This window comes from Salvelinus fontinalis, chromosome 3 (assembly GCF_029448725.1).
Source record: "Salvelinus fontinalis isolate EN_2023a chromosome 3, ASM2944872v1, whole genome shotgun sequence".
NCBI lineage: Eukaryota > Metazoa > Chordata > Actinopteri > Salmoniformes > Salmonidae > Salvelinus > Salvelinus fontinalis.
Window position 1 is genome coordinate 23,465,706 of NC_074667.1, and position 121,896 is coordinate 23,587,601.

General features: G+C 41.6%; 1 protein-coding gene and 1 long non-coding RNA gene across 10 annotated transcripts; one reads left to right on the plus strand and one right to left on the minus strand.

Moving 5' to 3' along the window:
• Positions 1-64,265: 64,265 nt before the first annotated feature.
• Positions 64,266-67,057, minus strand: LOC129841396 (uncharacterized). 2 transcript variants are annotated; one of them, XR_008757316.1, is made up of 8 exons: positions 66,967-67,057; positions 66,168-66,341; positions 65,893-66,058; positions 65,699-65,772; positions 65,086-65,129; positions 64,884-64,953; positions 64,597-64,695; positions 64,266-64,354 (listed from the first exon to the last, which is right to left on the minus strand). It is a non-coding gene; the product is annotated as an uncharacterized LOC129841396 (long non-coding RNA). The 2 variants fall into 2 exon arrangements; XR_008757317.1 differs by lacking the exon at positions 64,597-64,695.
• A 66-nt stretch (positions 67,058-67,123) lies between these two features.
• LOC129841357 (uncharacterized) lies at positions 67,124-121,158 on the plus strand. 8 transcript variants are annotated; one of them, XM_055909598.1, is made up of 7 exons: positions 67,126-67,212; positions 68,774-68,875; positions 69,186-69,285; positions 70,682-70,748; positions 88,818-88,896; positions 102,008-102,105; positions 114,382-121,158. In XM_055909598.1, exons 5-7 carry the CDS (start codon positions 88,834-88,836, stop codon positions 115,436-115,438), a joined length of 1,218 nt encoding a protein of 405 aa, XP_055765573.1. In that variant the 5' UTR covers positions 67,126-67,212; positions 68,774-68,875; positions 69,186-69,285; positions 70,682-70,748; positions 88,818-88,833; the 3' UTR covers positions 115,439-121,158. The 8 variants fall into 8 exon arrangements, with proteins under 8 accessions (XP_055765600.1, XP_055765573.1, XP_055765589.1 ...); XM_055909614.1 differs by lacking the exon at positions 70,682-70,748 and adding an exon at positions 77,462-77,585; XM_055909625.1 differs by lacking the exon at positions 68,774-68,875 and having other exon boundaries at positions 67,124-67,212.
• The last annotated feature ends 738 nt before the right edge of the window (positions 121,159-121,896 follow it).

A 121,896-nucleotide genomic window follows, 5' to 3' on the forward strand; every position in this document is an offset into this window, starting at 1 on the left:
TTGATGACCAAAAAGCTAAATTTTTATCTCATCTGACCAGAGTACCTTCTTCCATATGTTTGGAGAGTCTGCCATATGCCTTTTGGCAAACACCAAACGTGTTTGCTTCATTTTCTCTTTAAGCACTGGGTTTTTTTCTGGCCACTCTTCTGTAAAAGTCCAGCTCTGTGGACTGTATGCCTTAAAGTGGTCCTATGAACAGATACTCCAATCTCCGCTGTGGAGCTTTGCAGCTCCTTCAGGGATATCTTTGGTCTCTTTTGTTGTGGTGCCGTATTCTTTCCATTTTTTAATCATGGATTTACTGGTGCTCTGTGGGATGTTCAAAGTTTAGGATATGTATTTATAACCCAACCCTGATCTGTACTTCTCCACAACTTTGTTCCTGACCTGTTTGGAGAGCTCATTGGTCTTAATGGTGCCACTTGCTTGGTGGTGCCCCTTGCTTAGTGGTGTTGCAGACTCTGGGGCCTTTTCAGAACAGGTGTGCATTTTTAAATGTTATTTAACCTCTAACGAGCCTCTACCCCGGATCCGGGAGCCCCCCCCCCCCCACACTGATTAGCATCGCTAGCATAGCGTCACAATTAAATAGTAGCATCTAAATATCATTAAATCACAAGTCCAAGACACCAGATGAAAGATACAGATCTTGTGAATAAAGCCACCATTTCAGATTTTTAAAATGTTTTACAGGGAAGACACAATATGTAAATCTATTAGCTAACCACGTTAACAAAAGACACAATTTTTTTACTCCAACAGTTTTTTCCTGCGTCAGTAGCTATCACTAATTCGACTAAATAAAAAAATATATAGCCACTAACCAAGAAACAACTTCATAAGATGACAGTCTGATAACATATTTATGGTATAGCATTGTTTTTTTTTGAAAAATCTGAATTTTTCAGGTATAAATCACAGTTCTACATTGCAGCTGCAATCTGAAATAGTGCCGACGCAGCCAGAACAATTACAGAGACCAACGTCATATAACTAATTACTCATCTTAAAACATTTCAGAAAAATACACAGCGTACAGATATTGAAAGCCCAACATCTGGTGAATCCAAACAATATTTCAGATTTATTAAATGTTTTATAGCGAAAACAAAATGTAGCGCTAAATTAGCATAGCTACGCCATGCAGAACCAGCTGGGCGCCCACGACCAGTTCACATGCACGACAGATATATGAAATAACATCGTAAATTGGGTCTTACTATTGCTGATCTTTCATCAGAATGTTGATCAAGGTGTCCTTTGTCCAGATGAGTCCTTGTTTCGATTCAGAATGGCAACTTTCCCACTTCATTTAGCATTGGTACTGGTCGAGTGGCACGGATCTCTCAAACGAAAATAAAATCAGAAAACGGAACACCGCAAAACTCCCGAAAAAATTCAAATAATCTGATTAAACTATATTGAAAAAACATACATTACGATGATATGGTCACATGTATCAAACAAAATTCGAGACGGAGATAGTTTTCATCCGTAACGGCAGCAAAACAGTAGACAATCGCACCTCCAAGTCGCGCGATTCAGAGAACCGGAAGTTGTCGGTCACGCCAAAGAAATAGGTCTTATTTCACGTCAGAACAAGATAAACAAAAAATGTCTCCTCTGACGTCCTCTTGACACCCAGAGGAAGGCGAATGAAGTGTGTTTCGGGTCATAGGTGGCGTGACCATATATAGGCAGAGCCTTGAAGCGAGCATAGACATCTTGCATTCTACTTCTTGGTCAGGGAAAGTGCTGTCAAATGACTTGTGTTTCTCTCAGAGACAAAATTGAAACGGTTTTTGAAACTAGAGATTGTTTTCTATCCAATGGTATTAATTATATGCATATAGTAAGAGCAATAATTGAATAAGAGGCAGTTTAATCTGTAGAGCAAATTATGCTAATGCGAAAACAGCACCCCCTGTATTCTCAAGAAGTTAACTAGGCAAGTCATGGGAGCCAGTTTCATCATAGCACTTGATGATTTTTTGTGACTGCACTTGAAGAAACTTTTAAAGTTCTTTAAATGTTCAGCATTGACTGACCTTCATGTCTTAAAGTAATGATGGATTGTTGTTTTTCTTTGCTTATATGAGCTGTTCTTGCAATGATATGGACTTGGTCTTTTACCAAATAGGGCAATATTCTGTATACAACCCCTACCTTGTCACAGCACAACTGATTGGCTCAAAGGAACTTTTAACAATGCACACCTGTCACATATACTCCCTCTCCGGCCTCTAGGTCATCAGGCTGCTGATTATCCCGCACACCTGTCACCATCGTCTCGCGCACCTGCGCCTCTTGACAATCACTTGGACTCCTTCATCTCCTTGATTATCTTCCCTGTATCTGTCACTCCCCTTGGTTCTTTCCTCATGTGTTCTTGATTCTGTTTTCATGTCGGTGCATTATTTGTGTTTCGTGTTTATTTTCTTTATTAAAACACTCACTCCCTGAACTTGCTTCCCGACTCTCAGCACACATCGTTACAACACCTGTTAATTGAAATGCATTCCAGGTGACTACATCATGAAGCTGGTTGAGAGAATGCCAAGAGTGTGCATAGCTGTCATCTAGTCAAAGGGTGGCTACTTTGAAGAATCTCAAATATATAATATATTTAGATTTGTTCAACACTTTTTTGTTTACTACATGTTTCCATATGTGTTATCTTCACACCCTGATATATTTCACGTGTTTTTTTGCTTGTCTCCACCCCCTCCAGGTGTTGCCCATCTTCCCATTATCCCCTGTGTATTTATACCTGTGTCTTCTGTTTGTCTGTTGCCAGTTCGTCTTGTCTTGTCAGGTCTTACCAGCGTTCTTTCCTGCCTTCCTGTTTCTCTAGTTCTGTTTCCTAGTTTTACCCGGTTCTGACCATTCTGCCTGCCCTGACCCCGAGCCTGCCTGCCTCTGACCTGACCATGAATCTCTGCCTGCCCTCGACCTGCCCTTTGCCTGCCCCGTGTTTCTAATAAATCATCTGAGAACTGTACTATCCGCCTCCCGTGTCTAAATCTGGGTCAAATCCTGAGTCGTGATAGTTATTTCATAGTTTTGATGTTTTCGCTATTATTCTACAATGTAAAGATAAAGAATTGTTTGACTGGAACTGTATGTATTCATGTTTACTTACAATCCAGATTTTTCAGGGGGTGCTGCAGCACCCTCAGCACCCCTACTTCCTGCGGCTATACTGCTCCTAGAACAGCAACATCAAGATAGTATTGTTCTGCTCTTAGAGCAGCAGAATACCCAGTTGACTCCAACGTGTCTTAGACCAGTATAATCAAGTTGAAACAGTTTCGTTTTAAGAGCAGCCATGCTCCGCTTTTACTCGTGCTGCTCCTAAAACAGGAACATCAGGATAACATCGTACAGACTGATGTGTCTCCCCTGTTTAAATAAAGGTGAAATAAAATAAAGCATTAGTGGTACACTAAATAAATGTTAAATAAAAACATCATGGAGTGACATATTATTGAGTTCTTCCTTTATACACAAACTCAGTGTTGTAAGGCCAAAAGGATGTAGTGACATTACAATGCGATGAACATGACGACACAAAGTATTCACAAATCACCAAACATTTATTTCAAAGGTACAGTATGTGAAAACTTATATTAACCAAAAACATGTGCCTTAAAGGCCATGTTAGTCCACTGTATTTAAAGTTGCTCTGACAGCATTTTCAGACCACTACAATGATGCTCTGAGAACAGTATGACTACAGTCTATAATCCTGCCCTGAGGATAGTGGTTTAAGGCTACCTTTCATGGGTGTCGGATTTACTTCGATGTCTTCTCTATTATTCTACAATGTAGAGAATAATAAAAATAAAGAAAAACCCTTGAATGAGTAGGTGTGTCTAAACCTTTGACTGGTACTGTATATTGTTTTTACTAGTCCTGTGTTAGTGGAATGACACGGCCATCTGCAAAAAAATCAAAGCACCCCCACATCCAAAAATCTTCCTCACGTGGCTATGACAAGCAGCACAAGTAACCTATCAGCACTGCTGCTCTTAGAACAGAAATCTGCCAACTAGGTCTCGATATTGCTTCTCTAAGAGCAGTTGGAGTCAACTTTGTATTCTGCTGACCTAAGAGCAGAACTGTACAGTCCTATCTTGATGTCTCCTTCAGCCCGGTCAATCAGAATGTCATCTGTAAATAGTGAAGTAATGTCTTTAACATAATGTACCGTACATTCTATAAACCCCACAAAGTCCAGCCTATGTCATCCACTCATCACACAAACCCACCCTCTTCAAGAAAAAGGCTGTCCCCAGCAAAAGAAATGCAAAATGCACCTGAAGCTGTTCTTGTCTGTTTTCTCGCTTGCAACAATACCTCACAGTGCACTAAGCTAAAGCCATGGCTATGTGAGGAGGCCTTGGTTTTAGCTCAGGGAGCTAACTGATATTTTCAGTTGTCAGGTGAGATTACTCAACGAGGTGGCCGAGTAGGTTGAGATGGTGCTGATGGTGGTCCTGGGTGATTTAGTGGTCCTTGTGGGGGTAGCCCCTCACACCCTTGTTTCCCCTCTGTTGCTCCTGCCCCAAGTCGCTGTTGTGGGGGTAGCCCTTCACCCCCTTGTTGCCACTGTCACGTCCATTCGCACTCCCCCTCTTAACGTCGCCTGTCTACTAACCACCAGTCCTGGCAACACATCCTTACACATACCAGGCAACCTTCATCACGCACACCTGCGCCTCATTAGGCACACCTGGACTTCATTACCTCCCTGATTACTTGCCCTTTATATAGCACTATGTAGTTATCACCCACAAGGCAATATTGGTTATGTTCCCTGGTTTAGACGCTTTTCTTGTTTTGTATTGTTCTATGTTCTTTGTCATTAAACTCACTAACTACACGTGCTTCCTGCCTCCCTGCATCTACGTTACAGCCCCTCTGTTCCTCCTGCCCCCGACTGAGTTTACTGCCGTGTCTCTCTTTTAAGTTATGCTGCAAATGTTGTTGAAATGCTGGGGGGGATCGTCGTTCCCTTTCTATTGGTCGCTGCAGCTATTTGATCCTGTGTCCCTCTCTTTTCCCCATGCTGCCACCTGGACACCTCTACTCCTGCGTGGATACCATGTCTGTCTCCCCTTATCTATCCTTGTCTCTCTAAGTCAAATGTTCTGGTAATTGTTGACAGAGTGACAATTTTCAGATGAATCACATGAATCATGCCAAAGTGTCCTGCATGATTTTGGCAAAGGGAGTTTTAATGTTGCTGTTTTCCTGGGTGATAGACAACACCTTCCCCCTAACCCTCCCTCGTACGCTAGCACACCACAAGCAGAGAGCAGCGCCTCATTTCATTAATCTTTGAATCATGCCTTGCAGAAAAGTCTGCTATGGGCTCGGGGTGTCCCATCCAAAATCTTGCTCATTGTCTGGGATGTCATCGCCAACACGTTATGCTAATGCTTAATAAGAGACATGAATGACATTTGAGAGCAAAGCCGTTTTGCATACATACCGGACCCTCTAGGGCAAAGAAGGCATCCTTGACCTATAAAGTCAAATATAATTATGTTAATAGGTTTGATATAAGGTTACAGGAGACCTGTGGCATTTCAAAACACCAATAGCATTTCTGCGCAGGTCTGCTCAATAGTTTAGTCATAGAGGTTGTGTGGCCATAATTTCCCGATGAGGGTGCCAGGCACAGACACCCTCATGATCTGCAGGAATTCTGTTTGAAAACGGTATACAGTAGTTAGTTCCCAGGGCAGAACATCAGCATTAGATTACGCTTTGTCTCTCTCTACATTACCCGATGATCACAAATCAGAGGCCGGCAAAAAGTAGTCATTGTCATTCAATAATAAGAGCGGACATGAAAAAAGGGAATGGACATTATCTCTGCCCCAACTATACTGTTTGTCCAATGCACATCCATTCCTCACCCGTTACACCTATTTAGGGCGACAGGTAGCCTAGCAGTTAGAGCATTGGGCCGACAAGGTGAAAAATCTGTCAATGTGCTCTTGAGCAACGCACTTCACCCTAATTGCTCCAAGGTCGCCGTTGATAATAGCAGACCCCGGCCGACAGTGACTCCACTCTCCGAGGGTGTCCTCTCCGAGGGTGTCCTCTCCGAGGGTGTCCTCTCCGAGGGTGTCTCAGGGAGAGTGGAAATATGCAAAAACCACATTTCTAATTCACATATGCGTATTAATACACACTTGTACATGTCTGAAATAGGACAAATATAAGCACCCACAAAATGATTGTTATTATTACAACACCAAACAGAATACACATCTAACAATCAGAAACAAACAGCTGTCTAATGGCTAATGATTAAAAAAGGTTGCACATTGGTTGTATTTTATCATGCAGAACCATCCATAATCTGTTGTTTGGCAATGGACAAATACATAATGAATACATAAGGAGAATTGTCATTCTACACTACTAAATGAGTATTTCTCTGCAATTTGACATGCATTGTGCAAATTATAGATATTATAACGCAAGGTTTCCCAACTGGCTACCCGTGGGCTGAATTTGGCACCCGGGTAATTTATTTGCCCCCCCCCCAAGTTTTCTGAGCAAAAAATAGAAAATATGTATTTTTTTTATTTGTAACAGTCCTGACCTATTTATGTTAGTTTTTATGTGTTTTTGGTCAGGGCATGTGTTTTGGGTGGGCAGTCTATGTTACCTGTTTCTATGTTGGTTTCGGTTTGCCTGGTATGGCTCTTGATTAGAGGCAGGTGGTTTGCATTTTCCTCTAATCAAGAGTCATATTTAGGTAGGGCATTATCACTGTGTGTTTGTGGGTGATTGTCTCCTGTGATGTTTCGTGTTGTTCGATGTATTCACTGTTGGAGCTGTTTGGCTGTTCGTATGTTTCGATGTCCGTTCCTGTTCGTGAGTTTACGTTTGTCTATGTAAGTTTATGTTCAGGTTGCGTCAACGTCGTTTTGTTATTTTGTAAGTTTTGAAAGTGTTTTGTTTTTGTTTAGTCTACGTCGTATTTGTAAATAAAAATGGCTTATTTCCCTGACTCCGCATTTTGGTCCGAAGATCCTTCTCTCCTCACCTCATCTGAGGATGAGGAGAGCGACAGCTATGACAGAATCACCCACCAAAATACAGAGACCAAGCGGTATGGGAAAAATGCTCGACGGAGCAACAAGGACTTTTGGACTTGGGAGGAGATCCTGTCTGGTAGAGGACCCTGGGCGCAAACTGGAGGAAATCGCTGCTCTCGTGAGAAGAGTGAGGCAGCCACAGCCCAGGAGCGCTGGTATGAGGAGGCAGCTAGGAGACGTGGATGGAAGCCGGAGATTCAAGCTCGTAACCGGAATTATGAGGGGACACGTCTTGCACGGAAGCCCGAAAAGCCCGTGAGTAACTCCCAAAAATTTCTTGGGGGGGGGGGCTAAGGGGTTGTGGGCCAAGGGCAGGTAGGAGACCTGCGCCCACTTCCCAGGCTAACCGTGGAGAGCGGGAGTACGGGCAGACACCGTGTTACGCAGTAGAGCGCACGGTGTCTCCTGTACGTGTGCATAGCCCAGTGCGGGTTATTCCACCTCCCCGCACTGGTAGGGCTAGATTGGGCATTGAGCCAGGTGTCATGAGGCCGGCTCAACGCGTCTGGTCTCCAGTGCGTCTCCTCGGGCCGGCATACATGGCACCTGCCTTACGCATGGTTTCCCCGGTTCGCCTGCATAGCCCAGTGCGGGCTATTCCACCTCGCCGCACTGGCAGGGCGACCGGGAGCATTCAACCAGGTAAGGTTGGGCAGGCTCAATGCTCAAGAGAGCCAGTACGCCTGCACGGTCCGGTATTTCCGGCGCCACCTCCCCGCCCCAGCCTAGTACCTACAGTGCCTATATTACGCACTAGGCTACCAGTGCATTTCCAGAGCCCTGTTCCTCCTCCACGCACTCTCCTTATAGTGCGTGTATCCAGTTCGGTGCCTCCAGTTCCGGCCCCACGCACTAAGCCACCTGTGCGTCTCCCAAGTCCTGTACACACTGTCACTTCTCCCCGTACTAGTCCTGAGGTGCGTGCCCTCAGCCAGGTGCCACCAGTGCCGGTACCACGCACCAGGTATAGAGTACGCTTTGAGAGTTCAGTGTGCCCTGTCTCTGCTCCCCGCACTAGTAGGAAGGTGCTTATCATTAGCACGGTGCCTCCAGTTCCGGCACCACGCACCAGGTCTACAGTGCGCCATATCCGGCCAGAGCCATCCGTCTCCCCAGCGCCATCTGAGCCATCCGTCTCCCCAGCGCCATCTGAGCCATCCGTCTCCCCAGCGCCATCTGAGCCATCTGTCTTCCCAGCGCCATCTGAGCCATCCGTCTTCCCAGCGCCATCTGAGCCATCCGTCTGCCAGGAGCCTGCAAAGCCGCCCGTCTGCCATGAGCCTGCAAAGCCGCCCGTCTGCCATGAGCCTACAGAGCCGTCAGCCAGACAGGAGCCGCTAGAGCCATCAGCCAGACAGGAGCCGCTAGAGCCGTCAGCCAGACAGGATCTGCCAGAGCCGCCAACCAGACAGGATCTGCCAGAGCCGCCAACCAGACAGGATCTGCCAGAGCCGCCAACCAGACAGGATCTGCCAGAGCCGCTAACCAGACAGGATCTGCCAGAGCCGTCAGTGAGCCATGAGCAGCCAGAGCCGTCAGTGAGCCATGAGCAGCCAGAGCCGTCAGTGAGCCATGAGCAGCCAGAGCCGTCAAAGAGCCATGAGCAGCCAGAGCCGTCAAAGAGCCATGAGCAGCCAGAGCCGTCAGAGAGCCATGAGCAGCCAGAGCCGTCAGAGCGCCATGAGCGTCGTGAGCCGTCAGCCTGCCATGAGCGTCGAGAGCCGTCAGCCTGCCATGAGCGTCGAGAGCCGTCAGCCTGCCATGAGCGTCGAGAGCCGTCAGCCTGCCATGAGCGTCGAGAGCCGTCAGCCTGCCATGAGCGTCGAGAGCCGTCAGCCTGCCATGAGCGTCGAGAGCCGTCAGCCTGCCATGAGCGTAGAGAGCCGTCAGTCTGCCATGAGCGTCGAGAGCCGTCAGCCAGCATGGACCTGCCAGAGCCGTCCAAACAGGACCTGCCAGAGTCCTTCAGCCGGGATCTGCCCCTTGTCCCGGTGTTGCCCCTTGTCCCGGTGTTGCCCCTTGTCCCGGTGCTGCCCCTTGTCCCGGTGCTGCCCCTTGTCCCGGTGCTGCCCCTTGTCCCGGTGCTGCCCCTTGTCCCGGTGCTGCCCCTTGTCCCGGTGCTGCCCCTTGTCCCGGTGCTGCCCCTTGTCCCGGTGCTGCCCCTTGTCCCGGTGCTGCCCCTTGTCCCGGTGCTGCCCCTTGTCCCGGTGCTGCCCTTTGTCCCGGTGCTGCCCCTTGTCCCGGTGCTGCCCCTTGTCCCGGTGCTGCCCCTTGTCCCGGTGCTGCCCCTTGTCCCGGTGCTGCCCCTTATTCCAGTGATGGTCCTTATCCTGGTGCTGCCCCTTGTTTTTGTGCTGCCCCTTGTCCCGGTGCTACCCCTTGTCCCGGTGCTGCCCCTTGTTCCGGTGCTAGCTGATTATTTAGGGGAAGGTAATGTTTGGGTGGTCAGTGGTAGGGGTAGACAGAAGAGGGGAGTGACTATGGTGGTATGGGGACAGCGTCCGGAACCGGAACCACCACCGTGGTCAACTGCCCACCCGGACCCTCCCCTGGACTTTGTGCTGGTGCGCCCGGCGTTCGCACCTTGGGGGGGGGGTACTGTAACAGTCCTGACCTATTTATGTTAGTTTTTATGTGTTTTTGGTCAGGGCATGTGTTTTGGGTGGGCAGTCTATGTTACCTGTTTCTATGTTGGTTTCGGTTTGCCTGGTATGGCTCTTGATTAGAGGCAGGTGGTTTGCATTTTCCTCTAATCAAGAGTCATATTTAGGTAGGGCATTATCACTGTGTGTTTGTGGGTGATTGTCTCCTGTGATGTTTCGTGTTGTTCGATGTATTCACTGTTGGAGCTGTTTGGCTGTTCGTATGTTTCGATGTCCGTTCCTGTTCGTGAGTTTACGTTTGTCTATGTAAGTTTATGTTCAGGTTGCGTCAACGTCGTTTTGTTATTTTGTAAGTTTTGAAAGTGTTTTGTTTTTGTTTAGTCTACGTCGTATTTGTAAATAAAAATGGCTTATTTCCCTGACTCCGCATTTTGGTCCGAAGATCCTTCTCTCCTCACCTCATCTGAGGATGAGGAGAGCGACAGCTATGACATTATTGTTGGACAAAAAAGACTGTAAAAACAACAACAAATCACACATAATAGAGATATGTGATCGTACACAAACGCAAGCAAGGTTTGAAATGATTGTTTTAGTCAAATATTATATCTGTTTGGGCTTCTTGCAGTCAATTCGCAGTCTACAAATTATTTGAAATTACGTTACAGCCCCCTGACCATCCGCTCAAGAAAAAATTGTCCCGATGATCCCTGTTATAATACATGTGATAGGCCAGAGTAACAGGCTATAATCAATGTGGGATTTGTGAAAGATACTGTACAGAGGGGGGATCAATTAATAGGCCCTATGTGGTAGGTTATACAGCTGTAAGCAATGATTGGAAGCTTTATCTGCGGATTATATGTATAATTAACAGAAATCCCACACCATCTGCCACAGCTATAGTAGGCAGTAGTTCTTATGTTTTACATTTATGCTAGTAAGAAATGTATATTGGCCAACAAAATCTCCAACCCACCATTTAAGCAGATACAATTATTATCTCTTTTAATACCAGCAGACATCTGGATGGTGAACTACAAAAAAAGACCATATGTTAATTAGGGAAAGGGGAATAACTAGACAATTGTTCAACTGAATGTTTTCAACTGGAATTGCATTTGTCCAAAATATTTAGCTGTGTTCCCCTTGTCAAAAAATCGGAACAGTCAGAATGTCAGTTACTTGAAATGCACGGGGAGGGATGGATTTAATTGTATGGGATTAATTGAATTACAAGTAACATCTACTGACTTGAGGAAGAATAGCGGTTGTCCTGAGGGAGCTCTTGGCTCCAGCAAAGCAGTCAGTCTAAATGTAAATAGCTAGCTAATACTTTTGTGCAGTGGTCTGTGACACAGAACTCGATGTCTAGTAACTCACTATCTAGCTGCTAAAAATAACAATTCGTTTTAGAATCAGGTTCACAGAACATGCTACTTCTAGGTAGTTTATTCAATCTAGATTAAGTTATAGCTTGTTAGCTGGCCAGTTAACAAGTTTCTAACGCCGCTAGCATCACCATTATCCTTGTCTACTATATATTCATGTGACTGGTAAACATGCTTCTCGGACAAAACTTGCTATCTTGTTACCCCTAAGCTAACATTAGCTAGCTAGATTCCCAATGTAGCCTAGACATACCCCCCCATCCAAAAACAATTAGTTAAATATGCTTCTTCAAAGTAAATCTAGCAAGTTAGCAATCAAGAGGAATTGTTTTAATTTATTTATAGAAAAATTCTCATCTGCTCATTGTGATGACGGTCAGACTTGTGAAAAAAACCTAGCGTAAAACATGCCTCTTGACCTTTTCGCAACAACCAATGATAACGCTTCTGCCCTAAGAATAGAGTTCGCTACACTTCATGTCAATCTGCGTTTTGCGAGTGACCAGCATATGCTGGTATGCTGGTGACCAATTTATGCTGGTCACCAGTGTCCAGAACACAGCAAAAGCCTTTGTTGTGTTTTTGCTGGTGACCAGCCTTCGCTGTGTTTTCGTTGGACACCAGCAAGAACACAGCGAAGGCTGGTGTCCAATGAAAACACAGCGAAGGCTGGTGTCCAATGAAAACACAGCGAAGGCTGGTCACCAGCGTAAACACAACGAGGGCTGGCCACCATCCTATGCTGGTCAATTCTGTTTTTTTTCAGCAGGGGTTATGCGTGCATTTGTAGCCGGTGTGAAATGGCTAACTAGTTCAATCGGTGACGTCACTCGCTCTGAAACCTTGAAGTGGTTGTTTCCCTTGTTCTGCAAGGGCCACAGCTTTTGTGAACTAACAGGTAACAATGTTTTGTGAGTGACTTGTCGTTGTGTTCAGAGGAACCCTGGTTCAAGCCCAGGTTGGGGCAAGGAGAAGCAATACGTTTGCACATACATTTTTACGTATGGTTGGTCCCGGGAATCGAACCTACTATCCTGGCATTGCAATGCTCTACCAACATGCATGATAAGGTTATAAGTGTTTTGTGAAGCCTAAATTTAATATGATTTATGAAGCCTTTATTAAGCAGTGCTTATGACACCCTTCATAAAGCACATGTTTATGGCACATGTGACATGGGTGTTTATGTCACACAGTTATGCCACATTTATAAACGCTTTATAGAGCATGAAATACAGTTATAGATGATTTGTGCCACATTTGTGTAGTGCTTATGAAGTCTTTATGATGCCTTTATAAGCTGCATTTCATTTAAAGCGGGACCGTAATTTCTTCTGGATTGTCTCTGCAGGGTAGTCCATGGGGAACTGGACCAGCAGTTAAAAGTCTATTCACGCTATTAGCACATGCAGTGTGAACACACCATCATTAGAGCAAGCGTTTTGCACAGGAGGTCTTCAACTACATCCCCGCTTTTAGCAGCCTGTGGCATTTCCACACAGTGGGTGATGATTGCAGCAGACTGCTTTTTAATCTACAACCACTTTTAATCAGTCTCTCACCTTCTTCTCTTTCTCCTTTCCACTTCTTACTTTTCTTCAACCTCACGCTAGTCACTTCCTTGTAGTGGCCAGCCTTCTGCAAAAAAAAACAACATTCAGTGGCAGTTCGTGGTAAACTTGGCAATTTACGTTGTAGACAGCAACAGGGGGAAGTATACTCTATAATAAGGGAAAACATCACCTCATCTAATACCTTCTTCTTGCCATTTCACCTTCCTAGACTGCCTCAGTTTCCGTTATGCATTTCTATGCAGTTCATTACTCCTCACTTGACTTCAGAATCCTTATGGTTCAACCAAGGGAATGACACAGACATTCCCCTGTTCATTTCCCCCTCTTCCCTTTGATCTAGAACAGGCCTCAATCCAGGAATGCAATGACAAATCAACGCAAGTCGTGGTAACACCATTCAATACCTTCAAAAGTATGCAAATTGAAATTCAAAGTTATTCAAATCGCTTTTACAGGTAGAGAAAGCAGACCCTCTCCAAGAGGTGTAGCCTACTGTGGAATAATGAATGGAGAAATGAGAGGAAAAGAGAGAGATGGAATATCTGTGCACATGGCCACCTGAAAAGCACCATCATCCTTACTGAAAGATAATGGGATTTTAAAATGACCTAGAATCATCAGCATCCCTAAATGGGAGATCCAACACAGTGTTCCTAAAAGTAGGAATGTTGAGACAAACAATTCGGATTGTGTTTTTGTTAGTGGAATTAAATAATTCCTCTAATGTACTCATTAATTAAATTCAATCTGTCTATTTATAAGAATTTGTAAGATACTTATTAACATAAAATAGACAGGATACAGTCTTATTAAAATTAGATAATAGTGTTTATTCTCGGTGCACGCTGCCATTTGGTCATAAACACAGGTTTATATACAAGATATGACGTTACAGAATTAAGTCTCATTGTCCTGACAAATAGAAAACAGGTTCAAAAGTTCATTCCAACTTCACAGGGCACTCATATGACACACCATATAATCATTTATCCTGAAGGCTCACTATAATTTATTACCACTTTAGCAGACAACTCAAGATAATGGAAGACCTAAAAAGTTTATCTAAACACCTCAGGGCTAAGTTGGGTCAGTTCAACCATAGTTTAACGACACTTTCTGCTTATTTTATGACCCACAACACAAATCTCTTTTCACCAGGCATGCAGAGTTCAATTTGTTATAGTTTTATCTAAAGCTAGAATTTGTTTTAACTATTTATTAACAAAATTCCTAACAGTTTTACAGCTTGCTGAAATTTACAAGCGTAGTGAATGGTGTCGTGACATCATGTAATGATCATGGCTAGTGAGGATCTCAAAATTATGCGAAAGTATCAACGTGCGTAAGTATCAAAATGAGAATACTAGAAGCGATGGTGTAAAGTGCAGAGAAGTTCAGAAATGAAAGGTGAAAAAACAAAAGACCAATGTGTTTTAAGCCCCAATCCTGCCATTCCATATATGCAGTTCCGTGGTTACACACAAATACACACACACACAAGCACGCAATCAGATACAATTGTATTTGTCACATGCTTCATAAACAACAGGTGTAGACTAAAAGTGAAATGCTTACTTATGGGCAATGCAGAGAGAAATAATAGAAAAATAACACAAGGAATAAATACACAATGAGTAATGATAACTTGGCTGTTGTATACACGGGGTACCAGAACCAAGTCAATGTACAGGCGTATGAGGTAATTGAGGTAGATATGTACATATAGGTAGGGGTAAAGTGACGGGGTAAAGTGACTAAGCAACAGGGTATACTGTATGATAAACAGTAGCAGCATCATATGTGATGAATCAAAAAAGTTCAATGTAGATAAAAAGAAAGTGTCAAAGCAGATAGTCCAGGTAGCTGTTTGGTTAACTATTTAGCAGTCTTATGCCTTGGGTGTAGAAGCAGTTCAGGTTCCTGGTTTCAGAGTTATTGCACCGGTACCGCTTGACCATTTTTAGGGCCTTCCTCTGGAACTGCCTGGTATAGACGTCCACGCAGGGTGAAAGTAACAAATTACAAATACTCTCCTTACTTTCATTGAGTAGCTTTTCTGAGTACTTGTACTTCAAGTATTTTTCAAAGTCAGTCATTTTACTCTTAGGTATGTTTTGAATAAAGTACTGTACTTCTCTACCTTTTTAAAACCACCTGTTACAGAGTACAATTTTGTAGGATATCTATAAGAATACATCTTGTGGGCATGGAAAGTTTGCGAGAGCTCATCGGAGATAGACAAAAATTGCTCATCGTTGTTTAGTCAGTGACCAATTCAATCAAATTTCACGCATCGAGCCAATACAGCCCAATCAAATCAAGCTGTGCATACAAACTGAACGATTATGGTCGGAATATTACAAAAAAAAAGCTACAAAAAAGTTTAGTTCGAGACATAGTGAAAGAGAGAAAACGTTTCTAAGCGATGTGTGAAAACAATGGAGACGGAGGAGACTGTGACCTGTTCTCCTTCAAGCACAGGAGAGGCAACGCAATGCAAGCTTTGCTTACCCAGGATGGCAGAGGTGGCAGCTTACACTAACTCTGCCTCAAACTTGAGGAAACATTGTAGAGGTAAGATAACTAGCTAGCTATAAATGCTAAAACATTTAACCATGGATGGCTTTAGCAGCTAGTATAGCTAGCTATCTAAAAGTATAATTTACGTTAGGTACGTTAGCATTAGCCTAGTTGTCCAGTGTGCTAACGTTATCAGCTATCCTTGCAGGTAAGTTATCTATCTAGTTAGCTACATGGCTAACCCCCACCCGATGATGATAGTTGTTATGGCTAGCACGCCAATGTCGCTATGTGTGGTGGTGGCTAGCTAACTAGCCATGTAAGTTATCTGAGCTAGCTAACAGCATTAGGCTAACATAACAGATATTTCACCCAATGTAAAAATGTGAAGCATCCGGTTGGCGTTCCATTCACTATCAAATATAGTGATGAGAGGAAGCCTAGTGCCTGGCAGTGGGAGAAGATGGAACGAGATGGATTTTGGCCGACATTCTGCATATTTTCTCATCAATGAAACATTTGATCTCCATATAGTTTTCTGTTTCCAAAACTAAAATCTGTAACAATCAGAGTGTACTGAGTTTTGTAGACTACCCTTTGCCAAAATAACTAAAAATGTAGTTGTTTAGAAGGAGTGCAAGGGTGAATGGAGTAATTGCACACGCGCACTTCACAGAGTAGGCACACTCTAACGGAAATATGCAAATAAATGCTAGAAGGCGCCAATAGAAACTCACTAGCTCGTGCTTGGCTCTGCCCACCTTGCTTGTTCTGCCCACTATGATTAATTTTATCCCATTGGAAACGACAGGCTATTGTCTACCTTGGGTTAGTTATACAAATCTTTGCTAACATCAACAAGTGAGCTAGAGTGAATTAGCTAGCTAGCTCACGTTAGCGTGCTTGGTGATGACAATATTTAACTTGGGAAAGGCGTGCCGCTAGCGGGACACCTCAACAACATCCGGTGAAATTGCAGAGCGTGAAATTCAAACTACAGTATTATAAATATCTAACTTTCATAAAATCACAAGTGTAACACATCAAAATAAAACTTCACTTCTTGTTAATCCAGCCGCTGTGTCAGATTTCAAAAAGGCTTGACGGTGAAAGCACACCATGCAACTATCTGAGGACAGCGCCCCGTATACAAAACCATGAAAAACACATTTCAACCAGGCAGGTGCGACATGAAAGTCAGAACTAGCGATATAGTAAATGCCTTATCTTTGATGATCTTCTTCTGTTGGCACTCCAAAAGGTCCCAGTTACATAACAAATGGTCCTTTTGTTCGATAATGTCCTTCTTTATATCCATAAAAACTCAGTTTAGCTGGCGCGCTTCAGTCAATAATCCACCCAGTTTCCCTCCATCAAAATGCATACAAAATGAATCCCAAACGTTACTAATAAACTTTTCCAAATAAGTCAAACAACGTTTATAATCAAACCTTAGGTACCCTAATACGTAAATAAACTATAAATTTAAGACGGAGAATCGTTATTGTCTTTACCGGAGAAAAATACCAAAGAACGCGCTCTCATTCACGCGCTTGGAAACACTACAACCAAAATGGGAGCCACCTAGAAAAACAACAATTTCTGGCTCATTTTTCCAAAAACCAGCCTGAAACTCTTTTTAAAGACTGTTGACATCTAGTGGAAGCCGCACGTCAAAATACTGCCTCCTATCTCAAACAAGTTTTAAAGAGAAATAGGATTTTAAGCTATGTATTGTACTTTGTATGTGTAAATTCCAATAACATCAATCTAAAAGCCAGAGACTCTGTAAGTCTAACTGTGATTATAACTGCGTGAGTCTACACAATAGGTACAGCTAGACATCGACTAAATTCAACATTAGACAACTTTTCAGGTCTGACAACATCTGACAATCTCACTTCAGTCTCAGAAGCTGAGTATGGAAAATGTGTTTTTGGGCTCAAGTAATGTTAATGATATAATAAACTAAGTTGCCACATAAAGCAGAATTTGCAGAAATATTCAATATGTGTATGTTGTGAATTTGCCACTATACAGGTTTGGTCTACCTGAAGCATCATCTTGACATAATGGCAGAGAACGAGACAGAGTAACAGAGGCAGCATTCATCTGAATGCAGAATTCATCTTTTCTTCTCATCACTGATGCGCAAAAACGTCACAAGGTACAGGGGAGCTGGATGGGTACCTTGCTTGTGAGTCAGACGAGATGGACTTGCTTCATTCCTTTTCATACATGGACACTGTCCTTCAAACTGAACACAGGCCTATCTGCCTCTGCCGCCTGTGAGCGTCATTTTAGCTAGGTTGGAATGCTCTTCACTGCAAAGCGAGCCAGGATAGACTCGATTCCTTTTCAAATCAGCTCCTACTAAAATTGAACAGCACGTTCAGAGAGAAGTGAAGGCTTTAGAACAGAACTCATTGGTTTTTGCTCAAGGAACACCACAATACCTAATGTACTCTGTTGTTGCCTCCCCAGCTAATTTGACATCAAATAACTTTGTTTCCTACAGAGCTAATTTAAAATCAAATCCTTTAGTTATTTCCAGTGTTCCCTGGCACTCCCCATTTGTGACTGAAGAGCTCTAATTGGTCTTATGTCGCAAGATTTGAAATTGTGTTTTTTTTATTTTTACAATGGATAAAAGTAGAGACTCAAAGCTACACAATGTTATATCATATACTACAGTTGAGGAATAATGGGAAAGTAATTCTGCTTTCAAAGTTGATAAACTTGTAAACTCACTTTTGAGAAAAAGGCCTTTTGGTACTACTACTGGAGAGCCCCTCGTTGTCTACACCCATTCAGCATCATTCACACCCTTTTAAGCTTTAGCCCCACCCATCTCTTTAAGGGTTGATCCGAGCATTCTGTACTAACAACACCGTCAAGCACCCAAGCTAACTTGCTAGCTACTTCCAGACAAAAATTTGAGAACAGCTCACTGAACATTACTCACCCTAGCAGAGCTGGTTAGGCTGTTATGTTATCCAGAGCGTTGGTGACTGCAACTGTGCTGTCATATCGTCTGCTCGTAAATTCAGAGCATTTCACTCTCAGAGCTTTCTGAGCACACACTGGGCGCTCTGGGCGATTAGTAGGGTTGATCCGAATGTTCTGACCTCACAACGGCAGTCAAGCACCCAAGCTAACTGGCTAACATTGGCTAGCTTGCTAGCTACATCCAGACACAAATGAGAGAACACCCCACTCTGACCATTTTACTCGCCCTAGCAGAGCTAGTTAGGCTGTGTTCATGTCATCCAGAGCGTTGGTGACTTTAACTGTGCTGCTGGCAAAAATGTTATTACGCTTTTCTGCCGACGTTTACTGACACCGGCCATATTCAACTGACACCGGCCATATTCAACGGGTGTTGAGCATTCGTAAATTCAGCAGTTATTCTGTGCTCTGGTGTACTCAGACGAGAGTGATCATTGGAGTAGATGGCCAGACTGAATTTACGAATGCAACCGAAATGGTTACGTGCATAGTGGAGTCTTTTGTTAAGACATGTAGCTAGCTAGCTAGGTAAACAATTAACTACAATCCCAACTCATGATGTTACTACCCTGCATGAATCTGCATCTGCAGGTATCTAACCAACCAGGTTCAATGTTAGCTAGATAACATTAGGCTATAACTAGCTAAGCAATGGCTCTGAGATACGAATAATAAGATCATACACATAACTAGCTAGCTAACAGTACACTTAACTTAAAATGAAAAGATATTCTGCCAAAATTTGAAATGTGAAATATCTGAAAATGTAGCTAGCGAGACTATCTTACCCCTCAAAAGATAGTCATCATGGATGGACGTGTCTCCTGTCGGATGCCATGGTTGCCCTTAGTTTGAAGATGTAATCCGGAGACAGGTGTTTTCTCCGTCTCCTTAGCTATCATACTCGAATTCCACTGATTTCAAAACTCGGTTCTCTAGAAAGTGGAAAGCAACACTTATGGAGTTAAAAAAATGTTTTAAGTCGCGTTAGACAGGATTACCTAGACCTACTGACCAGCTGAAATAGACAGAAGTGTGCTATATGGCAGACCAATCCAAAATCATCTCTCGCCATGTCCAGCCTACTCATTATCTCAACCATTCATGGCTAGCGGGATGGTTGCTGACTTTTTCTGTGGCTAAACCAACTAGGCTCATAATTTAACAATTTTATTCTTATTTACAGATGGCATGCACGTTTGTTATTCAGGCACATGAAAGTTCACATGTTTGGGATGGCATTTCCGGCAAAAAACGCATTTCGATTTAAAAGAAAAGTTTACATTCAAACGGCTCTCCTGTGAGGTAGTGACCCGTGAGATAGGCCTAGTTTCCTGAAACGGGTCACATTTGTCCTTGTATGGGTGACTGACTGAATGAGTGAGGAAATAAGGGAAAGAGTTGGTTTGTGAGTTTATGTGCTTTATTATGTATTTCTTGTAATTCATCAATACATTTTAACTGCTTTGAATGTTTAATCTATTTTCAAAAATTAATAGTATTGACAAATCTTTCTTTTTTTATATACAGATATGCCTTGCTGCAACTCAAACAATAAATTAACTTAGCAATTAACTTGCTGTACATTAATTTCCTCTCTACCTTTATCAATTTATTGCATGGAATAGATCATGTGTACCAACGTTCAGGTAATCTTAAGGTCAATGTTTTTATTTTAAAAAGTAACTAAATGACTGAGTACTTTTTAAATGAGCTACATTTAACTTTTACTTCAGTCCTTTTTACACCTGTATTTTTACTTCCACTTGAGTAAAATGTCATTAAAGTACCAGTACTTCTACTTCAGTAACATATTTCAGTATTCTTTCCACCCCTGCTCACACGCATGCACTCACACACACACACACTCTCTATATATTTTTTATCCCTCTCCTAAAATCCCCTAAAAGAAAACTAAAAGTTGCCACACTTGGATAGTAGAGAGGATGGAAAGAGGGTAAAAGTGGAGTCTTTATTCCGCAGTCAGCCAAAACCTCAAGCACATAGGCTGTGTTCCGTTGGCTCAGCTTCCGTCTTCCAACAGATGGGTTTTTATTACACTGTTTCATGTTCAGCAATGCCAGACTGGCCCAATGAACTGGCATCCTCTCCAACCCCTCTAGCCAAACCCTCTAGGGGATTAATGTGTCGTTTGAAAAACAAGGGCCTATGTGATGTGCCAAGCTCTAAAAATTAATCACGGGAAAGGAGATATGGTGTGCTGCGGTATGGCCCAGCTTTCTAAAAAACATGAAAAAGGAAGTTGCAGAGGCCAAAGTCTTGAAATCAAGAAATCAATAGTTTTTTCCACTCCAGGTCGAACTTTTTTTTCAGGAACACATGGCTCCAAACTCCAATGGTAGGCTATGAGTAGTTATTGCATGCAAGAAGTTCTGCTCTACTCTTGTGAATTAAGACGTTTATTTGTTATTCTGCTGGCAGAATAGCTCTCTGTTTTACCATGTTGAAGACTTTCTCAAAAATCTCTATTTGACCACGTGTGATATATTATAGGATTTCTTTGTAGGATTTTATTTCTGTTATGTACTGTACTGTAAAACCTACAAGCTCTCACAGTCTCATGTCAGAGTTAGACATTCACATGTTTCTCAAAATTCTAATTTTGAAGTTGTTCCAAATATCAAATTTCAAAGTGTTTAAGGTTAAGTTTAAGTATTAACCCCGAATGTTTAAGGTTAGGGCTAAGTTTAGGCATTAACTCCAAATCCTTAAGATGAGGTATTAACTACAAATGGTTAAAGTAAGGGCTAAGGTTTGGGATAGCCTTAAAACTAAAATATCAAACAACTTTCTATCTCTAGATTCGAATATGCAACCTTTGGAATCAGAGGCAGATGCTTCTGACTCCAAAGGTTTCAAATGCAAATAGACGTGGATGGCGGATTAGTATAAGCGTCTGCCTCTGATTCCAAAGGTTGCCTTTTTGAATCCAGCGATAGAAAGTTGTTTTTGATATTTTCGTTTTTAAGTCTATACCAAACCTTTACCCTTACCTTAACCAAAAATATCAAAAACATCTTTCTATCACTGGATTCAAACAAGCAACCTTTGGAATCAGAGGCAGACGCTTATACCAATCCGCCATCCACATCTATTTGCATTTGAAACCTTTGGAGTCAGAGGCAGATGCTTACGCCCATCTGCCATCCTCGTCCATAACGCCCTAGCAAAACTGAAACCTACTTGAAGGTAACAGCGCTCACGGTTGCCCCTAGTGGTCGGTTTCCACATCATCTCCCAACGTACCTCAGACATGGATAGACGTCGAATACTGACTTATATCACGGGTGACCTGGCTGTGTTAATCAACAAATGATGAAGCCTGGCTGTGGCAAAGGTAATCTTTCCAGTGTCTGCTGTCAGCTGTATGTGGGCAGGCTTAATGAACACAACCATGGCTGAGGGCAAAAACAGGAGGTACAGAGAGTGTCCACCCACTCAAAGCCATTTTGCTTCTGAGTCATACTTTCTGATCCAATAGCACTTTGATAGACACATTTCATGCAGATCGGTGGGGATTTGTGATTTCAGTATCTGGACGGCTACATTTGCACTTACACACTCACCCACACACACATTCACACAACCACACATGTCGCTGTCCAAGTGCTGAATGTATGTGTATCGTATGTGTATGTCACTGTCCAGCTGCTGAAATTACATTCCCTTCTCTCTTGGCTGGCTGTGTGATCTCATGCAGCTCCTCTCTGTTACAGAGTTGGCAGTGGTAGCCCCACTTGGGACAGTTTGTCCACATCTAACAGGGACATTGCACTTGGCATTTCTCAGGTCCCGTAATTCTGAGGTCCTGTAACAGTGGGACACAGTGCTTTCTCTTCAGGATGAAAGTAGTAGGTGGCTGAGCGCATTATGGGTGAAAGGCCCCAGGTTGGGAGTGGGAGGCCCCGGTGCACAACTGAGCAAGAGGACAAGTACATTAGAGTGTCTAGTTTGAGAAACAGTCCTCAACTGGCAGCTTCGTTAAATAGTACCCGCAAAACACCAGTCTCAACGTCAACAGTGGAGAGGTGACTCTGAGAAATGAAGGCAATTCTGTTAGTCTGCATAAATGCATGCAATGCTTTATTATAAACGTGATTTTTTCTGTCCTTCAATACTCCCTACTCAAAAAAACTTCCCACGGTTATAACGCTAACCACTGGCCAAATCATTTGACTAGAAATCTTGAATGTAGGGCAAACAGTTTACGACTATATAAATGCTTACACATCATGTTGTTTGCTTCAATGTGTCACTTTTTCTCAATGGGAGGAACTTTATGAAAGGCACTCTTCTAAATAAGGTTATTTCCATAGAGTGAGAGTGATGGAGGAAAGAGAAACGCTATACAGACAACTGAAAACAATCCTCAAAAGATGCAACACACACTGAACTGGGAGTAACTAGGTAATGGAAATAACCATCTGTGTCACACCCTGACCTTAGAGAGCCTTTTTATTTCTCTATTTGGTAAGGTCGGGGTGTGATTTGGGTGGGCATTCTAGTTTTTCTATTTCTTTGTTGGCCGGGTATGGTTCCCAATCAGAGGCAGCTGTCTATCGTTGTCTCTGATTGGGGATCATACTTAGACATCCTTTTTTCCACCTTTAGTTTGTGTGATCTTGTTTGTGTGTAGTTGCTTTCTGCACTGCATGTAGCTTTACGTTCGTTTTTTATTTTGTTGTTTTTTCGGTGTCATTTAATTGAGGAGAATAAGAACAATCCAAATGTATTTTTGAAACTCTCGCTAAGCTAACTAAAAAGCAGTGATAAATTCATGAACTTCTTTGACGAAAAGATTATGATTATTAGAAAACAAATTACGGATTCCTCTTTAAATCTGCGTATTTCTCCAATACTCAGTTATCCTGAGTATGCACAACACTGCCAGGACCTAGGATCAAGGGAGACACTCAAGTTTTTTAGTACTATATCTCTTGACACATTTATGGAAATAGTAGTGGCCTCTAAACTTTCAAGCTGCATACTGGACCCTATTCCAACTAAACTACTGAAAGAGCTGCTTCCTGTACTTCGCCCTCCTATGTTGAACATAATAAACGGCTCCCTATCCACATGATGTGTACCAAACTCACTTAAAATGGCAGTAATAAAGCCTCTCTTGAAATAGCCAAACCTTGACCCAGAAAATGTTAAAGACTATTGGCCTATATCGAATCTCCCATATCTCTCCCCATAAAATTAAAAATCTGTTGCGCAGCAACTCATTGCCTACCTGAAGACAAACAATGTATATTAGACCCCATCATAGCACTGACACTGCACTCGTGAAAGTGGTAAATTACCTTCTGATGGCGTCAGACCGAGGCTCTGCATCTGTCCTTGTGCTCCTAGCGCTGCTTTTGATACCGTCGATCACCACATTCTTTTGGAGAGATAGGAAACCCAAATTGGTCTACACGGACAAGTTCTGGCCTGGTTTAGATCTTATTTGTCGGAAAGATATCAGTTTGTCTCTGTGGATGGTTTGTCCTCTGACAAATCAACTGTACATTTCGGTGTTCCTCAAGGTTCCGTTTTAGGACCACTATTGTTTTCACTATACATTTTACCTCTTGGTGATGTCATTCGGAAACACAATGTGTTTTCCGGACGATACACAGCTGTACATTTTTATAAACATGGTGAAGCCCCAAAATTGCCCTCCTTGGAAGCCTGTGTTTCAGAGATAAGGAAGTGGATGGCGGAAAATGTTTTACTTTTAAACTCGGACAAAAACAGAGATGCTAGTTCTAGGTCCGTAGAAACAAAGAGATCTTCTGTTGAATCTGACAAGTAATCTTGATGGTTGTACAGTCATCTCAAATAAAACTGTGAAGGACCTTGGCGTTACTCTGAACCCTGATCTCTCTTTTGACGAACATATCAAGGCTGTTTCAAGGACAGCTTTTTTCCATCTACGTAACATTGCAAAAATCAGACACCTTCTGTCCAAAAATTATGCAGAAAAATGTATCCATGCTTTTGTCACTTCTAGATTAGACTACTGCAATGCTCTACTTTCCGGCTTCCCGGATAAATCACTAAATAAACTTCCGTTATTGCTAAACACGGCTGCTAGAATCTTAAATAGAACCCCAAATAATTGTTTCTTTGCAGCAATTCAACCATGAAGGCCTGATTCACGTAGTCTCCTCTGAACAGTTGATGTTGAGAGGTGTCTGTTACTTGAACTGTGTGAAAAAATATTTTGGGCTGCAATCTGAGGTGCAGTTAACTCTAATGTTCTTATCCTCTGCAGCAGAGGTAACTCTGGGTCTTCCTTTCCTATCCTCATGAGAGTCAATTTCCTCATAGTGCTTGATGTTTTTTGTGACTGTACTTGAATAAACTCTTAGTTCTTGAAATTTTCCAGATTGACTGACCTTCATATCTTAAAGTAATGATCTACTGTCATTTCTCTTTGCTTATTTGAGCTGCTCTTGCCATAAAATGGACCTGGTCTTTTACCAAATAGGGCTATCTTGTATACCACCCCTACTTTGTCACAACACAACTGATTGGCTCAAATGCATTAAGGAAAGAAATTCCACAAATTAACATATAACAAGGCACACCTGTTAATTGAAATGTATCCCAGGTGACTACCTCATGAAACTGGTTGAGAGAATGCCTAGAGTGTGCAAAGCTGTCATCAAGGCAAAGGGTGGCTACTTTGAAGAATCTCAAATATAAAAAATATTCTGTTTTGTTTAACACTTTTTTGGTTACTAAATTTGGTTACTAAATGTGTGTTATTTCATAGTTTTGATGTCTTCACTAATATTCTACAACGTAAACATTTTTTAAAATAAAGAAAAACTCCGGGTAGGTGTGTCCAAACTTTGACTATATAAGGTGATTAAACTGAAAATATATAAGGTGAGGCTCTCCATACTCATTAGTTGCTCATTTAACATATTTGCTGCTACTTCACTCAATAGGTTTTCCAAGTGTCCCTTCCTAACTGTTTTCCATTCCCTGAGACCAACCAAGTATTCCCAGATTTTCATAAAACACATACTCATTTGGTCTCTTGTTTCTGCGATGCAAAGGAGTAGCCTATAGTCATGTTTGACAATTGACAATGTATTATTGACCCCCTCCCCACCACCAATACACACTCACAATCCCTACCCTAACCCTATCTAATCAAACAAATGCTTCACCTAAGATGCTGTTTACATTTATTGTTAAGGGACGAAAGCCTTCAAGACATTTTCAACAATTGTTTTTATGATAAATATTTTATATTGTCACACCCTGATCTGTTTCACCTGTCTTGTGCTTGTCTCCACCCCCCTCCAGGTGTCGCCCATTTTCCCCATTATCCCCTGTGCATTTATACCTGTGTTTTCTGTTTGTCTGTTGCCAGTTCATCTTGTCTTGTCAAGCCTACCAGAGTGTTTTTCCTGTACTCCTGTTTCTCTCTTGCCCCTGTTTTTCTAGTTTTTCCTGTTTTGACAACTCTGCCTGCCCTGACCCTGAGCCTGCCTGCCGTTCTGTACCTTACTGACTCTGCCCTGCATTATCGACCTCTGCCTGCCCTTGACCTGTTGTCTGCCTGCCCCCGGTTTTGTTAATAAACATCTATGATTCAAACTGTCTGCATCTGGGTCATAATCCTGAGTTCTGATAGTATAAACTGGCTATGACTGACCCAGCGGACTCGGACCAGCTCCGCAACGCCATCTCCTCCCAAAGATCCACAATTGGGAGTCACGAGGAGTTACTTCGAGGTCATATGGAAAAATTCAAGACCTTGGCGGATTGCCATGACCGTGCCTTGAATACATTGCTGGAGCAATTCCGCGGATTATCTGTTAGGCAGCCGGCCACAACAGTAACCTCCCAGCCCCTCAATAACCCTGCTGTCAGCACCACGTCTCAACAGGCCACCCCGGCTTCCCAAGAACACTGCTTACCACCTCCGGAATGCTTCTCTGGAGAGTTAGAAACCTGTATGGGTGTTTCTCTTTCAGTGTTCCTTCATCTTCGAGCTACAGCCCTCGTCCTTCCCATCTGACGGCTCGAAGATAGCGTATCTCATAATGCTGATGTCCAGTAGGGCTCTTGCCTGGGCTACGGAGGTGGGGGAACAACAATCTGCCGTGTGCTTCAGTTTGGAGGAGTTCGTGACTGAGGTGAAAAAGGTTTTCGATTTTCCATTGTCTGGGAGAAAGGCTGCCCGGAAGTTACTCCAGCTTCGTCAAGACTCCCGCAGTGTGGCGGACTATGCAGTTGGTTTCCTCACATTGGCTGCCGAGAGTGCCTGGAACCCGGAATCCCTGTTTGAAACGTTCCTTCATGGATTATCGGAGGGGGTTAAAGGAAAGCTTGCTGCCCGGGAGCTACCTACGGATCTCAACTCGCTCATTGCCTTGACCATCCAGATCGATAGGCAGCTACGGGAATGTAGGAGGGAGAGGAAGTCTGATTCCGGTCCCACTCACTCGTCCAAGGATCCCACCTTGCCTCTGAGGTTACCAGTGTCCCCCCGAGAGTTTCCAACGTCTGCCGACTCCCCTCTTCCAGAGCCGATGCAACTCGGCAGAGCTTGGCTGTCTCCAGCCGAACTTGTAAGCAGACTTAACACCAAGAGTTGTCTGTATTGCAGGACTACCGGTCATGACATGTCTACCTGTCCATTTAAAGACCAGGTTCATCAGTAGGTATGAGTATTCTGGTGGGCCATATCCGATAGGTCCTCCAGCGTCTCCTGGAGAACCAGGTTTTTGTCAAAGCAGAAAAATGTGAATTCTATTGCTCCATCATCTCCTTCCTTGGATACATCATCGCTGCTGGTAATGTGCAGATGGATCCCAGAAAGGTGAGAGCGGTGGTTGATTGGCCCCAACCCATGTCCAGAGTGCAGCTGAAGCGCTAAGATTTGCCCATTTCTATCACCATTTTATCCGGGGTTACAGCACCCTGGTTTCCCCCTTTCAGCACTCACCTCTCCCAAGGTCCCGTTCACGTGGTCCTCAGCTGCTGACCGGGCGTTCCTAGACCTTAAACACCGCTTCACCACGGCTAACCGGATGTTTGTCCCAGACGCTGCCCGCTGCCTGGTCCTGGAATGGCCTCACTACTCCAGAGAGTTCTGATATATATTAGACTTAACAATCACAGTTCTATTTTGCATTATTGTAACTTGTCCCCCCCCCCCAAAAAAAAAATGATGAACAAAAATAGTTATCTAATAAAACACTTAACCAAACTTGCAAGCCCCGACTGATGAGTATGTGGATGTACCTTCAAAACTCATTTCAACAGAATGACAACTGTAGGCTCTTTTTCTTACACTGGAATTTCTTTGCCTGCAAGGATTATAGTGTCCATTTTAGGACATTTCCTCACCTCACATGTAGAGCTTATTTATCCATTTCAGTGGCAATTCTAACCTTTGAGGCAAACTGAACCATTTTTTTAGATGCATGCCAGCGAAGCCACTACACAACACAACACTTAACAATACATTAAATGCACTATGACGGTGTCAAACGGTGCCCACAAACTGTTAGGCACTACAGAAAGCTGTCCCGACAGCGGAGATTTTCTTTCAGCACCATGGAGTGAATCCTTACCACCGCTACACCTGGCTATCAGGGGAGCCTCGTCTGACAGTGATACAGTTCATTCAGACTAATTTACAAACCATAGCTGATATGGCTGACTTGCAACCTTTTCTCAATAGGGGGTGCTGTTTGCACTTTGTAATAATTTCGTTCCCAAATTAAACTGCCTCGTACTCAATTCTTGCTCGTACAATATGCATATTATTATTATTACTATTGGATAGAAAACACTCTAGTTTCTAAAACCGTTTGAATTATATCTGTGAGTAAAACAGAACTCGAGTTGGAGCAATTTTCCTATGAAGATGTGAGAATGCTGAAATCTGCAGGCTGTTCTGAGGTCGGTTTATTAATTTGCATGTCTTCTATTGGTTGAGATACACTGCATTCGCCTTCCCCTGGATGTCAGCGAATAGTGAGAATTGAAATGGAGTTGCTAGGCAGATCTGAGGCCTTATAAATGGGCTGGCAACGTGGTGTACTCCCTTTCTTCTCTTCGCCATGACGCAAAAGGGACCTCAGGATGTCGTTCTACAAAGCTCCCGTTATAGCCCTTAGATATATCCGGCTCTGTTTTTATTCGATATAGGTGTTAAAGACATCATAAAGTTGTTATTTTAAACCGAGTTATATCAGTATATTGCGATTTTCGCGTATTTATTTGTGCTGCGTTCTAGGGACTTGGACACGTCTGGCCCACATGGCTAATGTTTACTGCTAATTCCAACGTTGAAGGCGACAATCTACAACCGAGCAACGATTCTTTTGGAAAAAGGACAACTTGCCCAAGATTCTGATGGGAGCTCATCAAAAAGTAAGAACTATTTATGATGTTCGTTGTTCTGTTGAAAAATGTAAAACTCATATTCCGCCAATAATTTCGGTGCGGTCTCACTTTAACGCACGCTGTATGTCGTAGTAACGTTAATTTAAAAAATCTAACACAGCGATTGCATTAAGAACTAATGTATCTTTCATTTGCTGTCCAACTTGTATTTTTTTGTCAAGTTTAGGATTAGTTAATGATTAGATTAGGTGCCTCTCCCAAGATTTCTCCCGACATATTGTTGGCAGCTTGGCTACTATTCTCATTGTATAACCACGATTTGTGCCGCTAAATATGCACATTTTCGAACAAACAATATATGTATTTTGTAATATGATGTTATAGGACTGTCATCTGAAGAAGTTTGAGAAGGTTAGTGAAAAAATTTATATCTTTTGCTGGTTTATTCGTTATCGCTATTGTTGGCCTGAATCAATGCTGTTGTGTGGTTGGCTATTGTAGTAAGCTAATGTAATGCTATATTGTGTTTTCGCTGTAAAACACTTAAAAAATCTGAAATATTGACTGGATTCACAAGATCTTTGTCTTTCATTTGCTGTACGCTGTGTATTTTTCAGAAATGTTTTATGATGAGTATTTATGTAATTCACGTTGGTCTCTGTAGTTATTCTAGTTGCTTTGGTGAGAGTTGTGATGGTGGCTGCAATGGTAAACTATGATTTATACCTGAAATATGCACATTTTTCTAACAAAACATATGCTATACAATAAATATGTTATCAGACTGTCATTTGAGGAAGTTGTTTCTTGGTTAGTGGCTATTTATATCTTTATTTGGTTGAAATTGTGATAGCTACCTAAGCAGGAAAAAAATGGTGGGAAAAAAGTTGTGTCTTTTGCTATCGTGGTTAGCTAATAGATTTACATATTGTGTCTTCCCTGTAAAACATTTTAAAAATCAGAAATGATGGCTGGATTCACAAAATGTGTATCTTTCATCTGGTGTCTTGGACTTGTGATTTAATGATATTTAGATGCTAGTATTTACTTGTGACGCTATGCTAGGCTATGCTAGTCAACTTTTTTACTGATGGGGGTGCTCCCGGATCCGGGATTGTGTGCAAGTAGAAGTTAAACAAATATGGTTTCTACTGACTCGTTGTAGATTTGTGTAACTCGATAAGAACTGCATTCTCCTTCAATAATAACGAATGCTGACATGAGTTTTGACCTTTGAACCATACACAAACAGGATTACCATTTCTTTTCAGTAAATTCATATTATTTGTTCTTATGTCATTAACACTTACCTCTCAGTATAAGCAAGTGCAAGCAAACGAGCAGTGACGAGGCAGGCCTATTTGTTTAGCACTTTAGAAATCGACAGCGACATCAATTCAGATAGATGTTGAGGCCTTAGCTTTACTCTTCTTTAAGTCACCGCAGCGAGAGAGAGATATAGAGCAGACACAGCATTTAGCCTACCGTTTGATGTATTTAATTATGTCGTCTAAAAAGGAAGGACAGCGCATTGCCCAAACAAAACATCCCTCACAATATGAACTGGAAATATATGGATCTGTTACTGAGATGTTCTATTTCTAATTTATCTTCATATCACAAGGATTGAAAATGATTTGCTAGTAGATTGTCGACGTGATTCATGACTTGACATGATCAGTCCAATCAAAGCTACGGGAGATATACTGAGGACAGTTTATAATGTACTTGCTGTGGATTTATCAATGCTCAACCACAGATAGAACCTTACAAATGACATTGCTTCAGTATTTTAATGTATGCTACTGATTATTTGCAAGGATTTGTACTGAGCCTGAACCCATAAGTGACCCATTCAAATCAATGCATTTATCATGCGTATTTCATGTTGTTATTTGAAAATACTTGGAATAGTTTTGAACACTTTTTCTTAATCCAGAAGTCTGAGGATCAGTTTGCGTTCAAGGAACTTAATTCAGTGCTTTACGCAGATCCCCGGATTCTTAATCTGTATTGAGAATGACGTCAATGCAAAAAAATAATCACTCAGACACTTGCCTGTTACTTTTTCCTCAACTAGGACAGAGTTTCTCTCTATTTGGGTGACTCCTTTTAGTGCTTAGCACTCTGTGTTTACACGACCCGTCACATCTGTTTACTACTGAGACTTCAGTGGAGAGAGAAAACAGCTCCTCTGAAGGTATACAGCAAATGTGCTGAGAGGTGGAGGTTCGGGATTTAGCGGGGAGCCGAGGTGTGAGAAACTCAACATATGTGAGTGGCATTTTAAGAGACGGCCAAGCTAAGACGATCCAGACGAAGGAATAAAGCACTTTCTTCCTTGTCAATCAATCAATCAATCAATAACACAGCCCTCTGAAAGGAGTATATATCTACCCTTACCACTGTCAATTGATTACAGTTGATTGGGCTTGAGGTCAATTCCTTTTTAACTCTGACAGTTCAGAATTTGATTCATGGATTAGGAAATGCTTAGGCCAATTCTTTTCAATGAGGGCTGCTTCAATTCAGCCTCTCAGTCCATATACTGTGATCATGTAAGTCATATCAATGGTCACAGGGGACACACTGTATCTAATAATGTTAATGTTTCGCTGACAGGGGATACCAGTAATAGTTAAACACCACAGCTTTACTTTTAAGCTATGGCAAATCAGAAAGGATGAAGGATGGCGATATCCCTGGTTAGCTTTTCATCCCTGGTTTCCACAGAAACGGAACACTCCTTCAGCACACAATGAGCTAACCCTCAGGTACACAAAGGGCCTAATAGAGGACTGAACAATAGGCTCACTTTGGTAATTATGCCTTGGACCCCTAGCAGGAGCTCCTGCCTGGTGAGAAGCCAGAGAAACATCTCCATATTTTCTCAGTAATGAAATAAAGCTATTTCCTCACTGCATGAGGGCTCAGATAAACAAAAGCCAGTGGTCTGGAAGGGGTGAATGGGAGAAAGGGGTGACTAAATCAACGGGTGAAATACACTGAGTTTACAAAACATGCACCAGGTTCACCAGGTGAATCCAGGTGAAAGCTATGATCCCTTATTGATTTCACTTAAATCTACTTCAATCAGTGTAGATGAAGGGGAGGAGACAGGTTAAAGAAGGATTTTTTTTAAGCCTTGAGACAATTGAGACATGGATTGTGTATGTGTCATTCAGAAGGTGAATCGGCAAGATAAATATTTAAGGGCCTTTGAACAGGGTTATGGTAGTAGGTGCCAGGCACACCGGTTAGTGTCAAGAACTGCAACGCTGCCGGGTTTTTCATGCTCAACAGTTTCCTGTAAAGAAAATCCAGGCAACTTGACTTGACTGTGGGAAGCATTGGAGTCAACATGGGCCAGCATCCCTGTGGAACACTTTTGCAACCTTGTAGAATCCATGCCCTGACTAATTTAGGCTGTTCTGAGGGGGGTGAAAATCAATATTAGGAAGTTGTTCCTAATGTTTTGAAGATGGACTTGATATCAGTTCTGCTGCCATGTACAAAGCTTTTCAGAAAGCTATCCCAAAAGATAGTGATAAAGGTCACAGAACTTATCTTAACATATGCGTGGATGAATGTCATAATCTGCCCATTAGTATCCATATAAGCTCTAATGAACTACCAAAAAGTGTCATGATGATACCTGCATGCATCATAGCAGCATGTCCACATCGTGTTTATGTATGCAAGCATTTAACAGGCAGAATGAAGATTTTATTTGATATGGCTCTCTGAAAGCCGGGATCCACTTCTTTGCTTTCCACGAAGTAAAGAATCCCTTTCTAAAGATATCAGCACTAGCTGTTTCCCTCCTTGTGAACTTAAATTCTGCCCTTTTTATGCAAGTATCGTAAAACTCTTGAATTATGGATGCCCCCGCACAGTGTTTGCATTGGAATTGCACACGGTGGCCATAAAAACGCCAGAGCTGTGACAACACCATTAGCACAGATGAGCGTCAGGAGGTAAAACACTTAGGTGATCCATCCCAAGGACCCACTGCCCTGTAGACAGCCAGATTAGCCTTAGCCACGTCGCAGCTATAATGACCTGCCAGGGGCACTAATTCATTTCACAGCGCATCAGCACTCTCCCTGGCACTGATACCATCTCGGCAGGGAAGCAGTCACAGGAAGAGACACTGAACTAGGGGTGACCCTGGCATGTTTTTATTTCAACTTTATTTTGACAGGGAGTCATGCTGAGTCATGCTGAGACCATGGTCTCCTTTACAGATGAGCCCACATCAATATACACTATACACATCAATTTACACATCAATGTTCACCGTACACATCAATATACACATCAATATTTCTAAAGCGAAACACAATCACAGAAAACAAATACATTCTTCAGTTAAAAGGTCCTCAATCAGCCTTTTGAATTGCTCTAGAGGTACCAATTTGTCCCAATTTTAGAGAGCCAAATGGGAGATTATTCCACAAGTAAGGCGCAACAAAACTAGCAGATTTACCCAACTCAGCGGAGATCGAAGGGATTTCCGAAGTTAGCTATTCCTGAGACCGGGTTTAGTATCTCGTACGTCTATATAACAATGAAGTAAGGTACAACCTACTTTCTGATACATAATGCAGTGATGTGTACTGAACCTATCGCCTGCAGTGACGATTCTAGCATGTAAATCTTGGTGGGGAAAACTCCCATTTTTTGGGGGGGGATGCATGCCAGCAAAGCCACTACACAACACAACACTAAACAATACATTAATTGTACTATAACGACGACAAACGGTGCCCACTAAGTGTTAGGGCCTAGATAAAGCTCACCCAACAGCAGAGCTTTGTTTTCAGGATCATGGGAGAGAATCCTTACCACCGCTACACCTGGCTTTCAGCGGAGCCTTGTCTGGCAGGGAAAGAGTTCATTCAGCCTCATTTACTGCCTTTAAAAAAACATAGCTGATATGGCTGACTTGCTTAAACAAATGTGGTTTCTACTGACAATTGAGATGTTCAAACTATGGCATAAAGGGACGACGAGCGAATAAACTCAATCTGAAATTTCGATTAAGACATTAATGAGCGCGCTAGGACGGGTGTAGTCAACATAACAATTTTTTTAACACCCTCGAAATCTACAGCGACAGAATTCAGAACATAGGCCGTTCTTACAGTGTTCTCCCTGTACACCAAGTCAGAATCGTAGGATAAATAAAGTGGGCATAGAAGCAGACAATGAAAGCTCTTACAATATTCAATGATTACATTTCTCTAAAACAGGTTATAGGCTACATGTGCACCACCAAGTCAGAAGAGTAGGTGAAATTAAGGCTTTCTACACAACATACACTTGTGTTACTTTCTTAGCTCCAGTATATATATCTCCCTGGCATATTACATAATTCATGCAGCAGCATACAATACATTTTTGGACTGTTGTGCTGTGCTCACTTGAGCAGAAAGGTGGCGCAGCGGTCCTTCGTGGGAACATTTTGTCATCAAAAGTTATGGCATTCTCTGGATTTATGGTGCTTTCAAGACAACTGGGAACTCTGGAAAAAAACAAGGTCAAATCATGATGACGTCAGGGATCTTCAGGTCGTAACTCTAGAAAGAGGCCCAAGTTCCCAACTTACAATTCCAATTTGGATGACCGTTCAAATAGTATTTTCCCAGTAGTTCCCAGTTGACTTGAACTCACTGAAGTCAGACTTCCCAGTTCAGAGTTAACAGTTGTTTTGAACTCACTGAAGTCAGACTTCCCAGTTCAGAGTTAACAGTTGTTTTGAACTCACTGAAGTCAGACTTCCCAGTTCAGAGTTAACAGTTGTTTTGAGCGCTACAGAAATCATGCTGGATTGACAGAATGGCCAATGTTGAATGTTTATCATTTTAAGCTTATCAAAAAGACCCTTAAACCCAGACTTGGGACCACACAGCCACCACTGATTAGCAAGCTAGTGATTGCTTTGCAATACTTACAGTTAGCCACTGATTCCTTCCAATCCACTCATTGTTGAATTTGCGATTTCCAACTTGTGTAATGTTTATGTCCAATGTCCGATGAGCACCAATAAGTTTTATCTATAATTTCTCTTCATATGACAAGGATTAAAGATAATTTGCCAGTAGATTGTTGACTTGATTCATGATGACTGCTAGCTAGGATTTGGGAAGTATGATGTCCAATCAAAGCTACTGTAGATATAACCTGTTGGGGATGGGGGCGCTGTTTAGACTATTTATGCTAATTTGGCGAATTTTTTAAACGGCTTCCCACAAAATCCTTGATCGTACAATATGCATATTATTATTATTATTGGATAGAAAACAGTCTATAGTTTCTATAGGAGTTGAAATTTTGTCTCTAAGTGGAACAGAGCCCATTCTACAGCAATTTCCCTGACATGGAGTCAGATTTGAGAAATGTTGGCCACTCTTCTGAAGTCAGTTAAAAGGGCACTGTCATTGCTATGACTATACGGACACTTCTTACGTCTTCCCCTGGATGCCTTTACGTGATGACGATTCCAATGGGGTCGATTGCGCGTTCACAGGCCCTACAAATGAAAAAACCCTGAAGCTAGTCATTCTTTTGGAGCTGCGTCATGAGCCTAGAGGACACCGGCGCGCACCTGTTCCAAGCGTTAGTTTAGCCTGTTATATTTCTCCGGTCATCTTTTCACTCGTTATAGGAGTTAAAAACATCATAAGGTAGTTAATTTAAAGCGTTTTATAGCAATTTATATCCGTTTAGTGCGATTTTGGGACATTTATTTTTGCAACGATGTGAAAAGTTGGGCACGCTTTTCAGTTCATCCCGAACGCAGTTGACATTTCCACATGGCAAGAGGACAGCTTTCCACCAAAAGACGATTTCTCCCAAGAAAGGATCCTTTGCCCAAGATACTGATGGAAGAACAGCTCAAGGTAGGACATTTTTATTATGATAAATCGTGTTTCTGTCGAAACATTTTAGTGGCTTAGGACGCCATGTTTTTTGACGTAGCTTCGCTTGGCGCAAACTGTATTGAAAAGTAAGGATAAATTAAAAAATGTAATAACGCAATTGTATTAAGAATTAAATTGTCTATCAATCCCTGTCCACCCTATATTTTTTAGTCACGTTTATGAGTATTTATGTATAAGAGTAGATCACTGTCTAAGTGGCGCAAGGACTTTTTCTTTACCAGCTTGTCTACATTTCACATTGTCTAACCATGATTTTGGTGGCTAAATATAAACATTTTCGATCAAACTGTATATGCATGTTGTAATGTGATGTTACAGGAGTGTCATCGGAAGAATTCTGAGAAGGTTAGTGAAAAAATTAATATCTTTTGGCGATGTTGACTTTTATCGCTCACTTTGGCTAGAATCAATGCTGGGCTGCTAATTGCTATGTGCTAAGCTAATATAACGATTTATTGTGTTTTCGCTGTAAGACACTTAGAAAATATGAAATATTGTCTGTATTCACAGGATCTGTGTCTTTCGATTCGTGTATGCTGTGTATTTTTACGAAATGTTTGATGATTAGTAGTTAGGTAAACACGTTGCTCATTGTAATTATTCTAGTCCATTTGTGACGGTGGGTGCAATTGTAAACTATGCCATCTACCTGAAATATGCACTTTTTTCTAACAAAACCTATCCCATACCATAAATATGTTATCAGACTGTCATCTAATGAGTTTTTTTGTTGGTTAGGGGCTATAAATATCTTAGTTTAGCCGAATTGGTGATGGCTACTGGTGTTGGTGGACAAATAAAAGATGGTGGATTATGCTAATGTGTTTTTAGGTAATAGATGTACATCTTTACATATTGTGTCTTCCCTGTAAAACATTTTAAAAATCGGACATGTTGACTGGATTCACAAGATCTGTGTCTTTCATTAGCTGTATTGGACTTTAATGTGTGAAAGTTAAATATTTAAAAAAAATATTTTTTTTGAATTTCGCGGCACTGGTTTTTCAGTGTGGGGGGGGGGGGGGGGTGTGCCGCTAGCGCCACGCTGATCCTAGACAGGATAACGTGATTTTACATAATTTTATCTGTGGCCTTTTTGGATGGGCACTTCTAATGTAACTCTATGGCAGCACCCAAGGGGCTTGAGTTTTCGAGCTCTACCCTTAAATTTGGATGTGATGCAGTGTCCCCATGAGTGGCAGAACACTGAGACAATCACGGCGCAACTAGAGAACATTACCAACCTCTATTTTCTGTTGGCTGCCTCACCACCACAGAAAGCACTGAGCTAGGCTGAAACACCTGCATTTTGGAGCTGCCTTATTCAAGAAAGCAAAAAAGAGATAATGTTTGTACGTGGCTTTAGTAACTCAGTTATTTAGTATTACATTTTTTACTTTGTTTGCAAACTGATGTGACACGTATTATTGCCTAAATAACATGCAAAAAAGGCAATCACCCCCCCAAAATATGGGGCTTAAAACAGGTGGGGCAGGGTCGCCACTGTTGCAAGTCCTTTTCTTCTATAGTTTTACATTGGTCAATGTGGTGAGGTTGTCTTCAAAAACAGATGCTGCTTTGCGTGTTAGCTTCTGCCAGATTGTCACATTCGTTTAGAGATGGATTGGACCAAGGTGCAGCGTTGTAGGCGTACATTTAACTTTTACTTAAGTTGGAAAATAGGATGATCGAGCAGGAGTAAGGGCTCTTCGATACTGCAAGGTACAGTCTTTCCAAACTATTCGGAAGACTTCCAGTTTAGTGTAGCGCCATTTCCGTTCCAATATTCTGGAAGCTTGCCTCAGGGCTCGGGTATTTTCTGTATACAAGGGAGCTAGTTTCTTATGACAAATGTTTTTTGTTTTTAGGGGTGCGACTGCATCTAGGGTAGTACGCAAGGTTAAATGTAATTCCTCAGTAAGGTTGTTAACCAATTTTTGTACTCTGTCCTTGGGTAGGTGGAGGGAGTCAGGAAGGGCATCTAGGAATCTTTAGGTTATCCAAGAATTTATAGCACGGCTTTTGATGATCATTGATCAGGGTCTGAGCAGATTATTTGTTGCGATTACTAACGTAATAAAATGGTGGCTGATAGTCCAGGATTATGAGGAATAAACATTAAGATCCACAATATTTATTCCACGGGACAAAACTAGGTCCAGAGTATGACTGTGGCAGTGAGTAGGTCCGGAGACATGTTGGACAAAACCCACTGAGTCGATAATGGCTCCGAAAGCCTTTTGGAGTGGGTCTGTGGACTTTTCCATGTGAATATTAAAAGTCACCAAAAATGTGAATTTTATCTGCCAAGGTCCGAAAGGAATACAGAGAACTCAGTGAGTAGTGCTGTATACGGCCCAGGAGGCCTGTAAACAGTAGCTGTAAAAAGTGATTGAGTAGGCTGCATAGATTTCATGACTAGAAGCTCAAAAGACGAAAACGCAGTCATTTTTTTTGTTGGTCATTTGAAATTTGTAAATGTTAGCAACACCTCTGCCTTTGTGGGATGCGCAGGGGATTTTGGTCACTAGTGTAACCAGGAGGAGAGGCCTCATTTAACACAATATATTCAACAGGCTTTCAGTCAGGCCAATCACATCAAGATTATGATCAGTGATTAGTTCATTGACTATGACTGTTTAGGAAGTGAGGGAGTATTCGTATTTTGAGATGTGAAATATCACACTCTCTTTCAATAATGACAGGAATGGAGGAGGTCTTTATTCTATTGAGATTGCTAAGGCGAACACCGCCATGTTTAGTTTCGCCCAACCTTGACCGAGGCACAGACACGGTCTCAATGGGGATAGCTGAGCTGACTACACTGACTGTGCTCGTGGTAGACTCCTCTAAGCTGGCAGGCTGGTTAACAGCCTGCTGCCTGGCCTGCACCCTATCTTATTGTGGAACTAGAGGAGTTAGAGCCCTGTCTATGTTCATAGATAAGATGAGAGCGAGTCCATCACTCCTCAGCAGGCCAGACTTGGTCCTGTTTGTGGGTGAGTCCCAGAAAGAGGGCCAGTTATCTACAAATTCTATCTTTTGGGAGGGGCAGAAAACATTTTTCAACCAGCGATTGAGTTGTGAGATTCTGCTGTAGAGCTCATCACTCCCCTTAACTGGGAGCAGGCCAGAGACAATTACTCGATGACGACACATCTTTCTGGCTGATTTACATGCTGAAGCTATGTTGCGCTTCGTGACCTTTGACTGTTTCATCCTAACATCGTTGGTGCCGACGTGGATAACAATATCCCTATACTCTCTACACTCGCCAGTTTAAGCCTTAACGAGCACCATCTTCAGATTCGCCTTAACGTCGGTAGCCCTGCCCCCTGGGAAACGGTGTATGATCGCTGGATGATTAGTTTTAAGTCTAATTCTGTGGTTAATGGAGTCGCCAATGACTAGGGTTTTCAATTTGTCAGAGCTAATGGTGGGAAGCTTTGGCGTCTCAGACCCCGTAACGGGTGGAGGAGAGACCAGAGAAGGCTCGGCCTCTGACTCCGACTCGTTGCTTAAATGGGGAGAACCGGTTGAAAGTTTCTGTCGGCTGAATAAGCGACACCAGTTGAGCATTCCTACAGCATTTCCTTTCAGAAGCCATGAGAAAATTGTCTGGATGCGGGGACTATGAGAGGGGATTTATACTACTATCTGTACTTATTGGTGGCACAGATGCTGTTTCATCCTTTCCTACACTTAAATGACCCTTGCCTAACGATTCTGTCTGAAGCTGGGCTTGCAGCACGGCTATCCTCACCATAAGGCGATCGTTCTCCTGTATAGCGACTACAATTAGAAGGCATAGTGTTAATGTTACTACTTAGGTTCAGCTGGTGGAGGTCCTGTAGAATCATGTCCAGATAAAGCGCCCGGGGTGGAAAAGGTGAATGGAAAAAGTTGAACAAGGGAAAAAATAAAAATATAAAACGGTAATTAAAAAGTAAAAACCGTAGAAATTGGCAGGTAACAAAGTAACATTAGTGACAAAGAGCACAGCAGCACGTAAACAAGTCCACAAGTTGTGACAGCAAATAATGTGCCACGTGATGGTGTGGTGGTGCTTGGCTGGGGATACTGTCAGTGATTTATTTAGAATTCAAGGCACACTTCACCAGCATGGCCACCACATCATTCTGCAGGATACGCCATCCCATCTGGTTTGCGCTTAGTGGGATTATTATTTGTTTTTCAACAGGACAATGACCCAAAACGCACCTCAGGGCTGTGTAAGGGCTATTTGACCAACAAGGAGAATGATGGAGTGCTGCATCAGATGACCTGGCCTCCACAATCACCTGACCTCAACCCAATTGAGATGGTTTGGGATGAATTGGACCGCAGAGTGAAGGAAAAACGGCCAACAAGTGCTCAGCATATGTGGGAACTCCTTAAAGACCGTTGGAAAAGCATTCCTCATGAACCTGGTGGAGAGAATGTCAAGAGTGTGCAAAGCTGTCATCAATGCAAAGGGTGGTACTTTCAAGAATCTCAAAAATAAAATAGATTTTGATTTGTTTAACACTTATTTGGTTACTACATGATTCCATATGTGTTATTTCATAGTTTTGATGTCTTCACTATTAGGGACGCGCTCCAGCAGGTATATCTCTCTGGTCACCCCCAAAGCCAATTCCTCCTTTGGCCGCTTCTCCTTAAAGTTCTCTGCTGCCAATGACTGGAACAAACTACAAAAATCTCTGAAACTGGATACACTTATCTCCCTCACTAGCTTTAAGCACCAGCTGTCAGAGCAGCTCACAGATCACTGTACCTGTACATAGCCCATCTATAATTTAGCCCAAACAACTACCTCTTTCCCTACTGTATTTATTTATTTTGCTCCTTTGCACTCCATTATTTCTATTTCTACTTTCTACTTTGTTTTACTTGCTATATTGTATTTACTTCGCCACCATGACCTTTTTTTTGCCTTTACCTCCCTTATCTCACCTCATTTGCTCACATTGTATATAGACTTATATTTCTACTGTATTATTGACTGTATGTTTGTTTTACTCCATGTGTAACTCTGTGTTGTTGTATGTGTCGAACTGCTTTGCTTTATCTTGGCCAGGTCACAATTGTAAATGAGAAGTTGTTCTCAACTTGCCTACCTGGTTAAATAAAGGTGAAATAAAATAAAATAAATACAATTCTACAATGTAGAAAATAGTAAAAAGAAAGAAAAACCCTGGAATGAGCAGGTGTGTCCAAACATTTGACTGGTACTGTATATATTCAGTCTAATACGGCTATTTACTTACCTTCGTAGCTCTTTGTCAGAAGCTTTTTTAACTGTCCTCTACAAGTTTAGCTGGAATTTAGACTGAAAGGATTTGACAAATGTGATTGGTTGACATTGGCCTACGTGCCTTGCCTTGCGTAGAAAATCAGATCTCAACGATTGGATAAGTGTTTAACATGCCCAGTGCAATGTGACCACAAACAGAGATCTAAATATAATGATGAGATGACAATTTCTCCGCCCTAACAATGGGAGTCGTTGTCCCAAAAGCTGGAAGGCAGGCGAAAAGCATAGGTCCAAAATATGCCCATGGAAATGCATTGGATTTTGGACAGATGATGGTGAGTGAAACCTCTCGCGTTGCCTCTTCCTCTCTGCTGCAAAAGAGACAGGTCAGAATGCTTGACTGAAATACGGAACTAATATACTTTTTTGGGTAAATTAGTGGTGTTAGAATTGTTTGATGAAATGCGGGACATGATTGTTTGGTTGCGGGACAAAGGGCCAAAATGCGGGACTGTTCCACACAATACAAGACATGTGGTCACCCTAACCATGTCCCTTATTTGATATGGTTCCCATATGCTTTTCCACCAAGTTTAGATTTGTAAACGAATAGAAAATAGAAGTGGGAGACTATTGCGAGCACTGCTCCAGATCACCTGATATCATCCACAAGGGGTGAGAGAAGCATTTCGCTACACTTGCAATAACATCTGCTAAACATGTGTATGTGACCAATAACATTTGATTTGATTTGAAGGGGGAGAGGGACAGAAGAGACAGAAGAGTGAGAGAGCCCCCAATAAATAAATAAATATATGTCAATATATTTTCTCTGTGATTTATTTTTTCCCGTCAACCGTTCCATCGCATCTTAACTTCTTTGGGGTAGGGGGCAGTATTTTCACGTACGGATGAAAAGCGTGCCCAGAGTAAACGGCCTGCTACTCAGCCATAGAAGCTAGAATACGAGTCAAACCAAACTGTCTTATCGTACAGCAGAGCAGAGCATGTGTCTGACTCCAACCCCACACAACTGAATTGATAAAAATATAAATCATGAGCGCACCGCTTATGAAACAGAGCTGAGAGCTCTCCATGCCGAATCGGGCCCGTTCCACCCAAACTAAATCCAGCAAAGTCACATCACCAGAACCTCCAACCAAAGCATGGCACACAATCATTAGAAATAATTGCTCAAGAAACCACACCACTGCACAACAACTGCGTTCAAGAAGAGATAAAGCACATTTGACCAGTTTCAGTAGCCAATGCCATACTATTCACAAGCTATTGTGAATGGAGCACAAGAGTAGCCAACACATTAATATTGCAACATTATGACATTTTATAACACAGCAAAACCCAATTAAAGCATCCCCAAAAGGCATTTAATATAGAATATTAACTGCATGATGGTAGCTTATTAAACCATTGGTCTTACCTCACTGCTGGGCCAGGCGTGCCAGCAGTCATAAAACATCAATAGTGGCCTTGCGCTGTGGGGCTGACAAAGGCCCTCATTAGGGCTTGTGTCCAGAATTTTACAGTGAACATGTATAAGGGACAGCTGTGTCAGCCTTTTCTCCTGCACATTGTGCTGCATATCCATGTCTTTAGGTGGCGAAGGGTGAACGTCCTCTCCGTGGACCTGACGGAGATCAAAAGACAGAGGCACAGTTTGATTAGGGTTTCTACTTCTCTGAAGAAACATCTCGTTTGTGGGTGAAGTTGGGCCAGAGTTGAATCAACACCTGGGACAGTGGATTGGGTATTTTCTTCTCCCAACACGTGGAGTTGGGAGATGGTGAGGTGAAGGGAGTCAAGCGACGTCAATGAGGGTTTTCTCACGTCTTGCTGACATTCCTAGCCCTTCCTGGTCAAGTCTTCTCCCTACTTCTGATTGCACCAAATCCCCCGCTTCAAAGACCTCGCGTCTCCACCCGAGTTCCACTTTTTCTGGATCCACCATTTTGGTCTCCATTGCGTGGTGATAGTGGGCTGGGCTAACTCCTAGCCTACAGGAAGGAATGAACTGGAAACGTTCAATCTCGTGAAGGTGCATTGTCAATGATTGGTTGTAGCCTACAGTTTGAACATTTTATTTTTGTAAATATCCCATGTTTTTTCTCTTTCCCCTACCCTATTTATATCAATAATGCAACGAAAATTGTTATATATTTTTTATTGCAACAACACATTCTTACAGTTTTGCCATTTCACCACAAGGGGTGCTGCCACATCCTCAGGACCCCTACTTCCCGCAGCAACAGTATGGTTAGCATAGCTACTATTACTAGAGTTACATTGATGGGAAGTGAAGGTAGAGGCAGGGTATCTATGATGTAATAAAACTGGTTATGATATGGGTAATGTTCACAGAGAATTGTCCTCAGGCACAACATATTGTAATGACAAGCTGTGATGATTTTTTTTCATTTTGCTTTAATTTGAGAACATCCCCCATTCTCATATATCTGGGTCTCAATCATTTTAATATCTCCCACCAACCCTTCATTAATAAAACAACTTGTTAGAACTGACTATCTCTTTCTCATCCTTTGAAATTATCAAGCCCTTTTCGGTTAATGTCACTTTGTCTATTTCACACAGATGGCGGTGAAAAAAATGTATTTCAATGAGCACTCAAGTGAGAAACCACACCATTCACTTTGGATCATTTGAAATGTTAGTCGGCCATCAATTACTGAACCTCTGAACACACGTCCTTGAAATATAGAGTCACCCTGTGTAATGACTTTATTAGTTGCACATCTATGTTGTTTTCAGACTTCTGCAGGGCTCATCAGAAGGCGTGAGGTGTGAAAAATCTGTAAAATGCCCAAATTAGCAAAATCAAAGAAAGATATGGGGATGGAGAGGTAAGGAAGATGGGGTTTAAATCAACAATGAAACTGCAGGAAAAGGCCCTCTGTTGCACTAAGGGCACGATTCAGTCAGCTATGCCAAAGTCCTCATAGCTGCTGTTTTCACAGTGTCAGATGTGGATCTGAGTTAGACCTGTCAAATCCACAACGGCTCCCAGCATTATACCTAAAGCGGACAATGCCATTGGCTGCATCGAGTCCCATTGAAAGAAATCCGAAACACTGGAAAATGTGAGATGAAATCTACACCTCGATTAGGCTGATAGAAATACTCATTATTTGTGATTTTCAATTTGAGCGTCATTATTTCTATATAACCTACACGTTTAATGCGAGTGGGACGGTTGTGTCTTCATGACAATGATCACAAGAGGAGCCGCTCACTGATTTGACAGCTCCAACACAGTTTCTCCTCTAACAAAGAAAAAGAAGGAGGGATGAAGCAAGAGAAAGAAATAGAGCTGGAGAATAGAGATTGATGTGGATTCTGAGATCGGACATATGAAGTTTGTATGTGAAAACTACTTCTAAGACACATACATTCAGTTGTTCCGAACACGTCACTAGTCTTAAAGAGGGAGGCTCGCTCGGCTAGCACATGCGCAGATCAAATGTGCTGCTGGAATGCGGATTAAGGTTGAACAGAGTAGAAAGTGTGAAAATACAAGCATAACACCACAATTCAATCACTTGACCAAAATAAAGAACTCTGTACCATAGAAAAATCGACCAAAGTGGGTTAACACTTTAACTGCCTGGCCTTGCTACCTCCTTACAACGCCAATGAGCCGCCATTTTGACTGCTACATTCTGTCTTATAAATACATTTCATATATGCTCATGTTACATTGTCCTTTTGTTATGGATATGAAGCTCTTAGGTAACATTAGAATACAAAAAAAACAAGTATTTCAAAGAACACAATAGCATTTTCACTAGTTTTTGTTACTCTAGGCGGTCTGCTGCCGTGTGCTCAGGTGTGGAGTGCATAGGATTAGCGGTTATTCTTGGGAAAAGTGATATTTAGAGCTTATCTCTTCAATTATTATTAGAGTTATTTGGCAAATGTAAGTGTTTTGTAAACCTCAGAATCCACTCTCTGATACTATATAGAGCAACTAAAATAATTACCTTCATGTGACTCTGTAGTAGGATTTTAAAAAGTAACTTTTTGGCATTTTGGCGAAACTGCTTATAACACAAATGATGTCCGTGATATCAAAATTCTAACAACTTACATGTGTTAAATAGACTTATTAAGGAAGGGTCAAGGATGGAGCGGGGCACAGATATTTCCATTTTAAATTCACATGCAGTCAAAATTACTGCCTCAGCACCGTTGGCTCCCTTAATTGTACACCTAGTCTCCATTTCCACACTGTACCACCTCCCCTTATGTGTCAGCCGAGCCAAGGTCAAAGGGAGATGGGAGAGTGCTGCCCAAATTGATAACGTTTGTCGCGTAGTGAGAGTTGAGTGGAGACGAACGGATTCGGCTCAGTCAGTTCATTTCAGTTCAGTCAGTCCTTCTGATGAGCCATTCCCAGCTAGCTAGTTTATGCTTGTGGCTAAAACTTCAGCGAAAATTAGACACTTGTCTGCCGAAGTTGGAATTATTCCATTTTTATCTGAGTGATTATTCATATATTTTTTTACAAAAATAGATTAAATATGCGAAGGACACGGTACCCTGTTGTTGTGTTTGTTGGCTTGCAGTGCAAACTCTCCCCATTGAGCAGTGTAGACTTTCTCACGGTGACATCCAGATGGTTACAACCAGGGACGTTGCTAGACCTATTTTAGGGGGGCTTTAGCATCTTAACTTCTTTGGGGTAGGGGGCAGTATTTTCACGACCGGATGAAAAGCGTGCCCAGAGTAAACGGCCTGCTACTCAGCCATATAAGCTAGAATATGCATATTATTATTGGATCGAAAACACTCTGAAGTTTCTAAAACTGTTTGAATGATGTCTGTGAGTATAACAGAACTCATCTGGCAGGCAAAAACCTGAGAAAAAATCCAACCCGGAAGTGGGAAATCTGAGGTTGATCGATTTTCAACTCAGCCCCTATTGAAGATACAGTGGGATATTGGTCATGTTGCACTTCCTAAGGCTTCTACTAGATGTCAACAGTCTTTAAAGCCTTGTCTGATGCTTCTACTGTGAAGTGCGGCCGAATGAGAGGGAATTGAGTATGGGCTACCATGAGCTGAACATGCGCTGACCATGCGCGTTCATGTGAGAGTGAGCTCTGTTCCATCGCACTTCTGAAGACAAAGGAATTCTCCGGTTGGAACATTATTGAAGAATTATGTTAAAAACATCCTAAAGATTGATTCAATACTTCGTTTGTCATGTTTCTACTGACTGTAAATAACTTTTTAAACTTTTTGTCTGTACTTTCCACTGGACTTGCACCCGCGTTGTGAGTTTTGAAAATGCACTGAACGCTAGAACAACAACAAGGAATTTGGACATAAATGATAGACATTATCGAACAAAACAAACATTTAATGTGGAACTGGGATTCCTTGGAGTGCATTCTGATGAAGATCATCAAAGGTAAGTGAATGTTTATAATGTTATTTCTGACTTCTGTTGACTGCACAATATGGCGGATATATTTTTGTCTTGATTGGGCTCTGAGCGCCGACCTCAGATTATTGCATGGTTTGCTTTTTCCGTAAAGCTTTTTTTGAAATCTGACACAGCGGGTGCATTAAGGAGAAGTGTATCTAAAGTTCCATGCATAACACTTGTATTTTCATCAACATTTATAATGAGTATTTCTGTAAATTGATGTGGCTCTCTGCAAAATAACCGGATGTTTTGGAACTACTGAACGTAATGCACCAATGGATATAAATATGAACTTTACCGAACACAACATACATGTATTGTGTAACATGAAGTCCTATGAGTGTCATCTGATGAAGATCATCAAAGGTTAGTGATTCATTTTATCTATATTTCTGCTTTTTGTGAATCCTCTCTTTGTCTGGAAAAATGTGGCTGGATTTACAACAAGTGTATCTTTAAAATGGTGTAAAATACATGTTTGTTTGAGGAATTTTAATTATGGGATTTCTGTTGTTTTGAATTTGGCGCCCTGCAGTTTCACTGGCTGTTGACGAGGTGGGACGCTACCGTCCCACGTACCCGAGAGAGGTTAAACTGCTTACCGGGCAGGCACTAGGACTTGGGGGAGGCTGCTGCTGCAGAGGCTGCTGCACATGCTAGTGACAGTTAGGGCTACTTGTATCTAACATTTTGGTTAACGTTAGCTACTGCTGTGGCTTGAGACTGCTAGCTAACAGTAAACTGACAGGAAAAGGCTCTGACAGGACGGATTCATGCAGATAGGCTACGATGGGAATCTGAGGTAAGTTAGAACAGAGAGAGAGAGAGAGAGTATTCACTACTATAGACTTTGGTCATATTCAAAGCTTTGTTAACCAATACGTGTTTATGTGAGGCTGCCTTTAAGTTATAGCGTAACAGACATTTTTGCGAGCTAGCTAACGGTAACAGTGTTTTTTTTAAATTCAACATAAGGTATGTGGCGATGATATCTAGTTAACGTTGCATTTAATGTAGTCTTGCTATCTGTGCCAGGCCATAAATGAGACAGATGACGTAACATCATGCACATATCTGTTCATACTCGATTGCTTTCAATCAGTGGGCTAATGCAAAACAATTATCAGTAGGTCATGTGTAGAAAAGGTGACATAGTGTTGATCACAATGTCATTGTATTATCCTCAATTTCTCTACTGTAGGCTAGCTAACGACTTAACGTTAGATGGATATACGGAAATTCTTCAGGAGAGGCAGTGCCAGCAGCTCTGCCGAAGCCCAATCCGGTGAGAAAGGAAGATTTTACCAGTTCAAACAAACAAATTAGAACTTAAACTGATTAATCACCTATTAATCACGCCTTGAGTAAGTAATAACAATACATGTCAGAACACAGCAGACAAGAATGAGGGAAAGAAGCTGGAGGCTTATGAAGGCATATGTCTTAGTTTGTTAGGCATACATAAATAATGTTCATAATATCTTAAAGGGTCATGCAGAAATAGAGGCTTCTATGCAAGGCAGAGATCAACATACGAGCTGTATAAGTGAGAGAGAGCAAGCATACCCAGAGAAAGAGGGACAGCGAAAAGACAACAAACAGATCCAAAGAGGGAGGGACAGCAAACAGATCCAGAGAGGGAGGGACAGCAAACAGATCCAGAGAGGGAGGGACAACAAACAGATCCAGAGAAGGAGGAACAACAAACAGATCCAGAGAAGGAGGAACAACAAACAGATCCAGAGAAGGAGGAACAACAAACAGATCCAGAGAAGGAGGGACAACAAACAGATCCAGAGAGAGGGACAACAAACAGATCCAGAGAAGGAGGGACAACAAACAGATCCAGAGAGAAAGGGACAACAAACAGATCCAGAGAGAGAGGGAGGGACAACAAACAGATCCAGAGAGGGAGGGACAACAAACAGATCCAGAGAGGGAGGGACAACAAACAGATCCAGAGAGGGAGGGACAACAAACAGATCCAGAGAGAGAGGGACAACAAACAGATCCAGAGAGAGAGGGACAACAAACAGATCCAGAGAGGGAGGGACAACAAACAGATCCAGAGAGAGAGGGACAACAAACAGATCCAGAGAGGGGGGGACAATAAACAGATCCAGAGAAGGAGGGACAACAAACAGATCCAGAGAGGGGGGGACAACAAACAGATCCAAAGAGGGAGGGACAAGAAACAGATCCAGAGAGAGGGACAACAAACAGATCCAGAGAGAGAGGGACAACAAACTGATCCAGAGTGAGGGACAACAAACTGATCCAGAGTGAGGGACAACAAACTGATCCAGAGAGAGAGGGACAACAAACAGATCCAGAGAGAGAGGGACAACAAACAGATCCAGAGAGAGAGGGACAACAAACAGATCCAGACAGGGAGGGACAACAAACAGATCCAGAGAGAGATGGACAACAAACAGATCCAGAGAGGGAGGGACAACAAACAGATCCAGAGAGGGAGGGACAACAAACAGATCCAGAGAGGGAGGGACAACAAACATATCTAGAGAGAGAGGGACAACAAACTGATCCAGAGTGAGGGACAACAAACAGATCCAGAGAGAGAGGGACAACAAACAGATCCAGAGAGAGAGGGACAACAAACAGATCCAGAGTGAGGGACAACAAACAGATCCAGAGAGGGAGGGATAACAAACAGATCCAGAGAGGGAGGGACAACAAACAGATCCAGAGAGGGAGGGACAACAAACAGATCCAGAGAGAGGGACAACAAACAGATCCAGAGAGGGAGGGACAACAAACATATCTAGAGAGAGAGGGACAACAAACATATCTAGAGAGAGAGGGACAACAAACTGATCCAGAGTGAGGGACAACAAACAGATCCAGAGAGAGAGGGACAACAAACAGATCCAGAGAGAGAGGGACAACAAACTGATCCAGAGTGAGGGACAACAAACAGATCCAGAGAGGGAGGGATAACAAACAGATCCAGAGAGGGAGGGACAACAAACAGATCCAGAGAGGGAGGGACAACAAACAGATCCAGAGAGAGGGACAACAAACAGATCCAGAGAGGGAGGGACAACAAACTAATCTAGAGTGAGGGACAACAAACTAATCTAGAGTGAGGGACAACAAACAGATCCAGAGAGGGAGGGATAACAAACAGATCCAGAGAGGGAGGGACAGAACCAAAGCACTTTGTGAAATTCACAATGTTCCAGAGGCAGATGCAGCAAGAAAGCGCAAACAAAGGAAAATGGGAGATTTTGTGGTGGAGACCTCCTTGGGTTTAGGCACAGAATTGTCATGTTCCCAAACAATGAAAACAGAGTTGTTGCTCCCCTGCTTGGACAGGATGGTTTGTGAGCTTGACCAACAATTCACGACTGTAGATTCAGGTCTGCGCAAAGGCATACAGGCATGCAGCCCCAGCTCAAAACATTTCCTAGATACATCATGCTTAACTGAGTTTGCCGAGCACTACGGTATTGATGTTAAAACCTCTCTGGGATATGTGGGACGCTTGCGTTAGCTATTATCTGATGATAGCACAACAGTAAACAAAGAGAGTGTAGCATATTTCAACCCTGCAGGCGCAACACAAAACGCAGAAAAAAAATATAAATCATGCCTTACCTATGCTGAGCTTCTTTTGTTGGCACTCCAATATGTCCCATAAACATCACAAATGGTCCTTTTGTTCGATTAATTCCGTCCATATATATCCAAATTGTCCATTTATTTGGCACGTCTGATCCAGAAAAAAACTGCTTCCAATTTGCGCAACGTCACTACAAAATATCTCAAAAATTACCTCTAAACTTTGCCAAAACATTTCAAACTATTTTTGTAATATAACTTTAGGTATTTTTTGACGTTAATAATCAATCAAATTGAAGACGGGTCCATCTGTTTTCAATACAGGAGGACAACAAACTAACGCTACTTTTCTAGTCTTGCGCAACTCTCAAACAGTACACATAACGTTACACTGATTCCAGATGGCCGTACTTCTTCATTGCACAAAGGAATAACCTCAACCTATTTCCAAAGACTGGTGACATCCAGTGGAAGCAGTAGAAACTGCAAACAGGTTGATTAGAAATCTAGTATCCCAATGAAAGCTCATTGAACAGACAGTGACCTAAAAAAAAACAAATCTGAATGGTTAGTCCTCGGGGTTTTGCCTGCTACATAAGTTCTGCTATACTCACAGACATGGTTCAAACAGTTTTAGAAACTTCAGAGTGTTTTCTATCCAAATATACTAATAATATGCATATCTTATATTCTGGGGATGAGTAGAAGGAAGTTGAAATTGGGCACGCTATTTATCCAAAGGTGAAAATGCTGCCCCCTATCCTAGAGAAGTTAAAACAGAAGAGATGTTGTTGGCCACAAACTTTCTTGCCCGGAAAAGAGAGGTTGGATGTCCTCCCAAAGATATGCTTGCTGTGCATAACCTCCTGGATGATGATATGTTTCCTTCTCTGAAAGGAAATCATTTAGGTTGCCCTCACAATTCCTGTGAGCAGCTGCTCCTGTGACTGGTCCTTTAGTGCACTACGCCGGCTGCGCTCCTGGTTGCATAAGACAATTGGTCAGAAAAGGCTTGCAAGTCTTGCAGCCATGTCCATTGAGGGTGAAGTGCTTGGGCCACTAAGCCACAATAGTGTTATTGACCGCTTTGCCACCTTTAAAAATAGGAGGTACACTTTGATGCGTACCCCCACAAAATAAGCATCAAAAGAGAGAAGCAGGAGGAGAAGTTCTGTAATATAGGTTGTAATATTTGTTTGGGATCTTTCTTTATCAGATTTTATTCCTAATTATTTTTCAGTTTTTAAAATCGTATTTAGCTCATTAGTTGAATTGTGGATGATACTGTTTATGTTCCATGTGTATGAATTATTGGGTTAATTTTGAGCAACAAATTTAAACAAAGATTTTTTTGTAATGGTATAATATGGTATAATATGACCTCTCAAAATAACATCCCAAAAGTATTTTGGCTAGATAGTACAGCCATTTTTGTGCCTTTTGTTGGTGTTGGATGGATGGGGACAGAGTGGACTTTAATTTCTTTATTTGGATAGAATTTAAGTAAGTCATATTAGATCAGTGTCTAAGACAAACTATGAGACAGGTATACTTTTAACCAACCTTGACCAAAAATAACCTTATTTTGATCAATTTTACACCCGTTGTTACTCTAAACAAACATGATGAAAAGATGTTTTGCGGGCTTTAAAACAAATCCTGGGGGAGTATGCCCAGACCACCCTAAAAGAGGCTTAGCCCCCCTATCCATGAATCTCTAGTGACATCCCTGGTTACAACCAATATTAGAAGTTATTTCTCGTGTAGGCTGCTATCCTACTCAAAATACAATCAAGTGGGATGGAATAAACTGGAGATGGTGACCAAATTCAGATGATGACCAATACTACAATTTTTTTCTCCCTTGCCCATTGACATAAACATAAAGTTTTAACTTAAACCATGCTGCTCCTGTTGCCAGTTAGCCAGCATAAACTAGCTGAGAAAGGCTTATCAAGACTCGACTCTCAGCTGCGCGACATACATTATATGACAAAAAGTATGTGGACATCTGCTTGTCGAACATCTCATTCCAAAATAATGGACATTAATATGGAGTTGGTCCCACCTTTGCTGCTATAACAGCCTCCACTCTTCTGGGAAGGCTTTCCACTAGATGTTGGAACATTGCTGCGGGGACTTTCTTCCATTCAGCCACAAGAGCATTAGTGAGGTCGGGCACTTATGTTGGGCGATTAGGCCTGGCTCGCAGTCGGCGTACCAATTAATCCTAAAGGTGTTCGATGGGGTTGAGGTCAGGACTCTGTGCAGGCCAGTCAAGTTGTTCCACACCGATCTTGACAAACCATTTCTGTATGGACCTCGCTTTATGCACAGGGGCATTGTCATGCTGAAACGGGAAAAGGCATTCCCAAACTGTTGCCACAAAGTTGGAAGCACAGAATCGTCTAGAATGTCATTGTATGCTGTAGCGTTAAGATTTCACTTCACTGGAACTAAGGGGCTTAGCCCGGACCATGAAAAACAGCCCCAGACCATTATAACTCCTTCAGCAAACTTTACAGTTGGCGCTATGCATTCGGGCAGGGAGCGGTCTCCTGGCATCCACCCAACCCAGATTTGTCCGTCAGACTGCCAGATTGTGACGCGTGATTCATCACTCCAGAGAACACATTTCCACTGCTCCATAGTCCAATGGTGGCAAGCTTTACACCACTCTATCTAAAGCTTGGCATTGCACATAATGATCTTAGGCTTTTTATTCGGCTGCTCGGGCATGGAAACCCATTTCATGAAGCTCCAAATGAACAGTTCTTATGCTGACAGTTCTTGTGCTGACGTTGCTTCCAGAGGCAGTTTGAAACTCGGTAGTGAGTGTTGCAACCTAGGACAGACACTTTTTATGCCTTCAGCAGTAGGCGGTCCCATTCTGTTAGCTTGTGAGGCCGACCACTTTGCAAACTGACTTGTTAGAAACATGGCATCCTATGACAGTGCCACATTTAAAGTCACTGCGCTCTTCAGTAAGGCCATTCAATGTTTGTGTGCCCGATTTTATACACCTGTCAGCAACAGGTGTGGCTGAAATAGCCGAATCCACTAATTAGAAGGGGTGTCCACATACTTTTGTATATATATTGTACGCCATTCATTTGGGCATCATGAGTATCCATATAGCCTCTCCCAAGGGAAAGAGGGATGCCTAGTCAGTTGTACATTCAAATGAAATGTTTCTTCCGCATTTAACCCAACCCTCTGAATCAGAGGTCTTCAGCGCCTGGGGAATGACTGATTTTTACCTTGTCAGCTGGGGGATTTGATCGAGCAACCTCTTGGTTATTGGCCCAATGCTCCTACCCGCCAGGCTACCTGCAGCCCAGGAAGATATGAGGTAAAGCAAAGAGCAAGCCGGGGCTAATTAAACAAAGTAAAGTGTCATAAATCCCGCAGGCTGACATCATAGGAAAGGTCAGGTATGGTTGAGCTCAGCCGAGCCGTCAGCAGCCCGCAATACTTTTCAAAGGCTTGCCTATAAAAAAATGCAGCCGGGGCTCAACATTTCCACCCGGACCTCATAACTCTTTGTGTCCTCCTATCTGAGCTCTCCCCAGTGCAGACACTAAATGAGAAGGTGTGTCTATGTGGCACGCCGCATCACACGAGGGGATTTGAATTGCTTGTCGCACTGACGCTTTACTGCCTTGAAAGGGAAATGTGTATTGTAGAAACATAAGGATGGATATGAAGCCAGCCTTTGATGGTGGAGGAGTTGGAGGGGGCTATCAGTTACACGGTGTGAACATTAACATTACAAAGCTGTCCCGGACCATTGATTAATCAATATAAAAAATAAATAGAGAGAGAGAGAGAGAGGAGAGGTGAGAGAGAGAGAGAGAGAGAGACGAGAGAGAGAGAGAGAGAGAGAGATGAGAGAGAGAGAGAGAGAGGAGAGAGGAGAGAGAGAGAGAGAGAGAGAGAGAGGGAGAGAGAGAGAGAGAGAGAGAGAGAGAGAGATGAGAGAGGAGAGAGAGAGAGAGATGAGAGGAGAGAGAGATGAGAGAGAGAGAGAGAGAGAGAGAGAGAGAGAGAGAGAGAGAGGAGAGAGAGAGAGGAGAGAGAGAGAGAGAGAGAGGAGAGAGAGAGAGAGAGAGAGAGAGAGAGAGAGAGAGAATCAGAATCAGTTCCATTCAAGAGAAGGACTTTGTCAAGGTCTTGATGAGCCAATGCGGTACTTTAAAAAAGATCCCAGCTTCAGTGCTGTCACAGGCCTTTTCATTGAAGACTTTCTTCGCTGACATGAAGTTAAATGTTATTTATGCATGTATTATGAATGTAGAATACATGTAGGTGTTCCCCTATTCCTATATTGGATCACTGACAGAATTGTTAGAATATGTTATATTGCCTCATTTGAAAAAGAGAGGTATGATCATCCTATACCAGAGAGGCTTTTGTGTGGAGGGTGTCACAGGTTAGAGAAGAAACGGATCTGTCTCGCCATCTGTACAGACAGGGATGCTGGGTGAAAAACAGCATGTCTTCTGTCGAGAAGTAGAGCACATCTCCATGTAATCCCTTAGAAAATGAATATGCACAAAGCACGGGAGCCGTCAAAGGAACAATAGCCTGCAGATAGACTTACCCAAAAACAAATGGCGAGATAAGCCTCCAAAAGGGAATGAAGACATTGGGGTGGCAGAGTAGCCTAGTGGTTAGAGCGTTGGGCTAGTTACCGAAAGGTTGCAAGTTCGAATCCCTGAGCTGACAAGGTATAAATCTGTCGTTCTACTCCTGAACAAGGCAGTTCAATGTTCCTAGGCTGACATTGAAAATAAGAAGTTGTTCTTAAATGACTTAGAAATGACTTAGATGACAGCATCCCTGCCTAGTTAAATAAATAAAAACATACTAGCCACAATCACAGTGGCTATGTAAACAAAACAATAACGTACCTGGCGTTGACAACTATATGAATGGACTTGCTTGTACTTGCTTGTGGCCTTCAATCACACATTTGTTATAAGGAGCACATTCCTGCTTGGTTGTGACCATTAACCAAATGGATTCAAATTGTATTTGTCACATGCGCAGAATACAATGGGTATAGACTTAACTGTGGAATGTTTGCTTGTGAGCCCTTCCCAACAATGCAATTATGAAAGAAAGATAGTAAAACAAGAGGAATTTAATACACATTAGGGTATTCGAGAGCGCCATATGATGCCTCATTTGGAATTCGCCGTGGTGTTTCATATGGAAGCTTCAATCACTGAGGTCATTTATGTGTAACAATTGCAAACATCAAATGTTAGGGTGTAAATAATGAGGGTATGATTTATGCGCAAATGCCATCCAATGAACATACACTATATACAAAGGTATGTGGACACCCCTTCAAATTAATGGATTCGGCTATTTCGGCCGCACCTGTTGCTGACAGGTGTATAAAATTGAGCACACAGCGAAGTAGTAGGCCACACAAGCTGACAGAACGGGACCAGCAGAGTGCTGAAGCGCGTAGCGGGTAAAAATCGTCTGTCCTCAGTTGCAACACTCCTACCAAGTTCCAAAACTGCCTCTGGATGCAACATCAGCACAAAAACTGTTCGTCGGGAGCTTCATGAAATGGGTTTGCATGGCTGAGCAACTGCACACAAGCCTAAGATCACCATGCGCATTGCCAAAGCGTCGGCTGGAGGGGTGTAAAGTTCACCGCCATTGGACTCTGGAGCAGTAGAAACGTGTTCTCTGGCGTGATGAATCATGCTACACATACACACACGCACCGGGATATCTGCTCATTTGAGATAAAAGAAGGCAGGCCAGGTCTCCAGGGCATTAACAAGCACTCCCACACCGTACCATCTCTCAATCCACCTCTCAGTCCTCACTGTGTCATTTCAGTTAGAGCCATCTCAGGGAGAAAAAAATACAGGAGAAGTATGAGCCAACTATATTAAAGGAGCCGCAAATGAGCATAACTTTGGCTGCTCTTTTTTTTTGGGATGCCCTTGAATAATTCATAACACTTTCGAGCACGGAATATGAAATCATCAGCGTATCCACAAATCAGATCCAGTTCTGACAGGCCTTTAATCCAGCCCTGAAAAATGTATGGTTTTAAAATAAATATGAGGTGGATATGAAGAAGGCCTCCAACTATAGAGGAGACAAGGAGTTAATGATCACTAGCCTAGAGTCATGTACATTCTATCACAATGATGATCCTTTACTGTATTTAGCTGGAGGATCTAGCACAGCTAGCTTTTCCTAAAACATTATTTTACAGCACAGTTTCTCATAACGCTTTATATGCTACACTGTAGGTTATGGCCAGCCCAGTTCCAAAGCTGTTTGAGACTAACACATTCCTTGGTACTAAAATATATATTGTGGACGTTTAAAGAGCCACTGAACACGTCGATTGCACATGTGTTTTTTTGTTGTTCATTAGAAAACACAGATTTCAGTCTTGGAGGTGTGTTTCCTGACCGATTCTGTGTTTGGTTAATGATGTGTGTCCCCCATGAGACACTGTAGACACAGAAGCCTATTTCACATCCTCAAAATCCCCAGAATTAATCAAAGATAACTCAAGAAGTCTGTCATAAATGTTGACGTTTTTGCCGAGGATGTTTTAGTTGCGCAATTTCACATATAACTAAGGTGTTTAGTACAGTATTTCTCAAGAGATAAATGTGCGACGTGTAAACAAAGTCGGAGCTGCTGGGCAGGTCTGTCTCGCTGTCTATGCTACTGGATAGAGAAAAATCACTGCAGCTGTTCACCCCATGTTAGTGGGCAAATGGACATCACCAAAACCCAACCTTAATTTACCTGTTGTGATGCATGGATGTTCCAAGACTGACTATGTCCAAAATGATCCTGTTTACACTTTGTAGTCAATTTTGACACCACAATAACTGTTTCTGACTCATATTGATGATGTCTGTTTTCAAAGGGATCGGTTACTTTTTAAAGGCAGTCACTCTTTAAGCCACCGCATCTTCAAAATATTTCAAGTGAATCCCAACCGTGGAATTGGAGGTAGGCTTTATAGTTTACGCATACTGTGCACTGCCGGCCATATTCTCTAGGACTCTCTGTCTCCCAACACATCACTAGTACTACAGTACTTGGCATGCAACCAAGCATACCTCTAAACCTGACTTTAGTCAACACCACAAACTCATTAGCCTTTCAGTTTATTTGAAGGCAATTTTACCTCAGAGTTTCTGTTTAATGTGTCAAAAACAATGCAATCACGAGCTTCGATTTCAAGTTTCCCTATCTGAAGGCTGTGGGGTAGAGTTATAATTTAATCGTTCTGGCTATTGCTATTTAGCAAACATTTATAATGAGATTTGGTTTCATTCTGAAAGTAATTTCTCCTTCTGTTCCCTGCAAAGAAAGATTATGTGAGCCAATGAACTGGAAAAGCATGATGAAGCCATTATTAAACTATTTTTCTAACATAATGATGATGTGCATAATGATGAATATATGATAAGCTACATTATGCATAATAACTACTTATTTGAATATCAGAATATTTGTTTTCTCTACGCCAATCTGAATAATATTGATGAAATAAATGAATACTAGATCTCTAGACCAAGAATCCACTCTACAGTGCCTTCAGAAAGTATTTATACCCCTTGATTTATTCCACATTTTGTTGCGTTACAGCCTGAATTTGAAATCAAACATTTTTTTAAATCACTTGTTTTAAAAAATGTTTGCAAATGTATTGAAAATGAAATACAGATATATCTAATTTACATAAATATTCACATCACTGAGTCAATCAGGTGCGGTCAGTGCCGTTTATTATGAGGGAGGACGATTTGTTTTTTCATGATCATGGCCTTATTTCTAATACAGAATGTTGGATGACTGTCATTCATATTCCATTCACCCAGTTCAATGTACAATCAATAGGTTCAGGCTACTACATGATGCTCGAATTTTCCCTATACCCACCATGAGGTTGCTACATCCTAGCCAATGAAATACATTTTACAATGTAGGTGCACACAGGTTTAGAGAAAAATGTGAGATGACAGACAGTGACACGTGGATAGACAGTGACACATTCAATACCGCCTTGCACAGTCTTACCTGCAACTTGCTTATCTAGGGTGTAATCATTAGTCCAACATTTGCAAACAAGAGTTTCTATTGAACAAATCCAGGTATTTTTATCCCTTTTCGTTTGCTTTCGTTTAAGAAACAAAATCTGCAGAGTTAATACCCCCTGATCACACATACACACAGTTCAATTTCATAGCAGCCACGTTGTATTCCTTCTCGCCTCTATGCACTTTCCTCCTCTCATCTTTTCCTTTCGTTTGTGAACTTCAATGAACAACACATCAGCTGCATGTGACCAGGAGAAAAAACTTTTCCAAGCTAAACCATGTAATAACCGCTACACACAGCCTACATCGTTGTCCCCATATTAGCTAAAGTAACATCCTAGTTAGCATAGCTAATATAACTAATGCCTTAGTAAACCCACCACATTCATGCAGTCACGTTACAGTGTAGTTACACCGGCGGGCCCCGGTGGCAATACATTTATAAAACCAAAAGCTTACCTTAACTTGGAAGAGTTCCAGTGTTGTGTTGGATAGTCAGCTAGCTAACATAGCATCCCTCTGTTTGAGCCTGGTATTTGAGTAACTAAACTAGCCAGCTGCATTTGCTAGCTAAGTAAGAGAAACTGAAAGTGAAAAAAATGACAAAATCTTTCACTCTCTCTCTCTCTCTCTTGCTTCTCCTTCAACAAATTAATTTGTTGATAACTGTTCAACTATTGTCTTTCTCTCTCTTTGAGTCAACCACTCACCACATTTTATGCACTGCAGTGCTAGCTAGCTGTAGCTTATGCCTTCAGTATTAGATTAATTCTCTAATACTTTGATTGGGTGGACAACATGTCAGTTCATGCTGCAAGAGCTCTGATAGGTTGGAGACACCTTCCTGAAGTTGTCATAATTACTGTGTAAGTCTATGGAAGGGGGTGAGAAACATGATTCTCGTAGGTTTTGTATTGAAGTCAATTTGTATTCAGGACATAAAGTCAATTTCTTTGTCACAATTTTTGCAGTTTTACTTAAGTGCCTTATTGCAAACAGTAGGCATGTTTTGGAATATATTTTATTCTGTACAGGCGTCCTTTCACTCTGTCATTTTGGTTAGTATTGTGGAGTCACTGTGTAGTACACACATAAACAGCCATTAAACTCTGTAACTGTTTTAAAGTCACCATTGGCCTCATGGTGAAATCGTTGAGCGGTTTCCTTCCTCTCTAGCAACTGAGTTAGGAAGGACGCCTGTAACTTTGTAGTGACTGGTTGTATTGATACACCATTCGAAGTGTAATTATTAACTTCACCATGCTCAAAGGAATATTCAATGTCTGCTTTTTTTTTACTTATCTACCATTAGGTGCCCTTCTTTGCAAAGCATTGGAAAATCTTGAATCTCTGTTTGAAATCCACTGCCTGAATGAGGGACCTTACAGATAATTGTATGTGTAGGGTACAGAGATGAGGTAGTCATTCAAACATCATGTTAAACACTACTATTGCACCAGAGTCCATGCATCTTATGTGACTTGTTAATCACATTTTTACTTCTGAACTTATTTAGGCTTGCCATTACAAAGTGGTTGAATACTTGACTCAAGACAGCTTTTCCTTTTTTATTAATTAGTAAACATTTCAAAAAACATAATTCCACTTTGACATCACGGTGTATTGTTTGACACAAAATCTCAATTAGTGAATTTTAAATTCACACAACATAATGTGGAAAAAGTCAAGGGGTGTGAATACTTTCTGGCACTGTGTCTCAACATTATTTAGACATTGTTGAATCAAGTCAACTTGTTGATTCAATTTCACTTCAATCAGCTTAACGTTATCGTTTTCTTCCCCATACTGCAGCCATATAAGTAGCCTCCAGTAAAACATACGTCTCAGTCATATACCGATACAGTCTGTCTAGCAGGGCCTCATACTATGGACACGAATCTTGAACTTCTTCTGGTTCAGTGTGTACCCACAACCCAGCATATCTGAGCGTGACATGAAACACTTCATTCTAAATGTACTACATTATACTTTTGATGGAAAAAGTTCAGATTCAAGACCTCAATCAAGATGCAGTCTACAAGTACAAGTGTTTAAAAAAACATGATAGCTATTAACACAGTTTGAATAGGTGCTCTTACTGTAAATGTCAAGCTTTGATGCCATGGAAACAACTGAAGGTCTTCATTTATTTTCCATCTGCTCTCACTAGCTCGTACTCCACAGCTCTGTATTTGAGGTTACACTGTAGTTACTGCGCAGCACACAGTAAGTTTAACAAATCAAGAGTGCTAACCTAGTACACGAAGACTGCATGTATACAGCATATATTGCATCTTAGATTTGAATTTAATTTGGGAGAAAAAAAATACATTCAATCAATTTCGTAAACGTGGTGGAAATATACATTTATTGGACGGCTTTGCAGGTTTTGTGTTAGTAAATAATGAACTTGTTCCACCTATAGGTTATGGGACACAACCAGTATAGTCATTGCACATAATTTAATCAACTAGCCTGAGGTCAATTCTGGTCCCCTTGTATTTTTCAAACTTAAATGTACCCTTTTGTCTTTGAATTTAATAAAATGTTCTGCCCCTTTAGGAACTGTCTTATCTCAATTTAACAAATTAGTTAGCCACAAGGCTTGTCAGAGAGGCAGAAAATGCCTTTTTCAAGTGTGTCATTTTAAGTTAATGAGCACTGGCTGGCAGAGCCCGCTCTGGTTGTCACTGTCGATCAGTCAGAGGACGGCGCAGCAGCAATATGCAAACAGGTCATGATTGGCAAAGCAGCCATCCTTGAGAGAACATAGAAGATGGGAAAGTTGAAAGAGTGGTAGAAAGAAAGAGAGGGTTGGTGGGGTAGAGAGAGAGAGAGACAGTGAAAGAGAGGAGAATAATATAGGGTGACAATGCAAGAGTTACTGTGAGAGGAGGGGAAGAAAAGGCAGGAGACCTCCATTCCTCAGTTGTTTGCTTTTCCTGCTTAGATGCATCTGCTATCGGCAAGTATAGCCATGGCAACCATGGAAACTAACATTTTTTATGAGGTTTGTGTAGGCCGTCACATGACCCATTCCACTCCTATTCTCTTCCCGTCATTAGCCAAGTCAATGCACATGCAATAAAACTCTTGCCTTCTTTGTTCACGCCACATACTGTATACTATACTGTGCACATCCCATGACCAGCAATAAAGAAATCACTGCATCTGAAACACATTGCTTCCCTCTTGGAAAGGATCTAGATGTGAGGATTCTTGGAGAAAAATGTGGATGTATGCTTATAGAGAGAGAGAGGGGGGCACTGGTGGACTTACCACTAGGCAGAAGAGGCAATTGCCTCAAGCCCCACATCATTGTCCCTTCCACTGGACGATTGAGCTAGTGTAGGCTAATGCGATTAGCATGAGCTTGTAAGTAACAAGAACATTTCCCAGGACATAGACATATCTGATATTGGCAGAAAGCTTAAATTCTTGTGAATCTAACTGCACTGTCCAATTTACAGTAGCTATGACAGTGAAAGAATACCATGCTATTGTTTGAGGAGAGTGCACAATTTTGAACATGAAAAGATATTAATAAACAAATTAGGCACATTTGGGCAGTCTTGATACAACATTTTTAACAGACATGCAATGGTTTATTCGATCAGTCTAAAACTTTGCACATACACTGCTGCCATCGAGTGGCCAAAATCTAAATTGCACCTGGGCTGGAATAGTACATTATGGCCTTTCTCTTGCGTTTCAAAGATGATGCTACAAAAAATACAAAAGAACGGTTGTTTTTTTCTTCGTAGTATCTTTTACCAGATCTATTGTCTTATATTCTCCTACATTCCTTCACATTTCCACAGACGTCAAAGTGTTTCCTTTCAAATGGTACCAAGAATTTGCATATCCTTGCTTCAGGGCCTGAGCTACAGGCAGTTAGATTTGGGTATGTCATTTTAGGCGGAAATTGAAAAAAGGGTCGGATCCTTAAGAGGTTTTAAGGTGCCTCATGAGCTGGGAATAAAAATATATACAGTGTATATATAAAAAAAAAAAAGTTATATATTATCATTTATCATTAAAACATTATTATTTGTTATTCCTCCGCTAGAGGAATAATAAATCAAATAAATAAATACAAATATTTTTTGCATCCAATCAAACTAATCCACCAATGTCGGCCTTCCGCATCTGCGGTGTTTGTCAGACCAGGAGACATCTCAAAAATCTGTCTACTCACGAAAACGTCAGTAGCATCTGAACGGTTTGGCCTACAAATGAATATGAGACACTCACGAACATGGTGGTGTTCTCCATTTAATTTTTTTGTGGGGACTCGTCTGAAGGGAACCCAATACTGAGATAAAAAATGTATGGAATTGAATAGAGCTGTCACGCCCTGACCATAGAGAGCTTTTTATTCTCTATGTTGGTTAGGTCGGGGTGTGATTATCTAGGTGAATTATATTTCTATGTTGGCCTGGCATGGTTCCCAATCAGAGGCAGCTGTTTATCGTTGTCTCTGATTGGGGATCATATTTAGGTAGCCATTTCCCCATTGTGCTTTGTGGGATCTTGACTATGTGCCTGTTAGCACTATTTTGAGCTTCACGTTTCATTTTGTTTGCTTTATTGTTGTTGTTCTTTGAGTTTTCTCTTCCTAATAAAAGGGATGGAAACATACCACGCTGCATCTTGGTCCAATTATTATGACAATCGTGACAAGAGCATTTCCATCAAAGGTATACAGGTAATTCCACAGAAAAAAAGAAATAAATCCTGAGCTTTATTGTCTCAATTTTTTAAACGTTTTTTCCCCAGTTAATTAAGAATCTGTTATTGTGTTTATATGGGCTAATAGCAGTAAGGCCAAATTCAATGTTTCGTCAAATATTTTTTTTTAAAGATCATTTTTAGACCAACAGGGGTCCTAAAATTCCAAATCAAATAGTTAAATGATCCTTTGTATGACCATCTTAAAACAATTTCATACAGCTCACGTCGCTTTCACAACTCCCTTGGAGGTCTGGAGAATTTTGTCTAACAATGGTCCGCTGGGAGCAAGATTTCGATTGGATGTTAGGCTGCATTTCAAGAACCCTCCCCACACATGCTCGTTGGTGCTACGTGTTATGTTCGTCACAGTTTTCCCAACATTTTTTCAAAGACTCCAGTCACCCAAGTCATGGACTGTTCTCTCTGCTACCGCACGGCAAGTGGTACCGGAGCGCCAAGTCTAGGTCCAAAAGGCTCCTTAACAACGTCTACCCCCAAGCCATAAGACTGCTGAACAATTAATCAAATGGCCACCCGGACTATTTACATTGACACCCCCCCCCCCCCACCAACCTACCTACATGTACAAATTACCTTGACTAACCTGTACCCCCGCACCTTGACTCGGTACTGGTACCCTCTGTGAATAGCCTCATTATTGCTATTTTATTGTGTTCTTTTTTATTTTATTTTTTACTTTAGTTTATTTCGTAAATATTTTCTTAACTCTATTTCTTGAACTGCGTTGTTGGTTAAAGGCTTGTAAGTAAGCAGGATATCCAAAAGGATTTTTGGGGCCACTTTCCTCTATGACTATTCCTGCAGGATTCTGTAGGAATCATGCAGGTAGTCCTTCAGAAAAAGAATCCTGCAGGAATCCTGCAGATATTTCTCAACCTCTAGGAATTGTCCTACATCAAAATGGCCCCAAAATCCTGTGGGATGTCCTGTAGGTAAGAGTGTCACACACTGATTTGTTTCACCTGTCTTTGTGCTTGTCTCCACCCCCCTCCAGGTGTCGCCCATCTTCCCCATTATCTCCAGTGTACTTATACCTGTGTTCTCCGTTTGTCTGTTGCCAGTTCGCTTTGTTTCCTACCTGGGCGCATACGTGGTTGACTGGGTTGTTTTTCCCCCTTGCTCCTGTCTTTCTCTAGTTCCTGTTTTCTAGCTTTCTCGGTTTTTACCATTTTGCCTGTCTGCCCTGAGCCTGCTTTCTGTTCTGTACCTTGTCACACCCCCCTGGATTACTGACCTCTGCCTACCCTGATCCTGAGCCTGCCTGCTGTTCTGTACCGTTCGGACTCTGCTCGGGACTACTGACCTATGCCTACCCTTGACCTATCCTTTGCCTGCCCCCTTGTTTCTGTAGTAAACTTGTGTTACTCCAAACTGCCTGCATTTGGGTCTTCTTCTGAGCCTTGAGAAAGAGTCCTGCAGGTAATTCCGCAAGATTTCCAGGGCCATTTTCCTGTAGGACAACCTGCTGGATTCCTTCCTCATCCTTCAGAGAATTTCATGTAGGACAATTCACATTCATTCAGACGAATGGACAGATTGCGCAAGATATATGATTGCATGGACATTTTATTATCCAATGAAGCAACAGCTGACATGTTTGATTGTCCATTTCACCAGCACGGCATAAAAGATGATTCCTAGAAGAAAATTAGAAAATTAGATTTGAATAAATATGGTGAAAGCATACTTTGTAACAAGGGTGAGAGTAATGGTGACGGTCACAAGATGGTCACATGACCAGCTTATGTGCATGGGTGTGAAGGGAAACGGATGTCTGCAATGGTAAACTTGGTGATAGTTGGTTTTAATAAGGCTGGTACACCAACAACATCTGTGAGTATGCATGTGTGTTAAGCTGTGTTTTAAAGGGGGAAATTACAGGCTGAAACTGTGTGTGGTGTTGCCTTCGCCTGCATGGCTGTCCAGTGCTGCCTTCTGCTGTAGTCAGTCTCACTGTTGTTTACAGGCCCTGTCTTAACTGGGGAGGACAGGAGATAGATGAGAAAGGCAGAATGTAACAGCAGAACAGAATGTAACAGCAGAAAGCCTCTCTCTCTCTGTGTGTGTGTGTGTGTGTGTGTGGCTCCATTTGAACTAGTTAGGAAAGGGGGAAAATGAGAGGGACAGAGGATGCAGTATATAACAGCTGAAACTGTGTTGTGTTACCTTCGCCTGCATGGCTGTCCAGTGCTGCTGCATGTGTTAGTCTCACTGTTGTTCATAGGCTCAGTCTTAACTGTGGTGGAGAGGAAAGAGATGAGAGGGGCAGAGTTCACAGGATGTAACAGCAGAAACTGTGTGTGTGTGTGTGTGTTACATGACGAACAGTGACAAAGGAAGTAACAAGTAACAGTTTGGTCATACTTACCAGAATAGTACTATCATCAATCCAACTCAATGAAAGGGGTCGTACTTGGAACAGAAACAAAGTTGATCGTTGTTAAACATTAAAATTAAGCCCATATATGCAATATTACTAATAGGCTGTCAACCCAGTCACATGGATAATGATTGGCCTATTTAATGATATACTATTAATAAACATGTAACAAAAAAATACTGAAGACAACTTCCTTTTTCCTTTTATCAAATATTGATGATCTTTTCTCTCTATGCTGAAATGAAAAAAGCACATCTCATTGGTCCGAACCATGCAAATGGCCTCATTGAAGTGACAACACTACAAAGCTCAGGTGTTGTGGAGCCTTCCACTCAAGGCTCCGTTCCAGATGAAAAAGTTAAAAAGCTGAGCCTCCCCGGGACCAGTAGGATAAAAAGCAAAGGAGGGGTTATACTATAACTAAATCAAAGTGTTGCCCATGCAAGCGTTTTTTTGTCTGAAAAAACAGAAGAAATGATAATCCCCTCTGCCGATGGTCCTGGCTGTATCAATGTTAACGTAATCTTACACTAATATCTTAGTTCTGTCCAACGTTAAAAGATGACAAATACACTTTTTGAATGGCTAATTAAGCACTTACCTTTGGGGCTTGTGGTTGGGCAGGGACCCGAGAGGCTGGAGGCTGGGGCACAGCTTCAAGTTTTAGAAGCAAGGCTTTTCATCAGATTGAAAAACAGAAACAAATAAAGCTATTTTCAATTTAAACATTTGAAAAGAGTGAGAGACAGACAGAAGAGAGAGACATTCAGGTGATTCCGTAATAGCAATACATACCTCTCTGGAGAGACATGTTCAGGGTTGTCTGTTCATAGTTTCGGATCTTCAACTGTTTCTCCTCTTTTTTAAGAGCCTTAATCTCCTCTTCCTCCTCTTCCTTAGCTTTACTATCCCTGTCTGTGACCTTCTCCATAAGGAGAAGATCCTTTGTCCCGTCAACAACCTAATCAGTCATACGTTTAATGTGAGAAATAGGAGCTCCTAGAAATTGACAGAGCAATTGAATGAATACATTTAAGTACCTGCACAAGAATAACAACTCTTGGTCCTACCTTTCTTGTGTTCCTTGCCAGATTGGTTTCAGTCCTGGCAGACTGTGGAGCGCTGGGGGGAGTGTATGGGCGCTTGGTCTGAGTTTGTTTTTTGCTTTTGCGTTCCCTCCTCCTTCCTTTGACTTTTAGATGCCTCTAGTTTGAGTAATTTCTTCATAAATCTGTCTTTGTGCTCTGTAAAAGTGTGAGTTGATAGACAGCGACAATTAGACAAACATTGCCTAAGCATGGCAATAATATAAGATGCCGGTTTAACATATCCATGCAAACAGAGACATAAAAGGACAACCAGCCAGATAGATGTGTGACAGAGAACTGATGTCACATAAGATACAGACAGAACCAGACCTACCACTTGTTTCAATCACTTTGACAGGATAATTATTTTTCCTGCCACACAACATCCACTATTTCCCCCGGTGGAACTCCTCTATGACTATTTCTTGCAAGGTAGAATATCAATTTTGGGTGCTCCCCCTGCCACTCTACTAGCACCCACTTATCTGTAGGTTAAGCATGGAGAAATCATTACAATGGGGTCATTGTCAGTAGGGATATGCCTTAGACTACGCAGCTATGTTAACGTTACAGCTAACTTTGTAAACCCCTTTAGCTTTAGTCTAATGTTAGCTAACATTAGATAACTATGGCCTCCAACTAACCTACTGTTATGTGACATAAGCTATCAACTGTAAAGTTATGCTGTTTATGTCAGTAGCTAACTAGTTGGATAGGTGGCTAGTTATTCAATAGGACAAACTTATTACCGACGTTTTTATTACCCAACATATTTACTTACTTGAATTTCATGCCATTTTAGGAGTCAGGATTGAAGAGTGGAATAGCTAGCTAGTGTAAAATATGACCGTTGGAAGAAATGTGAACATTCCTGTCTCGCTCTCCCATCGTTCTCGCTGTCGTGTCCGCTCTAGCTACACCATTCTAAACCAATCAAGCACGTGAAACGAAATCAGTTAGGTTGCGTGTAGCGAACCACTTCAATCTAGCAGGCGGCTACATCAGGAGAAGACCAGATGTAGCCATGGTAAATCTGAGCTAATTACTATTTATAAATAATCTGTCTTTTTACATAATGTTAATTTGAATATTTGCTCCTTGTTCAATTAGCTAGTATGTTGTTTGGATGTTAGCTAAATACAGTAGTTTGCTAGCACAGTCATGACATAGCTAGCTAGCTAACGTTAGCTAGCATAGCCATGACATAGCAGGCTAGCTAAGTAGCTAGCTACATTAGCTAAGAGTAGGAATATTAACTGAAAATACAAATTAGCTAGCTAGCTAGTGGAGAGTTCAAAAATATACTTATTCTCCACCATTTTATTCTAAAAACAATATTACTCATCTTCCCTATAGGCTCAAGAGGGAACATCAACATAGCCTAGATAGATAGGTGATGTTGTGGTGTTTTTTCCCTCTGTCTGTCGCAACCCAGAACCTGAAAGGTCAGTTATTTCGGCAGTGTTTCCCCTGTATGCATTCAGCAGTGGCCACTGGGTTATATATATATACACACACACAGCTTGTTCGGAAAATATTCAGACCCCTTGTCTTTTTCCACATTTTGTTACATTACAGCCATATTATAAAATTGATTAAATGTTAGTTTTTTTTCTTATCAATCTATACACAATAACCCATAATGTCAAAGCAAAAACAGGTTTATAGAAATGTTTGCAAATTTATTACAAATAGAAAACTGAAATATAACATTTACATAAGTATTCAGACCGTTTACTCAGTACTTTGTTGAAGCCCCTTTGGCAGCGATTATAACCTAGAGTCTTCTTGGGTATGACACTACAAGCTTGCGACACTTGTATTTGGGGAGTTTCTCCCATTCTTCTATGCAGATCCTCTCTAGCTCTGTCAGGTTGGATGGGGGCGTCGCTACACAGCTATTTTCAGGTCTCTCCAGAGACGTTCGATCAAGTTCAAGTCTGGGCTCTGGCTGGGCCACTCAAGGACATTCAGAGACTTGTCCCGAAGCCACTCCTGCGTTGTCTTGGCTGTGTGCATAGGGTCGTTGTACTGTTGGAAGGTGAACTGTCATACCAGTTTGAGGTCCTGAGCGCTCTGGAGCAGATTTTCATCAAGGATCTCTCGGTACTTTTGCTCTCTGTACTTTACTCGAAACAGGCTGTCCTATGCTTTTTACTGAGGAGTGGCGTCCGTCTGGCCACTCTACCCTAAAGGCCTGATTGGTGGAGTGCTGCAGAGATGGTTGGCCATCTAGAAGGTTCTCCCATCTCCACAGAGGAACTCTGGAGCTCTGTCAGAGTGACCATTGTAGTCTTGGTCACCTTCCTGACCAAGGCCCTTCACCCCCGATTGGTCAGTTTGGCCGGGCGGCCAGCTCTAGGAAGAGTCTTGGTGGTTCCAAACTTCTTCCATTTAAAAATGATGGAGGCCACTGTGTTCTTGGGGATCTTCAATGCTGCAGACATTTTTTTGTACCCTTCCCCATATGTGTGACTCGACACAATCGACAATTCCTTCTCCACCTCATGGCTTGATTTGTGTTATGACATGCACTGTCAACTGTGGGACCTGTCCAAATCATGTCCTATCAATTCAATTTACCACAGGTGGACCCCAATCAAGTTGTAGAAACATCTCAAGGATGATCAATGGAAACAGGATGCACCTGAGCTCAATTTTGAGACTCATAGCAAACTTATGTGAATAAGGTACTGTATTTCTGTTTTTCTATTTTCAATACATTTGCAAACAATTCTTAATCTGTTTTCGCTTTGTCATTATGGGGTATTCCTGATAAATTGGGGTATTCCTGATAAGTATGTATATACAGTACCAGTCAAAAGTTTGGACACACCTACACATGCAAGGCTTTATTTTTACTATTTTCTACATTGTTGAATAATAGTGAAGAAATCAAAATTATGAAATAACACATATGGAATCATGTAGTAACCAAAAGAGTTTATAATCTCCTTTTCAATATCCTCTTACCTATTCTGCCCCATTCATTTCATCTAGTCTATAGGCCTAGTTATGGAATTGAAGGCCTTGCTCCAAGAACCTACTCCAGTCCCAAGATGGATGAAAAGGAGATGGCCACGGGTCAACTACAAGAAAGGTAGCTACTGTATGATTTTCAGACATTCATAACAAATTGAATGTACCTACAGTATATGGACTTATTTCTTTGGGATCGGTGTCCCGCTAGCGTTCCACTACGACAACATCCGGTGAAATTGCAGAGCGCGAAATTCAAAATACAAAACTCGTAATATTAAACATTCATGAAAATACAAGTGTCTTACATCGTTTATAAACTTAACGTCTTGTTAATCCAACGTGTTGTCAGATTTCAAAAAGGCTTTACGGCGAAAGCATACCATGCGATTATCTGAGGACAGCGCCCCACATCAAAATACTTTTTCAAACCAGCCCAGGCGTCACCAAATCCCAAAAAGCGATAAAATAAATCACTTACCTTTGAAGATAAAAGTAATCCACTCGTTCAACATGCAGTCAATATCAAAACGGTCTACTGATACTGATGATTGGTTGTATTTTGTCTGTGCTGTATCCTTAATCTATCATCAACATCTACCCTCCTTACATGCTGACCAGACCGGACACGTCGCGTGCGCGAGCGTCGCAAAATTAATTTAGAAGCCCATGTTATTCAATTATTGCACCCACACTGCTTGCGCGCGCCAAGGAGCGTTTGCGACACCAAGGGCTAAAATAGATGTCGTTCCTATTTCTGACGCAGATCGCGCTGCAAGTCCTGCCTCTCCCATCTCCTCATTGGTTTATAGAAGCAGGTATCCACGTGCCATCTCCTCATTGGTTTATAGAAGCAGGTACCCACGTGTCATCTCCTCATTGGTTATACCCACGTGGGTGATAGAAAGACGAAAACTGTTTTGCCGGTAGTCGTGGTAATACAATGAAAGTTTAGATGCGATCACCATATAATTTAAACAATGAAAAAGCCTGGAAGGAGGAGAGATGACTAGAAACGATTCGGTTGGCCGTTTTATATGTGGATTTAATTGTCGGAGTAGAGATCCTTGTCCATTTCAGGTAAAATAACAACTCAAGGTTTATATCCCAGGATAAATTAGCTAGCAACAGCAAGCTAGCTAAACAGGACAAATTAACGTTAGCTAGCAAGTGCAAGCTAACTAGCTAAAATACCATACATGTTTAATGCTTTTCGACCTGTCCCCAAATGAATGTCATTGGTTCAGAGTTTGTTTTGATATTTTAACCTGCGTGTCGTGATCGTGTTTGGTGTGGGGGGGCAAAATAAATGTATGCACAATAGCGCACGTTGGCGCATGCACGCAGCCGGTTTGTGCAAGGTGTTAGACTGGAAGAGGAAAATGGTTTATAAGTCATGGATACAAGTAAGTATTCCACTCAGCTAAAACAGCATAGCAGTGCTACACACTCACTCCTTTCTGAAATGTTATTGACAGTTGCAACAGTCACCTGAAATGCATGGCTCTTCCGCACAGGACAGCTCGTCCGAGAGCCATGTTGATCGGCGCTTGACCCAAGACCGCCCAGCATTCATTCATTCCGGTAATACAACATAGAAATTGAAATAGCATGAACTTAGAAGGTATACTTACACCATTAAACAGTAGGGAATTGGTCATAGAAGGGACTTGAACTCTCAACCTTTGTGGCGAAAGTAACTGAAATGATCATTTAGCCTTCCTAGAAGTTTTGCAGGTTTTTAGGTAAAATGGGAATGTAGTTCCTCAACAGGTCAGATATTTGGGGGTGGTGTTAAAAATATCCACTGTGCAATATATTTAATGCTGAGTGCCTAACAGCGACTCATACGGTCACATTTTCTAAAGACTTGGTATGGCTTGGCCAGGATCGAACACCCAACCTTCTGGCTTCAAAACAGAAACTCTTACCACAAGAATACAGGGTAGGCTCAATATATGGGAACAATACAAAAGTACAGGTTGATGACTGAGGTGCAAGCCAACAACAGTTTTTGTTGGCTGTCTTCTCGGTTTCATTTTTCCCCTCCTGCATATGTCTACTTTCTGTTCCACTGTCTGATTCTTAGTGATCTTCCTTCATGTTAACACTACGGCTACAAGCCTCCTTCTGATCTGGGTATTTCATGTGCTTACAAGGGTGAGGGCTTGACATACCAGTTGAGAGGGTCACCCACAAATGTATGTGTGTACAGTTTACTACAGTGGCTTGCAAAAGTATTCACCCCCCTTGGCATTTTTCCTATTTTGTTGCCTTTCAATTAAAATAGATTTTTGGGGGGTTTGTATTATTTGATTTACACAACATGCCTACCACTTTGAAGATAGAACATATTTTGCAATGTGAAACAAACAAGAAATAAAACAAAACAAACAGAAAACTTGAGGTGCATAACCCCCCCCCACCTTTTTCAGCAATTATAGCTGCAAGTCTCTTGGGGTATGTCTCTATAAGCTTGGCACATCTAGCCACTGGGATTTTTGCCCATTCTTCAAGGCAAAATAGCTCCAGCTCCTTCAAGTCGGATGGGTTCCGTTGGTGTACAGCAATCTTTACGTCATACCACAGATTCTCAATTGGATTGAGGTCTGGGCTTTGACTAGGCCTTTTCAAGACATTAAATGTTTGCACCCTTAAACCACTCGAGTGTTGCTTTAGCAGTATGCAGGAGCAGTATTGAGTAGCTTGGATGAAAGGTGCCCATAGGTGCCCATAGTAAACTGCCTGCTCCTCAGTCCCAGTTGCTAATACATGCATATTATTATTATCCCACTGTTTGAATGATGTCTGTGAGTATAACAGAACTCAAATGGCAGGCAAAAACCTGAGAAGAAATCCAAACAGGAAGTGGGAAATCTGAGGTTGGTAGATTTTCAACCCAGCCCCTATTGAATACACAGTGGGATATGAATCTGTTTGCACTTCCTACGGCTTCCACTAGATGTCAACAGTCTTTAGAACCTTGTCTGATGCCTCTACTGTGAAGTGGGGCCGAAGGAGACAGGAATGTGTCAGGTCTACCATGACTTGACCATGCTCTGACCATGCGCGTTCACATGAGAGGGAGCTCTGTTCCATCGCACATCTGAAGTTAATGGATTTCTCCGGTTGGAACGTTATTGAAGATTTATGTTAAAAACATTGATTCAACATTGATTCAATACATCGTTTGACGTGTTTCTACTGACTGTTATGGAACTTTTTCACATTTCGTCTGCTTTTAGCGAATGTGCTTCCTGATTTTAGATTTGTTTATCAAACACGCTAACAAAAATAGCTATTTGTACATAAATTATGGACATTACCGAACAAAACAAACATTTCTTGTGGAAGTGGGAGTCCTGGGAGTGCATTCCGACGAAGATCAGCAAAGGTAAGTGAAGATTTATAATACTATTTATGAGTTTTGTTGACTGCACAATTTGGCGGGTAACTGTATGGCTTCCTTTTGTGGCTGAACGCTGTTCTCAGATTATTGAATGTTGTGCTTTTGCCGTAAAGCTTTTTGAAATCTGACACAGCGGTTGCATTAAGAACAAGTGAATCTTTAATTCTATGTAAAACATGTATCTTTAATTCTATGTAAAACATGTATCTTTCATCAAAGTTTATGATGAGTATTTCTGTTATTTGACGTGGCTCTCTGCAATTTCTCCGGATATTTTGGAGGCATTTCTGAACATGGCGCCAATGTAAACTGAGGTTTTAGGATATAAATATGAACTTAATCGAACAAGACATATATGTATTGTGTAACATGAAGTCCTATGAGTGTCATCTGATGAAGATCATCAAAGGTTAGTGATTCATTTTATCTCTATTTCTGCTTTTTGTGACTCCTGTCTTTGGCTGGGAAAATGACTGTGTTTTTCTGTGAATTTGCGGTGACCTAACACAATTGTTTGTGGTGCTTTCGCTGTAAAGCCTATTTGAAATCGGACACTTTGGTGGGATTAACAACAAGATTACCTTTAAAATGGTATATGATACATGTATGTTTGAGGAATTTTAATTATGAGATTTCTGTTGTTTGAATTTGGCGCCCTGCACTTTCACTGGCTGTTGTCATATCGATCCCGTTAACTGGATTGCAGCCATAAGAAGTAACTTAACTGTAAACAACTTTTTTATTTATTCAGAATATGTATGAATGAAGGTGTTTCTGGCAGCATGACCAATGCATTATTACATTGACATTAATTACATTGACTGAACTGTGGGCTTATTGAAACCATTATAAATTGTGTTGGTATCTATCAAATAAAAATAGCATACTCTATATTTATTGCATGTGGACATTGTCATTTATTACATTTCTCATCTACTGAGTTGAAATGTCTGATATTGCACTAATTTCAAAAGTATCTTATTTTTGTTTTCACAACATACTGTATCTCACATCCTGTAGTTAACTTGAAATTGCCATATCCTGCAGGAGTGTACTTGGTCCTACAGGTATTGCCATATCCTGTACGAGTATCACAATCCTGCAGGTTTTGGTCCTGCAGGACTCAACCTGAAATTGACTTGGTCTTGACTTGGTCCTGCTGGAATTGCTATACTCAACATTTCTGCAGGACAAGCCATACTCCTCCAGGAGTCCTACAGGAGGACACCTGCACAATAACTTCACAAGAGGTTGAATTCCTCTAGGACTTTTTTTGTAAGGGTTGCAACATTGCAGAAAATTCAATTAAAATTCTGTTTTGTCAGAAGTGTGCTCTATACACATTATCGACATCAACATATTTTGATGGTGTTTTAATCTGCGATTCTCACCATAGACTGTAAAAAGAATCGTCACACACTGTTGCACCTACTACACTAATCTGATGAGCACTATAGGCGCTCCGCCCAAGCAAGGCATTTGATTGCTTTGACATTTAGCGAGGCGTCACTGATTTACACCGGTTTGCCACCCTTATTTTGCTATTTTTCCCCATGAACTTCCCCAAGCTTACCCGTATTAGACAAGCCTGGTTCTCGACAAGGGTAGCTTAGTAGATACCCAGCCCCGGGCCCTTAGGCTCTACGAGGATACAATACGCATTTCTCAGACTGGCCTCTGCCTGGGGCCTCCAAATCACTAAGTCCACCCCTGGAGGGAGGGGAAGGGGAGAAAGAGAGGAAGAGAATGGGAGAACGAGTAAGCCTCCTACCCAAACTGCCACTGTCTCGAACGGAACCAACTCAATTACTGGCATTTGCTTGTCCCAAGGACTCCAAGGCATTCAATCTTCTGATTGGATTCCATCACCCTGCTCCATCTCAGAAACTAAATAAAAACCTTCATACTCTCTCTCCCAGCCCTCACTTTTGTGTGGGTCGCCTCACAAACTCAGCCAGTCCAGGTAATATAATGTCAGAGGTTCTGTTGGTAAATGCAGCCAGCTTGGTGGGTGATTAGATCTCTCATGCGTTAGGCAATTGACAACATTAAAGAAGATTCAAATTGGTTGATCGAAAGCCATCCGTTTAAACATGTGCAGAACACTGTAGAAATGTATTGTAAGATAAACCTTTTTTTTTGTGTGTATTTCATTAAGTTTCCATAGCTCAGTCCTAGCACTTCTTTTTGGACTTAACTGCCAAGATATTTAAATGGATACTTTAACTCTCACCTGGCGTTGTTGGCGCGTGAAGACAAATTCTTCATAGATCAAAATAAATAGGTATGCGGCAAGAACTTGTGTGAGCTTGTAATATGCTAACCTTTATAGTCTTTATACCGTTATGGATCATAAGTTTAATGACATACTCTGACTTGGTGTCATTACATTGGTATCAAAAGTTGGATCTTTCAAACTATCAAATCTCATCAAATCCTTTTGCGTTGAGGTTTGTTCGTACATACGCATGCTTCTTATTTCTGCAATATGCAAAAAAACAAGATCTCCATTTTTTTCTTGCTTCAAAACATCCCGAAGACACTTCAGAGCACTTTTCTTTCCCCTACCAGTGTAAAAGCCATCCTCTGCTTCTCAGTAGTAGAATCGAGCCATATGCTATGAGGAGGGAACACATTTGAGCAAGCCCATTTTTTTTTCTTCAAATTGGCAGCCTGGTGGTCAACACCTCAGTGAAAATGGAAATACCAAATCTCATCCAATGGCACTCTTATAGGGCTCTGTTTCAATCAGACAATGAATTGGCCTCAATGAGATGTGATAAAACTCATAAATTTTAACAAAGCTGCTGGTCTCCCTCGCTTCCCGGCCCCCCTGATTCCAGGACATCCCCTGTCCGGCCCCATCAGCTGAAGAGCGGACAGACACCCTGGGGTTAATCAGTGTCACTAATGGAGGACCGGCCGCTTAGAGACGTGTGGCTATTACCAATGGAGCGCAGGATCATGGGCTATGGAATGGTACAGTCAAAACTAATTGAAGTCAGTTGACTGCATGGGAGGGTAGGAAAGAGAGGGTACGCTGAGAATGGAAATGTCCACTACTTACCAGAAACCTTATGTAGGAGAAGAAAGAAAACCTGAGAAAAGTTTCCAAACTCAATTTGTGTATGAAACAGTTGTTCATTGAAAGATTAAGATTATTTGGATGTCTTTCCAAGAGATTGAATACAGTAAAAACAAAGACATACAAATTAAGAAATTCATAATAATTGTATAATAAAACACAAAAATTGGTACAGTATTAATGTACTGTATATAAACGTGACAGAGCCATAATTTGCTGTAATGGATTATTTTGGTTTCAGTTCAGAGACAGGTAGGCCTTTTTATGACATATTCAAAAGTCCAATCTGTTGCACGCATACCAACTCTCCTCTGGGGTAGAAACATCCGACCATCGTGCAGCACAATCCTCCATGCCCCAATCAGGCTGTCCTCTCCATCAGTACCCTCTGGTCAGTGATGTGCCGTCCACCCAATTGACCCTTCGCTAAGCCCCTCCCCCCTTGCTTAGATTTTCCCAGGAAGCCTAATTCCCTATTCAACCACTGGCGAAATCCTCTCACAATGATCCCAAACTGTGTTTCTAATAAATAATGAAATTAAACACAGACTACCCAATGATATTTAGGAAACTATTGGGTATGGTAAAATGATCAAATTAGATTTTTTATGTAGCTAGCCACTGAATGCCTCTGAATTCACTGTCAGCATGCAGTCAAAGCCATAACTACTTTTGGAGCTAACCAGTGCTCTCAAATTGTATCCTGAGATCGACAGCAGATGGGAATTGGTAAATTAAATTACACTGGTAAATTAGCTAGCTAACACATTTTGAGAAAACAAGTTAGATTTAGTGGCTAGCTAGCTAGCGTTAGCAACATTTGGTAATTACACTTGTAATACCCCCATCCCTATTTTACACGTTGTTCTAGCACAGAGAGCTTTGCCTGGAGATATTCTCTCTATACCTGGGGCTGGTCTTTCTCTTTAGTCATGGCATTGTACCTGGTCTGGAACTGGTCTCTTTCTGCTGAGTAGTTGGTTTAATCAACTAAGATGTTCTCCTCAAAACTGCCCATCACTTCATTATAGTCACACAGAGGCCTATGATCCCAGACAGTAAGAGAACACTCAGAAGTACAAGACACACTGCAGCAGTCTCCTCTCTGAACTCTCAGTACCTGGGGTTTTAGCCCAATATCTGCTCTTTGGGGTGAAATCATTTTCCTTGCTTCTGGAGTCATGATAATTGATATAAAGAAGTTATCTTCTTGAGAATACAGGGGGTGCTGTTTCGCATTAGCATAATTGCCTCTACAGATTAAACTGCCTCTTATTCAATTATTGCTGTTACTATATGCATATAACCATATACCATTGGATAGAAAACAAGCTATGGTTTCTAAAACCGTTCCAATTTTGTCTCTGAGTGAAACACAGGTCATTTCACAGCACTTTCCCTGAGCCAGAAGAAGATTGCAAGATGTGTATGCTCGCTTCAACGCTCTGCCTATATATGGTCATGCCACCTATGACCCGAAACACACTTCATTCTTCTTCCTCTGGGTGTCAGGAAGTTGTCAGAGGAGAAATTTTTTGTTTATCTTGTACTGACGTGAAATAAGACCTATTTCTTTAGCGTGACCGACAACTTCCGGTTTTCTGGAACGCGCGTTTTAGAGGTGAAATTGTCTTTTGTTATGCTGACGTTACGGATGAAAACTATCTCCGTCTCGAAGTTTGTTTGATACATGTGACCATATCACCGTAATGTATGTTTTTTCAATATAGTTTAATCAGATTATTAGAATTTTTTCGGGAGTTTTGCCGTGTTCCGTTCTTTGAGTTTTTTAACTTTGGACAGGGACCGTGCCAGTCGACCAGTACCCAGGCTAAATGAAGAGGGGAAGTTGCCATTGTGAATGGATTGAACGACTCATCAGGACTAAGGACACCTTGATCAACATTCTGATGAAAGATCAGCAATAGTAAGAACCAATTTACGATGTTATTTCATATATCTGTCGTGCATGTGAACTGGTCGGGCGCGTCCAGCTGGTTCTGGCTGGCCTGGTTATGCTAATTTAGCGCTACATTTTGTTTTCGCTATAAAACATTTAAAAATCTGAAATATTGTTTGGATTCACCAGATGTTGGGCTTTCAATGTCTGTACGCTGTGTATTTTTTCTGAAATGTTTTAAGACAAGTAATTAGTTATATAACGTTGGTCTCTGTAATTGTTCTAGCTGCATCAGCACTATATCAGATTGCAGCTGCAATGTAGAACTGTGATTTATACCTGAAAAATGCACATTTAAAAAAAAAAAAACTATGCTATACCATAAATATGTTATCAGACTGTCATCTTATGAATTTGTTTGTTGGTTAGTGGCTATCAATATCTTAGTTTAGCCGAATTGGTGATAGCACCTGATGGAGTAAGAAACTGTTGGAGTAAGAAAATGGTGTCTTTTGCTAACGTGTTTAGCTAATAGATTTACATATTGTGTCTTCCCTGTAAAACATTTAAAAAATCTGAAATGGTGGTTTTATTCACAAGATCTGTGTCTTTCATTGGGTGTCTTGGACTTGTGATTTAATGATATTTAGATGCTACTATTTAATTGTGACGCTATGCTAGCGATGCTAATCAGTGTGGGGGCGGTGGGGGGTGCTCCCGGATCCGGGTTAGGTACTCTGTAGAGGGTATACCATCTTCACTGGTATAAAGATTCTCAACCCGTTCTGCAGCCCCATTATTGTCAACGCCAAACTCAACATTGTTGTAGAGCTCGTACATCTCCATTGTCTACCACTGTCTCTGTGATTTTACCTGACAGACTCAATGCTCTAATTTCAGAGCTGTCCCGCTTTCTGGGACTTAACGTACCCTATGTTTCACTAACCAGTGATTAACGTGGGGCGTAGCTCTACTTTTTGGGGAACTGTGTACTGACTCCTCTATAAAACAACGTAGCCTATCACAGGCCCGGATTCACACACAGTGGCTAGGAGGCTGTTCGAGATTAAGAATGCACACCTTGAGAATGAGCACAATGCGCTGTTTCAAGTTATCAAATCCAGGGTTCGTATGGTCATGAAAATCCTGGAAAGGTCATCAAATGTTTATATTGTTTCTTTGGCCTGGAAAAGTTATGGAAATTAGTTTCAGAATGTAAGGCACACTGTAAAATATATTATCAATCACGTAAAAATCTACATAGGAGACATACAGGCTTCTGAAAGCCACAGCTCCAAGAGGCCATGGCACTTTCATGTATGTCCATCAGTATTTACACCTGCCCGCTTTTGACATCATCCTTTGCCACAAAAGATGGACTAAGACCTTTTATCTGTCTTGCCGTCGAGCCTTCATTGACAAAGGACACCAGAGCACACAAATCACCACATCCTACATACACATGCAGGGTCTTTGTAATGTAGACGCAGGGATTCAGGAAGCAATTGCAGTTAGTGAGTTTAATGACGAAGAACATGGAACGATACAAAACAAGAGAGGAAACATGAACAAAATTGCCTGGTGGGTGACAACAAAGGAGCGCTAGATAAAGGGGAAGTAATCAGGGTAGTGATGGAGTCCAGGTGTGCCTCATGATGTGGCGCATGTGTGCAGCATCAGCCAGGGAACCAGGAATCACCGGCCTGAGGAAGGAAACATTAAAAGATGGTGAGATCCGGTAGTTAATGGTATGTGTAACCTGTATGCTACCTCATTGACCCTCTGGAGGACCTTGAACAGCCCTACAAACCATTGTAGTCCCTTTATGGTGGTTGGGACTGGTACCTTCCTTTCCTCCATAATCACTCCCTGCAGGCTGATCCGATATCCAAAGAAGGAGACTGCGGCCTGATGGAACAGGCACTTCTCCGCTTTGACGTACAGATGGTTCTCCATGAGGCGTCCCAGGACTACCCGGTCATGGGCGATGTGCTCCTCCAAGGTGGCTGAGTAGAGCAGGATGTCGTCGATATACATGACCACCTGGCGCCCAAGCATGTCCCGAAACACCTCGTTCACGAATGCCTGGAACACCGACAGAGCATTGGCTAAACCATAAGGCATCACAAAGTACACAGTGCTGAAGGTCGTCTTCCATTCATGTCCCTCCTGGATGCAGATAAAATTGTGGCACTCCGCAGGTCCAGCTTGGTAAAAAAAAAAGGGCCCCGCGGAGCTGTTCTATAGCGGTGCTTGGTGGCGATGGGATTGAGAACTCTGTAGTCAATACACCCCCCCCCCCCTTCTTGGCCACGAAGAAGAAACCAGCCCGCGGAGCTGGATGGGAGGATGAAACCCTGTTAGAGAGCCTCCTGGATGTACACATCCATACCCTTGGTATCAGCCACCGACAGGGGGTAAATGTGGCTGTGCTGAGGCGCAGAGTCTGCTAGCAGGTCGATGGTACAGTCCCAGGGGTAGATGAGGAGGGAGACAAGTGGCACAAGTCTTGGACAAAACCTCCTGGAGATCCTGGTAAACCTCCAGGGAGAGAGGCGTCGGGAGTGCCGACGCTCCTGGAGTGCCGACGCTCCTGGAGGAGGTTATTCAGACGGGTGGCCATCATGATGAGTGCATCCAATGAGAGAGTGTTGTCTCGGCATGCCAGCTCCGACTGGACCTCCTCACGCAATCCTCTTCTGAACAAGGTGTGGAGCGCCGGCTCATTCCATCCATTGGATGCTGCCACTGTATGAAAGGTGAGGGCGTACTGCGTAGCAGTCTGGTCTTCCTGCCGTAGTTTGAGTAGCCACTAACCCCCTCTCTGCCCTCCGGTGGATGATCGAAAACTCATCTGAACAGAGCCATGAACCTTCCATAGGTATCCAGCTCCTCCTCTCCTCTCTCCCAGACGGCCGTATCCCATTCCAACACCCGCACGGTCAACAGGGAAATAACCATGACAACCTTGGGCCTCTCGGTGGTGTGGGCTCGGCATTTGTATGGAGTCCCATTATATTTGTCTGACAGGGACAAATGGGCATCACTGACCTGGGCAAACTGCTGAATTGGCTGGGGTTGGGGGTGATGCCCCTTGGGGAAGACCTAGATGATGAAGAATGCGGAGGACGTCATCATTCGCTGTCCCCAGTTGAGCCAGCTTGATCGTGGTGTTGGCAAAGTTGGTCTCCCTGTTCGCCGACCATCTGGGAGATGTCTTGGTTGGCTGCTGCTTCCATTTTGTGAGGCAATATTCTGTAACATAAACGCAGGGAGTCAGGAAGCAAGTGCAGTTAGTGGTTTAATGACGAAGAACATGGAACCATACAAAACAAAAGCGGCGTCTAACATGGAAACATAAACATTATTGCCTGGTGGGTGATAACAAAGGAGAGCTAAATAAAGGGGAAGAAATCAGGGTAGTGATGGAGTCCAGGTGTGCCTCATGATTGGGCGCAGGTGTGCATAATGAGGGTTGCCAGGCCAGGCGTTTGTAGAGCGGCTATGTCAAGTGCCCGAAGAGGGGGAGCAGAAGTAGATGTGACAGTCTTAAAGCCAGTCTGACAAGTACATTAACGTTCTGGCAGCTGTGAAACTGTATTATATGGAGCTATACACCTTTAATGATAGTCCATAACTCCCTTGTATTTAACAGCCAATCAGTATCACTCAATGTTTTTAGGTCAAGGGGATATGTAAATGAGCGGTCTTGCAGTTTGAAGTGTGCCTGCATGCACAGTGTTAATTCTCACCATGCTTCAGATATTAAGCTAAAAGTAATAGTACTTCAGTCTCTATTGTCAAGTTAATTCTACCCTGCCTCCTAGAGCACAACATGGTGTCAGAAGTGTCAGCAGTGTCAGAAGATTAAACAAAAAAACGGAAGGAAAAAATTCCAGTGCTAGCTGCATGAGTGAGAATGTGGACTTCACCAGCAGGCTACTGAAATTAGTGGCTAGATAGCAGGCTAATGCTAATGTGAGTTAACCTGTTAAGGCTAGGGGGTGCTGTTGTCACTATTTATGGTAATCGTGTAATTTTTGAAACGGCTTCCTACAAAATTCTTGATCGTACAATATGCATATTATTATTATTATTGGATAGAAAACAGTCTATAGTTTCTATAGGAGTTGAAATTTTGTCTCTAAGTGGAACAGAACCCATTCTACAGCAATTTCCCTGACATGGAGTCAGATTTCAGAAATTTTGGCCACTGTTCTGGAGTCAGTTTTAAGGCCAATGTTATTCCTATGAGTATACGGACACTGCTTACGTCTTCCCCTGGATGCCTTTACGTGATGACGATTTGAATGGGGTCGATTGCGCAATCACAGGCACTATAAATTAAAAAACCCTGTAGGTAGGAGCTCCTTTCCAGCTGCGTCATGCGCGTGGAGGACATCGACCTGCTATTTTTCCAAGCGTTAGTTTAGCCTGTTATATTTCTCTGGTCATGTTTTTACTCGTTATAGGAGTTAAAAACATCATAAGGTAGTTAATTTAAAGCGTTTTATAGCAATTTATATCCGTTTAGTGCGATTTTGGGACATTTATTTCTGAAACGCTGTGAATCGCTGGGCACGCTTCCAGTTCATCCCGAACGCAGTTGGCATTTCCACATGGCAAGAGGACAGCTTTCCACCAAAAGACGATTAGACCCAAGAAAGGATCCTTTGCCCAAGATACTGATGGAAGAACAGCTCAAAGTAGGACATTTTTATTATGATAAATCGTGTTTCTGTCGAAAAATGTTAGTGGCTTAGGACGCCATGTTTTTTGACGTAGCTTCGCTTGGCGCAAACTGTATTGAAAAGTAAGGATAATTAAAAAAATGTAATTCCGCGATTGTATTAAGAATTAAATTGTCTATCAATCGCTGTCCACCCTATATTTTTTAGTCACGTTTATGAGTATTTATGTATAAGAGTAGATCACTGTCTAATATGGCGCACGGACATTTTCTCACCAGCTGGGCTACTTTTGTCATTGTGTAACCATGATTTTGGTGGCTAAATATGCACATTTTCGAACAAACTGTATATGTATGTTGTAATGTGATGTTACAGGGGTGTCATCTGAAGAATTCTGAGAAGGTTAGTGAAAAAAATAATATATTTTGGCGATGTTTACGTTATCGCTCTCTTTGGCTAGAATCAATGCTGGGGTAATGTTTGCACATGTGCTATGCTAATATAACAATTTATTGTGTTTTCGCTGTAAGACACTTAGAAAATCTGAAATATTGTCTGTATTCACAGGATCTGTGTCTTTCGATTAGTGTATGCTGTGTATTTTTACGAAATGTTTGATGATTAGTAGTTAGGTAAACACGTTGCTCATTGTAATTATTCTAGTCCATTTGTGACGGTGGGTGCAATTGTAACCTATGACATCTACCTGAAATATGCACATTTTTCTAACAAAACCTATCCAATACCATAAATATGTTATCAGACTGTCATCTGATGAGTTTTTTTCTTGGTTAGGGGCTATAAATATCTTAGTTTAGCCGAATTGGTGATAGCTACTGGTGTTGGTGGACAAAGAAAAGATGGTGGATTATGCTAATGTGTTTTTAGCTAATAGATTTACATCTTTACATATTGTGTCTTCCCTGTAAAACATTTTAAAAATCGGACATGTTGGCTGGATTCACAAGATCTGTGTCTTTCATTAGCTGTATTGGACTTTAATGTGTGAAAGTTAAATATTTAAAAAATATATTTTTTTTGAATTTCGCGGCTCTGCCTTTTCAGTGGGGGTGGGGGGGGGGGGGGGGGGGGTGTGCCGCTAGCGGCACCCCAGTCCTAGACAGGTTAAACAACATACTTTGATATTGTTAGCTATCAAGCCTGTGATTAGCAGCAACGCAGTTGTTGACACCACCATCTCCGTTGTTATTGACTGGAAACTTTGCATAAAATTGGCGGAAATGTGAAATGGTGGAACTTGTACTACTTAGCCAGTGGGCTAAATGACAAGCCAGAGGCTAGGAAAATAGCAATTTTGCTACACTGCATTGGCGAAGACGCACTGGAGATATACAACATGATGGAGATCACATATGCCGACACGGAAAACAAGAAACTGGCCAAGGTCATGAAAGCCTTTGAAAACTACTGTGCACCACGCAGGAATACTGTGTTCGAGAGACATCAGTTTTGGGCACACAAGTTCAATGAACATGCAGGTAATGACAAGTTTATAACCGAACTGAAACTGAGAGCAAGCAGCTGTGAGTTCAAAGACACTGAAGATCTAATGCTAAGGGACAAAATTGTGTTTAACGTCACAAACGGTGGACTAAGAGAGAAACTACTCTGCATTTCAGATTTGACCCTAGCGAAGGCCATAGATGTTTGCCGTGCAAAATAAGTTACATAAACTCAGGCTAAACTCAGGCTAAACTCAGCTAGCAATAGCACAGAACAGTTTGTGCATGCTATAGGACAAAAGGCCCGCCATGTTAAGCAATCACGAGCAGTCAGAACAAAGGCAGGCCGCGCACTCAACCAGCGAGCAGCAGACAACGACTTGTGGCAAATGTGGAAAAGACACAAACCAAAGAGTGGTCCTGCATTCAATATTGAGTGTAAAAAAATGTGTCAAGAGAAATCCCTTTTCAGCTCTGTGTAGGTCAGGGACAGATGTTGCTCCTGTTGAAACAGTGGTGAAGGAAGTGGACATGTTGTTCATAGGTGCAGTGACACAAGCACACAAAAAATATGCTGGCTGGCACACAAACTTGCATATAGGGAGACAGACAGTCAACTTTAAGTAAGACACAGGAGCTGAAGCTAATGTGCTCCCAAAAGCAATAGCAGACAAATTGCGCAAGCAATTCAAAGTGAAAGAGACTGAGACTGTACTCATAGTACATGGAGGCTTCCGCATTAAAACAAAGGACATCATGACATTGCAAGTGCACACGCGGCACAAACAAGCCCATCTACAGTTCTGTTACAGATGCATTTGACACACCACTACTAAGCAGAGAGATGCCTGTGTGCAGCTTGACCTTATCAGAAAAGTTGCAACAGTTGCATGCCATGCTCCGCTTGCTCCATGGAAGAGCTACTCAAGCGCTATGCATCTGTGTTTAACTTCTTTGGGACAGGGCGGCAGTATTGAGTAGCTTGGATAAAAAGGTGCCCAGAGTAAACTGCCTGCTACTCTGTTCTAAAAGCTAGAATATGCATATAATTAGTATATTTGGATAATTAGTATATTTGTATATTTGGACACGCTGAAGTTTCTAAAACTGTTTGAATGATGTCTGTGAGTATAACAGAACTCATATGGCAGGCAGAAAAAGGAGAAAAATTCCAACCAGGAAGTGGGAAATCTGAGGTTTGAAGTGTTTCAACTCTTTGCCTATCCAAGATACAGTGGAAATGGAGTCATATTGCACTTCACAAAGCTTCCACTAGATGTCAACAGTCTTTAGAACCTTGTTTGATGCTTCTACTATAAAGGAGGGGGGATTGAGAGGGGATTGAGTCAGAGGTCTGACAGAGTGCCATGAGCTGGCCACGTGCACACATGAGGGGGGGGGGGGGGGCTGTCACGACTTCTGCCGAAGTCGATGCCTCTCCTTGTTCTGGCGGTGCTCGGCGGTCAACATCGCCGGTCTTCTAGCCATCGCCGATCCATTTTTCATTTTCCATTTGTCTTGTCTTGTTTTCCCTCATTATGTGTTGTGTATTTAACCCTCTGTTTCCCCCATGTCTTTGTGTGGTATTGTTTATTCTGTTTCATGTTATGCGCACGTTAGTCTGTTGCGCTGGGTTATGTTAACCCGTATTGTTATTTCGTGTTCACTTTGCCGTGGGCTTTAGGTTCACCTAAATAAAAAGCTCCGTTGGCTACCCAATATCTGCTCTCCTGCACCTGACTCCCTTACAGCCAGTGATGCATACTTGACAGCCCATATAAAGTCTGTTATGACCGAGTATACTTTTTTAAAGAATGTCTTCAATTGGTATTACCAAAAATAAATGTTAAAACTTTGGGAGCCATGCCATTCTAAAGAGGTTTATTCTACCTGTAAGATTTATGGGAAGATTGTTCCATTTAATTAGATCTGCGTTCATGTTGTTGAGTAATGGTATAAAGTTATCTTTATATATTTGTTGTTTGTTGTTAAGCATCCTAAGTATTTAATTTTTTTTGTGGTCCACTTACAGGATTGCTGTAGATCATGAGTTATTATTTTTATTTTTTCCACATTCATTTTATATCCTGAGATTTTAAGAAAATATTCTGAAAATATTTTGTACAAGGGGGGCATTGAAGATCGTCTGCAAATAAGGTTACCTGCCACCCCCAAAAAATATTTATCAGGTAATGTATTATTGGTATATATTTTTGCTTTAGAATATTTTTATAATGTTTTACTGAAATGTATTATTTCATGCGGAAGGTTGACAGCTTCCAAAGTTTGGACTGAAAAAGGCCATTTGGGACAGTCAAAAGTCTTTTTGGCATCAACAGCTATTATTGATAAATCTACATCTTATTGTATTATACTGACACATTTGTTTGTTAGTGTCTATTTTTAATAAACCCATGTTTGATTAATATGTATGAAGTCTGGTAAGACTTTTGCCATTCTGTTGCTTATAAGTTTTGTTATTATTTTATTGTCGCAATTTATTACATTTATAGGTCTGTAATATGCAGGGGACTCCAGATTTTCCTGGTTTTAAATATAACTGAGATTACTATTTGATACATGGAACTAGGAAGCACTGAATTAACCTGTCTAGGATCAGCGTGGCGCTAGCGGCACACCCCCCCCCCCCCACTGAAAAACCAGTGCCGCGAAATTCAAAAAAAATTTTTTTTTTAAATATTTAACTTTCACACATTAAAGTCCAATACAGCTAATGAAAGACACAGATCTTGTGAATCCAGTCAACATTTCCGATTTTTAAAATGTTTTACAGGGAAGACACAATATGTAAAGATGTACATCTATTACCTAAAAACACATTAGCATAATCCACCATCTTTTATTTGTCCACCAACACCAGTAGCCATCACCAATTCGGCTAAACTAAGATATTTATAGCCCCTAACCAACAAAAAAACTCATTAGATGACAGTCTGATAACATATTTATGGTATGGGATAGGTTTTGTTAGAAAAAAGTGCATATTTCAGGTAGATGGCATAGTTTACAATTGCACCCACCATCACAAATGGACTAGAATAATTACAATGAGCAACGTGTTTACCTAACTACTAATCATCAAACATTTCGTAAAAATACACAGCATACACGAATCGAAAGACACAGATCCTGTGAATACAGACAATATTTCAGATTTTCTAAGTGTCTTACAGCGAAAACACAATAAATCGTTATATTAGCTTAGCACATAGCAATTAGCAGCCCAGCATTGATTCTAGCCAAAGTGAGCGATAAAAGTCAACATCGCCAAAAGATATTAATTTTTTCACTAACCTTCTCAGAATTCTTCCGATGACACTCCTGTAACATCACATTACAACATGCATATACAGTTTGATCGAAAATGTTTATATTTAGCCACCAAAATCATGGTTAGACAATGTGAAATGTAGACAAGCTGGTAAAGAAAAAGTCCTTGCGCCACTTAGACAGTGATCTACTCTTATACATAAATACTCATAAACGTGACTAAAAAATATAGGGTGGACAGGGATTGATAGACAATTTAATTCTTAATACAATTGCGTTATTACATTTTTTAATTTATCCTTACTTTTCAATACAGTTTGCGCCAAGCGAAGCTACGTCAAAAAACATGGCGTCCTAAGCCACTAAAATGTTTCGACAGAAACACGATTTATCATAATAAAAATGTCCTACCTTGAGCTGTTCTTCCATCAGTATCTTGGGCAAAGGATCCTTTCTTGGGAGAAATCGTCTTTTGGTGGAAAGCTGTCCTCTTGCCATGTGGAAATGTCAACTGCGTTCGGGATGAACTGAAAAGCGTGCCCAACTTTTCACATCGTTGCAAAAATAAATGTCCCAAAATCGCACTAAACGGATATAAATTGCTATAAAACGCTTTAAATTAACTACCTTATGATGTTTTTAACTCCTATAACGAGTGAAAAGATGACCGGAGAAATATAACAGGCTAAACTAACGCTTGGAACAGGTGCGCGCCGGTGTCCTCTAGGCTCATGACGCAGCTCCCAAAGAATGACTAGCTTCAGGGTTTTTTCATTTGTAGGGCCTGTGAACGCGCAATCGACCCCGTTGGAATCGTCATCACGTAAAGGCATCCAGGGGAAGACGTAAGAAGTGTCCGTATAGTCATAGCAATGACAGTGCCCTTTTAACTGACTTCAGAAGAGTGGCCAACATTTCTCAAATCTGACTCCATGTCAGGGAAATTGCTGTAGAATGGGCTCTGTTCCACTTAGAGACAAAATTTCAACTCCTATAGAAACTATAGACTGTTTTCTATCCAATAATAATAATAATATGCATATTGTACGATCAAGGATTTTGTGGGAAGCCGTTTAAAAAATTAGCCAAATTAGCATAAATAGTCTAAACAGCGCCCCCATCCCCAACAGGTTAAGTGACGTGTGTTGTCATTTGAGTAAATAGGTGCGCTACTCCTAGAATGCTGAATAAAATTCTATGGTAAATATACCTGGTGTTTTTCTCTGCGCAAATGTTTTAACAGTGTCTAACAGAACACATTTCCATTTGTTGGCAAAGTCAACTCTTGCTAGCTGGATAGGTAAACGCCGCTGAGTACTAAACTCTAAACCAATCTATCCATGGTACTATCTCTGCTGATCACGTCAGTCAATCACGTTATCCGTACCTAAGGTTGTAGACAGCTGGTCACAGCTCGAGAGTTGATCTCCATCCGACAAACTGCTATCATGATACCATCAATGCAAGCTGTAAAATAATTCCCAACTTAGAACGCAGCAACCTTAGTAATGTAGTTAGCTTGCTAGTTACCTAGCTAGTAATCTCTCGTTGGCAGATTCACATGTAAATGTCTAATTATGTAATTACGAGCAGCAGTAGTTCCTCATTTAGGGTTTTCTTCATTGATTATTTGGACGAATCAGGATTAGCTAGATCCCATTAGCTAGCTAGCTAGATCCTACAGATGTAACCTGTATAGTCCTGGAGTAAGATATTGTGATTAGAGGGTTAAGCAGGAGGCCCTGGGCCAGTAGGAGGTCAGGGGTGAGGGTTCTATTTCAAGAACACTCACTACCTCTATCCATCTCTTTCAGATGCTACAGAGACTGAATGGTTCAATCACCTCCAGAGCCTTATGACCAACTACCTGAAATCTCTCCAGAGCACAAAGAAGTAAGCTCCACTCATAATAGTATACTTGATGCACCCTGTTAAATCTTCTTCACTATAGCAGTCTGCCTGTGTGATCGCATAGCATATTATCCAGGGCGACTCGTTGGATTAGATTTAAAATACACTAGTTATGCTATTTTGGAGCACCAGCCTGTAATTTTTGTGTTTATACTTTTTCATAACGACAGTGACAGGTTTGACGTCGGATGACAATAGAATGTTCATTAATAGGGTGTGAACGATGCTAAAGAAGAGCTCTCCAGTAGGTCTACCAAAACATTCAAGGGCCATTTTCTCAAAAGTGAGGTTACAAGTTTATCAACTTTCAAAGCAGAATTACTTTCCCATTGTTCCTCAACTGTAGTGTATGATATCAAATATTCTAGCTCTGAGTCTTTTATCCAATTGTAACGGCTTTCGTTGGTGGAAGGAGAGGAGGACCAAAATGCAGCGTGGTTCGTATCCATAATATTGTTTAATCGAGAACGAATACAAAATACAAAAAGAACAAGAGAATACATGAAAACCAACACAGTCCCGTATGGTGCAAACACTGAAACGGAAAATAACTACCCACCCCCCATAGTGGGAAAACAGGCTACCTAAGTATGATTCTCAATCAGAGACAACAATCGACACCTGCCTCTGATTGAGAACCATACTAGGCCAAACACATAGAAATATAATGTACAGACCAAAACATAGAAAAACAACATAGAATGCCCACCCCAACTCACGCCCTGGTCAAACTAAAATAAATACATAAAAAAGGAACTAAGGTCAGAACGTGACATCAATGTAAAAAACGAATTTTGCTAAATAAGACTGAATTGAGCCAGTCCATCACATATGTTGCACTAAGAGTTGATCAAAGTTGGTAGAATATTATAAAAATTATTCACAGCTGCAAAACCCAATAAATGCTTGATCCGAAAATGTGGTCGGAAGCTTCTTATGGAGGGTGTGGCGAAATTGCGGAGCCTCTGGAGGCACACAGAGGCCTAATTAAGCTCCGTACCGCATCGCTGTGCTCCTCTTAAATTTTGTAACAATGCAGAGTGCTCCTTAAAGCTCTGCATCGAAATGATTGGTTGGCGGTAGGTGGGGGCGGTACGTTCTGTATAAACACAAACTCACTTCCTCGACAACTTCTTTCTCAGTAGCTCTGCTCTGCTCTGCTAAGCGCAAAAAGTATGAACGCCCTGATGTCTGCGGAGGCTGCATTGCATAAATACAGCCACTTGAGACCACTGATTAACTATACAAAGCCTTTAAGGCTTCCACCAAGTATTAACTCTGGAGTGTGAAGACCTACTCAATCAAGACATCTTCATTATTTATTTATTTTATACATTTTTTATTAATAAAAAAAAAAAACTAACTTTCTATCACTTTGAAAATGTAGAGTAAGATATGTAAATCTGTTGGAGGAAAATCTAATGTAATCCCTTTTTAGATTGAATTTTAAGGCCGTAAAATGTGAAGACTGTGCAAGGGGTGTGCAGACTTTCACTAGGCACTCTACCTTGTTTTGCTAAATTCCCCTGACGTGAATTAAAGTTACTTTGTTGCCGTGACAAAAGCTACCTTTCATCTACAGTTACCGCCAGCAATGGGTATCCTGGGGTAAAATAGACTTTATTACAATTAACACCAGTAAAGTGTTTCCTGGGGTAACATGTGATCTCTTGAATCATATGGAACCCCACAGTTTCAATCCTGCTATGTCCCCCTAACGTGAAGAAGGAACCTTGAATCGTATGGAGTTGCAACGAGGTATCACTCCCGCTACTTTCCCAAACATGACCGCAGCAACCTTGAATCGTATGGAGTTGCAACGAGGTGTCACTCACACTACATTCCCCTAACATAAACACAGCAACCTTGAATTGTGTGGAGTTTCCTCCCGCTGAAGTTTCAACTTAATGGTATCCACCTCAGCAACTTGTCTTACATTTCTATTTTCATTCCCCTACATCACATTCACAACCAGCAGCATCCACCAGCTGCACACATCTCAGTACAGAGATAATAGAGCGTATTAAACAGAGAGCTGGAGAGCTTATTAAACAGAGATAAGAGTCAAGGCAACATAACATAAGAACAAATGCAATAACAACTAATGCAAAGCAATTAATATTCTACATCTCAAGGCAATAACAGCAAGTTGAATGCAACTGATATATATAATTGAATAGATTACAAAACAATTACACTTATATCTATCTACCAAGCTATGTGGTTTCTGAGCTAGATTTACCTTCAATATCAGATTTTCACCTTCAGGACCTATTTTTCAATTTTTTTGTACTGCAATAAAAGTATCTAATAAAAATCAAAGATCGGCAGCATATTGAGTTTGTCTTGTGGGAATGTAACAACAGAGACAACCTAGTTCTCTTTCATTTACAAATGTCATGACGTGGCTCTGAGACGTTGCTATGAGATATACTGTGGTAAAGTACTTTGCGGGAATTTTATTTACCTGAGCCTGCTAGCTAGCTTGCAAAATTTCGTATTGGTATGCTTATGCTGTTAATTAACGATACCTGGCTAGCTATCTAACGTTAGCTAGCTAGCTTTCCAACATTCACTAACTAGCAGTTGCTGTGAAGTCACGTATTTGAAATAACAATTAAGGGGGCCATGTAATCTAGTTAAACACTTAACCTTTATTTATGTTAATTTAAAATAGTTAACTTACCCGTTCTTCACTGTCCACTGGCACCACAAGTGGGCCATTTTTTTCTTGAGCGGATTGTCAGGGGGCCAGAAAATAATCATAAATCATTTATACTATGCAAATTGACGCAAGAAGACCAAACAGATTTAACAAAAACTTAATAATTTCAAATCTTGATTACATTGGTACACCATCGGAATGTAATTAAGAATATAAAATATATGGACAAGCAATGTCAGAGTGGCATAGACTGAGACACAGTGGAATAGTATAGAATACAGTATATACATATGAGATGAGTAATGCAAGATATGTAAACATTAAAAGTTTAAAGTGACTAGTGTTCCGTTTATTAAAGTGGCTAGTGATTTCAAGTCTATGAATATAGGCAGAAGCCTATATGTGCTAGTGTTGGCAGTTTAACAGTCTGATGGCCTTGAGATAGGAGTTGTTTTTCAGTCTATCAGTCCAGGCTTTGATGCACCTGTACTGACCTCGCCTTCTGGACGATAGTGGGGTGAACAGGCAGTGGCTTGGGTGGTTGTTGTCCTTGATGATCTTTTTGGCCTTCCTGTGACATTGGGTGCTGTAGGTGTCCTGGAGGGCAGGTAGTTTGCCCCCGGTGATGTGTTGCACAGACCGCACCACTCTGAAGAGCCCTGTGGTTGCATACGGTGCAGTTGCCGTAACAAGCGGTGATACAGCATGATCGGATGCTCTTAATTGTGCATCTGTAAAGTTTGTGAAGGCTTTAGGTGCCAAGCCAAATTTCTTCATCCTCCTGAGGTTGAAGAGGCTCTGTTGCACCCTCTTCACCACACTGTCTGTGTGGGTGGACCATTTCAGTTTGTCAGTGATGTGTAGTCCGAAGAACTTGAAGCTTTCCACCTTCTACACTGTGGTCCCGTTGATGTGGGAATGGGGGTGCGCCCTCTGCTCTTTCTTGAAGTCCATGATCATCTTGTTTGTTTTGTTGACGTTGAGTGAGAGGTTATTTTCCTGGCACCACACTCCCAGAGCCCTCACCTCCTCCCTGTAGGCTGTCTCGTCATTGTTGGTAATCAAGACTACTACTGTTGGATCATCTGTAAACTTGATGATTGAATTGGAGGCGTGCTTGGCCACACAGTCTTGGGTGAGCAGGGAGTACAGGAGGGAGCTGAGCACGCACCCTTGTGGGGCCCCAGTGTTTAGGATCAATGAAGTGGAGGTGTTGTTTCCTATATTCACCATCTGGGGGGCGGCCCGTCAGGAATTTCAGGACCCAGTTTCACAGGGCGGGGTTCAGACGCAGGGCCTCGAGCTTGAGGATGAGCTTGGAGGGTACTATGGTGTTGAATGCTGAACTATAGTCAATGAACAGCATTCTTACATAGGTATTCCTCTTGTCCAGAGTCCAGATGGAATAGGGAAGTGCCCAGTCTGATGGGGATTGCATCTGTGGATCTATTGGGGCGGTAAGCAAATTGAAGTGGGTCTAGGGTGACAGGTATGTTAGAGGTGATATGATCCTTGACTAGTCTCTCAAAGCACTTCATGATGACAGAAGTGAGTGCTACAGGGCGACAGTCATTTAGTTCAGTTACCTTTGCTTTCTTGGGAACAGGACAAATGGTGGTCATCTTGAAACATGTGGGGACAGCAGACTGGGATAGGGAGAAATTGAATATGTCCGTAAACACACCAGCTAGCTGGTCTGCACATTCTCTGAGGACGCGGCTAGGGATGCCAACTGGGCCGGCAGCCTTGCGAGGGTTAACATGCTTAAATGTCTTACTCACGTCGGCCACGGAGAAGAAGAGCCCACAGTCCTTGGCAGCGGGCCGCTTCGGTGGCGCTGTGTTATCCTCAAAGAGTGCGAAGAAGGTGTTTAGCTTTTCCGGAAGCAAGACGTGGCTGTTTTTCCTTTTGTAGTCCGTGATTGTCTGTAGATCCTGCCACATACATCTCGTGTCTGAGCCGTTGAATTATGACTCCACTTTGTTTCTATGCTGACATTTTGCCTGTTTGATTGCATTGCGGAGGGAATAACTACACTGTTTATATTCTGCCATATTCTCAGTCACCTTGCCATGGTTAAATGTGGTGGTTCGTGCTTTCAGTTTTGTGCAAATTCTGCCATCTATCCACGGTTTCTGGTTAGGGTAGGTTTTAATAGTCACAGTGGGAACAACATCTCCTATACACTTCCTGATAATCTCAGTCACCGTGTCAGTATATATGTTGATGTTATTCTCTGAAGCTATCAAAGAACATATCCTGAATCCTGAACTTGCCATAACTGTCACACCAGCCTTCGCTTTGGCTCCCCCTCCTGTCTAGCTCAGACGTCCGGTATCGTCGGCTTTCTAGCTGCTGCCGAACCTATTGCTGGCAAACGCCTTTCACTCATCAACGTATATATACTCCCTCTGCCATTTGTCTTTGTCGGTCATTGTAAATGTTACTTGTTTTCCTGAGAGGAATCTCTCCTCCTATTTCCTGAGTTCTTTATATTTATTCCGCTTTGATCTATGGTGCTTAAATAAATTCAGTAGTCCTAAACCTGTGACTGCCTCCTGCCTAGTATTCTCTACACCAGTGACAATAACAAAGGGGTACAATTTTTATTGACTCAAGACATTTCAGATTTTCATTTGTGACTAGCAAAATTGGAAATTGTGGTTTTTACATTGGATAAAAAGTAGAGACTCAGAGCTACAAAATTGGATATCATACACTGCATTTTTGAGGAGCAATGGGAAAGTGATTCTGCTTTGAAAGTTGATAAACTTGTAAATTCACTTTTGAGAAAATGGTTACTACATGATTCAATATGTGGTATTTCATAGTATGATGTCTTCACATGCCACAGCTGGCAGCACACAAGTAATCATCAATTTGGTGTGCATCTGCACGTGGTAGACCCAATCACAATGCCCGTGATAAATTTGGATTAAATTTGGATATCACTATGGGGCTAGCTAGAGTCCATCGGTAAAATACGCGGGACAATATGTAAAAGTTCTCCAAGTGTGATCGACCACTTTCAAGTCTAATGTTGGAAAATTTGAAATGGTGTTTTTTACATTGAATAAAAGAACAGACTCAGAACTACAAAATGGTACATCATACATTGCAGTTGAGGAACAACGGAAAAAAATTCTGCTTTGAAAGTTGATAAACTTGTAACCCCACTTATGAGAAAATGGACTTTGTATGTTTTTATAAACTCATCAAAAAAAGAAACATCCCTTTTTCAGGACCCTGTCTTTCAAGGATAATTCGTAAAAATCCCCAAAACTTCACAGATCTTCATTGTAAAGGGTTTTAACCTGTTGAGGATGGGGGCGCTGTTGAGACTATTTATGCTAATTGGGTAATTTTTGAAACGGCTTCCCACAAAATCCTTGATCGTACAATATGCATATTATTATTATTATTGGATAGAAAACAGTCTATAGTTTCTATAGGAGTTGAAATTTTGTCTCTAAGTGGAACAGAGCCCATTCTACAGCAATTTCCCTGACATGGAGTCAGATTTCAGAAATGTTGGCCACTGTTCTGAAGTCAGTTAAAAGGGCACTGTTATTGCTATGACTATACGGACACTTCTTACGTCTTCCCCTGGATGCCTTTACGTAATGACGATTCCAATGGGGTCGATTGCGCGTTCACAGGCCCTACAAATGAAAAAACCCTGTAGCTAGCAAGTCTTTTCTTGGTGCGTAACGCGCATGGAGGACACCGAGCCGCTCCTGTTCCAAGCGTTAGTTTAGCCTGTTATATTTCTCCGGTCATCTTTTCACTCGTTATAGGAGTTAAAAACATCATAAGGTAGTTAATTTAAAGCGTTTTATAGCAATTTATATCCGTTTAGTGCGATTTTGGGACATTTATTTTTGAAACGATGTGAATAGCCGGGCACGCTTTTCAGTTCATCCCGAACGCAGTTGGCATTTCCACATGGCAAGAGGACAGCTTTCCACCAAAAGACGATTACTCCCAAGAAAGGATCCTTTGCCCAAGATACTGATGGAAGAACAGCTCATAGTAGGACATTTTTATTATGATAAATCGTGTTTCTGTCGAAACATTTTAGTGGCTTAGGACGCCATGTTTTTTGACGTAGCTTCGCTTGGCGCAAACTATTGAAAAGTAAGGATAAATTAAAAAATGTAATAACGCAATTGTATTAAGAATTAAATTGTCTATCAATCCCTGTCCACCCTATATTTTTTTGTCACGTTTATGAGTATTTATGTATAAGAGTAGATCACTGTCTAAGTGGCGCAAGGACATTTTCTGACCAGCTGAGCTACATTTCACATTGTCTAACCATGATTTTGGTGGCTAAATATAAACGTTTTCGATCAAACTCTATATGGATTGTGTAATATGATGTTACAGGAGTGTCATCTGAAGAATTCTGAGAAGGTTAGTGAAAAAATTAATATATTTTTGGCGATGTTGACGTTATCGCTCACTTTGGCTAGAATCAATGCTGGGCTGCTATGTGCTATGTGCTATGCTAATATAACGATTTATTGTGTTTTCGCTGTAAGACACTTAGAAAATCTGAAATATTGTCTGTATTCACAGGATCTGTGTCTTTCGATTCGTGTATGCTGTGTATTTTTACGAAATGTTTGATGATTAGTAAGTAGGTAAACACGTTGCTCTAAGTAGTTTTTCTATTCCATTTGTGACGGTGGGTGCAATTGTAACCTATGCCATCTACCTGAAATATGCACTTTTTTCTAACAAAACCTATCCCATACCATAAATATGTTATCAGACTGTCATCTGATGAGTTTTTTTGTTGGTTAGGGGCTATAAATATCTTAGTTTAGCCGAATTGGTGATGGCTACTGGTGTTGGTGGACAAATAAAAGATGGTGGATTATGCTAATGTGTTTTTAGGTAATAGATGTACATCTTTACATATTGTGTCTTCCCTGTAAAACATTTTAAAAATCGGACATGTTGACTGGATTCACAAGATCTGTGTCTTTCATTAGCTGTATTGGACTTTAATGTGTGAAAGTTAAATATTTAAAAAAAATATTTTTTTTGAATTTCGCGGCACTGGTTTTTCAGTGGGGGGGGGGGGGGGGGGGTGCCGCTAGCGGCACGCTGATCCTAGACAGGTTAACACTGTTTCTGTCAGGGTTGTGTGCGGAGAATGTTTGGAGTCAAACGCAGGACGCAGGTCTGAGCGAAAACCACAGAGTCTTTACTCAAAAATATGCACAATTCCATAAAATGGAAAGAAACAAATACGAACACGTATCAAATACAACACCTAACGTACAAACAATCACGGACAAACATCAATGAAAGACAGAGGGTTAAATAGGGAACATGATGGGGGGAATTGATACCAGGTGTGTACAATACAGACAAAACAAAACGAAACTGAAAAATAGATCGATGGTGACTAGAAAGCCGGCGACGTCGACCGCCGAACACCACCCTAACAAGGAGAAGGGCCGACCTCGGCGGAAGTCGTGACAGTTTCCCATGCTTGTTCAATAAACCATAAACAATTAATGAACATGCACCTGTGGAACGGTCGTGGAACGGTCGTGGAACGGTCGTGGAACGTGGACCGGTCGTTAACCTGTCTAGGACTGGGGTGCCGCTGCCACTGAAAAGGCAGAGCCGCGAAATTCAAAAAAAATATTTTTTTAAGATATTTAACTTTCACACATTAAAGTCCAATACAGCTAATGAAAGACACATATCTTGTGAATCCAGCCAACATGTCAGATTTTTTAAATGTTTTACAGGGAAGACACAATATGTAAAGATGTAAATCTATTAGCTAAACACATTAGCATAATCCACCATCTTTTCTTTGTCCACCAACACCAGTAGCTATCACCAATTCGGCTAAACTAAGATATTGAGAGCCACTAACCAAGAAAAAAACTCATCAGATGACAGTCTGATAACATATTTATGGTATAGGATAGGTTTTGTTCGAAAAATGTGCATATTTCAGGTAGATGTCATAGTTTACAATTGCACCCACCGTCACAAATGGACTAGAATAAATATATAGAGCAACGTGTTTACCTAATTACTAATCATCAAACATTTCGTAAAAATACACAGCATACACTAATCGAAAGACACAGATCCTGTGAATACAGACAATATTTCAGATTTTCTAAGTGTCTTACAGCGAAAACACAATAAATCGTTATATTAGCATACCACATATGCAAACGTTACCAGAGCATTGATTCTAGCCAAAAAGAGCGATAACGTAAACATCGCCAAAATATATTAATTTTTTCACTAACCTTCTCAGAATTCTTCCGATGACACTCCTGTAACATCATATTACACAATCCATATACAGTTTGTTCGAAAATGTGCATATTTAGCCACCAAAATCATGGTTAGACAATGACAAAAGTAGCTCAGCTGGTCAGAAAATGTCCTGCACCATATTAGACAGTGATCTAGTCTTATACATAAATACTCATAAACTTGACAAAAAAATACAGGGTGGACAGCGATTGATAGACAATTTAATTCTTAATACAATCGCGGAATTACATTTTTTAAATTATCCTTACTTTTCAATACAGTTTGCGCCAAGCGAAGCTACGTCAAACAAGATGGCGTCCTAAGCCATTAACATTTTTCGACAGAAACACGATTTATCATAATAAATTGTTCCTACTTTGAGCTGTTCTTCCATCAGAATCTTGGTCAAAGAATCCTTTCTTGGGTCTAATCGTCTTTTGGTCGAAAGCTGTCCTCTTGCCATGTGGAAATGCCCACTGCGTTCGGCATGAACAGGAAACCTGCCCGGCGCTTCAAAGTGTCTCAGAAATAAATGTCCCAAAATCGCACTAAACGGGTATAAATTGCTATAAAACGGTTTAAATTAACTACCTTATGATGTTTTTAACTCCTATAACGAGTAGAAACATGACCGGAGAAATATTACTCCCTACACTAATGCTTGGAACAAGTGCGGGTCGGTGGCCACCGCGCGCCTGACGCAGCTGGAAAAGAGTTCCTACCTACAGGTTTTTTTTATTTATAGTGGCTGTGATTGGGCAATCGACACCATTCAAATCGTCATCACGTAAAGGCATCCAGGGGAAGACGTAAGCAGTGTCTGTATGCTCATAGCTATAACAGTGGCCTTTAAACTGACTCCAGATCAGGGACCAAAATGTGTGAAATCTGACTCCATGTCAGGGAAATTGCTGTAGAATGAGTTCTGTTCCACTCAGAGACAAAATTCCAACGCCTATAGAAACTATAGACTGTTTTCTATCCAATAATAGTAATAATATGCATATTGTACGATCAAGAATTTAGTAGGAAGCCGTTTAAAAAATTACACGATTTACATAAATAGTGACAACAGCACCCCCTAGCCTCAACAGGTTAAGACAATAACAGCTTACAGACGGTAGGCAATTACGGTCACAGTTATGAAAACTTAGGACACTAAAGAGGACTTTCTACGGACTCTGAAAAACACCAACAAAAAAAAAGATGGCCAGGGTCCCTGCTCATCTGCGTGAACGTGCCTTAGGCATGCTGCAAGGAGGCATGAGGACTGCAGATGTGGCCAGGGCAATAAATTGCAATGGCCGTACTGTGAGACGCCTAAGACAGCGCTACAGGGAGACAGGACGGACAGCTGATCAATCGTCCTCGCAGTGGCAGACCACGTGTAACAACACCTGCACAGGATCGGTACATCCGAACATCACACCTGAGGGACAGGTACAGGATGGCAACAATAACTGCCCAAGTTACACCAGGAAAGCACAATCCCTCCATCAGTGCTCAGACTGTCCGCAATAGGCTGAGAGAGGCTGGACTGATTGCTTGTAGGCCTGTTGTAAAGGCAGGTCCTCACCAGACATCACCGGCAACAACGTCGCCTATGGGCACAAACCCAGACAGGACTGGCAAAAAGTGCTCTTCACTGACGAGTCGCTGATTTGTCTCACCAGTGGTGATGGTCAGATTTGCGTTTATTGTCAAAGGAATTAGTTTTACACCGAGGCCTGTACTCTGGAGAGGGATCGATTTGGAGGTGGACGGTCCGTCATGGTCTGGGGCGGTGTATCACAGCATCGTCGGACTGAGCTTGTTGTCATTGCAGGCAATCTCAACGCTGTGCGTTACAGGGAAGACATCCTCCACCCTCATGTGATACTCTTCCTGCAGGCTCATCCTGACATGACCCTTTAGCATGACAATGCCTCCAGCCACACTGCTTGTTCTGTGCGTGATTTCCTGCAAGACAGGAATGTCAGTGTTCTACCATGGCCATCGAAGAGCCCAGATCTCAATCCCATTGAGCACGTCTGGGACCTGTTGGATATGAGCGTGAGGGCTAGGGCCATTCCCCTCAGAAATGTCCGGGAACTTGAAGGTGCCTTGGTGGAAGAGTGGGGTAACATCTCATAGCAAGAACTGGCAAATCTGGTGCAGTCCATGAGGAGGAGATGCACTGCAGTACTTAATGCAGCTGGTGGCCACACTAGATGCTGACTGTTAATTTTCGTTTTGACCCCCCCCTTTGTTCAGGGACACATTATGTTTCTTTTTTTTGCTGAGTTTACATCTGTTGAAGAGCTCTTCTTTGTCTACACCCATTCAGCATCGTTCACACCCTCTTAAGCCTTAGCCCCACCCACCTCTTTAAGAATTCACATATGAGGCTATGTGCTAAACAAAGTGAGTAAGGTAGTGTAGTTACATCCATAATCACCCCCAGACACACCTGGCTAACTTGAGGGGTCATGTAATCATCTGGTGAAGTGGAGGCTTTTGTTTAGAGATGCAGCTAGCTAGCTAGCTAGATAGATAAACAATTAACCATGATCACAACCATACAGTACTAGTACTAGAAATACATACGGATTGTCATAGCTAGCCACCATCAATTAAATGCTGTAGTATGAATCTGCAGGTAGCTAAAGATAACCATCTAGGTTAATTGTTAGATAGCTAGCTAACATTAGGCTTTAACTAGCAATCCAAAATGATTTTTGAGATACAAATAATATTACAACACAGATCATTCACGTAACGTTAGCTAGCTAACAGTACGATTTAACTTGCAATGAAAATGACTTTCTGACAAAATTAGAAACATAATATCTGAAAATGTAGCTAGACACTTACCCGTATTCATGGATGAATGTTTCACGGCAGACTGGAACCCCTTTAATTAAGTAAAACCACCCTTCTCTATCATGGATGCAATCAAATGCCAGAATTTTCTGTTTCCAAAGGGCCTTACACTGATTTCTAAACTAAGTCAACTTCTTCCGTGACAATAACACTGTTGATCGCCATTTCTTCCCCGTCACAGTCATTAGAATACTCTACAATGTCTGTTTCAATGAAAATGTTAATACTTAAGTCAGGGATTTCCTCCTCGTCGTATTCATTATCAGAGTCAGAATGGCACAATCGTATCCAGAAAGTGGACCATCACAAATTTTTCCCACTGGTCTTTGTTGATAGCGCCTGCTAAATTCAGGGCAGCAATGCTGTTGAGAGCAGTAGCAACACCTTTGCAGTTCTCTATGGCTACTATATCTTTCAAAAAATCCACAGTAGCAAGGAATATCTACACTGAGCAGCTAACGTTATAGACAGAAGCATGCTACATGGCAGACCAATCTGAACTCATCTCTCGGCATGTCCAGCCCATCCGTTATCTCAGCCAATCATGGCTTGCAGAAACGTTCCTGTCTTTTTCTGTGGCTACACCAGCTAGGCTCGTAATTTAACAATGTTATATGTATTTACAGATGGCTTACACGTTTCTTATTAATGCACATGAACTTTCACATGTTCGAGAAGCCATTTCTGCCCAAAATCCCATTTTGAATAAAAAAATGTTTGTTGTTTTTTCAAATGCCTCTCCTGTAAAGTAGCGATGTGCAACATATGCCTAGCTTCCTTTAATAGTGCAGCTCTTCATTGTATTATGTGACTCGTTTCAGGAAATTAAGCGCATGTTGCAAGTCAGGAGAGGAATTTTAATGTAAACATAATTTAAAAAATAAAAATGTGTTTTTTTTGCAGAAATTCCTTCTGAAAGATGTGAACTTTCATGTGCTTTAATAACAAACGTGTACTACCTTTCTGTAAGTTGTTCTCCACAAGACGAACAGTTTCAGAAAACATCAGTTCAGAGAACTGGACTAACTGGGTAGCAGCCATGTCACAGCCTACTTGAGGGACCATTGGCTTTCTTACGCAGAATTGCGGGCCAATTTTAGATGATCCTTCTTTAACCATAACAGTGAAATGAAAAACAAGGCAGAGAGGTTGGTACTCTTTGTAGCAATACGTTGAAGCTAATCTGTACTCTGTCTGATGTAGTGTAACCAAGAGAGGCAGTTACACAACCGCCCCCCACCATTAAAACATATATATGTTTTGCAGATTTTTCCTTACTCTTACCAATATCTGCAAGGGCAAGCTATTCGTAGAGTGGACGAGCTTCTGCAACTGCTGTGCGGAGATGTACAGAAGTACTACAGGTAATATCATTTGTTTGTTCTCTATGGGCTCCTCCTACTATTGTCTTTAATATATTCATCATCCTACCCTGCAGAAATCAGCCAAATATGGGTGTATTTTGATGGAAGTTGAGTTGTGGGATCGTCTTTTTTTTTCTTCAATTTTCACCTAAAATGACATACCAAAATCTAACTGCCTGTAGCTCAGGACCTGAAACAAGGAAATGCATATTCTTGATACCATTTGAAAGGAAACACTGAAGTTTGTGGACATGTGGAATTAATGTAGGAGAATATAACATATTAGATCTGGTTTAAGATCATCATCTTTGAAATGCAAGAGAAAGGCCATAATGTATTATTCCAGGTTAGGAGCAATTTAGATTTTGGCCAATAGATGGCAGCAGTCTGTTCAAAATGTTGTATCAAGACTGCCCAAATGTGTCTAATTGGTTTATTAATACATTTTCAAGTTCATAATTGTGCACCCTACTCAAACAATAGCATGGTATTCTTTCAATGTAAAAGCTACTGTAAATTGGACAGTGCAGTTAGATTAACAAGAATTTAAGCTTTCTGCTCAGCCCAATCAGATATGTCTATGTCCTAGGAATTGTTTTTGTTACTTACCTCATGTTAATCACATTAGCCTACGTTAGCTCAACCGTCCCGCGGTTGTAACAATCATTATATTATCAAGACGCTTTTTTCACCTGAAGTCCAAATACTTGGTCTAATGTACATGTAGTTGAGATTAATGTTTTCAGCATCATTGCCTTGAATAGGCATTACTTATTCCAATTCACCTTCCTCAGAGCGAAAATAAGCTGTCCCCGAATAAACTTCCTGGCACGCTAAAAGAAGAACCCACTAGTTTTTACAATCTAAATTGAAAACTGCTGGTGGGGAAAATAATAGCGAGGGAAGGGTAGTAATGGAACCGTGGCAGGGAGCTTTGTCGACACCCATCAGGGAGAAATGATTACCTCTATTAAACAACCTTTCACACCCTACCACAGGCACCCGCATATACACACACACACACACACACACACACACACACACACACACACACACACACACACACACACACACACACACACACACACACACACACACACACACACACACACACACACACACACACACAAAACATGGTATTAAATTAATCTAAGATGCTGCTGAAAAGCCTTGTTGCAGTCCACAGATACACTGGAATACTTGTAAAGTATGATTGAATGAGAATATGCAGTTTTCAGGGTGTACGCATTATTCATTATTCAAACATATAGGCAAAGAAGTTGTAGATCACTATGAGTGGACATTTACCTTCTTTCAGTAGCCTATGCAGTATCCCCTTTCAGTAAACATATGCTTTTTTCAACTAATAAGCCCAACCTTACAGAGAGAAAACATTGTGACAAGAGATGGCATTTGGCATTACATCTGCTGAATTTGTGCATTGATATACTGTGCACATACTGTACACTACCGTTCAAAAGTTTGGGGTCACTTAGAAATTTCCTTTCATTTTTTTGACAATTAAAATAACATCAAATTGATCAGAAATACAGTGTAGACATTGTTAATGTTGTAAATGACTATTGTAGCTGGAAACGGCAGTGAACAGTGAAGAGGCGACTCTGGGATGCTGGCCTTCTAGTTGCAAAGAAAAAGCCATATCTCAGACTGGCCAATAAAAAGAAAAGATTAAGATGTGCAAAAGAACACAGACACTGGACAGAGGAACTCTGCCTAGAAGGCCAGCATCCCGGAGTCGCCTCTTCACTGTTGACGTTGAGACTGTTGTTTTGTGGGTACTATTTATTGAAGCTGCCAGTTGAGGACTTGTGAGGCGTCTGTTTCTCAAACTAGACACTCTAATGTACTTGTCCTCTTGCTCAGTTGTGCACCGGGCCTCCCACTCCTCTTTCTATTCTGGTTAGAGCCAGTTTGCTCTGTTCTGTGAAGGGAGTAGAATACAGCGTTGTACGAGATCTTCAGTTTTCTCACATGGAATAGCCTTCATATCTCAGAACAAGAATAGACGAGTTTCAGAAGAAAGTACTTTGTTTCTGGCCATTTTGAGCCTGTAATCGAACACACAAATGCTGATTCTCCAAATACTCAACTAGTCTAAAGAAGGCCAGTTTTATTGCTTCTTTAATCAGGACAACAGTTTTCAGCTGTGCGAACATAATTGCAAAAGGGTTTTCTGATGATCAATTAGCCTTTTAAAATGATAAACTTGGATTAGCTAACACAAATTGCCATTGGAACACAGGAGTGATGGTTGCTGATAATGGGCCTCTGTACACCTATGTAGAAATTACATAAAAATCAGCCATTTCCAGATACAATAGTCATTAACAACATTAACCAAGTCTACACTGTATTTCTGATTGATTTGATGTTTTTTTGATGCACAAAAAGTGTGTTTTTCTTTCAAAATCAAGGACATTTCTAAGTGACCCCAAACTTTTGAACGGTAGTGTATCTAAAACCATTCCTATGAAGGCTAGCACAGCGTCTATTCACTTTAACAATGAAACCATGTGAATATATTTTCATCACCACTCTGATATACAGCATTCTAAACTGAATTCCAAGTTTTTGTCCCAAATGGCACCCTATTCCCTGCATAGTGCACAACTTTTCACAAGACTTTGGTCAAAAGTAGTGCACTACATAGGGAATAAGGTGCCATTTGGGATACATTTAAGTTTGTAGCTTGGATCAATTCATATCACTGGCCCTTGAGGCTTTACATGTAATCAGGTCATCCAATGGCAGAATCCAATATGGAATACGTACTCCTTAGCATTCACATAGCATCATTAAAATCTATGGCCAGGGAGGCAGGCAACGGCAGAATGCTATTAAAGGGCATATCCCTAGGATATACCTATGCTCTTATGATGAATGCCTTTGTAATGCATGTTAATGTTTCTCACGCTCTTCACATTCAACAGAAGTCTGGGACATAGTCATTAGCAGTGTATTTCAAGGTCACTGACTTTTTTGAATAGCCTCCTAAAGCGGTATGTTGCATTAAAAGGGTCATTGTTGAAATAAGGCTGTCTAATCCAGTGCCTTCAGAAAGTATTCACACCCCTTGACTCATTCAACATTCTGTTGTGTTCCAGCCTGAATTCAACATGGATTAAATCAATGTTTGTTCTCACCCATCTACACACAATACCCCTTAATGACAAAGTGAAAACATGTTTTGAGAAATGTTTGCACATTTATTGAAAATTAAATATCTCAAACACATAAGTATTCACACCCCTGAGTCAATACTAGAAGCTCGTTTGGCAGCGATTACAGCTCTGAGTCTTTCTGGGTAAGTCTCTAAGCGCTTTCCACACCTGGATTGTGCAACATTTGCCAATTATTATTTTCAAAATTATTCAAGCTCTGTCAAATTGGTTGTTGATCCTTGCTAGACAACCATTTTCCGGTCTTCATATAGATTTCCAAGTAGATTTCAGTCAAAACTGTAACTCGCCCACTCAGGAACATTAATTGTATTCTTGGTAGGCAACTCCAGTGTAGCCTTGTGTTTTAGGTTATTGTCCTGCTAAAAGGCGAATTCATCTCCTGGTGTCTAATGGAAAGCAGACTGAACCAGGTTTTCCTCTAGGTTTTTGCCTGCGCTTAACTCCATTCCGTTTATTTTTTATCCTCAAAAACTCCCCAGTCCTTAACTATTACAAGTATACCCATAACATAATGCAGTCGCCATTATGCTTGACAATATGGAGAGTGGCACTCAGTAATGTGTTGTATTGGATTTGCCCCAAACATAACACTTTGTGTTCAGGACTAAGAGTTAATTGCTTTGCTACATTTTTTGCAGTATTACTTTAGTGCCTTGTTGAACAGGATGCATGTTTTGGAATAGTTGTATTTTGTACAGGCTTCCTTTTTACTATATCTTTGTAGTAACTGGGTGTATTGATACACAATCCAAAGTGTAATTAATAACTTCACCACGCTCAAAGGAATATTCAATGTCTGCTTTTTTTTACCCATCTACTGTACCAATAGGTGCACTTCCTTGATAGGCATTGGAAAACCTCCCTGGTCTTTGTGGTTGAATCTGCGTTTGAAACTCACTGCTCGACTGAGGAACCTTTACAAACAATTGTACGTGTGGGGTACAGCGATGAGGCAGTCGTTCAAAAATCATGTTAAACATTATTATTGCACAGCCCATACAATTTATTATGTGACTTGTTAAACACATTCTTACTCATTAACTTATTTAGGCTTGCCATAACAAAGGAGTTGAATACATATTTACTCAAAACATTTCAGATTTTCATTTTTTATGAACTTATAAAAATAAATATAAATCCACATTGACATTATGGGGTATTGCGTGTAGGCCAGTGACAAAACATCTCAATGTAATCCATTTTAAATTCAGGTTGTAACACAACAAAATGTGGGAAAAATCAAGGGGTGTGAATACTTCCTTGAAGGCACTGCATAGGTGACATATAACCAATACATCTTCATAGGAGACATATGCCAACATGAAGGAAACGGCAACATAGAGTGTCTAAATATGTCGTTGGGCCACCACTAACCGCCAGAACAGTGTCAATGCGCCTTGGCATATGTTCTACAAGTGTCTGGAATTCTATACACCATTCTTCCACAAGAAATTCCATCATTTGGTGTTTTGTTGATTGTGTTGGAAAACGCTGTCTCAGATGCCGCTCCAGAATCTCCCATAAGTGTTCAATTGGGTTGAGATCTGGTGACTGAGACACACACACACACACACCATTTAAACACCCTATGCTAATTTGAGACCCCTCTTTCAAAGTTAATTGCTTAATATTCTCAGGAACTGCACCTGTGTGCTAGAACCTGCTTTCAATATACTTTGCATACCTCATTTACTCAAGTGTTTCCTATTTGAATAATTAAGGTGTTGTACAGCCTGATTTGTTTTTGGGGGTACCTAGATAGGGGGTATCCATTCTGCCTTCCAACACTCAACAAGCCATGGGCATACGGTTATATAAACACTGTCTCCTGATAATTGTCATGGTAATGGTTAATAAACTGCCCCTCTCTGCCTCTCGCCCACCCCTCTCTGTTTCCTTCTCTCTCCCTATCTCTCTCTCTCTCCCTTCAGTGGGATAACTAATAAAACAGCAGGAGTAGATGAAAAGAGCCGGCTGAGGGTCAGAGAGAGGAGTGGCCTATCTGTCAATGCCATGAAGGCCGTGTGCATGACATGCCAATAGCCTAAACTACCCACCAGGGTCCTTTCCCAATGTCCCATACCTGGGAGACTGAGAGCAGTGTTGGGGCCCTGCAACAAATATAGGAAGTTCATTTGTTATTCTACAACTACAGAATATCAGTCATATGGGCAGCACATGTCACTGGTCCAACTCTCTGTGAGGTATTCACTGTGGTGTAAAACATCATTTAAGTTTGTGTGTGTGTGTGTGTTCGCACACTGCACTCTGACCATAAAATCGCGTTAGGAAATAGAGATGGATGTCCAAGTACAATATTAACCTCAGTGGAAAAGCGGCAGAAACCTGTGTCTTTCTTCCCTCAAGACACTGTTCCGACAAGGATTCTGTTACATAACCAGGTAGTTCACTGAAATCGTAAATGCTCCTCTTTTCAATTTCAAATCCTACCGGAATAAAGTTTGTCTCTTTCGTAGATCATTCAAATCAACAAACATGTACAGTGTGTATCTGCAAACAGCCATAAAACTGTTACAGCAAACCTTACAGAAGCTGGGGTCACACCATATCGAAAATATTCTATGGAGCGATATCCATCTAAAATTGTGTACATTTTGTATTGATTGGCAGCATGACTACGGGAGAGTTAACTACCTTTCCATAACCTCCCCAATATCCCTCGTCTCTTCACCCTCTCTATCCATACCAGAATATCCATCTCATCGATCTGTCTCAGCCTGCAGAAAGACACGTTCATTTCACAGGTCAATTCATTTTAATTACCCAGCATCTCAATAGCCCATCATTGGGGTGGAGTGGAGTGGTGTGTGTATGTGTGGTGGGAAGGAGAACTTAATTAACCTTAAAGTTCTGAGACACCTATTCACCCAGGCCACGAGTCGGACATTTGAAATGTAATTTGACAAGACACGTCAAATCTCTGGGGTCTGAGATGACAGACTGAAAGATGAAAGTTGTCTGAAGCTTCACATGCCTCCTTAACTTTTACTTTTAGTCTAGTCTATCTGTACCTTTGTCGACAACCTCAATAAATTGTAGCTCTATTTGTTCTTGCAGCTACTCATGTCTTTTGGCATCCCCACCCTCATCAATGCCGGCAAGGGGATAACCAGTTTGCTTAAATGTAGCGGTTCTGTACTTGAGAACACTTGACCTTAACCAATGCTACCAATTGCGATCTCTAACCAGTGTGTACCACTTGCGGAAACGGAACACCTTGTTGCTACACTATCTTCAATTAAGCCAAACCATTTGTCATCACGAGAGTGTCGAGATTATTTGCCACCGGAGAACTCTCGAAATGATCAAAGGCTATATTTGCAGAAAAAGGTTCTTGATGGAGGTGGGCCAGGTAAAGAACGTTCCGGTCAAAAGACCAGCAAAGACCAGCTAAAGTAGCTTGTTTCTGCACGAACACCCCCCTCACGTTCCAGATCACCGTCCCCTGCCTCAGCTCATTATCCACCTGCTCGTTGCGTTGAAGGTAATTTGGCACCAACTGATTTAGATTAATACTGAGCCCTGCGCGCAACAGCTGCTGCCAGCCAACCACTTCTTTTGCTACCCTAGAGCAGCTGTAAATCATTGCATTTCAATGATGGCCATAGTACTTATTCAACATTTACTGTGCAACACTGCAATTGTTATAGCTGATGGAGGACTCATCACTGATGCTTATTGATAAGGGCAACAGCGAACGCCCAAAGCATACCATCACCATTTTTGTTTACTTTGAACATTTTGTGGTGGGATATGGCTTGGTTTGTGGTGCTCTTCTCAATTTTCCCATTTTCCCAAATCACAGAACTTAAATGAAGTGTCAGATAAACAATTTTAAAAAGCACTCGCACATCTGAGTTATCTTGTTACAGGTGCATGGGAACAATGTGATAATAATGCGAGAGAAGAGAAACTCCCAGACTGCTCTAGCTAGTAAAATTTATTTTATTCAATGTTGGCCTTTTGGCCTTCGTCAGAGCTTTTTTCAGATGTCATATACACTGATGATAGTTAAAGTGGATAAAGTGGTTTTAACAACTGAAATATGAACTAGATCAAATGCAAATACTGGCAGAGAGAACTTCATTGGCCTACAATTCAGTTATTTTCCGCCTTTAAAACCCCCTAGTATAAGGTGACAAGGCGAGACCCAGATGCAGACACGTGAGGCAGATGGTTTGAGTCTTTGATATTTATTATAATCCAAAAGGATGGCAAGAGAATGGTCGTGGACAGGCAAAAGGTCAAAACCAGTTCAGAGTCCAGGAGGTACAGTGTGGAAGGCAGACTCGAGGTCAGGGCAGGCAGAAGGGTCATGCAGGTGGCTACAGAGTCCAGAAAACAGGCAAGGGTCAAAACCGGCAAAGAGAGACAGGAAATACAGGGATAAATACACCGGGGAAAATAAGCGACACCTGGAGGGGTTGGAGACAATCACAAGGACAGGTGAAACAGATCAGGGCGTGACACCTAGAGTCGATTGCCTCACCGGTGTGTCAATCTAAGTAACATAATAAACAAATCCCCATCAAAATCTGTCAGTTTAAGCTAGAGATATCTGTTTTTGCATTGGGTTGCATCTCAATCCTCCACAGCCACTGACGTCGCACTTCTGCTTCTGCGTTATCAGGTGGCAGAGCTAGAGCGGTGTTTGTCAGACCATGAGACATCCCAAAAATCGGTTTTCTCACGAAAATGTGTGTATGGTTGACCTACAAACTAATGTAAAAAAGGGGAGATTGTCACGAACACGATGGTGTTCTCCGTTTTGCTCTTCGACTCCCACAACTGTCACGGGACTCGCTGGAAGGTAACCGGTACCGGTTGTAAAAAATTAATTGGAGTATGTAGGTAGTTTTGTGTCTACCCCAGAAAATGGGTTAAAAAAATATATATACAGTATATTTCCTGAGCTTTCTTATATTTCATAGATATAGGACAGACACACTTCAAAACCTTGTTTCTTATAATTTGTTTTTAGACTGTATTTTTTGCCTTTTATAAATGTTATTAATTTTGTTTCTCTGGGCTGTAGTAGTAAAGGCCATATTGAATATTTGTGACTTTTTTATCAAAATGTGTTTTTTTGGCAGAAATGCCTTCTGGAACATGTGAGCTTTCATGTGCCTTAATAACAAACGTGTATTCCATCCAGAAATACGAGTACAATTGTTAAATTACGAGCCTAGTTGGTTTAGCCACGGAAAAATGGAGGAACCTTCCAGCAAGCCATGATTGGCTGAGATAATGGATGTGCTGGACATGCCGGGAGATGAGTTTTGATTGGTTTTGATTGAGCTATTCAGTATGTGTTGACAGTCCTTTCTACCACGCTGTTTTGGAAAGATATAACGTTAGCCATCAAGAACTACAAAAGTTTTGCTACTTTTCTCAACAACATTGATGCCCTGAATTTACCAGGAGCTATCGACAGACAGAAAAAGTGATGGGCTACTTTCTGCACACGCCACGGTCAGCGTGAACCGGAGTGGACAAACAAAATGTAGCTACAAACAAAACAGAGTGAAATGGTTCCTGTCTGCTGTGAAGTGTTCACCCATGTATACGCATAAGAGTCTAGCTACATTTTCCGATATGTGTTTCTAATTCTGTCATAAAGTTGTTTTTATTGCAAGTTAGTTAGCAAATGTTAGCTTGCTGGCTCGCTAGCTAACGTTACATGTATGATCTGTATGGTAATTTTATTTGAATCAGAAATCCATTTGCATTGCTAGTTATAGCCTAATGTTAGCTAGCTAACATTGAACCGAGTTTGTTACCTTTAGGTACCTGCAGATTCATGCCACAGCTATGACAATGTTTGTATAGGTAGTAGTATAAGTCGGGATTATGCCGGTTCATTGTTTAACTAGCTAGCTAGCTAGCTAGCTAGCAACGTCTCAACAAAAGACTCCACTTTGGCTGGATTATTACATGACCCATCAAATTAGCCAGGTGTGTCTGGGGGTGATTATTGTCATTTATTGTATTTCATGAACAAGTGTACATGTCTAGAAAATAGTGATCCATCCACTTAACTAGATGTGGCTGGGAGGTGGTTAGAGCATTTCCTTCACATTACCCATCAATTTAGACAAGTGTGTCGGGTAAGCATAATTTAATAATTGAATATTAACAAAATATTTTTATCTCAACACTTTCTGTTTTTGATGTTGATACCATTTCACTGTATCATTTACACCTTCTGTATCCTGTGCATATGAAAAATAAACCTAGATTTAATTTTATTTAGCTTGTGTTTACCACATGGCCTCACATGTGAATCCTAAAAGAGATGGGTGGGGCTAAGGCTTCAGAGGGTGTGAACGATGCTGAATGGATGTAGATAAATAATAGTTCTCCAGTAGGTGTACCAAAACATTCAAGGGCCTTTTTCTCAAAAGTAGGGTTATAAGTTTATCAACTTTCAAAGCAGAATTACTTTCCCATTGTTCCTCAACTGCAGTGTATGATATACTATTTTGTAGCTCAGAGTCTCTACTTTTATCCAATGTAAAAAAACACAATTTCAAATTTTGCTACATACATTTTTTTTTATACCTAAAGGGGTCCTGAAATTCAAAATCAACTAGCTAAAAGATCCATAGTATGACCATCTTAAAACAATTCCATATGTCAGTCAAAAAATGAGCATAAGAAACAAGGTTTTGAAGCGTTTGTCCGTTGTCTATGAGATATAAGAAAGCTCAGGAAATATTTATATATTTTTTGTTAAACATATTTAACGCCTTTTTTGGGTATGCACAAATCTACCTTCCTTCTTCAATAAAAAAAATTTAACCGTACCGGTTACCTTCACATGAGTCCCGTGACCCTTGTGGGTCGTAGAGAAAAACGAAGAACACCATCGTGTTCATGAGAATCTCCTTTTTTTCACATTAGTTTGTAGGTCAAACCATTCAGACGCTACATACGTTTTTGTGAGAAGACCGATTTTCGGGATGGCTTATGTTAAGAATTTAAATGCTTGGAGGAAGAAAGAGAATCACACAGCACATGAATTATATAAGCACATGCATTGACAACATGCCAGTTCATTACTACAACATAATGCAGTTTGCAGTTTCTAAGTATTTTAGCTCAGAAAATATTCAATTTCTTCATTTCAAATGAAGTGTTACAAAAAGTACAACAATGTTGACTTATCAACAGTCAGTTAAGAGATTGACTCATTAACAGTCAGAGCCCCGCTCAGGTAATCCCCCCCATTATATCGCAGCATTATCGTTGTACTGCTACAGATGACCATACTCCCATGGGTGTTGTCAGTCGTAATATGGACACAAGCCCTGATATTCTGGTTCTCTTAGAGACTTGGCTGAATGGTTCGGTCTCGGATAAGGACATTGAAATTGGTGGTTACAATATCTTCAGGTGTGATAGATTACAAAAAGAGGGAGGAGTGGCTACATATGTGAAAACAACATGCATGGCATCATGTTCTCTAAATATTACTCTTCCCAAGAAATTTCAGAAGTTGGTTGTAGATGTGGCCATAAGCCAAAATACGGATATATTTATCAGAGTGGCTGCGTTTCCGGATATTCTGGAACCCAAAAGTTCCGTGGCTTAAGTTACAGAGATTTCTGCTCATGTGCAGGATTTTGTTCCATAGCTGCAGCCCACTCCATTACCTACTTAGCTGTAGCTCAGTGCTCCTCCTCCTACTTGATCGGCAAGTAGGCTATTTAGATGGTGGGCCAACGGTGAAAACAGTGAAGTTGATTGATCTACTTCGAGGGAAAAGCTGATTTTTATTATATGACAATTAAATATTTGTATGATTACTGTAAAAGTTGTTGCCACCTTTAATTCTCACACATCTTCTACAAAAAAAATATACTCCAACATTCTGCTCTGGCAAAATTGCAAACAGCTCAACTTTGAACCAATCACCATGAAATCGTGATCTGCAGTCAGTGTGCAAAGAGGAACTAAAATTAGCTTCCAAAGACTGAAATAAGATATGTTTTTCGAGTGCTATTAAAAAATATGAAGCATGCAATACGAATGGTCTTGATGTCACGCCCTGGCCTTAGTATTCTTTGTTTTCTTTATTATTTTAGTTAGGTCAGGGTGTGACATGGGAAATGTTTGTGTTTTATCGGTTTTGGGTGGTTATATGGTAAAGGGGGTGTTGGGTGTAGTGTATGGATTTGTGTTGAGTGTATGTGTCTAGCTGTGTCTATGTTGGGCGTAGTTGTCTAGGAGAGTCTATGGTTGCCTGAATGGGTTCCCAATTAGAGACAGCTGATTTCTGTTGTCTCTGATTGGGAGCCATATTTAAGGTAGCCATAGGCTTTCGTTTGATGTGGGTAATTGTCTATGTTATACGTTTGTAGCCTGTGTGTGCACTACGTTTTATTAGCTTCACGGTCGTTTATTGTTTTGGTTAAGTTCGTAAGTGTGTTGTTTTCGTTTTGCCTTCTTCTAAAATAAAAGAAGATGGCTTATTTTCCAAATGCTGAGTTTTGGTCCGTCAATCCTACACACGATCGTGACACTTGATCATATGAAGAGAGAACTCCGTTGACCAATTACCCAATTTATTGAAAGCTAGCCAAGGTTACAGTTGACTAGCTTGGGCAGCTTATACTGTAAATGTCTCTGTGCCTGTTTAGTAAGCTAGTGTTTCATTAGCTATCTCTCTGTCAGTTATTTCAATTTTGAATCCTGTTTTGGCATGATTGTCTCATTTCAAGTGACTAGCTGCAGGCTTAAAGAAACACTAAATCATATAATTTGCACATAGACACCCAAATAAAAGTGTATAGATAGAAAGATGTGTGTGTGTGTCCTATATGCTATAATGGAGATTTAAAAATGACAGCTGCATATGCATATTAGCCAATACATATGGAATAGCTGACACATATAGCTGACACATACTTCCCTTCCTGTTGAATCTGCAGACGTGTTGCTGTGCGTTTTGTTGCTGTACGTTTTGCTGCCAACTTTACTTTACTTTGCTAGCTGACAACTTTACGTTTTTTGTTTTGTTTCTGTTTTTAATTACCGTTTATATTTTTAGTTTTTCCATCGCAACTTTTTTCCCTCATTCAACTTTTTCACTCCGGACGCTTTATCTGGACATGGTTCGTCAACACCTTCAACAGCCGAAGCTAAGTAGTAACATTAACATGATGTCTTCTAATTGCAGTCGATGTACTCATAATATACAGGAGAACGATCGCCTTACGGCGAAAATAGCTGTGCTGCAAGCCCAGCTTCAGACGCAATCGTTAGGCAAGGGTAATTTCAGTGTAGGAAAGGAAGAAACAGCGTCTGTGCCACCAGTAAGTACAGATAGTAACGTTAGTATAAATCCCCCCGCACAGTCCCCGCAGCCGGACAACTTTCTCATGGCTTCTGGAGGGAAATGCTGTTGGAATGCTCAACCGGTGTCGCTCATTCAGCCGACAGAAACTTTCAACCGGTTTTCCCCATTATGTAGCGAGTCGGAGTCTGAGTCTGAGTCTTCTCTTGTCTCTACTCCTCCCGTTACGGGGTCTGAGACGCCGAAGGCTCCCACCATTAGCTCTGACAAATTGAAAACCCTAGTCATTGGCGACTCCATTACCCGCAGTATTAGACTTAAAACGAATCACCCAGCGATCATACACTGTTTACCAGGGGGCAGGGCTACCGACGTTAAGGCTAATCTTAAGATGGTGCTGGCTAAAGCTAAATCTGGCGAGTGTAGAGAGTATAGAGATATTGTTATCCACGTCGGCACCAACGATGTTAGGATGAAACAGTCAGAGGTCACCAAGTGCAACATAGCTTCAGCGTGTAAATCAGCTAGAAAGATGTGTCGGCATCGAGTAATTGTCTCTGGCCCCCTCCCAGTTAGGGGGAGTGACGAGCTCTACAGCAGAGTCTCAGCACTCAATCGCTGGTTGAAAACTGTTTTCTGCCCCTCCCAAAAGATAGAATTTGTAGATAATTGGCCCTCTTTCTGGGACTCACCCACAAACAGGACCAAGCCTGACCTGCTGAGGAGTGACGGACTCCATCCTACCTGGAGGGGTGCTCTCATCTTATCTACCAACATAGATAGGGCTCTAACTCCTTTAGCCCCACAATGAAATAGGGTGCAGGCCAGGCAGCAGGCTGTTAGCCAACCTGCCAGCTTAGTGGAGTCTGCCAATAGCACAGTCAGTGTAGTCAGCTCAGCCATACCCATTGAGACTGTGTCTGTGCCTCGACCTAGGTTGGGCAAAACTAAACATGGCGGTGTTCGCCTTAGCAATCTTATTAGGATAAAGACCTCCTCCATTCCTGCCATTATTGAAAGAGATCGTGATACCTCACATCTCAAAATAGGGTTACTTAATGTTAGATCCCTCACTTCAAAGGCAGTCATAGTCAATGAACTAATCACTGATCATAATCTTGATGTGATTGGCCTGACTGAAACATGGCTTAAGCCTGATGAATTTACTGTGTTAAATGAGGCCTCACCTCCTGGTTACACTAGTGACCATATCCCCCGTGCATCCCGCAAAGGCGGTGTTGCTAACATTTACGATAGCAAATTTCAATTTACAAAAAAAAAAAAAATGGCGTTTTCGTCTTTTGAGCTTCTAGTCATGAAATCTATGCAGCCTACTCAATCACTTTTTATAGCTACTGTTTACAGGCCTCCTGGGCCATATACAGCGTTCCTCTCTGAGTTTCCTGAATTCCTATCAGACCTTGTAGTCATAGCAGATCATATTCTAATTTTTGGTGATTTTAATATTCACATGGAGAAGTCCACAGACCCACTCCAAAAGTCTTTCGGAGCCATCATCGACTCAGTGGGTTTTGTCCAACATGTCTCTGGACCTACTCACTGCCACAGTCATACTCTGGACCTAGTTTTGTCCCATGGAATAAATGTTGTAGATCTTAATGTTTTTCCACATAATCCTGGACTATCGGACCACCATTTTATTACGTTTGCAATCGCAACAAATAATCTGCTCAGACCCCAACCAAGGAGCATCAAAAGTCGTGCTATAAATTCTCAGACAACACAAAAATTCCTTGATGCCCTTCCAGACTCCTTCTGCCTACCCAAGGACGTCAGAGGACAAAAATCAGTTAACCACTTAACTGAGGAACTCAATTTAACCTTGCGCAATACCCTAGATGCAGTTGCACCCCTAAAAACGAAAAACATTTGTCATAAGAAACTAGCTCCCTGGTATACAGAAAATACCCGAGCTTTGAAGCAAGCTTCCAGGAAATTGGAACGGAAATGGCGCCACACCAAACTGGAAGTCTTCCGACTAGCTTGGAAAGACAGTACCGTGCAGTACCGAAGAGCCCTCACTGCTGCTCGATCATCCTACTTTTCCAACTTAATCGAGGAAAATAAGAACAATCCAAAATTTATTTTTGATACTGTTGCAAAGCTAACTAAAAAGCAGCATTCCCCAAGAGAGGATGGCTTTCACTTCAGCAGTAATAAATTCATGAACTTCTTTGAGGAAAAGATCATGACCATTAGAAAGCAAATTACGGACTCCTCTTTGAATCTGCGTATTCCTCCAGGGCTTAGCTGTCCTGGACCTGCACAGCTCTGCGAGGGCCTGGGATCGGGAGAGACACTTAAGTGTTTTAGTACTATATCTCTTGACACAATGATGAAAATAATCATGGCCTCTAAACCTTCAAGCTGCATACTGGATCCTATTCCTACTAAACTGCTGAAGGAGCTGCTTCCTGTGCTTGGCCCTCCTATGTTGAACATAATAAACAGCTCTCTATCCACCGGATGTGTACCAAACTCACTAAAAGTGGCAGTGATAAAGCCTCTCTTGAAAAAGCCAAACCTTGACCCGGAAAATATAAAAAATTATCGGCCTATATCGAATCTTCCATTCCTCTCAAAAATTTTAGAAAAAGCTGTTGCGCAGCAACTCACTGCCTTTCTGAAGACAAACAATGTATACGAAATGCTTCAGTCTGGTTTTAGACCCCATCATAGCACTGAGACTGCACTTGTGAAGGTGGTAAATGACCTTTTAATGGCGTCAGACCGAGGCTCTGCATCTGTCCTCGTGCTACTAGACCTTAGTTCTGCCTTTGACACCATCGATCACCACATTCTTTTGGAGAGACTGGAAACCCAAATTGGTCTACACGGACAAGTTCTGGCCTGGTTTAGATCTTACCTGTCGGAAAGATATCAGTTTGTCTCTGTGAATGGTCTGTCCTCTGACAAATCAACTGTACATTTCGGTGTTCCTCAAGGTTCCGTTTTAGGACCACTATTGTTTTCACTATATATTTTACCTCTTGGGGATGTTATTCGAAAACATAATGTTAACTTTCACTGCTATGCGGATGACACACAGCTGTACATTTCAATGAAACATGGTGAAGCCCCAAAATTGCCCTCGCTAGAAGCCTGTGTTTCAGACATAAGGAAGTGGATGGCTGAAAACTTTCTACTTTTAAACTCGGACAAAACAGAGATGCTTGTTCTAGGTCCCAAGAAACAAAGAGATCTTCTGTTAAATCTGACAATTCATCTTGATGGTTGTAAAGTCGTCTCAAATAAAACTGTGAAGGACCTCGGCGTTACTCTTGACCCTGATCTCTCTTTTGACGAACATATCAAGGCTGTTTCAAGGACAGCTTTTTTCCATCTACGTAATATTGCAAAAATCAGAAATTTTCTGTCCAAAAATGATGCAGAAAAATTAATCCATGCATTTGTTACTTCTAGGTTAGACTACTGCAATGCTCTACTTTCCGGCTACCCGGATAAAGCACTAAATAAACTTCAGTTAGTGCTAAATACGGCTGCTAGAATCCTGACTAGAACCAAGAAATTTGATCATATTACTCCAGTGCTAGCTTCCCTACACTGGCTTCCTGTTAAGGCAAGGGCTGATTTCAAGGTTTTACTGTTAACCTATAAAGCGTTACATGGGCTTGCTACCTATTTTTCCGAGTTGGTCCTGCCGTACATACCAATACGTACGCTACGGTCACAAGACGCAGGCCTCCTAATTGTCCCTAAAATTTCTAAGCAAACAGCGGGAGGCAGGGCTTTCTCCTATAGATCTCCATTTTTATGGAACAGTCTGCCTACCCATGTGAGAGACGCAGACTCGATCTCAACCTTTAAGTCTTTACTGAAGACTTATCTCTTCAGTAGGTCATATGATTGAGTGTAGCCTGGCCCACGAGTGTGAAGGTGAACGGAAAGGCTCTGGAGCAACGAACCGCCCTTGCTGTCTCTGCCGGGCCGGTTCCCCTCTCTCCACTGGGATTCTCTGCCTCTAACCCTGTTACTGGGGCTGAGTCATTGGCTTGCTGGTGCTCTTTCATGCCGTCCCTAGGAGGGGTGCGTCACTTGAGTGGGTTGAGTTACTGACGTGAACTTCCTGTCTGGGTTGGCGCCCCCCCTTGGTTGTGCTGTGGTGGAGACCTTTGTGGGCTATACTCGGCCTTGTCTCAGGATTGTAAGTTGGTGGTTGAGGATATCCCTCTAGTGGTGTGGGGGCTGTGCTTTGGCAGAGTGGGTGGGGTTATATCCTTCCTGTTTGGCCCTGTCCGGGGGTTTCTTCGGATGGGGCCACAGTGTCTCCTGACCGCTCCTGTCTCAGCCTCCAGTATTTATGCTGCAGTAGTTTATGTGTCGGGGGGCTAGGGTCAGTTGGTTATACCTGGAGTACTTCTCCTGTCTTATCCAGTGTCCTGTGTGAATTTAAGTATGCTCTCTCTAATTCTCTCGTTCTCTCTTTCTCTCTGAGAACCTGAGCCCTAGGACCATACGTCAGGACTACCGGGCATGCTGACACCTTGCTGTCCCCAGTCCGCCCGGCCTTGCTGCTATTCCAGTTTCAACTGTTCTGCCTGCGGTTACGAAACCCCTACCTGTCCCAGACCTGCTGTTTTCAACTCTTAATGATCGGCTATGAAAAGCCAACTGAGATTTATTCCTGATTATTATTTGACCATGCTTGTCATTTATGAACATTTTGAAAATCTTGGCTCTCTCTAATTTTCTCCTCTCTTTCTTTCTCTCGGAGGACCTGGGCCCTAGGACCATGCGTCGGGACTGCCGCCCGTGGTGACTCCTTGCTGTCCCCAGTCCGCCTGGCCTTGCTGCTATTCCAGTTTCAGCTGTTCTGCCTGCGGTTATGGAACCGCCACCTGTCCCAGACCTGTTGTTTTTCAACTCTTAATGATCAGCTATGAAAAGCCAACTGAAAATTATTCATGATTATTATTTGACCATGCTTGTCACTTATGAACATTTTTGAACATCTTGGCATAGTTCTGTTATAATCTCCACCCGGCACAGCCAGAAGAGGACTGGCCACCCCTCATAGCCTGGTTCCTCTCTAGGTTTCTTCCTAGGTTTTGGCCTTTCTAGGGAGTTTTTCCTAGCCACCGTGCTTCTACACCTGCATTACTAGCTGTTTGGGGTTTTAGGCTGGGTTTCTGTACAGCACTTCGAGATATTAGCTGATGTACGAAGGGCTATATAAAATAAAATTGATTGATTGATATAGCATTCTTTGCAATACAATCTTCTCGAAAAAAAAGTTGTACAATGTGCTCTGCAATAAGATAAGTTCAATAAGTTTGAATTCTAAACCAGATGAGTTCTTAAATGGCAGCTGCCCATAACCATAGCGGGCATGCATGATGTTGGATGCATTGGAATATAAGGTATGGAGAATGATACAGAGCCTGTAGGATTATAGAAAAAGCAGTTGGAAAATGAACGTTAAAGTTTAAAATACAACATTTGCTGTGACTGTGAGTATATATTTAGGTGGTTTCAATGATTCACTTTCCTATTAACTTTATAGGAACGTCAAATCAAATCAAATGTTATTAGTCACATGCACTGAATACAACAGGTATAGGTAGACCTTACAGTGAAATGCTTACTTACGAGCCCCTAACCAACAGTGCAGTTTCAAGCCGAAGAACACCATCCCAACCGTGAAGCACGGGGGTGGCAGCAAGATGTTGTGGGAGTGCTTTTCTGCAGGAGGGACTGGTGCAATTCACAAAATAGATGGCATCATGAGGCATGAAAATGATGTGGATATATTGAAGCATCATCTCAAAAAATGGCTCAAGAACAACAGAGTCAAGATATTGGAGAGGCCATCACAAAGACCTGACCTCAATCCTATTGAACATTTTTGGGCAGAATTGAAAAGGTGTGTGCAAGCAAGGAGGCCTACCAACCTGACTCAGTTTCACCAACTCTGTGTCACGCCCTGTCCATAGTTTGCTTTGTATGTTTCTATGTTTTGTTTGGTCAAGGTGTGATGTAGGTGGGCATTCTATGTTGTATGTCTAGGTTGTCTATTTCTGTGTTTGGCCTCGTATGGTTCCCAATCAGAGGCAGGTGTCAGTCGTTGTCTCTGATTGGGAGCCATATTTAGGTAGCCTGTTTTCCTTTGGGTTTTGTGGGTGGTTATTTCCTGTGTTAGTGTTTTCACCATACGGGACTGTTTCGGGTTGTTTGTTTTGTACTTTTGTTATTTCGTTCAGTGTTCTGTTTGATTGATTAAATATATCATTATGGACACTTACCACGCTGTGTATTGGTCCGATCCTTGCTACTCCTCCTCAGACGAAGAGGACAAAACCCGTTACACTCTGTCAGGAGGAATGGGCCAAAATTCACCCAACTTATTGTGTGAAGCTTGTGGAAGGCTACCCAAAACGTTTGATCCAAGTTAAACAACTTAAATGCAATGCTACAAAATACTACTTGAGTGTATGTACACTTCTGACCCACTGGGAATGTGATGAAATAAATAAAAGCTGAAAAAAATCATTCTCTCTACTATTATTCTGACATTTCACGTTCTTAAAATAAAGTAGTGATCCTAACCAACCTAAGACAGGGAATTTTTACTCTGATTAAATGTCAGAAATTGTGAAAAACTGAGTTTTTAAATGTATTTGGCTAAGGTGTATGTAAACTTCCAACTTCAACTGCAGATGAAAACTCTCTCGGTAGGTAGTGTGGTCTGCAGAAACTCTGCCTCAGGCGAGCAATAGCTCGATACTTCCTTAGATATCGTGCACCAGCTGCTGTTTACAAAAATACGTATACCGCTGCCCCTTGTCTTACCAGACGTTGCTGTTCATACAACTCTCCTTCCGTGGCCTCCAACTGCTCTTAAATACAAGTAAAACTAAATGAATGCTATTCAACTGATCGCTGCCTGCACCTGCCTGCCTGTCCAGAATCACTACTCTGGACGGTTCTGACTTAGAATATGTGGACAACTTCAAATACCTAGGTGTCTGGTTAGACTGTAAACTCTCCATCCAGACTCACATCAAACATCTCCAATCCAAAGTTAAATCTAGAATTGGCTTCCAATTTCGCAACAAAGACCATCCTACCGATCCTCGACTTCGGCGATGTCATTTACAAAATAGCCTCCAATACCCTACTCAATAAATTGGATGCAGTCTATCACAGTGCCATCCATTTTGTCACCAAAGCCCCATATACTACGCACCACTATGACCTGTACACTCTCGTTGGCTGGCCCTCGCTTCA

Coding starts and splice junctions, on each gene's coding strand:
- LOC129841357 (XM_055909625.1), top strand. CDS start 88,834: ATGGTTCAATCACCTCCAGAGCCTTATGACCAACTACCTGAAATCTCT. Junction 88,897..102,007: donor TCTCTCCAGAGCACAAAGAA/GTAAGCTCCACT, acceptor TATGTTTTGCAG/ATTTTTCCTTACTCTTACCA. Junction 102,106..114,381: donor GATGTACAGAAGTACTACAG/GTAATATCATTT, acceptor TTATATTTTTAG/TTTTTCCATCGCAACTTTTT.